We start from the raw sequence: 144,179 nt of genomic DNA on the forward strand, positions 1-144,179 counted from the left end.
CAATTGAGAAATAACTTTTCTCTCACACTGATGATCAGCTGTGCAGCGGGGTTTAGCTTTGCTAGAAAGCAAGAAATCCTGCTTTCAAGCAAAGCTAAATCGCGCACCACAGCTGATCCCCCCTCACTGTTCTACTTACCTTCCCAAGCCTCCTTTTGGCACTGTGCATGTGTGTGCGGTGCACAGAGTGCGCATTTGGTGCATACTGTGCATGCGCATGCATATGCAAGCAGTGTGCATTTGGCGCAAAGTGCGCATGCGCGGCCAGCAAACTGGTAGCAAACCTGTTCAGATTTCACCACTGGTTTATTACTGTCCTTTAGAGGTCCTTCTTTGAATGTCTTTTCAGGAAGAAGTGTGGTAGCCGGTTGTGGGTACTTTTCAAAATGGCATGCTAATTACAATATGTGGGTCATTTTATAGATCTGGGGAGGGACTCTTCCCTTGTTTTGAATTCTCAAACGATTCCCAGGAGCTTAGAATTGATGTAATGATATTTTTGGGGAAAGGGATTTTACAGTTCTTTTATGGAAGGTGTGTGTGTGATAAGATGTAAATTGGGAAAAAATTAAAAGTGTGCAAATTCCTGCCATTGCACACTGAAGATTTATCATAAAATCTCAGCAATATGATCTGGGGACACAACAATTAATCTGAGGGGTACATGCAGCTTGAGGGATTGTCCAGCCTTCCCCTAGAACAGCGGTTCTCAACCTGGGGGTCGCGACCCCTTTGGGGGTCGAACGGCCATTTCACAGGGGTCGCCAAAGCCCTCTCTCGCCCCCCTACGCCTTCACTCACCCTCACTCTCTGCTCTGTTGGATCACCGGCCGTTCGCTTACCCCGCCCACTCCCAATCTATTGCTGCCTCTGGAGTCCCAGCTGATGGCTAGAGGAAAAAAAACTCTTTAAATTCTTGCCACGGGGCTTCAAAGGACCGCCCTATAGCCAGTAGTGCAGCCCAACTGTTTGTTAAATTGCTGGCTTGCCCCGCCCCTCCGCACCACTATTTATTGCCAATAAATAGTGGTGGGCGAGGGGCGGGCGAGCCAGCAATTTAACAAATGGTTCGGTGTTTTTTTGTAATTTTATTGGCCCGCGGAGCTTCAGCATAGGCTAATTAGCCCTTGATTAGATCGGCTCCCGACTCTCAGCTGATTTGTCTCAGCTGTTTTGCTCAGGGTTCTGCTGCTTCCTTGCAAAGAGTCCTGGAGCAGATTTTTTTTCCCCTAGCTATCCTGAAAAATGAAACTGAAACTGCTTTGCTATTGCTGCAACGTTTGAAAATTAGGCAGGCAGATTTCTTTTCTTTTTCCTCACCAAAAAAGGTAGGTGCAAACAATGGGAAATTTAGGGAAAAAGAGGAGAGTTCAAGATTTTAAAACACAAAAGAAAAAAAGCTCTATTTAACTAGGGAATTGTAATAATTGAGATACTATTAATTGTATATTTCTGAAAGCAGAAATGGTTAAGTTGTGGTTTGGAGGAATATATGGGGGGGGAATTATTTGGTTTATTATTATTGGTAAATATAATTAATTGATTTGTAAGAAATTGGATTGCATAGAAATAATTGGAATATTCATGTTCATATTGATTAATATACAAAAAAGATAGTTATATAACTAATTGATTTATATTAAAATGTTGAATTTGTATTAAACAACTAATATTACATAATTAACCAATGTGAGGATGGATATAAAATTATATGACAATGGGAAGGGGTATAATATAGAATAGAAGGGAAAAATTGGATTAAGATTAGAGATGAGGATGAAGGGTAATATTGGTTTTTTACAAAAATAGATGAAGAATAAATATGGCAAAAAGGAAATATAGAAATTGTAAATTTAATTGAAATGACTAAACACTGTTTAAATTTGTGAACCGGCCAAATACTCTGTTCAAAGAAAATACATTGTATGTTTGTATGTGTGTTTCTAATTATTGTTATTTATTCATATTTGTTCTCTTTTATTCTTTAAAGTTTAACAATTCATTCTTTATCTTAATATCTTTATATTTGTTTGGGGTTGGCTTTCTTCCCTTTCATCTTTTTTATTGTACAGCAATCTTTCTCCTCAAACCTACCAGCTCTCTCTTTTCTTTCCTTCTTATTTTCTCTTCCTCCCCCTCTTCTTCTCCTCCCTACTTCCTCTTCCTTTCTCCTTCTCCTCCTCTCTTCCTCCCTCTCTTACCCTCCCTCCTACTCTAATTTCCCTTCCCTTCCTTCATCCCTCTCTATTGCTGTATCCTTTTATGCATATGGACTATTCAGAGGGCTGAAAAAGTTATTTCTGACTGGTCCTTGCACTTTTGACCAGTCCTCAAACTTACGACTGTCCTCACATTTTAAGTTTTGGCCCTATCTTGTCACCATGGTGACGAGAAGCAGTTGTGAAATGAGTGACATGGTTGTTAAGAATGCTACAATGGGCATAAATGATGACCAGTCATAAGTGCGAAGACCGGTCAAAAGTGCGAGGACCAGTCAGAAATCACTTTTTTCAGCCCTCTGGGTAGTCCTTTTGTGCACATGGACTACTCAGAGGGCTGAAAAAGTTATTTCTGACTGGTCCTCGCACTTTTGACCAGTCCTCGAACTTACGACTGTCCTTACATTTTACGTTTTTGCCCTATCTTGTCACCATGGTGAAGAGAAGCAGTTGTGAAATGAGTGACACGGTTGTTAAGAATGCTGCACGGGCATAAATGTGAGGATGATCATAAGTGCGAGAACCTGTCAGAAATGACTTTTTTCAGCCCTCTGAGTAGTCCCTATACACATAGCCATGGCCATCCGGTCACATGACCAGCTAGCCACGCCCACCCAGTCACATGACCTCCAAGCCATGCCCACAAAATAAGCCACACCCACAGAACCGGTAGTAAAAAAATTTAGAACCCACCCCTAGTTGGGGGTCACCACAACATGAGGAACTGTATTAAAGGGTCGCGGCATTAGGAAGGTTGAGAACCACTGCCCTAGAAGCTCATATAACCAAATTTATGTGGCCAGATTTACAATTTATGCTACCCTGTTCAGTTTGCATGAGGTAAGCTTGGTGCCAGGTCCAAGGCAGAAAAACTGAAAAGCCCAAAACAGGTAGTCCTTGACTTACGCACAGAACTGAACCCAAAATTTTGATTGCTAAGCAAGGCAGTTGCTAATTGAATTTTGCCCCATTTTACGACTTTTTGGTGCCACAGTTAAGGGAATCTGGTTTCCCCATTGACTTTGCTTGTTGGAAGGTGGCTGGGAAGGTTATAAATGATGATCACATGACCATGGGACAGTGCAACAATCATAAATACATGCCTGTTGCCAAGCTCCCACATTTTGATCATGTGACCATGAGGATGCTGCAATGGTTAAGCATGAAAACTGATCGTAAATCACTAGTTGTAACTTAGAATGATCACTAAATGAATGGTTGTAAGTCAAGGACTATCTGTATTAGGGTCCTCAGGAAAGCAGGCTCCAAGCTACTTCAGATTTATTGCTCACTCTGATGCTAAAATACCCTGCTCAGAGCTTCTGATCAACTACCAGTCTTGGAAAAACCATTAGCTGTAAATTTGGATCTTTATTGGTATTTTTAGGACAGCAATAGCAGTAACACTTAGACTTATATACCACTTCACAGTGCTTTTACAGCCTTCTCTAAGTGGTTTACAGAGTCAGCATATTGCCCCCAACAATCTGGGTTCTCATTTTACCAACCTGGGAAGGATGGAAGGCTGAGTCAACCTTGACCTTGGTGAGATTCGATCTGCCAAATTGCAGGCAGCTGGCAGTCAGCAGACGTATCCTGCAGTACTGCATTCTAACCACTGCGCCACTGCGGCTCAGAATGACAGAGTAAGCAAGAACAGCCCTGCTGGATCAGATTAAAACCTCTGTAGATATCTTTTTGTTCCCATGCTGTCCAATCAAAGGCTTCTGGGACATAACACAAGCAGGACATTAGGAGATTATAACCTGATGCTCAGTCCTGGCAAACGGGATTAGAAATATGATGACTCTGAGATAGAAGATCCTATCACTGTTATTTAATAATCTTACCCCACAAATGGCATTGTGGTATTTGTCTAAGAAATTCCAATTGTATTATAAATTTGTATTTATATTAATTTGTATTAATTGTATTATAAAAGAGCCTAGGTGGCGCAAAGGATACTTGGGACCTACAGCATTAGCAATAGCACTTAGACCTATATAACGCTTCATAGTGCTTTACAGTCCTCTCTAAGCGGTTTATAGTAGCCCTTGTCTTATGATCACAATTGAGCCCAAAATTTCTGTTGCTAGGTGAAACATTTGTTAAGTGAGTTTTGCCCCATTTATGACCTTTCTTGCCACAGTTGTTAAGTAAATCACTGCAGTTTTAAGTTAGTAACATGGTTGTTAAGTGAATCTGGTTTCCACATTGTCAGAAGGTCAAAAAAGGTGATCACATGACTCCGAGACACTGCATCCATCATAAATATGAGTCAATTGCCAAGCATCTGACTGTTGATCACATGACCATGGAGATGCCACAATGGTCACGTGAAAAAAAAAAGTCAGTTTTTTCAGTGCTGTTGTAATTTTGAAAAGTCACTAAATAAACTGTTGTAAGTTGAGGACTATTTGTATTGCCATGTCTGATTGGTAACACAGGCATCTGATAAAAGCCACAATGTTGTCACAGTGATGTCACATGTGATATCACCTTTTCCGTCTTTGCCTTCCCCTGTAAAACACCCATACTTGGTAAGTGAATTTAGCTTAGTAGATCCATAAGTTTCTCTCACTTGAGGGAATCTGTTGTGACCCAGGTCCAAGTAGGTAGTAATTGATGCAAACAGTTCCAAAACAAACAGACTTTATTAGAACAGCTGAGAATTAACTCATTCTCAGCGTAGTCCAAACTAAATTAAAACAAACTCTTCATAACACAAATTCTTCAGTCTAATCACCAACCTTGGTATAATGAGGCAAAGTGCCAAAGGCTTCTCTTGGCAAAAGTTCAGAAGCAGAAGACGCCGACAAGAGATAAGTGCAGCAAGACTATCAACGTTGTTTTCTGACAAAGAGCCTAAGAGCCGTGGCTGGTCTTTTAAGCCTTATGGGAGGGGCCAATCATCTCTTGGCTCTATTCCCGAGTCATCCTCTTTGCTTTAGCTGCTCTTGCCTTCTGGCAGCTCTTCTCATATGTGCACTAGGAACAGGCTCCTCCTGTTCCTCTGCCTCTCTACTCTCAGCCTCTGGAAGCTCTGGAGTCCGCACATCACTCCCCGATGGCCCATCTCTGCCTCTGACACAGAGCCCTCATCCGGGCCTTGCCCAGCCTCCAGGACTGGCCCAGTTCTTCCTCAGCCTCATCGCTGTCCAACTACGCTACCAGCTCTGCAGGCTGCTGGCAAACCACAGCAGAATCATGCATTTATTGGTAGCTTTAAATCCCTCAACCAAGAGTGAAGGTTAAAGTTCCTATGGCCCCTTTCAATCACACATATCTAGAAACTTTTTAAAAAAGTTTTTGTTTTTCCAGTGAAATATGTAGACAAACCACTGGCATTGTGAAGACAGTTTATAGTCAACAATCTAGCTTTGTTAAACAAATACAAATTGGGAATCCAGCCTTGGTTTACTTTTCTGTCAGTCTAAATGCAAGTTTATATGAACTAAATCCTTGTGCTGAATTTTTTTTTGGATTGCACGCACGGGCCCCAATGCAATAAAGAGAGGGGAGGCAAGAAAGCAGCATGTCTAAAAACATAATGTACAAAGCCAAGCCCAATAACACATGATAACTTAGGAGACACGATGCCAGTTTCAGCTTGATAGCATTATTTCCACACTTTGAACAATGGCAGATTTATATAACATTTCTCCTCCACATTAATTGCAGTTGTCCAGTGTCTGCCAGAATGCAGAAAACTATTGACTCTGACTTATTTTATTAGATCTGCCCTCAATGCACCAGAAAACAACCCGCCCAATAATAATCTTCAACTAAAATGTAGGAGGAAAGAAATGCAGAGATGATTCAAAGGCTTTCTATTAATGTCAATTTTTGTACTGAAGATACTCGCCATGGGAGAAGAATCTGCTAATAATTGTCCAGGAATGACACTATAGGTTCATCTTCCAATCATACCCTCTTGTGGTTTTTCACGAAAGACCAGCTCCAAATTGTTGCACTTTTTCCAATAACAATTGAAGATTTTGCAAGAAAATAAAGAGGAATCAGATCAAATCAGACAAATCATTCTGACAACTCATTAACACCACAGACTTTTCCTAGGTCTATTTTAAATCAGAATCATTCTACTGTAGCTACTTTAATAAATCCTAAAAATTGCTAACATAGGTGCAGATCTAGACCCACACAGCCAGTTATGGGGCGTGCAGAGGTGGCAATAGCGGCAGCGATGGGTGGAGGCAGCAGCGGTGGGCAGCAGCAATCCCCGCAGCCTGAAACAGCTGATTGGTGGTATTCCGGGAGGTGGATCCAACTGCCAATCAGCTGCTCGTGCTAAATCAGGCTGTGCTGAAGCTGACAAATTGCTGGGAGGCAGAGGCAGATTTTTTTTTCTTGTTTTCCTCCCCCAAAACTAAGTGTGTCTTATGGTCCGGAGTGTCTTATAGTGTGAAAAATAAGTAGAAAATACGGTATATAGAATCTACTCTAATTTCTACTGTGGCAGTTTAGCCATAATCAAAGGACATTAAAAACAGATAAAATGAACAGTTATTTCATTTTGGGTTTGTGACAAAGGAATAAATCTCTGCAAGGCCACTGCATGATGAGTCTTTGTCATTTGTATATGTGTAGTTGGTCAATTCAAAGCAACACTTTGTAACATCCTCATTTAATAAGAAAAATAAATGTCATAGTGTCTCCTACGTTGCCCATTAAGCATCCCCATTTGGCAGAAGAAAGGTTTTAACTAAGAAAGGTTTTGGGTAACAGTAATAGTAACAGAGTTGGAAGGGACTTGGAGGTCATCTAGTCCAACCCCCTGCTCACGCAGGAGACCTGTATTAGGGATTCGAACCACTGAACTGCCAACCTTTTTGATCGACAAGCTCTGATCAACTAAGCTGCCTTAGCCACTGAGCCACCTACTAATAGTGATATCATTACTGTTTTTAATCTTAAGGTAAGGCAAATAGCTTCATTGCAATTTCATTTTTGCTTTTGACACAGTATTTGAAATATGTACATTAGTTTGGCTGCCTTTCCTTCAGAATCAAAGCCAGCAGAAAAAAAAGTGATTGCAAGGTAAGTATGGTTAGTTTCAATGATTCAAGCTAAGCACTATTTAATTGGATCTTCTTCTTTTCTGGGTTGCTTTTAAGAATTTGGGTGACCTGGCCCTTTAAAAGGCCTTTATCCTATTGATAAAGTCTCCTTTAAGTTCAGCTAAACTCCTAAAATCTACATGGCTATGTACAAATGTCCTCTAAAATAACAAGGAAGTAGTTTGGCGCTGTTTTCTTTCGGGGTATTTTTTTAGATTTCACCATCTAGTCCAGGTGTGTCAAACTCGATTTCATTGAAGGCCACATCAGGGTTTGTTTGACCTTGGGGAGAGGCGGGGGGGGGGCATATGGCCACGGTGGGCATGGACAGCTCAAAATCATTCGTGTTAGAGGCGCCTATGCTGGCTCAATTACTCTGCCAGCAAAAACGGGCTCCCGCGTTGCGTTTCTGGCTGTGACAGCCTCCAGCAACCCTCTGTCAGCAAAAATGGAGCTCTGGAGGGCCACATGCAGGCCTCCTGAGCTTTTTTCCTGGCAGAGGCACTGTGGGCCAGTCTTTCACTGTTTCCAGGGCCACCCCATGGGCCAGATCTAAGCACCCTGTGGGCCGGATGTGACCCATGGGCCTTGAGTTTGACACCCCGATCTAGTCCATGGGTTTCAAACTCAATTGCATCACGGGGTAGATCATGATGCATTGCAATGTTTTTTGCCTTTGCTGGGGTGGTCGTGGTCTACACATGATGCATCTGGTCCATGGGCCACCAGTTTGACAGGCCTGATTTCCAGTCCATAGTCTGAGGATTCTCTGGTGGTCTCCTATCTAAGTAGTAATCAAAATAGAGTTTGCTTAGTTTTTTCAAGGTCAGCCAAGATCAGTTGGGTATTGCCAACTATTGTGACGCTTACCAAGGTGTTAATTATGGAAGCTATACTTTATGATATAAATGCGAAAAACCTTTGCATTTTGGTTTTTACTATATTTTGTAAAGTTTCCCTTGTATATGATGTATGCTTAATCAGATCAGAATACCAAAGATAAGACAGAGTTTCATTACTGCAAGGTTTACGGAAAAAGGAAAACTTCAAAAGTAAAACTATAAAGGCTTCTTCTCATAAGTAATTTTCCACAAGACTCACTCCTATGTTTACTGAAACATCTGTGGTTCCTTTTGAAGGAAAGGTTTCAAAGTTTATTTTTTTTTCCTGGCAATGAGGACTAATTCCTTGGAACCTCTCAGATGTTGCAGCAATGGAAGGTGAGATTATTCAGGAAAAGCAAGGATTACGATGCAATCACAGATTTTGTAAACTAAATCCCAATATATATTATCCCAGTAAAATATTTCAAGCTGGAATTTATTTACACACAGAGACACATATAATAATGTGATATATAGATAAGATATGCCTTAAGCAAGAACTTTATAATAGTTTTTTTTTATTAGTACTTCCTTGCATTAGTTTTAAAGACATTGTATTGAAATGATTCTTCCATGTATGTTTCAGCAACACTTTCCCTTAAATATCAGGAAATAACTGGGATACCCTGTAGCAATAGATATATCATGAGAAGAAACAATTAATTATAGGCCAGGTGTGCCAAATTCAGAAAACATAATTTCTATCAGCCAGGAAAACCCATTTGATAATGGATGTGTTCCTTTCCATGCCCTCTCCCCCCACTCCCCATCCCATAGTATGAATAAAGTCAAGATTGCTTTAACCTTGGTTTGTTATGCTCTTCTTGGTTTACTAGCACTGTAGGGGAAAATATTTGAATCTTTTCCAAATGTGTGACAGCAGTAGATTGAACAGGAGGATTCCGCCCACAGTTAGCTTGTACTTCATCTAATTTAGATTCTGTAAATTACAGACTGCAGTAAATAGGTTACAAATATTCTTATAATTCACTGCCACTCTTTTTTGGTGTTTGTAGCCAACAAGCTGATTGTGCACTAGGAGAAAAGTCATTATGCTTTCCTGCACTGTGTGAAGTGGGAAGTTATTTGTATCTTCTCAAGTTGATAAACCTGAATGCTATGGTAGTGGGAGGACAGAATGATTGATTAAATGCTTCTATAGACTTGTATGCATTTTTTATTCTAAATTTCAGTTTGAATGCTGTTGAATTCCACCTTAATCTTCACAAATAATGATCCATTTCTTTCCAGATCCAACTAACCCATTAAAAGGCTGAAAAATATGTAATGGGCTGTTGGCTTAATGTGCATTTTTCTATTTCTTCATCTGCTAAGAAAAAGCAAACTGGCATAAATTCTGCTTCCCTAGTGGTATACTAATAGTGCCTCAGTAGTGAGGTTGGCATGTAATGCTGTCTCAAAAGTTTTATTAATATGGGAAATATTAAGGCAAATGATTGGCAATCTCCCCTATCTTCCCTTCCCAACAAATGGGAAAAACAAGCACGATTCTTCATTCGTGGTGAGATGGGATTGGGCAAGGATGCTGCGAATCTGAGATGGAATATTTGAATAACTGAGTATCTGAGCAATAGGTCATGAAGAAAGAAGATATCTGAAGGAAATCCAGGAGTTGTTTACACTGATAGAAGATTATGTCCTGGACTAGGAGCCGCGATGGTGCAGTAGTTAGAACTGTGGTGGTGCTGTGGTTAGAATGCAGTACTGCAGTCTATTTCTGCTGCCTGCTGGCTGCCTGCAATTTGGTAGTTCGAATCTTACCAGGCTCAAGGTTGACTCAGCTTTCCATCCTTCCGAGGTGGGTAAAATGAGGAGCCAGATTGTTGGGGCAATAGGCTGACTCTGTAAACCGCTTAGAGAGGTACTGTGAAGCGGTATACAAGTGTAAGTGCTATTGCTATTGTTAGGAGCGGAAAAACCCAGGTTCTGGTCCTTCTTTAACTGTGGATGTCAGTCTAGTGGGCTGGATGTGTCATGCGCTGGCCACGCCAGTGGTGGGTTGCTTCCGGTTCTGTCTGGTTCTTCCGAACCAGTAGTAGAAGCGGCAGAAGGCTCTGCCCACTTGCCCATCATAATATACGATTTGTGCATGCGCAGAAGCTTCTGTGCATGCACAGAAGTGCACATGTGCATGCTTGCATCACACATGCGTGTGCATGCGGACTCCCATTGCAAACCGGTAGTAAAGGTTAGTAGAACCCACCCCTGGGCCACGCCCATGCCCGGTTTAGCGAAGGGGGGAAAAAATCACAATACATCACATGACACCGTGACGATGCGAGTTTGACATCCCTGGTCTAGTGACATGGGCCAATTTTTTCTGTCAGCTCAAATCAGTGTCATACTCTGTGAGAAGCTAGATGATAAACAAAACATCCATTGATAGTTTTACTGTTAGAATGTGGCAAGCACAATTTTAAAAAAAGGATTCTGTAATAAATTCTGTGACAAATACTAACCCCTCCCCCACAAATGTGTATATTTAATTGAAGGTATAATTTATCTTTTCCACTTAACAGCTAGTGACAGTGCTAACAGACCAACAGACCTAGTTTAGTGTTGTTGGAATAAGCAAAATGGTGCTGACCTCCTCAAAGCAATAAAAAAAAAGCAAAAAGAATGACTATGCAAAACACATTTTTGATATAAACAGTGGAAAACTTCTAACGGCCTTTGGAAAAGAAGCAGGAACATATGCAGTAAAATATGGCTCTTTTCCTAGAGCAATCAGGTGTGGAAGATTATGGAGGCAGCCTTGAAGAAGAAATTCAACAACTAATGTAAACATCAGCTCAATCTGAATAGACAGGAGAGTGAGAAAAAAAACTCAAGGTTGATCTGCATTCTTTTTAGTGTACAACTGGAGAGAGAATCTCTGTCAGGTTTTCAAATTTCTTTTACTATTTATCATTTGGCATCTATTTCCTAATCTGCTTCAAAAGGCTATCTTCAGGACTAGTGCTTTCTCCTATGCTGGTCCTATACAATAAATCTAGCACTGTTTAACCCTATTTTTAAAAATGGGTTGCTCTTTCTGACTTCAAAAAACATTGGTTGGGCATTATGCAGATAGGTCATTCTCCTGTAGACCAAACCAACTGGACGGGGGGGATGCCTCAGACCAACCCAAAACAGTGAGTAGGAGCTAGGAAAATTCCAACCCCTAACTGCATTGTCAACCACATCATGGTTGAACTCAGGGGTGGGTTCTACTTACCTTTACTACCGGTTCACAATGGGGCCGTGTGCACTTCTGCGCATGTGCAGAAGCTTCCTGATGAAGTCGGGTCAGTGGGTGGAGCCTCCTACCAGTTGTACTACTGGTTCTTGCGAACAGGTCCGAACTGGGGGTAACCCACCACTGGTTGAACTATTGTAGATTAAGTCCAAGATGTTTGGAGAAGAAAAACTGATTTAGCTGTTCTAAATTGCCTCTGAAATGGGCTGCAAAGGGGACAAATGGAAGTTTATCTTTTTAAAAGGGGGCATCCACATCAGGGGTGGGTTCTACTTACCTTTACTACCAGTTCGCAACAAGATTGCACACACGCTCTTGCTTCGCTCATGTGCGCGCCGCACTTCTGCCCATGCGCAGATAGTCTATGACAACATCCAGATGGGTGGGCGGAGCCCATTTTACTACTGGTTCGCAAGAACCGGACTGATCCAGGAGCAATCCACCACTGATCTATATATCGCTATGTTGAAGTTGAATCCATGTGGCCATTTCGCCTTGAACCAGACTTCTCTGGCATACTCATTCTTTCCGTTTCAAATGATCAGAGGAAATTGAGAAACCATTGGGTACAAAAGCACATTGATATTTCCATCTCACTGTGTAATCCTCGCTGACTGCAAACTGTAGGTAGGGATTGTATTGTATTTCTTTACTTTTCCTAAGTGCAGCTCTAGGCTTCTCTCAAAATCCTCTACTGTTGTCCTTATCAAAGAAGTAGTAGCTTATTTCTTCCTTTCTGTGCCAAATGTGATAGATGATAGAAAGCAAAATTTACAAGAAGTGTGATTTCTCTTGCTTAGTTCTTTTAAAAGACCTCTGGTCCACAGGTGGGCTGCTGCCAGGTTTGCACTGGTTCGGGTGTACCGGTTGTTAAGATTTTGCGCAGTTCGGCGAACCGGCAAATCCCACCACTGGCTGGTCCTGCCCATCCTGCCCCCACCCTATCTTGCGTCACCCGCCTTGGCTGGTGGCTAGAGTTACACCCGCGCCCAGCTACTTTCTGGCTCCATTGCTCTCTCGCCCAGACCACGTGGCCCAGCTGATCTCTGTGCCTCACCCGTTCTGCTCACAGTGGCTACCCATGAATGTAAGGCACTCGGCCAAAGGGCTGCCTCAGGGTGGACATGGTGAGGCTCGGCTGCTTTTCAGGCCTGGCTCTCGCCATCCTTCCACCCACATGCTGCCCACTTGTCCTTCGCCTTGGTTCAGGGGATGCACCAGTCCCTGGCTTTGGCTTTCCTCGGGGCCTCCGCCCGCATGCCACCTGCTCACCCTTCGCCTGGAGAGAAGTGCCAGTCCCTGGCTCTGGCCTTCCCTGGGGCCTCCGCCCACATACCACCCACTCGCCCTTCGCCTTGGTTCGGGGGATGCACCAGTCCCTGTGCGTCACCCAGCTGGTCTTCATGCAGGCCGGAGAGCCAGCCTGGTCTTTGGGTTTCCGGTTCTCCGGCGCACATTCATGCACGCATGCATGCACACATGTTCCAGTTTGGGCACTCAGTGCCGAAAAGGTTCACCATCACTGGCCTAGGTGCCTCCTCCTAGTTAGGGAGGTTATGTCCCATTGCACTTGAGCTAAGATCCAGGACACCTCCTGCTGGGCTACTGTGTTTGTACCAGTGGTGAAATGTAAAATTTGTTATTACCGGTTCTGTGGGCGTGGCTTGGTGGGGGGGGGGTAAATGTGACTGGGTGGGCATGGCCAACTTTTTTTTTGCTTTTAAAAGCATTTTTTCTACAACCTCTTTGGCTGAAGAGGTTGTTAAAAAAAATGCTTTTAAAAGCCTCTGACGATCCCAGCTGAGCCGCGCAATCATCAGAGGCTTTTTTTCCCCCTTTTAAAAGCATTTTTTCAGCCGAAGAGGTTGTAGAAAAAATGCTTTTAAAAATAATAAAAAAAGCCACTGATGATTGCGCGGCTCAGCTGGGCATGAGGGGGTGGGGGCAGGGATTTTTGCTACTGGTTCTCCGAACCACCATCCACCATCGCTACCGGATCAGGCGATCCGGTCCGAACCAGGAGCATTTCACCCCTGGTTTGTATCCATAGAGCATATTACTCATAATAGCTGTCTTTGTGGGCAAGTAAGATTTCTTTTGATTTCTTAGTAGTAATAAAGTAAGCCTGATTTAAGCCATATAAGTATCCTCAGTGTCCATAATCTGTTCTAATAAAGCAAAAAAAATTAATCAATTACAAATTAGACTTATAAATCAGGAAGTTAGATCTTCTTGATTTCTCTCCACCTACCCACATGTCAACAGCTACAGTGACTACATTATATAGACTCCCCACATACCAAAAACATCAGGATCTAGCATCACAGGATCCTTTTAGATTTATATTAAAAACAGATGCTGGTGCTGAGCGATGGCTTTTGAACTATTGTAGTGTTTTGTTACAGTGATTTGGATAATGTTGCAGGATGAAGACATTATAAATGAGTATAAGAAAACAGCATCAACCCCAAAAGATAGAATTTTACATTAAGTATAAAACAGATGGCTAAGCATGGCATGATGCTGTAAATCTTCGCATGCAGGGTATCAAAAATATTTTCAGCTGTTTTTGCTCAGGATTAAATAATTGTGTGTGTGTGTGTGTGTGTGTGTGTGTGTGTGTGTGTTTGTATGTGTGTGTGTAAAATATTCAAAATGTCAGGTAACTTGCCAAAGTCTTGGGAGGAAGGAATACAGCTATTCTTTGTTGGGCAATGTTGAACTTCAGGGTTTAGTGACTGTGGCCTAGACAACAGATTTCCTAATGTTTCATCAGGAACATGGCTAGCATTTTCAAAGGCAAGATAGTCTGTTATGCACACCATAGGCAACTGAGCAAGGAATGACTGGGCTCCTGTCTCTTGCAGGCTCTGTAGCTGTGGACAAATATATATTGGTACCACAAAACACAGTTTTGGTGCCTGAATGAAGGAACAAGAAAGGCACTGCAGACTAGGACAGCCTGAAAAAAATCATCAACACACCCGGTATTATAATTAGTTTATTAGTTTGTTTATATCCCACCATTATTATTTTTACAAATAACTCAAGGCGGCAAACACACACAATGCTCTTTCCTTTTCCTCTTTTCCCCATCACAACAAACCTGTGAGGTGGATTGGGCTGAGAGACAGTGACTTGCCCAAAGTCACCTAGCTGGCTTTCAGGACTAAAACAGGACTTGAACTCACAACCTCCCAGTTTCTAGCCTGGTGCCTTAACTACTGGACCAAGCTGGCTAGATGATCATGCAATTCAATCCAAGAACATACATGTGCTGTCAACACCACCAAACTATTTAGGTACGCTTGCACAAAAAGGCTATTGAGTTGCACAAACATCCCAATAGCTTCAATAAGGAAAAAGGAAGTCTGAAGATTAACAAAGCCTGGTTGTCTACCCAGTGCCATACGAAGATGCCACTTAAAAGCAGTATCAATTAGAAATCAGCTTCTATTCTCATCTCTGAAGACCACTGAAGATGCCAGTTGGTGATTGCTGGGGAAATTTCAGGTAATCTGTTGTCTAAATCACAGTTACTAAACTCTGAAGTTCAACACTGCTCAATGGATACTAGCAGTGGTGAAATCCAATTTTTTTTACTATGTGGGCATTGTTTGGTGGGTGTGGTAGGGGAAGGATCCTGTAAAATCTTCATTCCCACCCCACTCTGGGGCCAGCCAGAGGTGGTATTTGCTGGTTCTCTGAACTACTCAAAATTTCCACTGCCAGTTCTCCGAACTGCTCAACATTTCCACTATCAGTTCTCCAGAACCTGTCAGAACCTGCTGGATTTCACCCCTGGATACTAGTCATGGAAGCCTACAAAGTATATCGAAATCTTGTGCTAAAGTTAGGTGGAAATCCCTATCCTGAACATTCCAAAAGTGCTTTTTTAAGAAGTAACTGGACTTTCTGTTTTTTTCTTTCAAGACATTTTGCTTCTTTTCCAAGGGAAGAGAGCTGAAGAAGCTTCTTGAATGAGAAGTGAAACATCTTCAAAGAAAAACTGGAAAGTCCAGTTGCCTCTTGAAAAAGCATTTTTGGGACAACCATGACCAGGATGACTGAGAATCGCCATAGACACCTACCCTGAACAATTATGAGGAAGCCATGGGCATTTGCTAGCTAGGGAACATATCTCTGATATATCACTGCTCTTGAAACTGGTTTGAAAATGGGTGCTAAATTTTGAAGAAAAAAAAGGTTTGATTCCTTCGTTGTTTAAATACTATAATATACATATTATAGCAAAGAGATATAAATTGAAACTTTTTCCACTGAAAATATCTTGTAGATCAAAAACCTTCTCTGTAATGTATCTATTATTTCTATTTATCAAAAAAATTATTATATAATTTTACTATGGTATAATTGTATCAGCTTTCTACTCTTGTAAGTAGAATATCACTTATAGCAATTAAAACAAAATCTAAAATTAATCATTAAAGTATTACATTAATGACTGATTCAAACCTTGGTAAATTAGATGTGGATTTGACATTTTTCTAAATACTGGAACTTGGAAGGGTAGCAAATGTATCTCCCTGGGGAGAGTGCTCCATAACTTGGGAGCTATCTATTAGAACAGGGGTCTCCAACCATGGCAACTTTAAGCCTGGCGGACTTCAACTCCCAGAATTCCCCAGCCAACAAAGCTGGCTAGGGAATTCTGGGAATTGAAGTTCCTCAGGCTTAAAGTTGCCAAGGTTGGAGACCCCTGTATTAGAAGACTCTCTTGCATCTAGCTGATAGACAAGCGTACGGCAGTGGAGGCCACTTTAAAAATGCCTCTCTTCCTGATCTATGGACAGATTTCATAGCAAGGATAGTCCTTCAGACTGTCAGTCCTTAATCTGTTCTGGATTTTAAAACTCAGGGCCAGCACCTTGTATGTTCAACGAAAGCCTGGTCCAGTAATCCACTCACTGTTAAAGATGTCTGAGGGCTATTTCCTTGTAATATGGTGGCGCTTCATTTGCAGGATGCCTCACAGGAAACTGATTATCTTGACTTCTTTCAGCAGAATTCAGGGCCACTTATGGGTTAGAACATTGGTGGCACTGATGGATGATCTTTGTCAGGATCTGTTTTTTATACGGGGCATTTGACAACATGCTGTCCTTGTTATGGAACTATTTACCCTCCTAACGCGTGGTTTCAATCAATGCTGCCAGAGACAAGTGCTCAGTGGGCACTTCCTGTGGGAGTAGGGAAGGGAAATACTCTGGTGATTAGTGATATTGTACTTACAGAAGTAGAAAGCAGGTATAATGTATAATAAAATTATATAGTAAAGGAAATGCTGTGAAATGATTAAAAGAAATCATCTAGTTGCCATTCTGATTCAGATTTTAAAAGTGTTAAATCTAGGGAAATCCTTCAAGGGCAATGAAAACGTGGGGTGATAAATTTATTTTAGCTTTTTTTAGCTTCTGTTAGAGAAGTTTGTACTTCAGATATATTATTTTACATCAACCTCCTTTTAGTTTGGCAAATCAATAATATGCAATACCATTTTTTAAAGCTGTCCATTCATAAGAATTTGCGAGAACATTTTTAGTGTAAGCTAAGGTGCAGATGATATCATTCAAAAGAGTCAATAGAATTGACTGATTTCTTAAATTTATATAGGTCTGTGGACCTGATTTAACTGACAAATTGGATTTTATTTCCCAGTTAACTGTATCTTTCAATGACTGATCATCTTCAAACCTGAAGTAAATGCTACCTGATTAAAGTAGTAAAGGTTAAAACATTTAAAACACATGCTGTAGATCCGAAAAATCAAGTCAAGATGTGCGTGAGTAAGAATTATTAGAGGGTTTATGAAATCTGCCCCGAACAAATTAATTCATCTGTGTAGCCAAAGGCCTGTCAATGAATTCAAGAACTATTTCAAAAAAGAACATCTGGTGCATATTTAAAGGTTCTGTTTATATGTGAACATAGTGGATTACTCTGTCTGCAGGAGAATACACAGTTTACATAAATGTATTTGGAAGTTAATTTTAAATTTCTCTTATGTCACTAAAGATCAAGGGTAATCTAATAATTCTAACAATTATTTTTCTGTCCCAAGATTTACAAATAAATACGTGAATTATATCTGAGACCTGGAAAGAAGTAACAATGAAAAGTTAGCATCATGTTGCTTTTACAACATAGCACATTTGGAAGAAGAAAGAGTATTTAAAAAAATTCCATCAGATTTAATAACAAAAGAATAAAATTTTGAGAATTTTTACTTATTTATTATGATATTATATGGCATCTTTTCTATGAGAGGTCAAGCTCCTTACATGAAAGCCCCCCTAATTTTATTCATATGACAACTCCATGAGGTTGATTACACTACGAGGATGTGACTGACCCAGAGTAATTCAGTGAGTGGTCAAGAGGGATCTTAAACTTGGACTGCCTAATCCATTCTAAACCAATGATCACATTATATAAGAACATACTGCGTGAATCCAGCAAAAGATAGGGAAAACTTCCTTGTAGCATTTAATACAATATTTTTCAAGATTTGTGTTATCTCTCTTTCCAGGTTTGTTGGATTTCCAACAAATGTTTGGATCTCCGAATGTTCATCCTGCTTCTACTAAACAGTATGCAGTTTATAAGCTTTCTTTCTTTTTTATTGTCCACTGTCTAACATTTGACAATAAATCAGCCCATGGCCCATCTAGTCTGGCCAACCTAACATCTTCACGAAACTAAGAAACATGGAGAAAAGAAATTTGGCCATTTTCATGTTTGTTCTCTAGCATCTGGTATTAACAAATGCTATTTTGTTGTGCAAGAGTCCATATGTTTCAGCAGCATGCTAGCAATTGTTGAAGGCATCACGATAAATGCCAATCACATAATTGGAAAAGCATCAACAATATTCCAGAGATGCTTTTTCCATATCTATAGTTGATATGGCAACAAGGATTTGACTTTACAATACCATCATTCCACTGACAACAATCTATGCAAGCAAAATTTCAAAAAGTCACACAGTACAAAAGCTTAATGTGTTTCATCAGTATTGTCTATGAACAATCTTTGGTGTCATTTTTGATGACTATATTTCTGATAAGATTCTACGAAGCACTAGTTATAAGACCCTGAGAGGTGCTCAGGATATATTTTACTGAATGTAGTTTGCAACTGCAAGATCCCACCCAGGCATCGCTCAAAGTCTGTCATATGGATATCACATGGATTGGAAGGAAGAGGAAGAGAAGCATATTCTTCAGGATTTGGTGAAAAACAAGACTTGGAAAATACTTGGGAGTAATGAAAGCACACAAAAAATTGCAGCCAATCAGAATCTTTGTAAAAAGATTGTTGCCCAGTGTGCTGTACAGCATAGGACGAAGCACACTAAATTATGTTTTGTGGTTTTGAATGTTTTTCACTTGCGTTTTCCTTCAGCTGTTTTGTTTCTTGGGTGAACTCACTGTCTCCAAACATGTTACAAGAACCTCAATTGAAGAAGGACCTGGGAAGAGAGAAGCTGTATCATGTCCCGTACTGTATCAAAGAAGCTGTATCATGTCCCATTGTTATGGGGACTCATGTCCTATTTTCCTTCAAAATTAAAGCATAATACCATTATAGATAGGCAGGGATATCTTCAAAAGATGTATTCGCCATGTTATCACCCAACTCTTTTCCGTTATGGAACTGTTTTCTTTTCTTTTTTATCTGAGGTAATGTGACTCGGTGGAACTTGAGCAAGCTAAAAATAGCACATTCAAAGTAGAAATTGAATCAATGTTTGTTAAATAACTTGGGTTGTAAAGAGGCTCCTTTTATATTGCAATATCTTCATAAACTATCAATACTTGCCATTCCTGGCACTAAATATATACTCCCCATTGAAATATAATCTGGGAGAAGCTGTTTTATATTACTTTGCTTCCTATGACAGTTATTATAGCCAATCATCTCAAGCTGAAGGGGAAAAAATCAGTGGGCAGGATTATCCAAATATGCAAATTACACTAAGTATTATTTTGCTGTTAATAAACCATCATTGACTGGATTCATATATCATGTAAAGTCATAAAGGGTCTCTTTTTGAAAAATTCCAAAAGATTGAAAATGGATTTTGGACTCCATTAACCACATCTCATTGTGGGGAAGAATTGCCTCTGTTTTTGTGCCATTTAGAAAAAAAATGGCAAAGACTTTTCACCAGATATTTAATTATTAATATGTTATAGTATTAGATTTTTAAAATATGTTTTTAACATTTTGGTTTTTATTTTGTTACTAACCATGCTTGGCATTCTAAAGTAAAAGATACGTTATCAGTCAGTCAAATAAATCTTGTTGACAATCTTGTCCAGATGCTAAAATTTCAGCCTGTTGAATCCTGTGTCCAAACACTACCAGTAATAACGTGGAGATGAATTGACACAGGTTCTGTAAATTGCTGACAGGTCCTTATTTCACCATTTATATTAGGCGAAAGGGTAGGAAACTGATAAAAAAAATCATAATTCCTAACCCTCTTCCAGGTTCAAATCAGAAGGCTTTTTCTCCTCAAACTGCACTTCAGATGGTTTTCTTCCTATTACTTTTAATCAGATGGACAAGTATGATAGCTGCAGGGCTGGCATGCAGTTTTACCCTTTCTGACAGGAAAATGAGTAGTTAAAGATCATTTGGGAGCTGTTCCAGCTTGTTTTTTTTCTTTTACCACCCACTGCAAAGCTGCAATAGCAATTATCCAAAATATTCTAGGGAGGCCCTCGTTGGCACAATGTTGCTCCACAGGCCAAGATGGAGCACTCCTATTTAATTTCATATACATTACAAGTTTTCTTTACAAACTCAGAATACTGAAGCTCACTGGCTTAGCAGAATTTGAATACTGGCTAAATGCCACTCCAAAGAATAGTACTTTGCAAAAAGATTGTGTGGTCTGAATACCCAGGAAAATAATATACTTTCAAAACCCCACACATTATTTTTAAACTGCAAAGCCAACACCCAGAAATTTTAAAAGCTGTGGTTTATGACAAAGGGATTCTACATGCTGCAAGTCTTTTTGCCTAGAGGCTCTAAAAACACTGTCACAAAACAATAGCTTTGAGCTATTTCTTGGCTTTAGATAGGAGGGGATAAAAATGGAAAATTGCTGGAACATATGCAGCCCAATCCTAGATGTTCATAAATAAGTCCCACAGAATTCAATGGGATTTATTCCCACACAAGCCTTTTCGAATTGCAAATTTATACAATGCTTTCATGCACAATCCAGTAAAACGGCACCATCAGCCCAAGGGAAGGAATGTTTTATAAAACTTCTATATAATAATGTAAAACACCCTGAAGTTATTATAAAATAACTTATTATAAAATAACTTATTATAAAATAAGTAAGAATTCAGGAGTGGAATAATTGCAGCATGTTGTATCAATAATCAACATGTGTCTTTAATTAATTAATTAATTAATTAATTAATTAATTATATTCAATAACATGCATAACAGACCCCAAATCTAGAAAAGTTTGGGCAGGCTACAACAAAGTTCAATTAAGTACATTGAAACGTAAGACTGTAGGTATGGGCTATTTAAATATATTGATTGTACACAGCATGTCCTTTTGAAAAGTCTTTAGAAAATAATCAACTTACATACATTTACTCAGAAGAACGCTTGACTATATTAAATAAAGCTTGTTCTCAGAAAATTGTACTTAGAATTGATGCCTAATTTTTGTCCTGGTGAAAAAGTTGTTTTGTCGCATCAAATTAAATTAAAACAAATATGTATTAATTATCAGTGAACATATAAAAGTTATACATTGTACCTATAAGTCTGTCTTTTAAATTTATTTCTAATTTGTCAGCATAAGTGGAAGCTCAAACCAATGGGCATCTGTCTTTATGTGGTAAGATTTTATTTAGTAATGGTTTGAGTCACTGAACTTTATTTCTGATTTGATTAAAGGTATTTTTAAAAATATTATGCCTAATATAACATTCCATTCTGTTTCTGAAATTATCCTGCAAAAAAACCAGAATAAAATAAAATAACCTGATGGATAATTAAATTGATCCAGTGGAATCAGAGTCACTCACATAAGTCAGAGCAATTTGTCTAGACAAAAACAAACAAGAGCATTCCACATAAATATGTAATATAAATTGAATAGGAGGAAAAGTATCATTGTACAGTCTTTATTCTTTGCAATAATGTAAGCTAAGTGCTTCTGTAATCATCTATTTATAGCCAATATTTATTTAAAGACAAGATTTCTTAAAATCATCATTAAACAGATAACATACCGAAATGAATCAATGAAAAAAAAATCAAGACTATTCAGGCTGAAGAGTGCAAGTGCCAAACTGCGCTGCCTCTTGAAACAAATTATGAGAATATAGCTGCTCTGACTTCAGAATGACCATCATTTGACCCTAAATGTCTGGTTACCTACCGTAGTTGTTATGGAAACATATAGGTTCATATTTCCTCCGTATACTTAATCCAATCAGCCACTAACTTAGTCAAGCAGCAGAACCCAGCAGTGGTTTTGCAGCATACAATCACACTAAGTGGGGAGTTGAGAGTAGACGATCCCAACTAATTCTATCCTCCCCTGCCCCCCGAAAATGCCTAATATCCCATGAGCCCTTCTAGCAGGAGGGCACTATCAAGGCTTTATAAGTAGTATAACAGCCCTTTCCCCATTGGCTAGGCCGGACTAGTAGATAATATTTGGCTACTGAACATATTCAGACTTTGTGACATATATTTTGGTGCCCAGTCTTAGCAATGGAATCTATAGCCAAGTGCCTTGTTTTTTCAGCTCTATTTCAGTTGTTTTTCACATAAACATGTGCATATGTATATATGTGTATGTATGTATCTATATATCTGCATGTATTTATATCTATATATGGATTAGACCTCTTCTTCACAGCCATCTTGTAAATTCCTTTGGGTCTTGACTCTGAAGAAAAGCATATCAGCATAATTTGTAATTACTCTAATAAAGGCTGAGCTTTAATCTGCTCTGTTTATACCATTTGAAAGTGGTCCTCTCCTTACAGGTTTTCTTTAGAACTGTTTAAGGGCATTACTTTGAATTCATTTATTCATTTATTATAGTTATATAACCTCCCATTTTATCACCATGACCCTAAGTCATGATGGCTCACAAATAACAATAAAAACAGTAAAAAGCATAAACACAATTTCAAAAGCTCTGATCTCTCCCAAAAGCAACATACCCCAATATACAGGTAGTCCTTGTTTAATGACAATTGGGATCAGCAAGTTTATTGCTAAGCAACGTGATTAAGTGAAGCATCATGTGGCCACAATTTATAATGTTACTGCTTACTTCTCCATTTACTGTTGGAAGCTAGCTATGTTCACACAAGTGGCAATTGCATGACTGTGGGATGTGTCGTAAACACCTGCTGGTTGCGAAGTGCTGGAATCTTGACCATGTGACTGCAGGGATGCTGTGATGGTTATAAGTATGAGGAGGGATTTTTTCCCCATAACTTTGAATGGTTACTACGTCGGTCAGTCATTAAGTGAGGACTACCTGTATTCACAAATAACTTCATTGTGCTCCAGCCTTACTCTGTCCCAATGTTTGTGGAAAAAAATGGGCCCCTGAGCATTTCTGAAACATGTCACGTGCTCTTCTACTTGGGATCAGCTATTGATGAGAAAGATCGTTGTAGGTAGTCCTCAATTTACAACCACAATTGAGCTCAAAATTTTTGTTGCTAAGTGAGATATTTGTTAAGTGAGTTTTGCCCCATTTTACAACCTTTCTTGCAACAGCTATTGAGTGAACCACTGCAGTTAAGTTAGTGACACAGTTGTTAAGTGAATCTGGCTTCCCCACTGACTTTGCTTGTCAGAAAGTGGCAAAAGGTGATCACATGATCTTGGGGCACTGCAACAGTCATAAATATGAGTCAATTACCAGGCATCTGAATTTTGATCATGTGACCATGGGGATGCTGCAACAGTCTTAAGTGTGAAAAATGGTCACAAATCACTTTTTTCAGTGACCTTGTAACTTCAAATAGTCACTAATTAACTGTTGTAAGTCGAGGACTACCTGTACTTGGGTGAGTGGGACTAATAGCCTGACTGGGTTGTGAGGAGGGCAGAGAAGTTTAAGTTGAATCAGGAAAGAGCTATTCACTGCTACTCACTTGTCAACCAATCAGTGTTTAGAGATTTAAAGATGCTATCATTGCTAATATTGTTAATTAAGCGCTGAAATTGAGTCACAAAAACATTTCAAAATTAGAACAGCTAGCTAAGATGAACGTAAGCCCTTTTCTGAGGATGAGTCGAAGGCCATGCTTTGAGGACGTATCCTCTATAAGCGGGTTAGTGGACAACTTTATACTATGGTTAGTGGGGCATTAGGATGAGTTCTTAGTTTAATAAGGCACAACTGCATTTTTGGGGCAGAGTTAGATTTCATTCATTGTGGGGGTTGACTTTATTTGTGTTTTTCTCTTTACTGCATATCTGCTTTGCTGCCCTGGGAAGAGGGAAAACCTCACATGCGTCATTTAGTCTCCCTGAGAAATTGGGAAAACTTCTGCTGTTCAGAGTAATCAATGAAGGAAAAAACAGATTTGCTTTGCCTGAGAGGCTGCATTCCATTATAAATGCTTACTTTCCTCCAACTTTTATGATGGGGTGGAGTGGATGCCTTTAAGTCAGTTCTGACACCTGGCAATTGCCAGGACATATTCCTGCAGTTTTCTTGGCAAGATTTCCAAAGTGCCTCTTTCCTAGAGCTGAGAAAAAATGACCTAAAGTTGGTTCCCCATTTGGCTTCATGCTTAAGATAAAAGTAGAGCTCACCATCTCCTAGTTCCTAGCCTAATGCTTTAAGCTGTATTAGAACTGCATGCAACGTAATTTCATTTTTTTTTACTGAAAAGTTTTTAAAGTTTACATATTTATCTCCCCCTTCCCTCCACCCTCCCCAACCCTTCCCCTCCCTACTTCCCAGAGCAAAATACAGGGTATAACATTCAACAATCATAATCTAACATAGTCTAATTAATTATAACTCTTACATCCCTCTAATACTTTAACTCCCCATTTACCAAACTAAATTTGAATACATAATAACATCTCTCTATCTATTCATAAGCTATTTGAAATTTTTTAGTCCGATATTTACTTTGAATATAATCTATCCATCTTCTCCATTCTATCATATATTTCTCATTTGAATAGTCCTTCAAATACACTGAGATCTTTACCATCTCTGCTAAGTTTGCTACTTTTAATATCCATTCTTGAATAGTAGGCAAATCTTCCTTCTTCCAATACTGCGCCACCAACAATCTTGCTGCAGTTATTAAATTCAGGATCAAATTAGTCTCTATAACCGTACAATCCGTGATTATACCCAACAAAAATAACTGTGGAGTAAACCTTATCCTCTTTTTAAGAATATTTTGAATAATCCACCAAATTTTTATCCAGAATGCTTTAACCTTTTTACAAGTCCACCATACATGAAAATGTAATTTCATTTTAATGTATGCCAATTAGTGTACATTCAAGGTGACCTATTCTATTCTATTCTATTCTATTCTATTCTATTCTATTCTATTCTATTCTATTCTATTCTATTCTATTCTACCACTGCACCAAATCGGCTCTCTCTTTTCCCGCATGGAGACAAAAAAATTTTTTAGAGTCACCTCGATACTCTGAAAACTTTGCGCAGCCACGGGCGGCCAATCCCCAGGAAAAGGTTAAAAAAAAAAAACTTCTGTGTAATAGGATGCGTCTCCTGAGAAGTGACTCTTTACGATTATATATCTATGGTGATTTCCTTTCGAAAGTAGAGCAGCTCAGCCAACGGAAGCTCGGCTTGAAGGTATTCTCGCGGGATTTCATCGGCTGCGACGAGATGGTGGTACCGGTAGGAAAGCGGTGGGAAGGGTGGATTGTGGCCATAAAGCGAGCGGCGGTCACGGAGGTTGGGAACGGCTTTTCTCAAACTTTAAAGAGACGTTTTAGAGCAGAAACTTTCGCCCGAGAAAAGATATTTCAGAATGTCGATCTTTTAATGCATGAGTTTATTTACACGTATCCTAACGGCTTGTTTTGCTTCTGACCTTTTAAGGAAATGTCTTATAGGACTGTGCGCGTAAATACACTTGTGTGTGGGGTTTGCTGCCTTCTGTGGGCTTCATTCACAAAGTCGGCGTATAAAACCTCGATGAAGTAAGTTAAAACGGGTCTCCAACCTTGGTCACTTTTAAGACTTGTGGACTTCAACTCCCAGAGTTCCTCAGCCAGCTTTGCTGGCTGAGGAACTCTGGGAATTGAAGTCCACAAGTCTTAAGTGACCAAGGTTGGAGACCCCTGAGTTAAAAGGTTGGAGAGCAGTTTCTACTTCGCCTCAGTGCACCCTTTATATCTATCTATCTATCTATCTATCTATCTATCTATCTATCTATCTATCTATCTATCTATCTACCTACCTACCTACCCACCCACCCACCCACCCACCCACCCATCCATCCATCCATCCATCCATCCATCCATCCATCCATCTCCGTATCTCTCTATATATCTCTCTCTCTATATCTCTATCAATCTCTATATCTCTATATCTATCTATCCTATCTATCTATCTATCTATTTATCTATTTATCTATCTATAATATATATCTATATCTCCAGATGGATTCTTTTCAGACAGAAAGGATAGACGATTGGATAGATGAAAGGATTGACTCCCAACGTCCCAAAATTTATGCCCGGGACACCCTAAAAGGGTACACAGGAACTTTGCAAGGGTGATCATATCTGGCTTCAAAAGTCTGGCTAAGCAGTAGGCAGCAGCAGGTAGTTAGACTGTTTTTGTGTCACTTTGTCGCAATGTTGCGGTATTTGGATGATTGCAGGCGGGAGATGGCATCTCAAAATCAACTCAGATGAGATCCCAGTGCTTTTTAAAATTGCCTTCCTCTGTCTCATGCATTGTTTCTTAACCCTAGTGCAGCTATGCTGGCTGGAGAATTCTGGGAGTTGAAGTCCACAAGTCTTAAAGCTGCCAAGTTTGAAGACCTCTGCCCTAGTGGCTTTAAGATGTGTGGACTTCAACTCCCACAATTCTTCTGCCAACATGCTGGTTGAGGAATTCTGGGGGTTGAAGTCCACCCATCTTAAAGCTGTTAAAAGTTACGCACTGATCTAATAAGACAAAGTACTGTATAGACCAGTGATGGCTAACCTTTTTGCCGTCATGTGCCAAAAGCGGGGGGAATGCGGGTGTGTGTGTATGTGTCATGAGCTTGTGTGCCCACACCCATAATTCAATGCCCCCCCTCCCCGGCACATGCATGCGCGACACTCCTTCCACAGTCCCCCCACTTTTGGCATGCGATGGCGCGGAGGGCCCAGTAGGCCTGTTTTTCATCCTCCCCAGGCTCTATGTCATGTTTATAACATTCAAAGTATCAAAGATTGCTCTGTGTGCATATACAACCCTCTTTTTCTAGTAATATATTCTGGATTTTAATGGCAAAAAGTCAGATCGATTTGCATTGTATTTGTTATGCTCTTTGCCTACCTGTTTTGGATTTTTAAAATTTTTAGTATGATTCTTGATGGCATACCTATTGTTCCTTTAACCCCCCCCTCCCCCATTTTACAGGCATTTGGAGATTATTACTACATGTAATTAGGAATATGTGAATTTTAGAAGTGAATTATATTTTATTACTTACCTTGAAAAAGAGAATACAGTAATGTCTCAATCTTATGTAAGGACATAAGAGATCAACAGTAAAATTGTCACTATTGCATGTTAATTGCTATCCAATCATTACTGCATTTTAACTTCCTCATTTAACACCTGCAATTAAGCCTGGAAACTCCCTTGGTAAGCAATGTGTTAAGTGAAACGTCATATATTTTGCTTTATTTGCTAAGCGAATCACCTGGTGGTGTTAAGAGTGACATCACATGATTGGCCCTTTGCAAGTTTCCCTACCAGCTTCTCCATTGACTTTCCTTGTCAGAATGTGGCACTGCGACAGTTGTAAATGTGTGCTGGTTGTGAAGTGCCAAATCATGATCACATGATTGTGGGGACACTTGGATAGCATTATGTTCAAGGACTGATGGTAAAACTACTTTTTCAGTGGTGTCATAAGTTTGAACAGTCACTAAGCAAGGCAGTTGTTAATCGAGCACCAATTTAATTTCTAAAACAAGAGGAAAGTCAGGATTCTCCCATTGATTTTCTGTTCTTTAGCAAGATAATTCTTTGAAAACTGAACAGAATGGGACTTTAAATTCAGAGCCGAGGTGGCGCAGTAGTTAGAGTGCAGCACTGCATGCTACTTCAGCTGACTGCTAGCTGCAGTTCAAATCTCACCGGCTCAAGGTTGACTCAGCCTTCCATCCTTCCGAGGTCGGTAAAATGAGGACCCAGATTGTTGGGGGCAATATGCTGAGAAGTAAACCACTCAGTGAGGGCTGTAAAAACACTATGAAGCGGTATATAAATCTTAAGTGCTCTTGCTCTTGCTATTTAGGAATAGAATAGTTGCAACTGGAACTTAAAACCCAGAAAAAAAAATTCCAATACATCCCTGTAAAACAGTGGCTTGGACTTCTCCATTCTAATTCTTCATCCACTTTCTTTGTCAGTGATGTGGTTAAGAATTAGCTCTTCATAAAGCGCTGAAACCAATCCTGTAACAATGGTCTTTGCTGATATTTGGCCTTTCTAACCTGGAAAAAGATTAAGAAGAACATGGTGGAAATGTATACTATTATGGATGGTATGGAATAACAGGAGTTTTATTAAAGATGGCAATGGGGATGCGGGCAATTTTAAAGAGAGGTTCAATACATTCAAGGATTATAAGGTGGTAATTGGCCTAGTGTTATTAATGCTTATCTCCAATATCAGAGGCAGCAGCCTTTTCATAGCAATTGCTAGGTGTTGTGAGCTTAAGCATCTTAAGCATCTGTTTGTATTGTATAGAGAAAAATAGTATACCCGTATTTTTCGGAGTATAAGATGCACCCTTTTGCCCCCCTAAAAGGGGGTGAAAATTTAGATGCATCTTAAACACTGAATGTAGCCCTACCCACCCACTGGCCCCCACCTTTGGCCTCTGCCTCCCAGCAGTTTACCTCCTTGCAGCAAGCAGCAAGAAAAAACAGCTTCTTTCAGCTTCAGCACAGCCTAATTAGCACAAGTTGATTGTCCCTTGGATCGGCCTCCTGACTCTCAGCTTTTTGCTCTCAGCTGTTTTGTGCTGGCCTCTGCTACTTGCTGCAAGGAGGTAAATTGCTGGGAGGCAGAGGCAGATTTAGTTTTCTTGTTTTCCTCACCAAAAAAGGTAGGTGTGTCTTATACTCCGGAGCGTCTTATACTCCGAAGAATACAGTAAGTCTTTGGTTGGTAATCTGGTACAGTTCTTAATGTATTTACTCAAAAACATATTCATGGGCACTTCCACATATAAGAGTTTTATTCTATGACATGCAATGTTGTCTTTATTTTTATTCTGTGGCATTTATACTTTGAGAGTTAGCCTAGACTATCCTTTAAAATAAATGGAAGATTATGCAGTAAACACACAATGAGAAATATGCCATATAATTTTGGTTATTTTAGTGGTTTATTTATTCAAATGTATATCTTGATGGATGGATGAATGCATGGATAATGACCAAAGCTTAGTATTTTGTGTACACATTTACATTCCAGTGTTATTTTCAGCAAGGATTTCTTTCCAAGTTTTGTTGCATTGCTTTCCTTTTTGCTCAGTCTGAAATGTTATTTTCTTTGCATGTGCTTTTAACAGACCAATGGCATGTTGGCGATAGATGTCTTGTACCTTTTCCTGAACTTTGGAAGTTTTGCGATGCTACTATAATGTCTTTTGAAACCAATAGCAAGGGGAAGTGTTTTGCCTCAGTTTCCACTGGGAAAAATCAGGAAGAGAAAATACTTACAACCAAACTCTCCCAGATCAAAACAAATAAAACTACAAAGAAGAATTTAATATTCGATGATGAAGATTTGGAAAAGCCTTATTTCCCAGACCGAAGTCTGCCATCACCGACGGTTGCCTTTGAGCTGTCCAACAATGGGGAAGAGATCCCTTGTACCATTAATAGATACCTACGTGATTATCAAAGAGAAGGGGCCCAGTTTTTCCATGGACATTATGTTCGTAAAAATGGGTGTATTCTTGGAGACGACATGGGGCTTGGGAAAACAATCCAGGTATTTCTGCCTCCTTCTTTTCCTCTAAAAGTCCTGACAATATTTCTCAAATTGAATAAAGCATCCAAATTATCTATTTAGAAAACTAAATTGCGTAGATCTTCCCAGTGCAATCCTAAGGGAGGTGAAGATATATGAAATGAAGCAGTTGAATATGAGTAGAGTTTTGTTTTACTTTGTGAGTTTTTTGCTATCTTGTATAGTATATTGCTTCCTGCATTATTTTTGATGGGCATTGAATTAAACACAGCAGTGACAAGTTGGCATAGAGTTTAGGAGAAGCCTTTAAAAGAATTTTAAAGTTTTTTTCTTTTCAAAACATACCATACTGTTTAAATCAAGTAATTGTAATCTTATTTTAAAATTTTCTCAGGGACTTAATAGGAACATTAACAGAGGAAAAAAAAGTACTTATATTAGTTTGGTTCTGGATGCTTGCATAGTTTCTAAATTGCAGTTTTGATGACTGGTTTATAAAAAGCGAAGCATCAACATTTTAATAAATCAAAACCTTATTTTTTTCACACTGATCAGTATTAGAGATTTTGAATCTTTGACTATTTTGGCTTTAAAAAAACCTTATGGAATTGGTTAAAGTTTGATAATGAAAAAGTTGGAAGTATCTTTTAATTGGCTTTTCCATTCTATTTAAGATACCAAATAAACCTGGAAATTAAACAGTTGATGAAACTGGAATTTTCTAATCACAAACTAGGAAATGTATATACTATAAAATATAAATTCCATATATTTCTTAAAAATCAAGATTGGTTGCTGCATGCCTTTTTATTCTACCTGTTGGAAATATAATTGCATTATTTCTGGATATCAGTCTTTATAATATATTGCACAAAATCGGTATCTGAAGAAAATAGCTGTAATTTATTGTCACATAGGGAAAAATAACTATATTATCTCTCAGAAAGATAACTCATTATGTCCAAGAGAAAACAGTGTTCTGTGTGAAATTTAGAGATTAAATTGCATATTGATTTCAATTTACAATTTCATTGTATAATTTACCACTTTCCGTTTGCTTTGAACTTTCTATAAATAGTTTCTTGCATAATTTTGTAGGAAGTTGTATTTATAATGAGAAAACAGAATTCCTTTGACAAATAACTTTTGTTCAAAAGAATTTGAACTTAGTTGTAAATTGAAAGAAAATATACATAATTGGTAAGGATAGTTTCTTTTTAAACATAAGCATTTTTAAATGTGTTCACCTGATTGAAAGTTAAAAGTCTGGTTTAAGGCAATTTTATGAACTCAGTTATGAATAATAGTGCTTTTAAATGGTACAAGAGACTGAAACCAGTATACATATGTGTAGTTAAATTAACATAGTAAACAGTAGCAAATAAACCCTTTTCAATGGGCTTCTATACTAATATTGATTATCTTTACATTTTTTGAAGACCAATCTTAACAACATTGTTTTGCTATTTGTTCCGGATCTTGGATTTGATTGATGCAAAATATCTTTTTGCCATTATGCCCATTATCAAAATCCCACTAGTTTGCATTCTTCATATTTGTGGATTTAAACATATTACATATTTTTTCATTGCCTGTTTCTGTTCTATTCTTTGAACATTTCCTCTGTGCTTTCCCCAGGTTATTTCATTTCTGGCTGCAGTGCTAAAGAAAAAGGGAACACGTGCAGATATTGAAAATAATATGCCTGATTTTTTGCTACGAACGATGAGAAAAGAAATGTCATCTGTTCCAAAGAAAGTATGCTTTCCATTTAAATACATTTATATTTGTCTTGAAAATGTAGTATAATTAATCTTTAACTGGAAAATGAATGACAGTGTTTGCTGAGTAAAATAAAAGATGATTTGCAGAGAGGAATCTCTAATCACTGGACTTCTACAATCTAGAGGTAGATGCAGAAATTTGACTTGTCTTTTATAATCTTGAAATAGAAAATCTCTTGGTAGGAATGATTAAATTTGCTGTTTAGAAAATAATTATATTTCTAGTAAGATTTGAAGAGCATCTAATGGAATTCACCAGTTGTGTTGATGTTCTTTGCACTGTGCTTTCACTTCAGGTAGGCAGTTACTAGCTTTTTTTTTTTTTTTTTAAATTTGATTTATATGCCGCCCTTCTCCGGAGACTCAGGGCGGCTTACAATGCATTAAGCAATAGCCTTCATACTTTTGTATATTTATACAAAGTCAGCTTATTGCCCCCACAGACTGGGTCCTCAATTTACCTACCTTAGAAAGGATGGAAGGCTGAGTCAACCTTGAGCCTGGTGAGATTTGAACTTACAGTAATTGCAGACAGCTGGTGTTAATCACAACGCTATCAGTCTGCTGAGCCACCAGGCCCGTCTAGCTTTGTCACTTTCAAGTTCTTTTTTATTACTAAAAAAACTTATCAATGGGAATCTTCTCAAATAACACTTAATGCCTACTTGGAGTTAGATTAGGACCAACTGAATTCAAGAGAGGTTGGACTAAGTCTGCTTGTGGCTATGTAGGGAATCTATGCAATCATTATTCCTGTGCTGTCCTATTCAAAATCATATTTCAGTACTAATTTGGAGAAGGATCTGGACTGGAGGCTGTTCCCAAGTCTTCCAGGGATCATGTGTGACTCTGGGTTCTACATAGTGCATCTCACTAACTGTTAAATCTTAAGGTTTCTGTTGGGGATTGATCTCTTCACTCATGCCACTTCATTGTGAAAGCTGGTTGAATGGTTTTTATTTCTGCTTTTGTTTTCTCTCTCCCCTCCCCCCTTTTCTCGCCCTATGTGATTCTTTATTGTTTTTAATTTATGGGAGGGGGGATTTAGGGTACGATATATTTTTTAAACATTTCAAGATGCTTTTGTTTGAGAGGCAGAAGAAAAACAATAGCAATGAAATGTCTTGTGTTCCATACAAATATTATTACAAAGTGTTCGGTGCCAAACAGAGGCATTGTGTTTGAGATATTATAGCAGATATTCTTAGGCACTGATCTAACAAGGATTTATAATAACTTCAATATAGATACTGGTAACAAAGGCTGACTTGAAACTTACATGTTTGTGTATTGTGGGAAAAATCCCAATTGGTATTTATGTCTGATTTGCTGTCCAGTATTGGTAGATCTTCCCTGCATGAAGCTACAAGTTCCTCTCCTTAATTTAGCACAAGATAAGAACATATATTTGATTCTATTTCTTTTAGATTAAATTAATTAAGTTTTATTAGTAGTTTGATATCTATGTAACATTTATTTTTATATTGTTCTATTCAAAATAATATTTCAGTAGCAATGTGACCCTATGACTTACTTGATTGTTACTTTATTTCTGTTAGTAATAGGAGCCAAAATAATAATTCTGGTCAAAAACAGTCTGGATGCTATAATTATGAAAATTACTTTCTGTTGATAGGATCCTTATTTGCCAGTGATGCAATGTAGGGCCAATAGTAACTCAGTAAATCATCCGTTTTAAGTGTTGGCTGCTAAAATATACGGAAAGGAATTGTGCATTTGTTGGATTTAGCTCATGCTGGTAGGTGGCATGTAACTTGATTGTTCTGTGTTATTTAAAGCTGCCATAAAACATACCCTGGACTCCATTTTCAAAAATATTCTTATAACTACATCTTAATAAAATGTGCTGTTTTTTCTGAATTTATCTCTCATTTTCCTTGTTGTAACAATTGAAAACTATTTCATTTGAAAATTGTAACAGTGTGAGAATTTTGCGCTCTGGATACTTTTTGCTTTATTTATCAGCAGTATTGTATGTTTCTTTTGCTTTAGATTTTCTTGATTGTGGCCCCTCTTTCTGTGCTCTATAATTGGAAAGAAGAATTAGATGTTTGGGGGTACTTCAAGGTTATAGTTCTGCACGGCAACAGAAAAGAGCACGAGTTAAATCGAATCAAGCTGGGAAAATGTGAAATTGTGCTAACAACCTATGAAGCACTTCGCCTTTACTTGAATGATCTTAATAGGTAACTACGTTCTGTAATGACTGCTACTGAATATGAAGCTTTTTTAAATAAATTGGGGCTATCAGTCCTTGAAATATCTAGAGATAAAGAAAAAGGTATGTAAGGAATATAATCCTGGGTACACAATGTGTCTGTTGAAATCTATGTGACTTAAACACATGCAGAGAAATGAAAACGAGTCCCAGAGACTTTCAGTTTCCTCATTCTCTCCTCTATACTCCTTAGCCCCATTTTTCTTAAATGGATTCAGACACTGGATTCTGTCCTGTTGCAACATGGGCTTTGTTCAACTTCACCCTGAAAGTTAGACAGAATACATGGGTGAACTTTTGTAAAAAACAACATGGTCCCCAAAAACCTACATAGATCATGGATCAGTAATACTGCGAGGCAGTGGATCCAATCTCACGGGGGCTTGGGCATTCACCAAATGCTGCCGATGAAGAATACTCCTTAGTATAAGACAGAGTCGAGAGTTTGCTTTCCAGTCCTCTTTCAGTGACCTGTGTTTGTCTGTATTTCCATTTTAGCAGCTGGGCATCCTTCCAAATAAAGCCCTATTTTCCTTCTTAAAAACTGTTTATAGAATACCTATGGGCCTTTAAGCTTTAATTATAAACAAAGATATGCCTATCGGCTTAAACTTTTAAATGTGCTGTACTCTTTAAAATGGAGAAGTGAAATATATATATGAGAGCTGCAGTGGTGTAGTGATTAAGGTGCTATATTAGCAACAGAGAGATCCAGTTTGTAATCTTTCTTTAAACAGATGACTGGAATTCAGCCATAGATTAGAAAAGTAAAAACATATCTATCACCTTGCACTGGTCCAGTCTATTAGGTTATGGCCCCTAACCTTCAGTAAACAGGCTGCCATCCTGCAATGTATTGATTCAAGATATTAATATATATGGCAGAATAGGTTCAGCCTATTCTGTTCAGTATGAAAAGTTCAGTATGAAAAAATGAGCACTAGCTCATTATGATAACTGAATTGAGGGAGAGACTTTAGAAAAACTTTTACCAATTCCTTATGTTTCATAGTTTACAGTGGTCAGCTGTTATTGCAGATGAAGTACATAGAATCAAGAATCCAAAATCTCAGATTACTCAGACAATGAAGGCTCTAACATGTAAAGTTCGGTTGGGACTTACTGGGACAATTTTACAGAACAACATGAAAGAGCTTTGGTGTGTTATGGACTGGTAAGTGAAATAAAATTTAATATTACAAGCACAGATGGAGTGTTTATAATCCTTTCTCCCCCTTGTTTATCTCTATGTGCAACAAAGTTCTCATGTATTAACACGTGGCTGGCACTCACATGTCTTACAGATGTCTTTTACAGAGAATTTTGGCAAACCAAAATTTAGTTGTCTGTGCCAAGAATTGATAGAACACATATTTCCCATTGTGTGAGTGTGTGTCAAGGAACCGTAGAATACAAGCCATGATAAATGTGCATTTATTATTGTATAAATGTGTGAGATGATTCCTTCAATGCCTGATGTCATTGGTTGTAGGTGTTTATATGCTGCTTAACAATACAAGGAAAGAGCAGTTTAGAAACCAAATATATGCCGCCTTCTTTCTGTTAGGGTGTACAGCACTTCAGATGTGATATAGAAAAGGTTCTTCAGTATATATAGGCACACATAGTGCACCTGTTGCAATTTTGTGAAAAGGCTTGTTTATTTATTTAGAAAATTTATATTGCCGCCTACTCACACATGGCGACTCAAGGCAGCTTACAGGACATAAAAACACAATATAAAAGAAATAAAAATACTAAAAAATAAAAATAATAAAATAATCTCTACACTCCGGTGAAAACACACATTCATACCAGCCATTTAATGGGATCCATCCCGCTCTAGGCTCCCCAGGCCCGCTGGCAGAACCATGTCTTCAGGGCCTTCCGAAGGAGTGTTAAAGTGGTGGCCCAGTCTAATTTCAGGAGGGATGATGTTCCAGAGGGAGGGAACCACGATGGAGAAGGCCCTTCTTATGGTTCCCACCAAATGTATCTCCTTAGGGGATGGGATCCACACTATCCCTTGCCTCCCTGTTCTAGTGGGTTGGGTAGAGTGGGTAGGCAAGGAATGTTGCAGGTCCTGTCCTCTAAGGAGATACATCTGGTGGAGCCCAGAAAAAAGTTGCATTGTTTTCCTGGGCTTGTACAGTAACCTGCTATCCCAGGTTTGAGTACCACCATAACTTTGTTAGCATGGCTTATATGTTTCTTAAGGCACACATCTGTTTGAATGCACTTCTTTTATAGTGTCTGCTTGAATGCACCGCTTTTATAGTGCTTTCAGCATTGGAAGCTAGTGAAGTTATAGTTCTAATAATAATGGATAGAAGTTTCATATGCTGGCTTATCTTCCCATTTTTTTTAATACTGGGACTTTTTTCCTGCAATAACCATGTAAGAATACATTAAAACTATTCTAATTTCATTTACAAATCTAGCAAAAATAATACAGGTCAACGCACATAATCATTTTTAAACTTTATGGTTGCATAGTACAACTGTCATTGATAGTAATATTGTCAGCCTTAACAAACATTACATTACCATAAATTGGAAAACAGGTTTGATTCTCAAGATATCATGAATTAGATATAATAAAGTTAAATAAGGAGAGTTCTAAAAATGAATGTATTTGGCAATATTATATAAAATTATAGTGCAATTTAATATGAATTTGTGTAGTGGTAGATCTGATTTAATTCATTTGGATTTATTCCCAGGTAACCTTACATGTACAGGTACTTCTCGACTTTTGATCGTAATGGAGTCTGCCCATTAAGGTTGCATGTCATGATGGCCATTTAGTGAAACGTCTTGCTTAAGCAGCTTCTATCCCTACTCTCCCCAGTGCAATCGTTAAACAAATGTGTGGGTTGTTAAAGTGGAACCCAGGTGCCTCAGGTAGAGGCTTTCCACAAAATACAAATGATAGAACGAGAATAAACCCCAAAATTGGTCCAACAAATAGTTAGAACTTGGTAAATCTTACAGCTGGTATATAAAAGTCAATAACAACTGTAAATCTTTGACTCTAGAAGCCTGCTAAAATTAATATCCTGTATAAGTGCTTGATACACAAGAAAACAACAGTTTTCAACAGTTTTCTCTTTCTCTTAGGGCTGTACCTGGGCTGTTGGGTAGCAAAACACGTTTCAAGACAGAGTTTTCTGAGCCTGTAGAACTTGGCCAGCGGCACACTGCAACTAAAAGAGAGCTAGCCACAGGTCGAAAGGCAATGACAAGGCTAGCTCAAAAACTATCGGGCTATTTCTTAAGGCGTACAAAGGCTCTCATCAGTGACCAGTTGCCCAAGAAAGAAGACAGAGTGAGCTCCATTTATTATCTTGGCTTATTCCTGTTACTGTGGATTTTGTACAATTATATAGTCAGCATGTTAGAGTATCCTACATATGGAACTGCCCATGTTTAGTTCTATATGCTGGCGGCATGTGGGGCTGGAGATCTGTGCCGGACTGTAACAGCACACTTGGGGGTGGGGAACTAGAAAAGGACTTGATTGTTTCCTTAATTGCTAATTTAAATAATATAAATAATTGTAACATTTATAATTGGCTTCAAGAAAAAATGGGTTATCCTTCCCCTTGAAGGCTATGAGCAACCTAGCCATCCTCCAAGCCATTTCTTTCTAACATTTGGAGGAAGAGAGTTTTCCCTTTCTGAGAACTCTGGAGGTTACTGTGTGGGACTTTATTATGTTTTCCTAAGCTCTTCATATGCGCCAAGTGAATGTAAGATAAAACTCATTATTTTTTTGTGTGATGTTACCAGTAATATTCTTTGACTTGGAAGACAGAGATTTTTGAATACCTGAATGATAGATGCTATCTCTGTGAAGGTAAAACTTTGAGTAGGGAAACTAGAAAAAGGAAACATAATTGTTTGTGGTATATGTGACATATTGCTAAATGATATTCTGGAGGTACAAGGTCTTTACTTTCCTGCTACTTTTTTTTTTTAAAAAAATCTGGATAGTACTTGCTAATCACTAAGGGTTTTTATGGAAAAGATATTTTCCAATTTCTTATATAGTCTGCAGTGCTGGGATTTTCCGATGTTTTCCCATCAAAGTACAAATCATATCCAACTCTGCTTAGCTTTTACAAAATCATCCATGGTCAGCTAGCTGTTGCTGTTTGATACAAATGTTTTATCAAACATTTTTCCGTAAGTGCCTTTTCAGCCTTGCAAGGATTTGGTCTATGTCACAGTGATATCATTAAATGGTATGTTATAAAAGTAGAATTCCAAATACTTTATTTTGCAGAATCTGGATGAATTATTAGCACCTACCTTTGGCCTGTAGTAGTTATCATGGGCTTTCAGCAATGTGCACACAATTTCTTTGTTATATTAGATTTCTATAGTGTTACTGAAAATAATGAAGGGAAGTGTTGCAGCCATTCTGAAAACTGCCCAAGTGATTGTTGCAATTATTGTTCCTGGAAATTCAGAGGGCATTGTTCTCCTCTTGATGACTTCTTTGAAATAAGTAGGGATTTGGACTTACTTTGGTTCTTTTATATCTTACATGAATCTTCCATTCCCACTGCTCATTAAAATAACCTTGTCTGTCTTTTTCATGAAAGTTCATGTCTTGAAATAGCTATTGAGTGGGAAGCTCAAAATCTGTTCCTATGGAATGCATTCTTGATTGTCTGAGCTTTTTAGAAAATACTAGCCTCTCAGTTTTCCTGGATTTCATCTTTATATACTTCTTTGGGAAAAAAAAATATTTGCTCTCTTAATGGATTTTTGGAATGCTTGCATATTTTTGTCACTGAATCTTACACTTCATGTGGGTCTAGTAATGGGTCAGTATGAAAAAAATTATTTGTTTTTTTTTAGATTCAGTAAACTGCATCAACTTTAGGTACTGAAAGCATGATTTGAAAAATAAGAGTTTGAAATAAACCCTTTGCTTTGCTTTTCATTTCCACTAAATATTTCTGGAACATAACAATATTCTTATGAATAATTTTCATGCAGTGACAGTCATTCTCTGTGCATAGGTTGATGGAAGATGCATAGATGCACATATGTATAATATGTTCAGTATTTGTTCAAAATCCATGAATTAATTGAAGTTCCATACTTTTTGTGCCTCTTTTTTATAGTATAAAAGTTTATTAAGAATTGATAAATCCAAAACTGTGTGGCTTTGTTCCCTTTATGAAAGATGTACGACTTTTCAGTTATCCTGCCTGGAATGTTTTGATAAATGTAGAAATACATTTTAGAGAACACCCAATCAGATGTTTAATAAAGATACACATTTGTCTGCTGCTCTTTCTTCCTTGTTTATACCTGCCTTTCAGCTAAAGCTTGTAATAATGCAGTCTAAACTGTGTTTTCTAAAGAGAAGATTAACAGCAATGTCACTCTGTTGCCTTTAATCTAGAAGCTTTTATTTTATCCCATTCTCTTGATAATGTGAGTATATGTTCAAGATAGCATTCGATTATTATAGCACAGCATGGTGGTGCTGCTTTGTGGGTGGCCTAAATGCAGGAGGGGTCTTAGAATATCTGTATCCTGCTGGTTGAGACCAAAAGATGTCATGGAGATGCCACCCATGGTCTTAAAGAGGAAGGATTAAGTATGTCATACCACTGTCCAAGAATCTCTCCCTCCTATATCAGCCATTCAGAATGTCAGTCTTAAAAATTGGCTGTTTTCTTTTATTCCTGCTGCCTGCATTAGTCTCTACAATAGTGCCAGGAAATGGCAAATGGATCTTTTAAGCAATTTAAGCTCTATTGTCTTAGGGATTGAGAGGGATCACAACAGTTTATCTTTCACATTCTTAGCAGATTGTATCATTTGAATATAAAGTGCTAGTTGATAATAATCTTTGAAAAAGCCCACCTCTTCAGTTTTCAAGCTTGGTACATATTTTAGTTTGTGATGTATTATTTGTGTTGTTTTATTCCCCCTGTTTTGCATTTTATCTCTCCAGATGGTATATTGTTCTTTGACAGAGTTCCAGAGAACCGTTTATAAGACTGTATTGGAGACAGAAGATGTGCAGTTAGTTCTGCGGGCACGTGAAGCATGTAGCTGTAATAGTGGCCATAAAAGGAAGAATTGTTGCTACAAAGTAAGCATTATTTTAAGACTTAAGTGTGTTTGAAGTACAGTGATCATCTACAATAGTCCTTTGACCTACTCCATATCTAGCTTCTGTTTTTTTCCCTCATAAATCTTAACGGGGCCATAGAGTGGATGGATAATGATATTCTGAACTGTAGATAGAATAATTACAAACAAGCTAAATGGGGGGAGGGTGTGTGTGTTGGCAAATCCCAGGTCTCTGTAATGCTTCTAACTTTAATAAAAAAAAAAAAATTAAAATAGCACTGATTTGAGTTACCAAAAAAGAAGTTCAATCACTATTACAATGGTATTACAATAATGCTGAAACTTGTCTATGAGAGCCAGTCTGGTGTACTGGTTAAGGTGTCAGGCTAGAAACTGGGATACTCCGAGTTCTGGTTCTGCTTAGGCCCAAAGCCAGCTGCGTGATCTTGGGCCAGTCACCTTCTTGAAGCCCTAAGAAGAAGACAATGGCAAATTACTTCTGAAAAACCTTGCCAAGAAAACTGCAGGAACATGTCCAGGCAGTCTCTCAGAATTGGACACAATTGAATGGAAAAAAGAAAAATATCTATTGGGTGGGGACTAATTCATCTTTTGATAAATATATGTTTTTTGAATGGGATGCTAAATGTGTGTCTAATCATATCTCTACTTTAAAATGGTCTCGTTGATTGCTATTGATTGACTGCAGGTTAAGCAGATGCGTTTGAAAATGTTGTCTCAAAAGAAAAAATAATCAAGGAAAGACTTTGTGGCACACCTTTACAAGCTATATTACTAAGACATAATAGAAGCTGTTTTATTATTGCTCATCTCGTGTGATCCATAAAATGAGTAAACTTAACTTTTGTCATGTTTACCTCACTGGAACTACCACAACATAAATGGTCAGTGAATCATCACCTAAAAACCAGCCAGGCATAGCCAGGAAAGTAGTTATTTGAGACAGTTGTTGATATCATTGCTGGTCTACTGGAAAGCTATTGGATGAGATTTTTTTTAGTTGTTTCAGTTTAAATATGTTTCAGATACTTGAAGAAGAATACTTTGAATTTTAAGCATGTGTGGAATAAATTCCCAGGTGTTTTTAAGTTTATATCCTAACTTTATACAAAATAAGCAAAGTTAACAATTGTGAAAGGTGAGGCAAAATACATTTTTGCATAGGCTTCAAACATAGCCTACCGAGAAGAGGTGGAGGCAATATTTTTCCAGGGTCTGGAAGTCCAGGGGACTTGGCCCAGCCATCTTGGAGGGAAAAATGAGTTAAAAAGTTATTCTAGATAATTTTTGTCAATTTTTTGGATTTAAGCATCTGTATTGGCTGTTATGAAAGGCAGTTTGGTATAGTTAAAGGCATTGGGCTCTAGGCCTGCCTAAGACACAAAGCTAGCTGAGTGTCCTTGGCCCAGTCTCTCACTACAAATCCTAAGAAGGAGGTCATGGGAAACCACTACTGAAAACGTTGCCAAGAAAACTGCAAGGACTTAATCTGCCAAATGTTAACACTGACTTGAATGTATCTCCCCTTCCCGCCCACACACATATTATCTGTTATACTTTAAGTTATTTGTTCTAGTCATTAAAGTCATATTCACATTTCAGCAGTTAAAGGAAGGTAATATAAACTATTCTGTAGTGTAGACCATCGTTTTTCGTGCATTAATAAAACTGCATGCTCCTTCACTTTGCTTGCTCAGGAAGAGGAAACCATCATAATTTAATAGATTACTGGTATCAGGAACATGACTTCATAATAATTGGAGACATTGGGACACCAGGGATTGTGACAGCTGTTGCTGCCGATAGGATTTACACACCTAAGAAGATATGGAAGTCTGCAAAGTACATGGAAAAACTGACAGAAGATGCCAGAGAGAGGGAGTGGTGTCTATAGATTATGCCTCTTTGCATAACAGTGTCACATCTGAATAAACATCAAACAGCCAAAAGATGTTTAACAAATGGACTAATGAAATTGAAATGCATCACTCAGTCAAAAAGTTCCCAGTCCATGGCTTTCAAGCTATGTTTACAGAAATCATTTCTGATTTATTAAAACATTTCTGATTCTTCTGTGTAGCTTTACCTGTACTCTGAACTAAGGTCTGATCTTATTTATTGTATTAGTCAACATAAAACATCTTGAACAATATACAATCTACATACTGAAGTACTTTAATCTATTATAGATCTTTGTTATGCCTTTTCCATCCTATTCTAATGTTTGTGTAGAGAAGTGGCTTTAGCAGGTTTAATTCATTACTCTCCACTCCAGCCTGGTTAGGATGGCAATTATTTCACTTAAATATATATGTAAATGTTTGTTTGGGGAGAGAAGTATATGTAATGGGCTGTGAAAATAACCTTGGCAAATAGGAGGAAGAGCTGCAGCTCAGACAATGCTCCAATAAGAGAAATCTGAGTCTGAAGGAGGAACAAGGGTGAGGAAAAGAGAAGGGGCCCACTCTAGTTTTCTGGAAAGTAAAGGCAGGGGAAGAGAGAAATGCTTTCAGACATGCTAGATTCTGTTACTGTAACCTTCAAATAAGGGTGATATTAAAATTCATTGTTTGGGGTGTGTTTGGGCTACCTCGAAAGGCTAACAGTATAGATCCGCGGACAAGGTAGCTCTTATACATATGAGGACCTTGAATGAATATAGAGAGTTAGAATTCAGTGCTTTTCAGATGACAGTTTCAAAGCACATTGTATTTTTTATATTTGAAAGACTATTGAGATGTTTGCTGTTCATAAAATTAAAAGGAAATTGACATTTTTTTGCCTTTTCCAGATCAGCATTTTCTCATTATAAATGATAACAAAACGTTTTAATTTGACACTGATATGAAACTTTAGGGGCGGAATATTGTGTATTTTTCCATTCAGTCAAGTACAAAATACATTTCTAATATTGCAGAATTCAGGTTTTCTCCCCAATCCTGAGAAAAGAAACCCAAACACTGGATTTTGTGGAATAAATATTTCTTGCCTTATTTAAGTACTATAGTTCTCTGAGCTTTTAAACTGTTTATATTTCTACAGACAAATGCTCACGGCAAAACAATGAATGCGTTATATTTCAGTTATTTGACAGTCCTTCGTAAAATAGCAAATCATGCTGCCCTGTTACAGATGGAGAACACTAGCAAACAGCAGGTTAGTTTTCTCAAGTCTTTGATTTGAAGCAGCAACTTACCGGTAAATTCCATTCTTCATTTTATGTCTCACTCATTCTGTTAAAATTATGTTGAAACTATAGTTTTTCAAGGAATATACTTCCAAGTCTGTAATTGATTTACTGTTTGTGTCTAGTAATAAAAATATGATTATAGTGTCTACCATACTTATTCAGTTAGTCCTTCAGGTAGTCCTTGTTTAGTGATGTTTGTACTTATGACAGTGGTGAAAAAGTAAATTTACAATCAATCCACACATTTATGATCTACATGGCTCTGTAAAACAGAGGAAAGCTGAATTAAGATCATATGCATTTCACTTAAACACTGCTTTGCTTAACGACTGAATTACCTATATTGCTGTTCCCAGATCTGTTGTTTTCTGCCTTTACTTTTTTACAGCAACAGGGACAGAACGCAAAATTGTAAGGAACATAGCAAGAACTGCCCCATTAGTAAAGAGGCAATGTGGTGGCCTCATTCCACTCCCTGTAACCTAGCAATCTCCTTGATACCTGCTGTGTGTTTTACATTCATTTATTTCAAAACAATCTTTCTGAGAGCAGCTTTCTCTAGCCAGTATCAGTAGTTAAGGTAAAAGCCTGCTCTTTTTCTTTTTTTCTTTCTTGCTTTCTAATAGAAAGAGAAAAAGGGATGGCTGCAGAAAGGGGTTAGGGAGGGCTTCTGCTTTCTAATTTCCCTTCTTTCTGTCTCAAAATATAAGTATGGTGTAGTAGCAGTCAGATGTCCTCGCTTAGAAAAATCAACAGAGGATTCAGTTGCTATTTCCCATTTTCTCCTCTTTCTTTCTAAGAGGTGAGGGAAATGAAATTACAACCAGAACCTGATTGTTGCAGCTTTCAATCTGGAATAGAATATAATTCTTTATTAGCCAAATCTGATTGGACGCACAAGGAATTTGTCTTTGGTGTATATGCTCTCAGTGTACATAAGGAGAATAAAATACATTCATCAAGAATAAAAAGATACAACACTTAGTGATAGTCAAGGTTACTAATAAGCTATCAAATCGTACTAGGAAACAAATAAAAACAATATAAATTGAGAGATATAAGCTACATGGTTACAGTAATAAGTGGGAAGAGATAGATACTAATAAGGAAGAGAAAAAGAATAGTAATACAGTCTTAGTAAATTATTTGATAGTGTTGTGGGAATTAGTTGTTAAGCAGAGTGATGGCATTCAGGAAAAAACTGTTCTTGTGTCTAGTTGTTCTGGTGTGCAGTGCCCTATAGCGTCGTTTTGAGGGTAGAAGTTGAAACAATTTATGTCCAGGATGTGAGGCGTCTATAGATATTTTCACAGCCCTCTTTTTGACTCGTGCAGTATACAGATCCTCAATGGAAGGCAGATGACAGATTCAGTGATTTCTAAGGGGGAATAGTCATGGCAATTCGAAAGCATGCAAATGCAAATAGGTTAATAGGTACCACTTCGGTGGGAAGGTAACAGCGTCCTGAGTGCCTTGGTATATAGCCATACTGGCCACATGACCAGGAAAAGTGTTTTTGAACAATGATGGCTCCCATGGCCAAGAAATGGAGGTGAGCACCACACCCTAGAGTTGGACACGTCCGGACAGGGAAACCTTTACCTTTACCTGATTGTGGGCACTCTCTATAGAAGATAGACTGCTACTTGCAGAAGTTTGATAAGGGATTTTCATTTGTGTAACAGTAGCAATAGCAAAAAGGCATTCCTTCTATTTTAAATAAGCCAAAAGGAAAAAAATGGGAGGAGCTGGAATGACAAAAGGATAAATAAGAATAAATTCCATTTATTCAGCCACTTCCATGACCGAAAGTGACCTCAGATCGGATCCATTTCTTTAGTCTACTCCTCCACATTTTTTTGCTCCTCCAGAACATCTTCATGAAATTCCTGCTATTTGTAGTCTTATCTATCAATTCCTCACCCTTCCTCCCTCCCTTCCTCCGTCACACTAAATGTTTATGATATGAACATATTGAATTTCTTCATATATTGTTTTCTGAACTCTATAAGAGAGAGAATACACACATCAAATGTACAATATGTAGAGTATTTCAAATGTTTTCAATTTCTCCTTGCACTAAGTGTATTCTTCCACTTCTTTTAATTCAGCTATTAATTACTTTAGCATTTTCTTTTCCTCGATTTGTATTTTATTGTAGGAAGCCTACATCACAAGGATCTGCAGCCATGTTTTTTCCAAGTTTCCTGATTTTGTGGACCTTAGCAAAAATGCTGCTTTTGAAACTCTTTCTGATCCAAAATATAGTGGGAAAATGAAAGTAAGTAAATGAGGGGAAAGATGGAGTAGAACTGTTTTCCAGTACATATTTTTTTTTGCTTGCATTCACCATGAGCTTGCATTCAAACCATGAGTAGTAGTGAAATGACTATTAACTATTAACACCCATAACAAAAATGCAAATTATTTATTGGTTTGCTTTTACCTTGCAAGTAATGGTTGTTCAGAAAAGATGTTCCTATTTCCACCTAAGTTTGATAGTCAGTATTCTGTATTTTTGTAAGGAATGCACTATTATAAGCACATTTTAAATATGGAGTTAGCAAGAGTTAGCAAGACACTAATAAAATTAAAGCTTTAATCAGACACAATTGCCCTTAGAAGATTTACTTTATTTTAATGAGTCTACAAAGATTTATTTATTTATTTATTTATTTATTTATTTATTTATTTATTTATTTATTTATTTAATATAATAAATAAATATATTACATATAATTTGTATGCCGCCCTATCTCCGTAGGACTCAGGGCGGCTCACAACAAATAAAACAAACCCAATAACGTAAAATACATAAATATGCATACATAAAATACATAAATGTATAAATATATAATTTAAATATATATTAAAACCCATTAAAATAATCAAAAAACCCCTCAGTCCAGGCTGGGCGACGTGAACAGCCATGTTTTTAATTCGCGGCGGAAGGTGCGAAGGCCAACCGAAGCCCCAGGGGGAGTTGATTCCAAAGAGTGGGCGCGCCCACAGAGAAAGCTCTATCCCTGGGGGCTGCCAGCCAACATTGTCTAGCTGACGGCACCCAGAGAAGGCCCTCCCTGTGAGAATGCACCGGGCGATGGGAAGCCGTTGCTGGCTGCAGATGGTCTGACAAGTATCCTGGGCCTAAGCCATGTAGGGCTTTATAGGTCATCATCAGCACCTTGAATCTCACCCGGAGGGCCACCAATGCAAGTTGCGCAGGAGAGGTGTAACATGAGAGTATCGGGACCCTCCCATCACAACCCGCGGAACCTTCTTACAGCTTCTTTAGCTGAAAGAAGATATGACAGCTTTTAAAATTAGATTTGAATCCAAAGCTCAAAAATTTATTGCTGACTTCTGTAGAGTTAACTTACCTGAAGTTAATCCTTTTTATTAGTTTATAATATAAAATATAAAAATACAAAAGCAAATAACAGGAAAAATAGGGGAGGGGTAAGGGAAGAGAAAAGTGTAGGAAAGAAGGGAAAAAGAAAGAAAAGGCATTGACTTCCGACTCCCTTTGGTGCAGTAGAATAAGATAGTAACATCAAACCTCAACTTTTTACTTTTACATAATAGTATAATCTAGCCATTTCTATAGCAACAACCTATCTAATCAGTAAAACCCAAAATCAAAGTTTCATTTTTTTCCACCTTAAGCACAAAATCCAGAAGTGGTTTCCAAGTAGAAACAAAAGTAATTGTGCTTTTTCTTTTACCAAAGTCAATTTAACCACCTCTGCTAACTCCCATCGGTTTTTGCAACTATTCATCCATTGTGGGGATTAAAGTGTCCTTCCATGTTTGTGCATAAAGTAATCTTTCTGCCGTCAGTGTAGAGTTAACTTAAATGAACAAATCAATAACTGAAAAATTGAACTGAAATAGGTATCTTAAGTAGCCAGGATAGTGCCAAGTTTGTTTTTATTAATTACTGTAATACAATTTCTAAATTATTTCAGTAATCATGCTCCTTTGTGTTGGAAAATATTTTTTGTGTGAAATAATAGACTGACTATCTCTGGTATCTATTAAAAATACTTCGCAAAGGCAGGCTTTCAAGAAGTTTCTTCAGTACCCTGGGATGCAGTTCATCTCAACATATTCAGAATGTTCTGTGATCACCAGTGCTGTCCTTTCATTGTGCTGTTCATAACCTGTTTGCTGGAAGAAAACATTTGGTCATTAGAGACGACAGGAGTCTGGGGTGAGGGAGTGTTGGATTTAGCAGATCTGCAGATATTCCATTAATGTACTTTTGTTCCAACTCTATTTGAGGTCCTCAGATAGAAAAGAATGATTTTGCAGAGATGGAGGAGAGGGGGAGATTTCATCTTCAGATATTTGAGCATTTTTCTCACTCTCAGAGTGGCAACCAATATAATCCAGGCTCTTTAGGATTGCAGTCTTAGTAAATTAGTTAAATGTGATTATTGCCTGTAGACAAAGATCAAACAATGAGCAAATCACAATGTGGTTTGTGCCTTTTACATTGTTACAGGATGGTGCTATTTTTGTTCCATGCATTTTCTTTTATTTAGTATTAAACAAAGCCTTTATTAGCATGGAGAGGATTATTTCTATAATGAAACATAGACATAGACAGTGCTGTCATATCAATTAGTATTAGCTTGTAGTCCATTTGGAATCCTATGGTGTAGTGTCATGAGCAAAAGGATCTTCTACTCATTGAACAGGATAGGATTCTTCTCCCTGCTCTCAAAGTGTAGGTCAGAGGATCCATAAAGACCAAAGGAATGTGAGGAGCAAGGTGAAGAAGGGATATCCCATTATTGAGCAGACATTCACTTCTGAACCTTAGATGCCCAGAAATCATAGCATACCTTAACTTAGTTGATTCTCTTTTTCCTCCTTGGTTAAAAAAGGATGAATAGATTGGGATTTTTTGTTTAGATTTTTATTTTATTCAAAAGATTAAAATACAAAATACAAAGTGAAAAAATGTACAAAGACAAAACAAAAGTAGACAAGAATATTAAGAAAACATGAATTAAAAGGACAAAGAACAGAAACACATATTATCCCCTCTAGTTGAACACTGTTTGCAACAACAATATTGCAACAGTATAGTAGCTTCTGTCGAGTCCGACACATTGCTCGACAATGCAGGGACGGGAAGGACGAACGGTGGAGGATATGAAACGACATGACATGCTGGGAAAAGCAGCTGTTCACGGTGGTGGTGGCACTGGGTATAGGCGGACGGTTCCAGGACCGCGGTGCGTCGGGGATAGAAACCGGGGGAGTGGTTGCTACTATGCCGGTGATAGAGGACCTTCCACGGACGCCAGTGGGATAGATACATGACGGAGGCGTGGCAGCTGACCTCCGCGGTGCTGTTGATATCAATAGAGGCTGGTATGCTGACGCAGAGGAGGGGCGGTGCCCAAAGAAGCGCTCCCCAGCTGGCAGACGTCCACCTGGCCAACGAGGGTGGGGCAAAGTGGCATAATAAAAAGCGCTACAAGGCGAGCACTTGTAGCGCCAACTTTAAAACGTTTGGAGCTCGGTGTTTTCTCGGAGCTAACAGCGGCATTAAACCAGCATCACAAACCCAGTTGGATGTGTCCTGTTGTGTTTTCTTGCTGTTTCCATGTTGTTCGGGAGAAAGAGCTGAGAGAAAGTTGGCGCTATGAGCGTTTGCCTCGTAGCGCCTTTTATTACGCCACTTCGTTTAGCCAGCCCTAAGTTAAGGCTGGATCCTGGCCTCAGCAGACTCAGGAGGACAGAACACCCAGCCACCGGAACCCACCCGCCGCCCCCAGAGGATGGGGTAGGGTTTGTTGAATGGGGCATACGCAGTGCTCCTGCGCAGGTACTGCGGGATAGTGAGCGGATCGGCCCGGGGCAACCATCTGAGACCCGGGGCCCCGGGCGGCTCGTGCACCGTCACAGGGGTATCCTGGACAGGCCTATATGTGGGCCCCAGGGGGATGGCCTCCTCAGGCGATGTGGGGTCCACCACCGCTACAAGCAACCTTTGATAGGAGTCCAGACCGAGTGGCTATTTTTTTGAGCCAGGTCATCAGTTATATGGATTTGTATGGTCGTTTCTATCCATTCCAGTGGGCAATGGTGGTAGCGATTATGACTGTATTGAGGGGGGAGGCAGCGGACTGGGTAGCTGACCTCTATAGCGACCATGCCCGGGAATTAACAGACATAGGCCTGTTTCCCCGCTTCGAGGATGACTCCCGAACGCAGCAGGCTGAGGAGGAACTGGTGTCTCTGAAGCAGAGGGGTCGACCTGCGAGAGACTATGGGAAGGACTTCTGGGCAATCGTGGAAAGATTGCGGGCATGGTCTGAGCAGATGCTTGTGCACCAGTTCTACCTAGGTTTGGACCGTGAGTTAAGGCAAGCATGTGTCTACCGGGGTCTCCTGCCACGTCTGACGGAATGGTTTAGGGCAGCTATCGATTTGGATATCGGCCTGAAAGAATTTCGGTTCAAGGGGATAGCCGGAACAACGCAACCGAGACGGGCCATAGACAGACCAACCACAACTAGGAACTCAGGGAGGCCAAGCATGACAACCGGGACCTCAGAGTCTACTCGTAGGGCCCCATTCCGGTGTTTCAGGTGCAATCAGGTGGAACATAGAGCTTTGGATTGTCCGTTTCCTCCACCACAACCTTCCACAGGTCGCATCCCAGCAACCAATGGGAAGGAGCGAGCGCAAACAACTCCAGAACGGTCCAGAGCGGCATCACAGGCCTTGCCTTCTGAGAGCGGTACACCTACCAAGGAGGCCGGGGTGTCAGTGGGACCCTAGGAGCTACCGGTGGTATTGGGCGACTGATGAAGAAGACATCCACGATTCAATGGTGAGTGCGTCCATACGCCCTTTCGTCATCCAGGTTATCCTTCGAAACCCATGTACCGCTAAGGAGATATGACAGGGAGCACTAATTGATTCAGGATGCACCCGGTGTTTAATGCGGGACTCCTTAGTGACCCAATTGGGTCTCCGCTTAGTCCAGTTAAAGGACCCCATCCGATTCGAGCAAATGGACAGGTAACGGAGCCAATAAGACTGGAAATAGGAGAACATTGGGAATATCTTTGGTTTGTGGTGGTGGATGTGATGATAGAGCCCATCATTCTGGGATTAGCCTGGTTGGATAAATGGCAACCCACAATATGGTGGGAGGGGGGATACAGGAAACTGCGTCTTGAGCTCCGTCCTGAACCGGTTGCAAAAGATGTTGGTAAAAGGGTAGATGATGTTCGCCCAATACAATCTTTGCGGAATACTAAACCTTTAGTACCAGGGGTCCCAGATATATATGCAGACGTAGCAGAGGTCTTCAGTGAAGTAGAATGTGATTTGTTACCGCCACATTGTACAACAGATTGTGCTATAGAACTAATACCCGGGGCTACATTACCCAAGCCCCGTATGTATTCAATGACCCCAAAAGAACTGGAGGAACTACGCAGATATATAGGTCAAAATCTGGCCAGAGGGATTATCAAACCTAGCAGGGCAATATGGCTGCCCCGGTCCTTTTCAGGGAGAAAATGGATGGGGGGCCTGTGTCTCTGTGTTGATTTTAGGGATTTGAACCCTGTGAGCATAGAACCTTTTTACCCCTTACCGCTGATAAAAGATTTATTGGCTACCTTGTCCATAGGCCGGATTTTCACAAAACTAGATCTGCGGGAGGTGTACTACTGCATTCACATTAAACCAGGTGACGAATGGAAGACCACTTTTAATTGCCCTCTCGGCAGTTACAAGTTCCAGGTCATGCCGTTCGGTTTGCAGGGAGCCCCGGCGGTGTTCATGCAACTGATTAATGAAGTACTGCATGAGCACTTGTATCAGGGGGTGTTGGTATATCTTGATGATATCCTCATTTATACTGATACCATGGAGGAACATGTACGGTTAGTCCACCAGGTGTTAGGGAGACTCCTAGAGGCCAAACTATTCGTCAAGGTCTCGAAATGTGAATTCCACCACACTGAGTTGGATTACCTTTGGTATAGAATCTCTAAAAAGGTGTTGGGGATGGACTTCAATAAAATCACTACAGTTTTGGAATGGCAGGCTCTGGCGACAAGGAAACAATTACAGAGTTTCCTCGGTTTTGCCAATTTTTATAGACAATTTATCCCGGCATTCGTTCAGATAGCATTACCCCTTACCGACCTCCTCCGCACAAAAGGAATATCATAAAAGTAAAGCCGAGCCAACATATAGTATGGACTTCGGACTGTCAGAAGGCTTTCGACACTTTGAAAGCTCTATTCGCTCAGGAGCCCATACTTCAACACCCTAACCAGCAAAAACCATTTACAGTGCAAGCAGATGCAAGCGATGTGGCCATTGGGGCGGTACTCTTGCAAAGCAACGAACACGGCCAATTACAGCCATACATCTAAAAAATTTACCCCCACCGAGAGAGGGTGGGCTATATGGGAAAAAGAGGCATTCGCAGTCCATTGGGCCCTCCTCACGTGGTGACACATATTGGAGGGGGCGAGGGAGCGATTCAAAGTCTGGACGGATCACAGGAATCTGATAGCACTACAAACCCCCAGGAAGCTCTTGCCCAAACAAGTGCATTGGGCCCAATATTTTCAACGATTTAATTTTGTACTGAAATATGTACCAGTGGGAAAGAACTTTCTGGCTGACGCCCTATCCCGTATGCCACAATTTCATAGTAAGCGGGATGAGGTGGTACAAGCCATGATACCCAATGAACATCCAATAGGGAGGACGTTAGCCACGTCCGATATACCTACCGGGTGGGAGGAAGGACTCCGCAGTGCCCTGAAAACAGACGTATAGGTATAGGACAATAGGCATCTATTTACTCATAGAGAGAGATTGGTATGGAAGGGTGATAAACTATACATCCCGATAGAACTACGTAAGGCAGTTCTACAACGGTGCCATGACATTAAAGCAGCCGGACACTTCGGGTTTCTCAAAACCCTGCATCTAATATGATGACAGTTCTGGTGGCCGCATATGCGGATTGACATAGAGGAATATATAAACAGTTTTCCTATATGCGCCAAATCCAAATTGAGACCAGGAAAACCACTTGGGCTGTTGCAATCCGTGGCTAGCTCCAGTAAACCGTGGGACAAAATAGCCATGGATTTTATCGTTGAACTCCCAGAAAGCAATAGCAATACAGTAATATGGACTGTCATCGATCTCTTTTCTAAGCAAGCCCATTTTATACCGTGTAGCAGGCTACCATCAGCCCGAAAACTGTCCAACCTTTTCATCCAACACGTTTACTGCTTACACAGGGTGCCTTGCAGGATTATCTCAGACAGGGGGGTGCAATTCATGGCAAGATTCTGGAGGAATTTCATACAGGCTATAGGGTCGACGCAGGGACTTAGTTCAGCATTCTACCCTAGCACTAACGGTGCGACTGAGAGAGCCAATGCTATGGTGGAATGCCATCTAAGAAGTTATATCTCCTATCAACAAACAGATTGGTCGACCTTATTGCCATTCGCTGAAGTGGCATATAATAATGCAATACACCGTAGTACTGGGTTTGCCCCATTCCAAATAGTGTCAGGACGGGATTTCGTTGCTATCCCCGAACTGGAATCACCTGATACAGGAGTGATCCCCAGCGAATGGGCCGAAAAAATAAGGACATTATGGCCACACATCAGAACAGCGCTAGACAAAGCGGCAGCGGAATATAAGTGCCAAGCGGATAGGAAACGAACAAAACTAGAACCATTCAAGAACCCACTAAAGCCAAGAGCTGCTATTAACACGTCTACTTTATATTTTACAGAGGAGCCCTTGGTAAAGGGGAGCCGCTTGTTGAACCCGACATATTGTTCGACAATGCAGGGACGGGAAGGCGTAACAGTGGAGGATACGAAACGACATGACGTGCTGGGAAACGCAGCTGTTCACGGTGGTGGTGGTGGCACTGGGTATAGGTGGACAGTTCTGTGACCGCGGTGCGTCGGGGATAGAAACCGGGGGGTGGTTGCTGCTATGCCGGTGATGGAGGACCTTCCGCGGACGCCGGTGGGATGGATACGTGATGGAGGCGTGGCAACTCACCTCCGCGGCACTGACGATGTCAATAGAGGCTGGTATGCTGACACAGAGGAGGGGCGGTGCCCAAAGAAGTGCTCCCCAGCTGGAGGACGTCCACCTGGCCAATGAGGGTGGGGTGAAGTGGCATAATAAAAGGCGCTACAAGGCGAACGCTCATAGCACCAACTTTAAAACGTTTGGAGCTCGGTGTTTTCTCGGGGCTAACAGTGGCATTAAACCAGCATCACTAACCCAGTTGGATGTGTCCTGTTGTGTTTTCTTGCTGTTTCCGTATTGTTCGGGAAAAAGAGCTGAGAGCTTCCCCCTTGCAAAACAGATCCAAACTTTATAAATTTCTACACCTATTTGCAACCCAATTGATCTGTCATATCTATCTATATCTGTCTATATCATCTGTATATCTATATATATCATCCATCCATCTATCCATCCATAAAAATAAATGGTTAACAGATTAAACAACTGCAAAGTTAATATTCAAGGCCCTCTGTTAACAATCTGTTATTGCAATTTTCTTATTAAGTTTTTTAATCTACCACAAATCACACCAATTATCTCTGATCTGTCCAGGATCAGATACTGTCGTTTGACTCTTAAAAATAAAACCCCTCCTTAGGATTTTAATTGAGAGTTTTCCCAACAATTGCATCTTATTTCTGAAGTTCAGGAGAGGTTGAATAGATTGTCAATCCATTTTAGTGGCTATTGTTAGTTCCAGCTTTGAAAATTTGTAAGATAAAATTTATGGGAAGGTTCCTGGTGGTGATTCAATCCCTCCTGAGCTAACTAAAAATAACTCAGTGCAGAGGGTTTCCATTTTGATCTTCTCAATAAGTATGATTGTCCCCTTAAAAAAGAGGCTAGCAGCTATTTTTCCTACTTTTAAAAAGAAAGAGAATGCCTAGCAAACTCTAGACCCATTAATTTGCTTAACACAGTCAGCAAACTCTGCACCAGCCATCTGTACTGTAATCTAAGGGACATGAACAAGAAAAACCTAGTGGCAGAAAAGGCTGGTTCCAAAAGCTTTGATGTATCTTTGACTACTGCCTAGTGCTCCAGCATTTAATTGAAAAACACTCTTTTCAGAGTCTTTTCTCTGTAGGCAGCCTTTATAGCTCTCAAGTCTACATTTCACCCTCTTTCTTGAGCCAATTTGTGGGAGAAACTGGAAGCTTCTATGATTGATTAGTGCTTACTATCTCTTATTCACATCTCCACAATGGTATGTCCCTAAAAGTCAAATGCAAACTCCAAAGTCATTAATCAAACATTATTACAACCTAAAGGTTGAGCAGAGCTTCTGTTAAATTTCTCATAAATACTGTGCTGGGTCTCCTATTCCCCTCCCTCTGCATCGTCCTCCCCCCAGTCAAAGAACATGGATGGATGAAGTGATGATTCTTTCTAGGTCCCCTGTAGGACTCAAAAGAACATGGGGGGGGGGCGTTGGCTTTGCTCAATATTGAAGAGAGGATCATCTGGAAATAAGCTTTCATAAAACCAAGTTTATGGCCTTTGCCAGGAGATCAAAGGCACACTTCTGACATGTACTTGTGACATATAAAGGGAACAAAGTTGAGTAAATCTTATGCTTTTAAGTGTGATCTTTCATGCTTCTGGCTCCAGGAAGCCCACAGCAACTATCATCTCCCAAACACCGAGAAATATACTATTACTACTTAACATTTATTATACTCAAAATACAGGTTCTTCAGACCTGCACTCCTTACACTATCTGAAAAAAAGTCATGATGAAACTCCTTTATCTAACCATTTTGTAAATTAATCCCCCTCCCACACTTGGACTCTACTCTTCCACTTCATTTGCTCTGTCAGCAGTATATGATGGGGGGGACACACTACCAAACTGATTCAAGCTAAACTCAAAACTTGCCCACCACAGAAAACCTAAGGTATAGCAGGGATGTCAAACTGGTGGCCCATCGGCCGAATGCCTCACATGCAGGTCACGCCCACCCCAGCTTCGCGAAGGGAAAAAACATCACGAAACATCCCGTGGCGATGTAATGCCGCAAGTTTGACACCTATGGAATAGAGCAATATTAGTTGCATATCTTAAACCAGAGTTCCCCAACCTGGATTGGCGGCCCGGAGGGGGGAGGGTCAGGTGACTTTAGGTGAGCGAACGCATGTGCCATGCAAACAGGGCTGCGGGCAAGTGACACAAACAGGGCCGTGAGCGTGCCTACAGAACGCTTGCGGTGATGCTGGTGCCCGTGTGATGCAGTGATGCTACTGTGAGTGGGGGTGAGTGCGCACACGCACAGACATGTGCACAGGCCAGCCACTCATGCGGCCCAGTGGCCAATAGGTTGTGGGTAGTGGGCCGTGACTCACAGGTTGGAACCCCTGCCTTAAACAGCTAGAGAGCCCTCATAACACAAGGATCTTTACTTTGGTTTGCTACAGTGCCATCACTGTTGTGATAGATGGGAGACACAGGAAGACCTTCTTTCAATAAGTTTGCCCTTGGAATGCTGGGCAATTGGAACTATCAAGCATATCTTCCTGCGCTGCTCATTTTAGATAGATGCCCAGAGTACCCTTCTTCTCAAACTATTCACTAGGTTATAAACTTACAGAGCAATTCTAGATCTCCCTACAAATCTCTGACTCAACCCATAATATTGCCAAATTCTTGGCAGAATTGTGCAAAAATTATCAGGAATTGATCATCAAGTCTAGACAGACTTGGCATATGCTATTATACTGCTGGTATATTATTTCCAGAGATTTTGGTTGGGTAGCTTCTGTTGCCACAACTTAATTTTTAATTCATTTCTTTTTTTGTAGGTTGCATACAGCACACTATCAACTTACTATGTTTTATCCATGCATTATATGCAGTTTTCAATTTTATAGCAGTTTTATGGCTTTATTTAACCATCTTTTACCTCTATAGTTCCTGTTCTCATATGTTCTAGATATAAGGCTGTTTTTCTGTGATACTTATTGATTCTGTTTTATCTGTATTTTTATTTAAAGACCAAAGTAAAGAGATCATATTATGTAAAATAGATATGGTAAAACATTTGGGGTGAGATTTAGTCAATGTTATTTTCCATTGTTCACTTCCAGGTCCTTCAGAAACTTTTAAATCATTTCAGGAAAAACAAAGATAAAGTGCTTCTTTTTTCTTTTTCAACAAAGGTAAGCTATGTCATCTTAATGTAAGGCTCGGGATGTTATTAGCATCTTTCATCCATTACTGCTTTCTAGCTTGAAATGACTATGCAGGGAACAATAGAGAACAAAGCATCTTCAAATGTTATAATTCTTTACAGGAGAAAACCTTTTAAATTGCATCATACATTTCTACTCTAATAACAACAAATCTATTCTTTGGGAAATGCTCCCCAAATGAGCATATGTGATTTCCTCCCTCCTTCTCCCAAAACACTAAAATTTAGGAGCATTCATGGAAAATAATTCAGATTCGAAACCAAGAAAAGGAAATACAAAGTAGATATTAAAAATGTGGAATGCATTAACATCAAATATAAAGGAGCACCAATTTAGACTTGTGAAGGATAGAGTCAGCAAAGTTTACTACGGCTGCATACATCCCCTGAATAACATGCAGAATATCTTCAACTGCCATAGGGTATTAAAGTAGATTATACTTCTGTTTGTGTTTTTGAGATCCCCAGTATATTATATTTTTGGCCCCTGTGCATTGTGGATGCTGGATTTATGAGACTTTGGCTTGAATTCAGCAAGGCTCTCCTTACACTCCTTGGTTCATGCAATAAAAACAATTAGTGTATATCATAATATGAGGATCATCATGTAGATATGATACATTTCCTAAACTGAGCATTTTTCTACAAGAAGAATAAGAATAATTTTATTTCTATACTGCCCTTCTCCCGAAGGACTCAGGGTGGTGTACAGCCTATTAAAAGCATAAGACAAACATCAATTAAAATAATTTAAAATTGTTAAATAATTCAGCTCAATTTAAAACCCCAGAAATTTAAAACACCCAATTTAAAATTATTATGTTGATAGCCCAGCCTGGCGGAACAACAGGGTCTTGAGTACACAGCGAAATACCCGGAGGTTGGAGATCTTATGCACTTCCAGGGGCAGTTCATTCCACAGAGCTGGGGCTCCCACAGAGAAGGCCCTCCCCCTGGGTGTCGCCAGCCGACATAACTTGGCCGATGGCACCCTGAGGAGACCCTCTCTGTGGGAGCGAACTGGCCGGTGGGAGGCTATTGGTGGCAGAAGTCGGTCTTGAAGGTACCCGGGTCCTATGCCATGGAGCGCTTTAAAGGTGGTGACCAACACCTTGAATCGCACCCGGAAGACCACTGGGAGCCAGTGCAGCTCGTGCAGGAGGGGTGTCACGTGGGCACCCGCGTGGCCGCATTCTGGACCAGTTGGAGCCTCCGAGTGCTCTTCAAAGGGAGCCCCATGTAGAGAGCATTACAATAGTCCAGCCGGGAGGTGACAAGGGCGTGAGTGACCGTGCGCAAGGCGTCCCGGTCCAGAAAGGGCTGCAACTGGCGAATCAGGCGAACCTGATAAAAGGCCCCCCTGGCCATGGCCGTCATATGCTCTTCAAAAGACAGCTGTGCGTCCAGGAGGACACCCAGATTGCGAGAAAAGCAAATAATACGTGAATCACTTGTTAAATATAAAAGTTAATAGTTGTTTCCTTGGAAATAATCCCTATTGAACCTCAGGAAATTTGTTTTCTAAACCATATATATAAGATTGTGCTTCTAACTTTGGTTTTGATGCGTGGAATTCCTGCTTTGCCATTTTTGGGACTGATGACATGGCAATCAAGATTGTAATAGTAATAGCCATGTCATCAGTCCCAAATGCTGCAAAGTAGAAATTCCACACATAATTGTCTGGTTTGTACAAATTCTGATGTAAATATATGTGATGTTTCTGTATTAAATTACAACATTATTGTATTGTGCTAGAATGTGGGAAAAATTAAATTTAATACTAATATAATAAATACAAACAATGGAAATGAGAAATGTTTCTTTTAAGCCAGTATGTATGATTTTGGAATGATGATTTTAAAAAAAAACCTGGGCTAATAGGAACTGGTAGTTGTTTTTTAACTGTTTAATTACTGTTTTTTCCATTAGTTACTTGATGTTCTGGAACAATATTGCATGGCATCTGGGCTAGATTACAGAAGACTCGATGGCAATACAAAGGCAGAGGACAGAGTCAAAATAGTAAAAGAATTCAACAGCACAGAAGAAGTTAACATTTGCCTGGTTTCTACAATGTAAGAGAACACCATGTCTGCTTCTGTCTAGATAGAAATGTATTGCAAGTTTATTACACTCTTGATTGATCTTGCATTTGTCACCTCCTTGGGAAGAAGCAATAACATTACTGTCGGCTACTATAAAACTGGGAAGTAGACTTCATCACTCAAAACTCTGAGGGTAGAAGTTAGAAATGAATCAAGTGCTTATGTATTACCATGCTTTTTTTTACTCTTCTCCCTTCCTGGGTTTAATCTGATATCTGAAACCAGTGATGAATATTGTTAACTAAATAAGAGTTTTATATTGGCTTTAGGCTCAAAATAACTATGCACAATTTTTGAAAGGTATTATCTTACACTGTGTTTAAATGAAGCCAATAGACAGGTAGATAAAAACACAAATTAGAATCAAAATAATTTACACACAATTTTTGAAATATATATTGTCTTAGACTGTTTGAATGAAGCCAATAGAAAAGTTGATAAATACACAAATTCAAAGAATTAACACAAACTACAGGTATTACTATATTAATGTAGGGCAATTAACTGTTTTAGTGCATACTACAGTATTTCTCTTGCAAAATGCTGAAAGTATATTTCTGTGATACCGCACGCAGAACATATGGAAAACCAAACTACATCAAATAAGAGCTAAATATAAAGAACCTGGATCTACTAGAATAGCGGTCCCCAACCTTTCTGGTTTGATGGTCCGGCCCAGGGGAGGGAGAGGATGGGAGGATTCCATGTGTGTGGCAGGTGCATGCACTTGAGCCAGCAAAGTACCATTTGTGCGAGTGGCGGGTGCCCCCCCCCACTGCTTGCATGAGTGGAGTTTCAAACAGGCTGCTGCCTGGTAGTGGGATGTGGACCCCTGTACTAGAAGCTGCTGAACTACATATACTAACAGTTCTAGTCTGATGTTCAATGATGAGGGATACTGAGAGTTGTAGTGCAGCAAATGGTTCTGTAGTATGATAGATAAGCAGTTTCCAAAAGCAATTTTCTCTTCTACTTCTGGTCTTGTCTCTATCCCCTGTTTTCTGTGATCAGTAGTTTTAATGCTGATTTATTTCAGACAAGGTTTGTGTGTGAAACCAACTACTTCTCTGACTCCAGTTTACACTCTGCTTCAATCTTCTAGTAAGGACAGACATTTTAGCTTCAAGACAAAGCAAACACACATAAATAATCAAATTCCTTTTTAGTTCACTGATGATTTTGATTTCCTAAATCAAATACTTAGTAGCTTCAGACTTCAGAACATAGCTATTATAATGTAGTATATCAGGAAATGTAACCACTGTTTTTGCAAAAGCTCATACTAAGTCTATCAGTGATTCAAGTCTGTAAGAGATTTCTGCTGCTATCTATTTATAATTTTGACATTACTTTTTTGAGAGCATGAAATTATGAGAGGAAACCTTTAGTAAGAAGAGTAATCCTTTTTTGCCCATTAAAGCATAACAAGATTTTTCAACTAAAAGATATGGGCCAAAGGCTAAAAACACCGTTAAGTGTTTTTATAAAGTTTTTATAAACTATTTTAAATATGTTCTTCTAGATTTACTCAGAAATTCTATTGCTTCAAAACATTTGTAAAGAAAAAAACAGTATGCTGCTCTGATTTTAAAAAAGGAAAACCTATCACATGGTAATGTTACATTGACACATGCAATTTGATTTCCAGTTTCTGCACTAAAGATTGTAAGATATCTAAATGTGTCAATAAGATTTGTCAACAACAATAAACTTACTTGTAGAGATACTTACAAAAAAATGAAGATTCTATGAAACAGGTAATGAAAATCCAGTTCTCCTTTAAGTGCATCACTGCCACCCGTTCTGATACCTTCCCTATGTCCTTGCTAAGTAGTTTAATGTAAAATTATCATGCACCATAATTGCTTATGTGGTCTGTTTTTGCCTAATTTAAAAATGATGGAAAGGAAGCATTGTATGAAAAATAGAAGATTAAGATAATTTTATTTCTTGAATTGATACTGGTAACCAAAATGAGCATGGATAACATCTCCTGGTATCAAATGGAAGAATGGTAGATTTGATTAACTATGTGGTATAATACTTTTTCTTTAAATAGAGTAATATATTTAATATAAATGTTAAGTCTTCTCCACATAAATGGGCAAAGAATGTTGTTGGGCAAGTTATACATCTTAAAGTTATTATGCTACTGTAAAAAGGTTCTGCCATCAGGATGTGAATTATGTAAGTAATTAGGTATCACTAGTACACTCAAATGGTTCTAGGGAAATCTTGATTGACTATGGAACTGCAGTGAGTTTGTCTATAAACAAGATCTACATTGTATTTTTGTTTAATTTTGTTTTGTAGCCATACTTTAATTGCTGATAATTTTGAAATTGTCATTAATTTGTAAAGAGGAAAATAATTAGAGCAGGAGTACTATATGGTATACATTGTTTTGTACTCTTGTATTTCTTCCTTACCCTTTACATGTCTTTTCCTTATTATTAAGGGCTGGTGGATTGGGTCTTAATTTTGTTGGTGCTAATATTGTTATACTGTTCGATCCAACATGGAATCCAGCTAATGATCTGCAAGCCATTGACAGGTACATTCTAGTTGTTAAATTGTTAAAAAATTTTCTTTCTATGGTTGGGAGGTTCATCTTTATTTTGATCTTGAAAATAATGATTTTGCAGAGCATACAGAATTGGCCAGCGTAGAAATGTGAAAGTATTTCGGCTAATTTCTTTGGGGACTGTGGAAGAGATGATGTACTTACGACAGATTTACAAACAGGTAAAAGTTTTCATTATATTTGCAGTCATATTGGTTTCTTAATAAATTGCTATGACTTGCCCTGTTTGTTGGGGAGGGGAAATCAATCAAATACAACTCAGTAATCTTTGGCTTGGTTTTATAGCTTTTGGATTAATTTAATTCTGATTCATAAAATTAAGCATTCCTGCGCTGGATATTATTAAGGAAAAGGAACTCTGCCATTCACCCAAATGCATTTAATGGGGGGGAGGGGGGAATCAAAATTTATTTTATTACTATACCCACAATCACAACATATTTGTTGGGACAGCCAAAGTGGCACAAGAGTTTTTGGAAACTTAAGTCTCAACATTCTTCAGCAGATAAGAGTCACAAAACTCAGGGAATGTTCAGACTCTGAGGTCTGTAAAAATCCAAAAGATTTTTTTTCCTGCTGTGCTTTATAGTGCTAGGTCAATGCACATCTAGAGTGTTTCATTTATCTGTAGAATAAAAGGGAGAGGAAGAAGTTATTTTGCTTCTTCTGAAATATTCTTGTAAAGTGCAGGTAGGGATTACTTGATCTCACTGCTGACATCTCTCATCTAGGATATTTACTGTTAACTATTAAAGATTTAAGGGTGTCTATTCCTTCTTTCCCTTATTCTGTCTTCAAGTTCCTTTTCTGCTCCTTAGCTGACATCCTAAAATTCCATGCCTCAACCATAAATGTGATATATTCACGCAGTCTGAATTTTGATCCTTCTAAATCAGATTTCTGATATCCTCCAGCTATGCTGGATTTCAACTCTCATCATCTCCAAATAGTATAATCCATCACAGCTGGAGGGCAACAGGCTGCTAGGGGTAGTTTCCAGTGCAGACCACAGAAAAGAAAACTGGAGAATACTATCCATAGAAATGAGTACTATTGTGCTCACTAGGATTCAGGACTGGGAAAGAAGATCACTGTCACAGAAGTTCATATATCTAGAATCTACGCAATATCTGAATTTGTGAAATATAAAGCTCTTAAATGATCCTCAGTGCTCCCACTTTACATGGTGGAGGGAGAATAATTTGAGAAATTTAAAGTTGTGTCACGTTAATACATTTTACTGGATAAGATTATGCTATGTTACTTAGATTTTGGCCAACGACCAATCTAAATATTTCCATATTTATGCAGTATATTTTAGATACAATTGTTGAAGTTGGACTTCAGTAAAATGTATAGTAGAGATATAAGACGTCTTTGCCGTCTTATATCAGAGGCAGGCAATGTATGATTCATCGGTTTCACATGCTCCCTTTACAAAGCTATTCTTCCCAACAGAGCACCTTAATTCAGAAGCAGAGTGATTAGGAAGAAGTGGGCTATTGCTCTAGCCCAGGGCTGTCAAATTTGTGTCGTCACATCATCACGTGACATATCGTGACTTTTTTCCCCCTTCACTAAACCAGGCGTGGGCATGGCCAGCACATGATGCATTTGGCCTGTGGCCTGCGAGTTTGCTCTAGAGTCTAGCCAAAGTGAAACTTGGATGATAGTACATTGGGACCAATTTCATGGCCTTTCTGTGACCTAGCTCAAATAATACTTACTTGAGAGTAAGCAGGTGAGCTTTATCTAGTATGTTAATATCATTTGCTATTCTAGCTAATGAATTATTGCAGGGATGAAGATGGTGATGATGATAATGATGCCCTGAACAGTATGTCTTTGTAACAGGTTTTTAATAGTTTTATTAATTTCATATGTTATACAAAATAATAGGAAAGATCATATCTGTCCTGTGTGATATGTTAATGTGGTAGAACAATACCACATCCACTGGGGAAAATAAAAATACATTATTTCTTTGTTGGACATTCTGCTTGCTTTCCATAAACCTGTACTGTGCATGTTTGGAAATTCTGCTACATTACTGGCATGTGCATTTGAAACATGTGTGTTGCTCTGTTTTAGCAACTGCATTGTGTAGCGATTGGAAGTAAAAATGCCAAGCGATATTTCAAGGCAGTTCAAGGATCCAGAGAGCATCAAGGAGAACTTTTTGGGATTCGTAATCTTTTCAGACTTCAAGACCATGGATCCTGTCTTACAAAAGAGATTCTAGAGGTGCTGTACATTTATTTGGGCTTTCTGAATATTTTGATTTACCCACACCATTAGTTTTTTATTTTGCTGAATAATAACTAATTAGAAAATTCAAAAGAATATTCACTATGATAAAATCACAAATTTTCATTGCATGAAAATAGTCCAGTTTATTACAATAGCATTTTTTCTATTCACTTAATTTTAACTGTGTACAGTTGCAGGCCTTTCTGGACCGGGACGCCTTGCGCACGGTCACTCATGCCCTTGTCACCTCCCGGTTGGACTATTGTAATGCTCTCTACATGGGGCTCCCCTTGAAGAGCACTCGGAGGCTCCAACTGGTCCAGAATGCGGCCGCGTGGGTGGTTATGGGCGCAACCCGTTGTTCCTATGTGACACCCCTCCTGCGCGAGCTGCACTGGCTCCCAGTGGTCTTCCGGGTGCGATTCAAGGTGTTGGTTACCACCTTTAAAGCGCTCCATGGCATAGGACCCGGGTACCTCCGAGACCGTCTTCTGCCACCAATAGCCTCCCACCGACCAGTCCGTTCCCACAGAGAGGGTCTCCTCAGGGTGCCATCAGCCAAGTTATGTCGGCTGGCGACGCCCAGGGGGAGGGCCTTCTCTGTGGGAGCCCCAGCCCTGTGGAACGAACTGCCCCCGGAAATTCGTAAGATCTCCGACCTCCGGGTGTTTCGCTGCGCATTGAAGACCCTGTTGTTCCGCCAGGCCGGACTATCAACACAATAGTTTTAAATTGGGGTATTTAAATTTATTGGGGTTTTAAATTTGAGCCACTTTATTTAATTATTTTAAATTTTATATTGTTGTTTTGTCTGTGTTTTTAAATAGGCTGTACACCGCCCTGAGTCCTTCGGGAGAAGGGCGGTATAGAAATAAAATTATTATTATTATTATTTATTGGTTAATCTTTAGTGAGATTCACAGCCTTTGAGGCTGGTTAATAGCTCAGCAGCTCGAGTCCTAACCAAGGACCTAGGAACTGTTAAGGTATCGTCGGAGGATGTAAGCTGTTCCGAGGATACATCATCATTATTATTATTATTATTATTATTATTATTATTATTATTATTATTATTATTACCCTACTAGCAAATGTGAATACATAATTCACATTTTATCTTTATCTTCATCTTTATGATTTGTTTATTTTTTTGCTCAGGATGTCAGCCACTCAATCAGCCTTTCTTCTGGGACATTGTATTACATATCCCCTTGTTTTATTTCTGCCAGATTTCTATTTTGGGTGGGTTATATTCCTTAGAGCTGTGGGTATTTATTCTTACATCAAACATTGAAATTAAAAAACTTAGGAAGTTCCTCTACATTGAGCCGGTACTTTGACAGTCTTTTCAGACCTTAGTAAATGTGCCAATGGATATTCCCTATTCTCATTTCTTGAGCACAAATTGAAGTCAGATTTCTTACATAGGAAATAGAATGTTTACACTATTAGTATACAATTTAGTGACATAGTCAGAATCAGGGATTGACGTATTTAAAATTGTTTTGCTGTTTTATAGAGAGAAGGTCAAGTAGAAGCTGGTGTCATGACAGCTGCTACGTGGTTGAAAGAGGGATCCCGGCCTCATGAGGTAGAAATAATAAATAATAATATCATGAAACATGTTGTTTAATGTTTTTGTAAATGTGATTTATAACATTTGCTTCTACAAATAAAATCTGAAGAAAATAAGAAGAATTATAAAGAAGTATTAGGAATGTGAGGCCATTGATATTCTGATTTCAATGCTTTTTGCTTGCATTATAATATACAAAATTTATTTTCCAGTTCCTTTGACAGGTTTTGAATCTGGTTCATGAAAAGGTAATGCTGAATAGATATGATCAGTGTTACATGGCACTGTAGAGCACAACTTAAGTGGCACTAGCTAATACAGAGACATCTTATAACAAAACATTTATTAATGTACAGCCAGTTAAGATGGTTCTTAAAAGTTAAATAACAAGGGGTGAAGCTTTTGATGTAATTATGGAGCTAGTGTAATAAACTGTACATTTGGTTTTTTGTGTTTTACTGTCTTAATATCATTATTATGCTTCAGTTCAAGAGCAGGAGAATATTTTCCCCCACTACTAAAATTCAGAATCCAGAATGTTCTGGTCTAGTAATAGAAGTGAGAATTCATAATGATATACTGGCAGCATGTTGCACAAGTAGTTCCATGAAATATAGAGGGTCTGATATATGATTCCTATTAGAAATAATAACAGCTTTCAAGAGCTGTACCATGAGAACATTTGCAAAGTTTATCTGAAGTAATTCCCTTGACTTTAGAGTTTATGTTGTTTATATTTGGAGTCAAGGGAATTGTTTATATTTTGTTATATTCAAATGCTTCATTCTAAGAGGAAGCCTAGTACAGCTGATAAACAAGGTATGATAAGTATATGTAGCAACTGTACCATCATAATATACCATAATATAGAGAATGTGGAGACTAGTTAAATAAGTGCATTAAAATATTTATACCATATATTCCACTATTTCTGCAATATATCTCCTTAAAATTAATTAAAATGAACTTCTAATACCATATGTATTAGTTACAACACTTGTTGAATGGAATAGGATTTGTTTTCTTATTGAGCTACACGTGCCAATCTACATACTGTATTTTTCGGAGTATAAGACACACCTTTTTTCCCCCTAAAAGGGGTGAAATTTAGGTGCGACTTATACACTGAATGTAGCCCTGCCCACCCACTGGCCCCCACCCTTTGGCCTCTGCTTCGCAGCAGTTACCTCCTTGCAAGCAAACAGCAAGAAAAAACAGCTCCTTTCAGCTTCAGCACAGCCTAATTAGCACAAGTTGATTTGATCGGCCTCCCAACTCTCAGCTGATTTGCTCTCAGCTGTTTTGCGCAGGGCTCTGCTGCTTGCTGCAAAGAGGTAAATTGCTGGAGCAGATTTTTTTTTTCCTTGTGCTAATCGACCTATGCTGAAAATGAAAACGAAAGTAAAGCAGGCTGTTTGCTGTAACGAGGCAAAATTGCGCAGAGACAGAGGGAGATTTCTTTTTCTTCTTTTCCTCACCAAAAAAGGTAGGTGCGTCTTATATTCCAGTGCATCTTATACTCCAAAAAATACGGTATCTTTGATTTGGATAATAGTTTTGCACAAAAACAAAAAAGAAAAATTCTTGAAAGATTAGATAGTGGAAGCTATGATGAAGATTTTCGCCTTAGTCAGTAAATAATAGGTAGGTTTTTGGGGATTCAAATCCCAAGAATTTGAATAGTTTCGAAGGATTTTCTTTTCCACAACAGTCCATATCTGCTTAATATAAGTGCAGGCTGAATACAGGTATAGCCAATGAACATAAGACATCCTGTCAAAGAAAATAAGAGAACTCTGTTTTTGATACTGTCGCTTTTCTCTCCATCTCCCTATGAAACTGCCAACATATTTCACTGTATCTCCCAACTCTTGAAGTCATTTTTTCAGGGAGTTACATGTGAAAAGAGAAATTAGAAAAATAACCCCTCTTCATCACTGATCTACAAAACCAGCCCAAGAGCTGATAGCCAGGGTAGATCTCACCTTATCTTAAAAATCATGGTATGGCTTTTAAACACTGACAATTACTTTTATGACAGCAATGTAGTTTTTAAGGGCTGATTATTATGAATGATATTTAATGAAACATTTTAAACTAGTGGCTTCTTTTATACAGGAAATAGAATGTGATTATGAAGCTCAAGATACAAAACCATTAGAAAATGAAGGACTTGAGTGTTCCAGTGACTTCAGTGATGAGGAGCATGAGAAAAAGTCTAAGGACCAAGGAATAAGAAAGAGAAATTACAAAGCAAAACATGACAAAGTTGCAGAGGGACAACTGAGTTTACTGCAGTGTGGATTTCCTAAGCTTCTAGAAAAGAAAACTAGAACAGCCGAAGATGGCGGTTGCATTGGGATGTCTGTTGATGAAAATGCTGATCACAGATTTATAAGAGAGCAATCCAAAGGAAAGGCCCAGAATGATGGTTCTGTGAAAATTGAAGGCAGGAATGTTTCAGGATGTAAGAAAACCTTGGTCTCAAAAATGAGTACGGAGAGACAAGAGAAACATGGTGAAATAGCAAATAGGGCTTATTCTGTTTTACCAACCTCTGAGGAAGAAAAGGATCAATGTAAAAGCATGTATAATTCAAATAAAGATGGAAGAGTTATGGACATTGAAGACAGCTCAAGTGAAAATGATATTATCTTTCCTTCCCAATTTCCTAATGGTCAGGAATCTATTAAAAGATTTCAAGAGACAGACAAAAACTGTGACGTTTTAGCTGCAGAAAAAATGCATTTACTTACACCATTGCAAAAACATTTGACTTCCGAGGAGAGTTATGGAAATGTTTTGCCTTTCAGTAAAATAAAACCATTTGAAAATATTGGAAAGATAACAGCTAGGAATGAAGTAAGTTATGTTAGCGATGAATCTGAAGATATTGAGATGTCCATTTCAGGAAAGCAGAAATTAACCAATACTATGAAACAAAAACGATTCCAGAACAAGGAAAGAAATAAGTCTTCTAAAACTGTTGTTCATAGAAGCAGTCCAAGTAGGAAAGAAAGCAATGCTGATTCTCAGATTATAGAGGAATATTCATCAGAAGAAGAACATTTTCCAGTTATTAAGAAGGTTAACACTAGTAAAAAAAAACTAACACTAAAGGGCAATAGGAGTGGAATTCAAATGATGTCCAGATTCTCACCATATCTCAATTATCCTTCTATGACATTGAGAATACAAAGTAATTCTAGCAGATTGCAGTCTTCTGTAAGCAAAGAGTCACCCTCAGGCCAAGGACAAAAAATAGGATCACTGGATGGACTTTTTGGTAATTATATTTATTTCACAAAGGATTTGTTTCTTTATAAATTACCATTTTGACTCAGGTAGACTCAGCCTTCCATCCTTCCGAGGTCGGTAAAATGAGGACCAGGATTGTTGAGGGCAATATGCTGACTCTAAAATACTTAGAGATGGCTGTAAAGCACTGTGAAGCAGTATATAAGTCTAAGTGCTATTGCTATTTTCTTCTTTTCTGTTGTTCATCTTTTACATTAGATCTTCAGTTCTTCCTTAGACTTTCTCCTTGAGATGATAAATTCTTTCTAAGCAGGGATTACATCTCTGTTATATTGCTTAAAAAGTAAGATGCCCAATGTCATCAACATAGTGTCTTGTGTTGCTTCGGAGGAGTCGGCTTTGCATGATTCCATTCTTTGGAGAGCAGAGAGATCAGAAGGCAATGTTGAGCCATTGGTCACTGATAACAAATTATTCTTCAAGATTTGATCTTGTTGGTAATGTTATATAACTTTCACAATAAGCTACTGGTGGAGATCATCTAGGAATTTGCAACACATTAAACATGACATATTTATTGTAAATATTTACATGCCATGTATTATATATCATTCATGAGGTCCTGCATAATACCTTCTCTACAAAGTCAGCAAAACATATTAGGTGTTATTCTTATGAACTAATATTACGTGGGCTTGCATAACTTCTGCTAAACCAGTAGCAAAAGCCGGTGGAACGTTTGGCATCAAATCCTTGGAATGGCCTCTCACTAGCATCTGATTGGCTGTCACCAATACCTTTGAGAAACTGGTCCAAATAAAGCTCTTCAAAGGGGTGTTTTGGGTCTTCATTCTGCCTTAGTTTTCTTGTAGTCTGGTTTTGTTAATATATTCTATTCTTTATTCTGTAACGTTGGCATGTTTCTTGTAAATAGCCCTACAGATTCAGTGGTTATTAAATGTAGTTAATAATAACCTCTAAAATATTTAATCTGAATATAGATTGTTGTTGGTGTTTGTGGATTGCATAGAATACAGTTGTTAGTTCTTTTCTGTAATCATTGATGCTGATCAAGCAGAAATAATTTTAATTGGTTAATGTAAATGCAATCTGGCTAAGTTAAAATTGGGTATTATAAGAATTTTTAAATATTTTCAGTAATTTGTATTTTTTTTAAGTTGTATTTTTATTACATTATGCATCAGCCCCATTAATAATGATTAGAATGCAATATTTAACAATGATTATAATTAATGTTGGAACAGATGGCATTATCTAGTTCCCTTTCAGAAAAGCTAAGCAAGTTGGATAAAGTTGGAGACACCACCCAGAAAGACGAGTGGAAAATTAAAAAAGAAAACACCTGAAAGAAGACACTTACTATTGTCCCAGAACACCAGCATGGCCGTATCCATGAAATTATTATAAATTAAGCTTACTACAAGGGAAACAAAATGTTTTTCTTTACTAATGAAAGATAAAGTTTACATTTTTTTTCAAATTGCTAAATATTTAAAGTTAGAGATTAAAATGTACCATCAGCTAACTAGGATATTTAGAATTTCTGAATCCATAGTAATGACAATTAACCTTGAGATTTTGTGAGGAACTTAATTTTAACAGAACATCCATCTACAAGTTAGTCAATCATACTGCAATCTTAATAATTTCTGTATTCTGTTTCAATTATCAGATAATGTTGCTGAAGTTCCATATGTTCATTCAAACCAACATGTGGTTGGCCCAAGCAAAGCTGAAAATAAAATGAGTCATTGGGCAGTCCGCGATGTTTTTGAACTACAACAATTTTCCCAGCTCCCAGCAAACATAGCAGTATGCAGAGCCAAGGTAAAGAGCAGGGACAGAGAAGTGTATTTCTTTTGCTATTGTTGTTTTTTAACCTCAGTATTTTCCTTTTTAAACATGGCTTTTCATTGTTGACCACCGTGAGTGATCAAAGGCACGGTTACTGGAAAATGGTGCCTAAAGCAGACTCTTAACCAAGTGAATGTTGCTATTTCTGTACCGAGGGAGTGAGAAAATTGTTATGGAAATTTCACTGAGAAATACTTAACGGTATATGTCAGGTATGCCAAGGATATGGCATATATCCTTTTGCTGCAGTTTTTTTAAAACAACAACAACAACAACAATCAGAAAGGAACCACCGCATGTTCATTTCATATGTTAAATCAGAAGCATGTTCACTTCATATGTTAACTCTGAAGCTTAAATCGATTTGTTTATTTATGTAACTTCCCCTTCTCTCCATCTTTTCATCATAAGTACAACTTTAGGACTTGTGAGTTAAAAGGTTACGGTTATGGCAGAAGTCTTTTTTGGTTGATGAATGTCGTATGTGATTTTTAAATTTGTATCAGCTGTCCTATTGTATAAACTTGACAAGCCTGTTTCTATTATATTTTGTTCCTTAGTCTGCAGCTTACAGTCCTTTCCTTCAAAACCCCTTTTTCATTTCTCCGCTTTCAAGTCTCACTCGGACATTATATAGAGTCTGTCTACTGGCTATATTGGTAATTGCTGCATTACCAACACTGTAATGTCAATTAATTTCTTGAAGCTTCTCCTCCCTGAGAAGTTGCAAACTTTATTGGAGAAAGGAGGGAAAATCAATAGGGAGATCAAGTGAAATCCTGTGTCTTGAGATAGAGTGAAATAATCTAGAAAAGATTATCAGTCCTTCAGGAACAGGAAGATTGGTTTTCCCTTTCCCTTTGCAAAAACAACAACAACAACAACAAAAAACCCAGCATAGATATATGCCACTATATGGGCTGTTAATGCTGTGAATTTCATTACATTCTGTCTTGAACTAACAAAATTACAGGCATTTTAAAAACCCAGATTTGGAAAATGTAGTTTGAAAAGCTCTGCACTGATTAGCATTAAATGAAGCTCAAGATAGTGAAAGATTCAGAATCTCCTTGATGTGGCCTTTGCTGACTTTAAATTAGAATTTTATTTGATTTCAAAACCTTTCCTATAGGCAAAACTCAGAATACTAAGTTGTTGAATGATTCCAGGATTGGAGTCCCTATAAAGTGTTCTCACTGTTGCCTCCTGATCAGTGTACAGTGATCTGATGAGTCTGATCAGGCGAGTTGGGATATCAAGATCATGCAAAGCTGTCCATATCTTATTTTGTTCTACACAGTCAAAAGCTTTTCTGTAATCAATAAAGCGCATATAAGATCCTTTTGATATTCACATGCCTTTTCCAAAATCCATCTAACATTGGCAATGTGATCGTGAGTGCTGAGCCCCATTCTAAAGCCAGCTTGTACATCAGGTAACTCTTGATCAATGACTTCTGTAGCTTCTACTTAATGATTTTTAACAGAATCTTTCTTGCATGAGAAATCAATGCAAACATGCAATAGTTGGAGCAATCTCTGGCATCACCTTTCTTTATTAATGGGATAAAACCAGATCTTTTCAAGTCCTGAGGCTATTGACATGTAGTCCATATCTCTTGATACAGGGGAGTGATAATATTAAGTGGCACTGGTCTTAATAATTCTGCAAGTATTCCATTAATACCTGGGGCTTTCCAATTTGGCAATTTCCCCAGGGCCCGTTCTGCATCTTTTTTCAAGATGATTGATTATTTATTAATGAGGCTGTCGTCATTGTCATCATGACAGTAAATCAAACTGCTGTACATTCTTTTCAACTGTTCTTGATTTTCTGCTGGTCACTTGGTACATTTTCATTGTGGTCTTCCATTGCAATTGAACCTTTCCAGCATTGTTGGCATACAGTGAAGCCTATCTGATTTCAGCGTTGTCTATTTGGTGCTGCCCATGTGTATAACTGTCACTTGTATAAACCACATGTTCCATATGTTGAGATGATTTTCCTGGCAAAATTGCACTAGGCGATTGCTGGCTTTATAATGTTCACCTAGCTCGAAACTATTCTTGCAACTTCTCCTTGTCCTAGCTTTGCATTGAAATTGCCCATAATATGTAAAAGATCCTTTTTTGATATTTGCTTGAGAGTGCCTTGAAGCTCACTGTAAAAAAAATCATCATTATTTGAGTCTACAGTTTGGGAGTAGATTTGTAGTAAGAATATATATATAAGGAGGGAAAATCAATAGGGAGATCAAGTGAAATCCTGTGTCTTGAGATAGAGTGAAATAATCTAGAAAAGATTATCAGTCCTTCAGGAACAGGAAGATTGGTTTTCCCTTTCCCTTTGCAAAAAAAACAACAACAACAACAAAAAACCCAGCATAGATATATGCCACTATATGGGCTGTTAATGCTGTGAATTTCATTACATTCTGTCTTGAACTAACAAAATTACAGGCATTTTAAAAACCCAGATTTGGAAAATGTAGTTTGAAAAGCTCTGCACTGATTAGCATTAAATGAAGCTCAAGATAGTGAAAGATTCAGAATCTCCTTGATGTGGCCTTTGCTGACTTTAAATTAGAATTTTATTTGATTTCAAAACCTTTCCTATAGGCAAAACTCAGAATACTAAGTTGTTGAATGATTCCAGGATTGGAGTCCCTATAAAGTGTTCTCACTGTTGCCTCCTGATCAGTGTACAGTGATCTGATGAGTCTGATCAGGCGAGTTGGGATATCAAGATCATGCAAAGCTGTCCATATCTTATTTTGTTCTACACAGTCAAAAGCTTTTCTGTAATCAATAAAGCGCATATAAGATCCTTTTGATATTCACATGCCTTTTCCAAAATCCATCTAACATTGGCAATGTGATCGTGAGTGCTGAGCCCCATTCTAAAGCCAGCTTGTACATCAGGTAACTCTTGATCAATGACTTCTGTAGCTTCTACTTAATGATTTTTAACAGAATCTTTCTTGCATGAGAAATCAATGCAAACGTGCAATAGTTGGAGCAATCTCTGGCATCACCTTTCTTTATTAATGGGATAAAACCAGATCTTTTCAAGTCCTGAGGCTATTGACATGTAGTCCATATCTCTTGATACAGGGGAGTGATAATATTAAGTGGCACTGGTCTTAATAATTCTGCAAGTATTCCATTAATACCTGGGGCTTTCCAATTTGGCAATTTCCCCAGGGCCCGTTCTGCATCTTTTTTCAAGATGATTGATTATTTATTAATGAGGCTGTCGTCATTGTCATCATGACAGTAAATCAAACTGCTGTACATTCTTTTCAACTGTTCTTGATTTTCTGCTGGTCACTTGGTACATTTTCATTGTGGTCTTCCATTGCAATTGAACCTTTCCAGCATTGTTGGCATACAGTGAAGCCTATCTGATTTCAGCGTTGTCTATTTGGTGCTGCCCATGTGTATAACTGTCACTTGTATAAACCACATGTTCCATATGTTGAGATGATTTTCCTGGCAAAATTGCACTAGGCGATTGCTGGCTTTATAATGTTCACCTAGCTCGAAACTATTCTTGCAACTTCTCCTTGTCCTAGCTTTGCATTGAAATTGCCCATAATATGTAAAAGATCCTTTTTTGATATTTGCTTGAGAGTGCCTTGAAGCTCACTGTAAAAAAAATCATCATTATTTGAGTCTACAGTTTGGGAGTAGATTTGTAGTAAGAATATATATATAAAATATAGTAATATTTAGTAATCAAAACCCTATGATACATGGAGATTTGCAAAAACTATCAAAGCAGATAAAGCAAGAAGCCTTTTTTTTTTTTTTTTGGTTCATAGTCCGGCTCACATGCTTCTTTGGCTCCACAATCCTTATTGTGGCCTTGAGATTTTCCCTTTGTGTTGATTCCTATTTTTCCATCTTCCCTTGTGTTCTAGTTCACTCACTTCACCGGTATGGGAAATATTTGAATCTGTGATGTAGTATTTTGTAATTGTTGTTTCATGCCGGTGGTTCTTGTTTGTCAGGCTATAATCATGCTGGACTAAGATGAGAAGCAGCTTGCAGAATCATAGCGATTGGTAGGAATCATGTTTTGTTAAAGGAATATCTGTCTCCCACACTCCTTTCCATTTATGGAAGGAGATTCATGTCTCATGTTTTCTGTTTTTCTATATTTATTGAGTGGGAGTTCTTAACTGGAAATGAAACCTCAATCTTGGAGGAAAAAATTGCTTGGTGATTTTATTTAGCATCTTTGCCTCCTACTTTAGCAAACCTAATAATCTCTTTGCAATCTTTAATTCTATATCTTTATGTGTAAGGCTAATTTTCATGTCCTCTGTTTACTTGTTGACGCATTGTTTACTTCCTCTGTGAAAATGAGTGATTTTGAAATGGATATGGCAATGAGGGAGGCTTCCAGAGGGGAAATGATTGTAGTGATATGTGATTTTAATCAACATTACAGAAACCACCATTACAAAGAGATTTAATTTTAAAGAAATTTTAAGTAACTATATCCTAGACATGGAACCAACCAGAAGGGAAGCAGTAGTAGACTGAATACCAAGCAATGCCTAGAATGTAGTGTGTTAGTTAAATGATAAGAAAGATAAGCAGAGCGCTATGAGATTTCAATTATATTTAACAGTGCCACAGGAGATTAGCATAGTCATATTTGAGTTAAAATAATACTTTTTAAAAACGATGGGGACTTGTATGAGGGAATTTGAAAGGGGAAGGTTGTTTCTTTCTGGATAATGTTGCCAGGTGTCCACTATTTGAGCGGACAGTCCGCTTTTTTCACATTATGTTCACTATTTTTTTTCACAAAATAGTGGATATTTTTTTTATTCAAAAGCTTTATGATGAAATTAAAATGTAATTTAATATTTTACATATTATTATAATATATTTGATGTTTTGAATTTTAAGTAAAGTTTTGAAGTGATTATTTTAATACGTGTTAAAATAAATTTTTAAAAATGAATTTTTAAAATGAATTTTTTAAAAAGAAACTTTGAAAAATGGAATATCAGGAAAGAATTATCAAGGCTAAGAATAGTTAACCAGTAATATTGAGAACTAATTGAGAAAATAAGGCTACCTAAGGAAATGATTAAATGTGATTCACAGATTTGCACTAAAGGAATGCAAAATAACAAAGGATACAAACCTATAGAGGTTCATATTGCTAACTATAATATTAAAATATCTATCTAGAGTAGTGAACACTAGGGAAATTAAAATGAATATTAGTAGAAAATGAGCTCATAGAGAAAACTGAATTAATTACTGGTATCTATTTTCACTGAAAAGGGCAGCTTTTCAGTGTCAAAAGTGATATTTTCAGGAAATGGGTCCGAGGGCTAAAGAAACAGGTTCCAGTAATACAATTAGGAATGGAAGACATTTTCAAAAGTATTGGGAATATGAGAATATTCCATATTCTTATCATGTCAGTCCTTCTGGTAGATTGACAAAGCATCTGGGTGAACTTGGTAAAAGTGGTAAGAAATTAGGAAAGGCTGTTGAGGGCCTAGTAGAGGGCTGCACTACAGAGAAGGGGCAAGTGACAAAATGATGGCAATTTGATATTAACATCGTTAGAAATGGACACCTACATTGGTCATTGTCATATTGATATTTCCTGACTGGAGAAGAACTTGCCAGTCAAGAGAGAAACAGGATTCATGCTTCTGGATGCTTAGTTTTACATTCAGAGTGAGAAGCAGTGCTTCCTTTCTGCAAGTTTAAAAGCACCTTTCTCTAAAAAAGGATCTATTATTCTCATTTTCCATTTAGGAGATCCCTGCAGATAAGAGTTGATACTCTGACATACAATATCTTGCTTCACATGCAAAGGGAGCTAATATTAAAAATCCTAACCAGGGATAAGATACAGAGTCTTAAAAATCTGTAACGTAATTCAAAATTACAAGGAGATATACTGTAGTTTTACCTTGCTTGGTAGCTACCAGATTGGGACTGCAGCAATCTGGATAAGCAGTAGATGGCAACAAAGAGAAAAGGAGCTGAAATCTGGTAACCCTATAAATTTAGGCTCCCAAACATGAGATTATACAAAACAGAGATAGTCTTGGTTAAAAAAAGAAAAGAAGAAAATTACTTAGTCCGATATAATATCTATATGAGCAGAGAAATCATATAATTGCATTGTGCATTATAGTTAATTTGTTGTTTTAATGCAAGGTCACAAAATGTATACTCTGCCCCTTGGTTATATAGACCCCTTTTTTCTGTCAATTGCTTGTTTTCAACAAGTTTACTTAAAGTTTCACTGAAAAGAAATATACAAAGATACCCATTGAATTGAGGATTAATCACTATAGCAACTGAAATGTGGTGACTGAAAAGGGGATGTATTTTCCCCTCAGCTTCCTGCCAGCTGTCATATTCAACTTTTGCGGCATGAACCCAGTCCAAAATATAGACAGTGATCAGTGCTAAGAAACTATATCTGTATTTTTATAAATTGGTACAAGTATCACACTATAAAAGAAGACTTAATCCCTTGAATTGGATGACAGACACTTGGCACTCTTGACAAAGTTTGATAGAGAAATAACAGGCTGCTTTGTAGTAAAACCTGGATTAATGGTAAACCCCTCTTTATGTTATTGCAATGTGGTGTAAATGAGAGAAAAAGTCCCCTTTTTCTGCCCAGTGCAGGTCTTAAGTATTCTGCAGAATACTGTACATTAAAAAATTAGGGTTATTAAGAACTTATTGTGGCTCTTGAGTTTTGTATTACAAAGGTACTTTTGATTGGTCATATAAACAAAAGGTTTTGTTAGCTGCATTAGGTTTGTACTGATCATCTCTCCTGGAGTTTGGTTCAGCGAGAATGCTGAATTTGGGAGAAGAACCCACCAATTTCTATTGAAATTTTTGATTCACGACAATGAAAAAGTGTGGTTTCAAAGAGGCACAGAGAAAAAAGAAGTACTACACAAGGCTCTCAAAAGTTTTTGTCATATAAACATGAGTTTTTCTGGAGTATTTATTTATTTATTTATTTATTTTATTCGGTTTATATGCCGCCCTATCTCACAATGGACTCAGGGCGGCTCACAACAATAAAACACAAGCCACAATAAAAATAAAGACTAAAATCTAAAAAATTTAAAATTAACCCATTAAAACCCTGAAAACCCCGTCATCAGACCAGGTCAAGGGATTTGAAAAGCCAAGTTTTTAATTCCCGGCGGAAGGTGCGAAGGTCAGGCGCTAGTCGGAGCTCCAAGGGGAGTTGATTCCAGAGGGTGGGCGCCCCAACCAAGAAGGCTCTACTCCTGGGGGCCGCCAGCCGCCACTGTCTAGCCGACGGCACCCTGAGTAGGCCCTCTCTATGGGCGTGAACCGGGCAATGGGATGTTGTTGCTGGCTGTAGGTGGTCCGCCAAATATCCTGGTCCTAAGCCATGTAGGGCTTTATAGGTCAACACCAGCACCTTGAATCTCACCCGGAGGGCAACCGGTAGCCAATGCAAACCGCTCAGGAGGGGTGTAACATGGGAGTATCGGGATTCTCCCATCACAACCCATGCAGCTGCATTTTGCACCAGCTGAAGCCTCCGAGTGGTCCTCAAGGGCAGCCCCATGTAGAGAGCGTTGCTAGTCAATCCGTGAGGTGACCAGCGCATGAGTAACTGTGTGTAGGGCATCTCGGTCCAAGTAGGGACGCAACTGGCGCACCAGACGTATCTGGGCGAATGCCCCCCTGGTCACGGTCTTTATCTGGTCTTCTAAGCTCAACCGTGAATCCAGAAAGACGCCCAAGTTGCGCACCCTGTCTACAGGGGGCAAAACTTCACCCCCTATAGTCAGCGATGTATGCGAGTATATAATAAAATAATAATTATTTATATCTATTAGATATAAGCAATAGGTATAATTTTTTGAATTATTGTTAAATTAATTTCTATCTTTTATTATTCAAATTTTTTAATCTAAATCTCTTAGTTTAGGTCTTGCTGGATAAAATTGCATATACTCACCACCAGAATGGGAAGGCAAAGTATGTTGCAGGATCCATCTTTTAAGGATGTACATCTGGGGGAACAAAGGAATAGGGCCTTCTCTGTGGTGGCTGCCCCCCCCCTTTTGAAATATCATTTCCCAGTAGATAAGATTGATCCTCACCATGATAGTTTTCTGGAAGGCCCTGAAGACATGGTTCTGTCAGCAGGCCTGGGGACCTCTAGGTGATACGGAGCTAATCAAGTGGCTGGAGTAGGAGGGAGACTAGCAGAGCCCAGGGGTAGGAGTTAAATGAGGCATCAGCTTAGAATCCTTACATAGCCACAAGAAAATGAAGTTTAACTTTATTAGCATAGGCTAATAAATCAATAATTTAGAACCTTTGTGTGTGTACCTGATTTTTCATGCCTGACAGCTGGTGTGTTTGTATGATTGTCACCGTTGGGGAGGGTGTATATGGATTCTTACATTGTGAATTTTTAATGTAAATTGCTGTACATGACTTGGGCAGCCATATAAAGTTGTTTAATAAATAAGTAATAATATGTTTTTGTTTTTTTTTTAAATTTGATTTATATGCCGCCCTTCTCCGGAGACTCAGGGCGGCTTACAATGCGTTAAGCAATAGCCTTCATACTTTTGTATATTTATACAAAGTCAGCTTATTGCCCCCACAAACTGGGTCCTCAATTTACCTACCTTAGAAAGGATGGAAGGCTGAGTCAACCTTGAGCCTGGCGAGATTCGAACCTGCAGTAATTGCAGGCATCTGGTCTTAATAACAGGGTGCCTTAGACCACTGTACTACCAAGGCTCTGGTAGTACAGTGCATGTTGCATGTAAGGAGCCATTCCTTTTTGATTTTGGTTAGACTTCTTTTGTAAATATATACAGTCAATTTCTCCATTACCATATATTCTCTATTTTTGGTCTCCCAGTTTTGTATCATTGGCCAGATTTATTTTTTTCCAATATTATGTCAAGTGAACATGTGTCACCATCAGCATATATTTCAATAAATTGTGACACTTTTAATTTATACTGTGGAATCATTACTAATAAAAACATCTGCGATTTTAATTCAGATTTTATTTTCAAAACTCCCAGGTTTTTGATGTATTTCTTTTTCTTTTTTCTTTTTCTTTTTCTTCAACACTTTATTAGAGTGATGCTAGAAGAGTTTTGAATCAGTTCAGTGTTTCTGTTTATTACAAATTTCAGTTTGCAACATTTTTCCAAGAGGGCCAGGAAGGTGACTAAAGACATCTACTTATAGGAAAACTGTGTGGAAAAGCCAAGAGAGTGAAGCGAGAAAGGAATTGGATTTTTATTTATTTCTTACATTGTTTCAGTCTAGCCTCTAGGGATTCACATGAAAGGAGATCTTGATGGGTAAGGTGTTTGCATTTCTAGAGAAAAGGTAGGATATATGTTAAATAAATATACATATAATTAACTGATATTTGTAAAGAAAAGAAGTGGAGTGTTAATTTTGTGAACAATCCAGTACAAAAAAAATAATCAGTTGTGAATGTATTTCCTAGACAGTGAACAGGCTCAAGGAATCTCAGATGCTCAAACTTCCCCAGTTCGCAGAATAACAGTGGGGGAGAGATATTCTTTGTCACAGACACAAAAAGATATCTAACAACTCCCTCAGTTATGTATAGAATTTTTTTTACAGATAAAAGTATAGTTGAACCAAAGAGAAAGCGGGAGCAAAAGGGTGGACATAACAAGGAGGCTTACCATCTCCTCAGCAGCCTCTGCTTAAGTTGGATTTCCCAGAAAGCTGGTGAAAGTCCAGACAACTGGAGCAGAGTAATTTTTCTTCAGAAAAAAATTAACTCTGTAGAAATAGTAAAAATCTATCCATAATTTTGCATCAGATCCCGATTGATTTTTCTGTGTGGTGCTAATTAAGCTTTATTGACTCTTGTTCTTATTTATAAATTAAGATATTAAATGTGTAACTCGGGTTTGCTTTCCAGCCTTTAGACTGAACTAAAAAAACAAAACCCTCTATTTATTTATAAACGTCTTCATATGCTATCACTTCAAGACAAAACATCAATATCACAGCAGAAGCATCTTGTGGCCTGCCGGCTGACTGTATATACTTTGTATATTTTCTTTTAAAAAGTAGATTTCATGTATCTTTTTTAAAAGTAAAGTTTGATTTTGTTTATGGCTTGTGAGATTGATTTATTTCCCCAGGGCTGGTTGAAACCTCAAGTTACAAACGCCAAGCTATACAGCCAGGAGTTTGCATTATAGTAATTCTTCAATTTCTAACCTTCATTTTTACCTTTTAAAAATCGGAAAAACAAAGCAAATTATAAGATTCTGATCTCACCCTGGGAATTGAGGCAGAATGTCCAGTGATGTGCCTCTGGATGGTAGGTGGTGGCAGCAGAACTAGTCAAGCCATAATCCCCAGGCAAGAGACAAAGCCGGGGGCTTTTTGGAGAGTTGGTTTGAGATTTCCAGCCTTGTATATATGAGTTCAGCTGTTTTGCTACAGTAAGATAAACATCTAGAAATTAATTTAAACAATTTTGGAATGGCATTGACATTTAAGATGTCAAGATCTCAAATAATTATATTTTAGCAAAGATTCAGACAGTTTGCACAATTTTTTTCTCCTATTTTGAACTATCAGTGTGGCTCTGAAATTTGCTTATTTTCAAGCCCTGATTAAAAACAACATCAGCAAACATTTACATTCTTATATGATACGGTTTGAAAGTCTCCTGAATGTGTTGAGCTTTATTTCTTGATAGTCATTTGTGAGAACTCTGTAGATGTTTAGCTTGATTAGCTGCCTTTCTTTGAATGTTTGACAAATTCAAATGAATTCAGTATTTCTGCATAACAGAAAGCTAGTTGGTTAGTTTGTTTAGCTAGCAGGGTTTTTTTTTCCTTCCCCCTAAATACTACTTCAAGGATAATTTATGAATGCTTAAGCTTATTCTGCCATTAGTATGAAATATATTCTGTTTACAATTTTATTATTTAGCCTTTGGGCAGAAACCTAACAGTTAATTTTGAGAAGAGTATTTCAAATACAAGCTTTGCAAGCACATTTAGCAATGTTTACCACCCCCCCCCTTCAGATCCCATCTGTAATAATTTATTTGTACTAAGAAGTACTGCATTAGTTTTAACAACATTTCTATTCCCTTAAAGACGAGAAAGTTTGTGGGCTTCTAGTCTACTTACAAAACCTGGTTATTTTCCAAATAAATAAATAAATAAATAAATTAAAATGCTACTTTTTTGCTTAACAGATGTGCGGGTTGGTACTATTTAATGAATAAGGCAAATAAATGAACATTCTTAGGTTTCAAAATTAAGAAAAATATGATTATTTAGTATATTTGTTTTCCATTAATTCAGTGATATATTAATATACTTTTAAATTCCTAAGCGGCTTATCTAAGATTATAGGGATGAGAAGTTGCTGTCCTAGTAATATGTATTGCTTATTAACATCAGCGTGATCTGTTGAAAATCAAGGTTATAGAACCAAGGTAGGTATTCAGCATTTAAAGTACCCATATTAGTTTTGTTTCTCAGTTATATCATCTTGCTGTGTTTATCATCTTTCTTCTCCACCTCAGGATAGGCAGTACTATATGGACCAATGGACCAATAATTTGTTGTAAGACAGTTTCACATGAACGGTTGTAATGATATAAGCCACTTTCAACATCTGGGCAATAATAACTGAGATCAGGGTACTCACAGAAACTTTCTTAGGTACCTACCATGGTTGTTTTTCCATTGGCTTTTCATAGATTTTTTAAAAAATGTATATATTTTTTAATGGATTACTTGGCAGAGTTCCAACCTCCTGCATTATCTTTGTTTTCATTAATCCCAAATGGACCCAACTTGCTTTGTTTAAAAATAAAAGTTATACTGTCCACTGCTTTGATTTCCCATCTACCCAGAATAAGTATCAAGGTATATAGTAAAAGTGTGAAGATAAAAGAACATCCTGAAACAGGGAGTAGGACTAAAAATGGTAGTAAATAGCATTTTGTCAGTGCCCTCCTCTGCCTGCCTGCACTATGGAATAGCCCACCCCCTGTATAAATCTGAAGGACCCCTATCACCCTGGCCTTCCAGAAGGCCATTGAGACTTGTCTCCTTCCCTGGATCAGAGTTGAACCCATACATATATGTTTGGCGTAAAATTACTATTTAGAATTCTTTATTGACCAACTGTGATTAGACACACAAGGAATTTGTCTCCGGTGCATAAGCTCTCAGTGTACATGCAACAATAGTGATAGATCATTATCATAGTCATTATAAAAATACATTCATCATAAAATATTAGATACAAAATTTAGTGATAGTCATGGATACTGAATAAGCAATAGAAATGTTACGTTGCCTTGTTCATATTAAATGATGTGGGACTTTTTTTTACTTTTGTTATTTTTGTACATCCATACATGTTTTTTGTGTCTAGGCTGAATTCTATGCCTATTCATATTCAGATGCAGTTTTGACGATTCTTATCTTAATCTAAGCTTTCATTATTCTTCTGGCAGATAATGGAGAGGCTATAAGAGGCTTCTCGTCTGGACTATTGTAACGCTCTCTACATGGGGCTCCCCTTGGGGTACACCCGGAGGCTCCAACTGGTGCAGAATGCGGCCGCGCGGGGGATTATGGGAGCGACTGGGCGCTCCCATGTGACTCCTCTCCTGCGCGAGCTGCATTGGCTTCCGGTGGACTTCCGGGTGCGCTTCAAGGTGTTGGTGATCACCTTTAAAGCGCTCCATGGCTTAGGGCCAGGGTACTTACAGGACCGCCTTCTGCCACCAATAGCCTCCCACCGGCCAGTTCGCTCCCACAGAGAGGGCCTCCTCAGGGTGCCGTCGGCTAGACAATGCCGGCTGGCGACCCCCAGGGGGAGAGCCTTCTCTGTGGTGGCACCTACCCTTTGGAACAATCTACCCCCAGAGATACGAGTGATCTCCGACCTCCGGACCTTTCGTCGGGCCCTAAAAACTCATCTCTTTCAGTTAGCCAGTCTCTCTTGATTTTATGATTTTATGGTTGGTTTTAAATTTTGATATGGATTTTAAATTGATAAATTTTAAACTATGGGCCAAATTTAATTATTTTAAATCTATTTTTAATCGTATTTATGTATAAATGTTTTTATTTTGGCTGTTCACCGCCCTGAGTCCGAAAGGAGAAGGGCAGTATAGAAATTCAAATAATAAATAAATAATAAATAATAAATAAATAAAATAAGGGTAAAAAGCCGAAGAAGTTGGATTGTAACATCAATAATGTGAAAGTAATTACAATGGTTCGAAATAGTGGCACAAGATAAAGATTCACAGCAAGCAAATTGAGCCAGAACAGGACTTTTTTCCTCCGGTTCTAAAATTGACCAAACAGGAGGGAAAGGAATTAAATGAGGAATATTAATTGGATGCATTGCAAAAATTAGCATGGAAAACATCTGGAAAAGCAAGAACATTAAGGCATCAGGCTAGAAACCAGGAAATTGTGAATTCTAGCCTTAGACATGAAAGCCACCTGCATGACTTTGGGCCAATCACATCTCAGGTCAATTCACAGAATTGTCGTTGTGAGGAAAATAGAAGGAAGAAGGAGTCTTAGGCATGTTCACTGTCTTGTTATATGTAAAGATAATAAAATTGGGATAAAAGTAAATAAATCCAACTAACTAAGCAGTTTTTTTCTCCTGTAATTGCTTATGACATTTATAATTTGACAATAAAAAAGATAGGAAAAAAGTAGACTCCCATCAAATTATGAGTTGAGAGACAGTTATTGTAATATCATGAGAAGCAAAAGTAACAAAAGAGGAAAGTTAGAGGAAAGCCAGAAATCCTGCAAAATAGATTACTAAAGTAAGACTACCTTCTTTAGGTCAAAACCCCAGTTTCTAGGAAATAGGATAAAGATGCCCTTGAGTCAAGCCCAACCTTTGGTGACTACTTCCATATAGTTTTATTTGCATACAGATTTATATTATTATTAAAAATGATTTACTACTGCCTTCTTTTAGGATGCTTTTTCAACTTTACAAATCTGGTTAAATCAACCCCCAATTTCCCAGATGGCCTCCCATCAAATACCAACCAGACCCAATCCTATTTAATATTTACAATCAGCGATGTCTATTCCAGACCAGTACCGAAGTCTAAATGGGTTAGTGTTAACTGAAAGTAGTTGTGGTGAGCAGCTAGAAACTGGGAGAGTATGGGCTTTAGTCCCACTCTAAGCACAAAGCCAACTAGATGACCTTAGGTTACTCATCTATCTCAACCTAAAAAGCAGGCAATGGCAAGCCACTTCTGAAATCTTGCCAAGAAAACTGTGGGAATTTATCCAGATAGTGGCCAAGAGTCAAGTGATGTTGGAAGGTGGGATAGAGGTAAGGGTGAAATTAATCTACCTTAAAGATTGTTTAGAAACTGCAGTTGGTCCAAAATATAGTAGGAAGAATATTTCTTAAGAATGTGTATTACTTTATATTTTGCCAATTTTGTTTCTTTGGTTTCTTGCTTGTTTCAGAGATGTTATAAAGCTGGTATTAAAATAGACTATGTTGGTCCATTTGAAATTTTAGTTATGGTATATGAAAAAAAGAACTTTCTTTATATGGACCTGCCCAGTTCCTAAAATTCTATGCTACTATCATTGAAAAGGGAAAAGGAACAGAAGTGAAAAAAGTGTGAAATGTTCATAGATCAATTCGACATTTTTTTCTTATAAAGATTTTGAAATTGACAGTCATTCCTGTTTCATTTTCACATGTCTTCATTTATGCTGATTTTAGTTTAATTTTACTTTTTTGTTTAATTCTTGATATTAGTATTGATGTTACATTTTAAGTTTTATTCTATTTTGGCTATTATTTACTGTTTGTATGCTTTATAGCTTGCAAAAAGGGGATATAATTGAAATATAAACATTAGTGTACATAAACTGATGTTCTCAAAAGCTACCAGTTTCTTTCTCTTTTTCCTTTATATGAATGCAGAAAACAGCTCTGTTGAATTTCACTGCAAAGGAACCATTAAGAGCTCATTACCAAGAGTGATCATTTTTCACAAAGTGCCTCAAGTTTTGGTGACATGTTAACATTGATTAAAAATCAATTTCCCAATAAAAACATCAAGCAGTTGGTGATATTACGAATCCCAACATAATAAGGTCAAAATCATTTTGAGACAAAATCTGTAAGGAAAAAGCAAGCATGTTAATGAGAAATAATGCTGAATAAAATAACTATCAAAATATTTTACTTTAAATTTGATTTAGAGAAGCAGAGAGAGTCCTGAAGATGTTTCATCAAAGAGAAAAAATGTGAAGCAGGATCATTTAACAAGTGAAACCAGCAGGCCTCCTCTCCTTTATATTACACATCCTGTACACCAGAAACAGAAGAGGGTTCACCGGATAGGCTCAGTTACCTTCCTGGTTGGAAAGACACCTAGAAAAATCCGCAGGTAAGATTACAAAGTTGGATTGTAAAGTTTTAAGTGACCTCAGGTTTTCTGGGTCCTGTCTAATTGTACTGAACAGGATTTTAAAATAAAATTAAAATTGAATAAGTAAAATAAAATAAGAACAATAAGAAATAAAATAAAATTTATTTGGAATTATTACTTATTATATTTTGCAAACTATTTAAAAATATTTGATTTTACAATTAATAGCTTTTTGAAAATTAATGCAAGCATTGCCAGTAGTTTATATCAATTAATTTTTGGTGATTGTGTGTAACAAGCAGATGCAGCTGAAATTATTTTGTAATAGTTTAGTGTAACAAAATGTTGTGTTTACTGAAATTTCTTCATTCCCTCACAAATTGTTAATGATATATATTTACAGCTATGGCATTGTTTAATCTCTCTTCCCCATTGGTAATACAGGTAGTCCTCCACTTACAGCAGTTCATTTAGTGACTGTTCAAAGTTACCATATCACAGAAAAAAGTGACTTATGACCATTTTTCACACTTATGACTATTGTAGCAACCCCATTGTCACATAATCAAAACTCAGGCAGTTGGCAACCGACTCATATTTATGATGGTTGCAGTATCCCAGGATCATGTGATCCCCTTTTTCAATCTTTTGACAAGCCAAGTCAATGGGAAAATCAGATTCGCTTAACATGTTACTAATTTAACCACTGCCATGATTCACTTAACAACTGTGACAAGAAAGGTCGTAAAAGGAGGCAAAATTCACTTAATAAACATTTCACTTAGCAAGTGTGGTCGTAAGTCGAAGTCTAACTGTAGCTGCAGAATCTTCTACCAGTAATAAACAGAAAAAAATCCAGAGATTGAACTGAGGGAAAAGTCTGTGTTCTAACTGAGCAATCACACTATGTTGCTGTTGTTACCGTGTTCCCCCCAAAATAAGACCCTGACTTATATTTTTTTTGAACCCCGAAATAAGTGCTTGGCCTTATTTTTGGGAAAGTCTTATTATTTTGGGGCATGTGGAGCAAGATGGGGCTCCTCTTGCCATCTTACCTGATTTACAGCTCTGCATTTAAATATTTTTGGGGAGGGCTTATTTTTTGGGGAGGCTTATTTTAGCGCATGCGCTCAAAAGCCTCATTGGGCTTATTATCAGGGGATGTCTTATTTTCAGGGAAACACGGTAGTTGCGAAGTCGTGTCTGACCCATCACGACCCCATGGACAATGTTCCTCCAGGCCTTCCTGTCCTTTACCATCCTCTGGAGTCCATTTAAGCTCATGCCTCCATCCAGCCACCTCTTTCTGTCGTCCCCTTCTTCTTTTGCCCTCAATCTTTCCCAGCATTAGGCTCTTCTCTAGTGAGTCACAGTATAGATACTTAATTATAAGTATTTGATCTAATTATTGGAAAGTGACTTTTGAGAGAAGACTAGGAAATGAAACACTCTATTTCATTTATGCTGACCTCATCAAGATTTGTAAGAAATGTCTTATGAAGTCTGCATTGGCCAAGAGTGTCACGTTTCATTTCAGAATCACTGCATCATAGTCATATTAGCTTGATCGCTCACATCCCCTTTTCATGAGATGAATTATTCCTGAAAATCTCCAAAATAGTTAGGGTAGAAAAAGAAGCAAAATGATGGTTTAGGAATAATTTCTTTGATGTGCTGTCTGGAGATTTTCATATGGGGCAGATTAAGTCCTCCTATATGGGGCCTTTGTCATTTCAGAAATACAAGTAAGGAGTGGCCTTTAGAGGCTTTGTACCTCTCTTTAGCTTACCATATCCAGGAATCTAGACTCATGCTAGACTCCAAAATTGAGGGAGATGGTCTTAACAGTCACTGAAATAAGTAACCTAGTTAAAGAAACATATAAGCATTTGAGATCATTAGGTCTTAATGACACTTCTATAATGAAATATATTGCATTCATAGTTTGGACCAATTATATTTTAAAAGCCATTTGATTTCTGCAGATTAGGGTACAAATCATACTTTATTTACTATAAAGTAAATAAAGTAAGTATGGGACACAAATATTGCTAAATTTACTGTAATTAATTTAGTGAAAGTAGAATTATTAAAGTTACAATCAGTATAAATAGTAATATAATAAAGATAGAAAGCAGGTAGAAGGAAGAAAGACATCTTACCAGATCAGAAGCTTGGACATGCTCTGTGAAACAAATTTCTTGTGGTTTGTGTTTGAAAAACTTGGCTTATGCTTCTTTGGGAAAAATTCCAGAGGTTGTGTTTACAGAAAATTAGGGAGTTTTTTCATGTGTTTTAGTAAGAAGAAGAAAGATTGTATATTAAGAGATGAGTAAATAAGTTTAAACAAATAGGCCTTGGTATTTTTGTTCAGATTATAAAATCTAATGACAGAATAGATATTTTTATATTTTCTTTAAAAAATCTCTCCATTTCTTCACAGTCCTTGTTTGAAAGCTTTTTAAAGTTTTGAAATAGGAAAGAAAACTTTTTCCCCTGATCTCTTTGACAATCGCAGATATCCATATGTCATTATATTTCAGGGGTTGAAAATTTCCATTCCCCATAAGAAAGTTATTTTTGAAAATTCCACACCAGTTCAGATGTAACACCAACCCTCTATGATCTGACAACATCACAAAATTCTCCTTGTCAGATGATTCATAATATAATTCTAGCATTTTGCTTAAAACTGATGCAGATGACAGTGTTTACCTAGTTGCCAAACTCATTTCGGGTTGTTTTAGATAGTTTGCACAAACATTGCTTTAGATTCCAAACCCCAATCTGCAAAGTCTAAGTAGGGTCCCAACCCATTTCATGTTTTGTTTTTATTTAAACAAAATTCCAATCCAACATTTCCTGTGTCTGGATTTCAAAGCATGATTTTAAAAGAATCATAATTTAGTAGCCATTCACAAACCTTAGCTCAACATTTAGTGCTGAATTCTGAATAAGATATTGGGGGGAGGGGGCAGAGGGACCAGTTAAGTAAAGTCTTTCTCTTCCCTATTTAATATTAACATTTTTCACTTGTGTAATCTCACAAGCAGAATGATAAAAATAGTGAATGATAAATCAAGGAATTCAGACCATGCTGTTACCTCAACCTTTTTCTTTTCCAATATAACCCACTGATCTAGATCTAGTCATAACATCAGCCTTTTTATTTTGTGACAATATTTCCATTACTTAGTCCTAACCTGGTTTTGAAAGAAGTATCATTGATTAACTTTGATATTGATTATCTGGTTTCCTGTTCTTTGAGAGAATTAACTATTCTTTTCACCAATTGCTGTAGGAAGCAGTTTGAGGAGATGGCAGATCTTTTTTATAAAGCTCCTGTGGAAGAATTTGCAAAGTACATCACTCAAACTACATCAGAAGAAAGGCAGAAAATGTTGAAAGAATTTTACAGTGCAAAACATCCAGAGTTAAAAGATCTTTTAAAAGTTGATGTCCCAGCTTCTGTTTCAGAAGGAAGCAAGAAAGGCGGCAAGTATAAAACCAAGTTCAGGAAAACCCCCTCCATTTCTAACCCTGGGCAATTGAAGCCTGATCTTCCTATAGATCCGGGTGTTCCAGGTAGATCTGATGGTGAAGAAAAACAATTTCAGTATAAGCTTTCTATACAGGCTCCTGGGGGTCAAAATGGGGAAGACAAACAATTGCCAGCTGATATTCTCGAAGACAGCATTAATGGGAGAAACAGTCAGGCATCCAAAGACTTTATGGCATCTGAGTCACTAACCAGTAAATCAAGAATAATTGAGAGACTGTCTGCAAGTAGTTCTAAAGGACAGCTGAATTTGAAAGGGACACTGTCGCCCAAAAAATGTCTCATGTCTGACCTGGAAAGCAGACAGGCTGAAATCTGCCCGAAAAATGCTGTTGCAGACTTGCTAGGAGACACCTCTATTTTAAATGACCTCTTCACAAGTAATGAAAATAGTCCAGCCGAGATACCCAGGAGGCCTCTTAATGGGCCTGCCGAAAAAGCAGCAACTCGACCAAAAGATTTCTGGGACATGCTGAATGAAGAGAATGAGGAGTGTCTCCAAAGACTCACAGATGTGACAGCCATAGAGAAACTGTGTGAAAGACCGTCTTTCACTTTTTTGTTCAAAGAGAAAGAAGAGAGTGAGGAATTACTTTGGAAGGAAAATGACAATTTCTTATGGAAAATAGATAAGAAACCTGACACAGATGATAAATCTTTTTCTGGTATTTAATCTGGAATTTAAATATTGAGGGGGGGAAAGATAAAAATGTTCACATTTTATTCCCAGAACTGGCTTAATGCATTTAATTAATTTAAGTTGATTAAACAACTTAATGCATTTCAAGCTTTTTAAAAAGCTTTTTCAAGGATACCTTCCTTTCAGAAATTTTACAAAGAAAATGTATGTATTTATTTTTCAGCCATTTTCTATCTGTTTTAAGGAAGTTGCAAGAAAGAAAAGGACAAGCCTTTAAAAAGAATTAAAGAAAATTCAGAGTCATTGAGTGAGGGTATTTTCTTCCCTATTTTTTCAATGGGAACTGGAACAAGTAGATTTGACAAAAGGCAAATGAGTCACTTGATCAGTTTGAAGGAAATCAATTTTCTTTCAAATTCAATTTCAATTTCTAATTGGCAATGCAATTTCAAGTTTATTCAATGTGGAGATTTTACTAATTTGCTTTGCAGTCAAATCTTCACATTGAAATTTCCCCTTGCCTGCAAAGTATTATCCTTCCTTATATGAAAAAGCAGCATCTTGAGGAGGTTAAACAGAATCTCATTTTCTTTGCATGCAAACTCTGAGATCGACCACATTCCTCCCTTTCTACTTTGTTAAGTTACATGTGTTTTTATCATGTATTTAGTATGGTCAGGGTACAACAGCTATTGTAGTGTCGTGTAGTGAAAAACTATACTCTTTTAAATTGTTCATACTCTGGTGATGTTTGGATCATAGGAGTTTCTATTACATTCCTGAAGCAATTGAAAACAAAATTGGGACTACATTGAAAACAATGTGGGCTTGGATTTAAAAATAAAAACAAAGTAATCTGTAAACTCTTCGACATTGTGGGTTATGTACCAATTAAATCTTGTTTAGAATAGATTCATCAAAATAATGGGACTTCTAGATTTAAATTCCAATTTTTCAGAAGGTCTTCCTACTGAATGCTCAGGTCTCCCCTGAGCATTAATAAATTTGGATACAACTCAAAATGTTTTGAAAGTACTCAGTGAATAACAGGAGATAGTTGTACACTACAATTCGGAGAATATTTGGACACAGAGAAATTCTACTGCGACGATGTAAATAGCAGTACAAGATTGCAGTGGATGAATTAGTATTTCTACCTATTTGAAACTAAAATGATCAGTGTATGAAGTATATGGCAATGTCCCCTTATCTGTTTTTATTTAAAAAATGAATTGTATTTTAATAAAAAATAATTTTAATAAAAAAAATTAAAAGACTTCTTTAAAAAAAGCATTATGATATCTGTATCATAATTATTTATGTGTGGGGTATCTTCTTGGGCCCTTAAGAACTCTGGATGTTAGAATTTAGCACATCTTAAAAAGACAAATATTTCATAATATTCTACTATTCATCCATTTTTTTATAATTTGAAATCTGTTAGGCTTCAATGCCTCACTGAAAATCTCTCACCAACCTTTGCTGAGTGGATTGTATCTTTTCACTTCAATACAGAATTTTTGCAGATCAGCAAAAATCACATTATGATATTGGCTAGTTTACCTGTAAACAGTTCTGTGCCTATGTATTGTAAATTATTTTAAACATTGCCTAATTTCACCAAAGCTGTGGTTGTGAGACTATTAAAAGATGATTAGGAAACTTTAACTTGGATAATATAATTGTAAACTGTCCATTTGAAAATAAAAATATTTCTTCCTTAAAAGCATAAAAGTGCAAATTATATGCCCCCATGAAGTTTCTTAAATGTTTGATTCTTCTTAAATGAGTATTTTTTCAATCTACATGATAAAACTGTTTTAAAAATATCCCTTGCAAGTTAAGCATGAACTAGAAAAACATTGACAGACCTTATAATGTGTTGCCTTCATTAGCAAAATTGGGATACATTCAGAAATGTATCTGTCTTGAAAATAGCCCATGTTGAACTGTAAAGCATGTTTGTTTGTTTGTTTGTTTGTTTGTTTGTTTGTTTGTTTGTTTGTTTAATTTGTATACCGCCCTTCTCCAACAGGACTCAGGGCGGTGAACAGCCACGGTAAAAACACAACATATAAAATTTAGAAACAATTTAAAAACATTAAATACTTTTGGTCGTCAATTTAAAATAACCCAATTAAAACCAATTATAAATTTAAAACTGTAAGGATGGGGTCAAGCCAGCCCGGCTAGATGGAATAGATGTGTTTTCAGGGCCCGACGAAAAGTCCGGAGGTCTGGATGTTCAGACATCAGCACAGGAAATGTTTTGTGATATTTTGCATTATGTCCTAAACCATTTTATAATAATTTTTAAGGTCATAAAACATTTTATAAAATTTGCCAAATTTCAATATCACAGGAGTTATGGGTCTTTGGACACATTCTGTAAGTTAGCCCATTTGAGGTACCTTGGTTCAAAAATTGTTGCCCTATGGTGCATCGTATATAGATATCTATATTTTCCTTTGGGAAAATAAATTGCATTAAATTACATATACATCAAGAGAAGGTACATTAAAATAAAGTGAATAATCAAATAACTACATTGGGAACTGGCAGCACAGAGGCAACTCTGCATGAGATCTTGTAGGTTGCTGAAATCTCTGGAGAAGAAGTTGAAATAAGACTTTGCATTGGATTGCGTGATGGCAATAATGGAAATAAGCAAGTACAATAATACATTGTTAATAGGAAGAATGAAACAGCAATTCTCATTCACCAAAGTTAAGCTAAGAAATAGCTGCTTCCTTACCTTAGTGAAAATCAACTTCTCTTCAATTGCTCATAAAATGCTATACCTTGCAAAACAAAGGCAATATGTAAGCAACTTAAGGCCCTTTTTTTCCCAAGCACAGCCACAATGAAATAACAGTCATAGCCCTTATGTTCTTTCCCTTCAAACTTGGTGTTTGCATGTACATCTACATGCATTTACAATTTCCTCCGTTCAGTAGCAATTCTATTTGCAGCGAGGGTCAGAGATCATTGATGCTGTCCAGGCATGATAAATGTGGTAACAAATTTGGTACACACGGAAAGCAAACTCTCAGGTGTTAGATGAACTATTCAACATATTCTGGCATCAAATTTCTAAGGGTGCTCAGAAAGCCACCATCTGGTGACACCCTGGAGTTGATTCACATTTTAAAGAAATACTACTTTAATGAAGGCATGAAGTGTACTTTTCCAGATTAGTGAAAGCTCCATTGGACTTTGTGAACCTGTTAATACAGTCAATACTGGAGCAAAACAAGAATGTTTAATCCAAAATTGTGCTGGGACTAGTGCAAGTATATGAATTTAACCCAATCAACTGTAGAGTTCTGTAATGCTTAGACCTTGGTCAATCCTCTGAAGCAATGAAATGAAGATGAACAGCAGATTAAGAGCACAAGAAACTCTGTTGAGAATCACAGTCTGCTTCCAAATACTTATTAGATGAAATGCCTAAGTCACTTTCAGTGCTGCCTACCTGCTCAATGGGGTGAAGTGGGATCATTACAATGAAGCCTTGCCAATTCTTTTTGGGTTCAAGAACTTGTCAGATACCAGACAACACTTTCCCCAATTAGATCGATTGTGTGCTATCATATCCTAAAGTTAAAAACATACTAATTGGTTAATGCCTGAACGAGTTAAATGTGTTGTATGTATCAGGTTTAGGTGTTTGAAAAGTGGAATTAAAATACAGCAAATAAATAAATGGGGTTCCAGGAAAAGAAAAATAGTGGATCTGTCTATCTTTGCTCTGACCCACCATCATTTGTTTCAGCCCTGCATATCCAAAGAATGTAAGACTATACCTAAAAGTCCACAACTGTTCTAATTACCGTATTTTTTGCACTATTAGACACTCCAGACTATAAGACTTAGCTTTCGGGGTGGAAACAAGGAAAAAAATCTGCATTTGCCTCCCAGCATCCATCGGTATTCATCTGGCTAACGTCCTTGCAGCAAACAGCCAACAGCCTGGTCAGCTTCAGCACGTTACCGCAGCCTGATTTACCACGAGCAGCTGATTGGTGGTTGGATCGGCCTCCCAGAATACCACTGATCAGCAGCAAATGGCAACCCATGCCACCTGGAACGGGCTGAAAATGGAACACGCAGAGGCTGAAAATGCGGTGCGCAGAGGCCAAAAATGGGGCATGCAGAAGCCAAAAATGGGGTGTGCTGGTGGGGGCCAGCAGGTGGGCGGGGCTTCAGTAACATTCACTCTATAAGATGCACAGACATTTCCATCCACTTTTTTTGAGGGGGGGAATGCCTCTTATAGGCCGAAAAATACGGTAACTGGGAGCAAATGAGATGGATCATAGACGGATTATACAGCAAGTTGGCTGTGGCGAGTTCCATTCCATACTGAAGGTTACCTTTCTCACCCACTTTTAGGTTAGTGTTTGAGAATCTTTTTGTACCTGTTTCCAATCCCAACAATGCATATTTCCACTAGATGATCTTGCCAATGTCATTGAATGCCTTTTTTAAAAAAATATTTTGCAAGGCAATATTTGTACATATGGTTACATTATTAGAAATTCTCAACTTTCCAATACTTGTTTTTCCATCAGATAGCAGACCATCAAAAGAGAAGGTTGCCTCTTTCTGTTGATTACATCTTGTCCTGATCATAAAGAGCTGTATTGCAGAGCAAGATAAGTGCTTACATAGAGCAATAACAGCGTTTTTGTTTCCTTACCAAAAAGTGATGCAACCCAAAAAAGTGGCAAAGGTCTATCAAATATAAGGGCAGATAAACCCTCGTGTTATAATACCATGTGTTCTGTTCACATGGTATAGATCCCATCCTTTAAAAATGCTTTTGGATAGAGCTAAGTCATGTTAGAAGATCCCATTTCTGTGGGCTTCCCATAACTGCCTCCTTTACCATCTACCTGTAGAACTCAGTGTTCCCTTAGTACTACTAAAAACCAATGCAAAGAATTGTTTCTTTTTAGTTCAGTCATTCCTGGACATCAAATATCCACCTCTTCCCTAAAATAATTGTATCAAGGGATTATTTTATATGATAAATAAACTCAGCCAAATTAAGTGTGCTTGAAAACCACCACCTCTACTCACACACAACTCACTTCAGTTCCATAAACCTAAGGTTTTCACCATGATAGATCACACAACTCCTTGGAAGACTGCAGGGGTTGTGGGACATCATCAACAGACACTATAATCATATTTGACCTGATATTTCAATATCTTCTTCAATGTTGTAGGAAGTAGCAACGGACATTAAGGGTATATAATATACACTTGTAAAACAAATAAGCTCCATCAGAAGGTTCACCAGGATGTTGTGAATGGCAATATCTCAGTAGCAATAGCTCAAAGATAACTGATTTCAATTAAGTTGAAGAAAATGATAACTACTGTAACATATCAAAACTTATACTATGTATGAAATGTATATTTAATACATAACAGAGGTGTGAAGGTATAAATAGTATAATTGATCCCATATACTTTGGTTTTTATATGAAGGGATTAAGTATAATTCACCTCATGTATATATTTTCTATAATTCCTTTTTGACAGGAAATGTAGTAAAATTATGAGAGACCTGAAGGGTTGTGTGGGGATAGATAGATAGATAGATAGATAGATAGATAGATAGATAGATAAATAGATAGATAGATAGATAGATAGATAGATAGATAGATAGATGATAGACGGATGGATAGATAGATAGAGATGATAGATAGAGATACAGATAGATAGATAGATGATAGATGATGGATGGATGGATGGGTGGGTGGATGGGTGGATGGATAGATGGATGGATGAATAGATGGATAGATAGGGATGATAGAGATACAGATAGATGATGGATGGATGGATGGATGGATGGATGGATGGATGGATAGATAGATGATGGATGGATGGATGGATGGATGGATGGATGGATGGACAGCTGGATAGATGGATAGATAGAGATGATAGAGATACTGATAGATGATAGATGATGATGGATGGGTGGATGGGTGGGTGGATGGATGGGTGGGTGGATGGATGGATGAATAGATGGATAGATAGAGATGATAGATAGAGATATAGATAGATGATAGATGATGGATGGATAGATAGATAGATAATAGACAAACAGGCAAACAGATAGATGATAGACATTTTAGTCCCTCAATTGGAGAAAAGAGCTATAAAGAGATAGCATGAGATTGCACCAAAGTGAATCATGCTTCTCTCCAAGTCTTCTGTATTGGCTCTTTGTATTGTCAAAATCATAACAATTTTTCAAGGAAGAAAAAATAGCACTCTCTCAAAATGACAAATGAGTAGCACCACTTTGAAAGAATAAAACTAGAGAGCACATCACATTGCACAAAAATAGAGTGCCTTTTTAAAGCTACCAAACAAAGGCACAGAGTACCAGGTGAAACCATTTTCAAAATTTTATTTCTTCTAGCTTGCCTTCACAAATAACCACAAGAAAAGTGCCCAGGACTCCCCTTCAACCCCTCCCTCCTAGCATTGGAGGCATACTTGAAAAGACAACAATATACAGATCAGCTGCCTTTTCTTTTGGGAAAAGAAAAAAGAGCATGTGGTGGGGAAAGGATTTTAGTGACTTTCCTCTTCACCGTGGCAAGCACATACTGTAGTAATCCATTTTTTTCATCAGCTCATTGCTAACAATCAGCCGCCTAAGCTCTGAAAACCTCCTTTTGCCATTCATTGTAGTCCGATGCTTAAAGGATTTAATGTCAGTCATCATCTTGTTTTGGAGGAGAAGGAGGGAGGGACGGTGGCAGGAGGGGAGGTGGAGAGAATGACGAAGAGAGTGAGCTGGAGTTCAGCAATTGCTGTGGTCTCTCTCTCTCTCTCTCTCTCTCTCTCTCTCTCTCTCTCTCTCTCTCTCTCTCTCCTCCCTCCCTCCCTCCCTCCCTCCCTCCCTCCCTCTCTCTCTCTCTCTCTCTCTCTCTCTCTCTCTCTCTCTCTCTTTCTCTCTCTGTGTGTGTGTGTGTGTGTGTGTGTGTGTGGTCTGAGGCCAGTTTCTCATGTTTTACAGGGCGGATTTCATTCTCAGTTCAAGCAAAACTTGGGTCTCTCAATGCCTTCTAAAATATAGACAATGGTTCTGTGTTGGACTGCTACTATTCACAAAAGCGAATAAGCTATTTGACTCAGGATGGATTCTCCCTCCTCCCGGAATGCTTAGATATAACAATTTGAAACAAAACAAAACAAAACAAAATGATCAGGAAAGAATAAACATTCAGAGAGGCCAGTTGAGCTTTCGATGTTAGATGACATGGAGTTGATATGAATCATGATCAGTAAGGAAAACAGAGGAAGAAAGTAGAGGAAGAAGAGTGGTCAATGCCTGGAATGCACTACCTGACTCTGTGGTTTCATCCCCAAACCCCCATAACTTTAACCTTAGACTGTCTACTGTTGACCTCACCTCATTCCTAAGAGGTCTCTAAGGAGCGTGCATAAGTGCATCAACGTGCCTACCGTCCCTATCCTAATGTCCCCATTTATTCATATCCTTATCCTGTATTCATAATCATGTTTATATTTATATCTGTTATCTTATACGTATTTGACAAATAAATAAAATAAATAAATATAAATAAGTGTCAAGTGGGAAAGAGCTGTCTGTATCAAGGACTCCACTAGGATGCTAAAACATATCAGCATTTAATTTTCATTAATCATTGATGCATTAATGCATTTGATTAATGCATTAGTCCAGTCCATCTGGACTATTGTAATGCTCTCTACATGGGGCTCCCCTTGGAGAGCACTCGGAGTCTCCAACTGGTCCAGAATGCGGCCCCGCGGGTGATTATGGGAGTGACACGGCACACCCATGTAACACCTCTCCTGCGTGAGCTGCACTGGCTCCCGGTGGTCTTCTGGGTGTGATTCAAGGTGTTGGTTACCATCTTTAAAGCACTCCACGGCTTAGGACCTGGGTACTTACGAGACCGCCTTCTGCTACCGATAGCTTCCCACTGGCCAATACGTTCCCACAGAGAGGGATTCTTCAGGGTGCCGTCGGTCAAACAATGTTGACTGGCGACCCCCAGGGGGAGAGCCTTCTCTGTGGGGGCACCTGCCCTCTGGAATGAATTGCCCCCGGAGATACGGATGATCCCTGACATACGCACCTTTCGCCGTGCCCTCAAGACCTTATTGTTCCAACAGGCTGGGCTGGCCTAAACATGAATTTTAATGTTTATTTTAATAAGACTGGGGCCAAATTATTTAATATATTTTTAAACTGCTTTTAAATTTTTTGTATATGTGTGTTTTAGTGTTGGCTGTGCACCGCCCTGAGTCCTTTGGGAGAAGGACAGTATAAAAGTTTAAATAAAATAAATAAATAAATGCAAACCAATTCTAATGTCCACCAAATAACGTGTTTAAGTAGACCTTGTACCAAATAAATAGTTTCATATAGTGCCATGTTAGCAACCTTTCTTTTTTAAAAAAAGCAAACAAATTTAAAAATTATTTTTAAATATTTGTATAGTATTTAAAATTAAGACATGATTAATGCTATGTCTTCACATGGGTGCTGCGGTGGCACAGTGATTAGAATGCAGTACTGCAGGCTACTTCTGCTGACTGCTGGCTGCTTGTAATTTGGCAGTTCGAATCTCACCAGGCTCAATGTTGACTCAGTCTTCCATCCTTCCGAGGTCGGTAAAATGAGGACCTAGATTGTTAGGGACAATATGCTGACTCTGTAAACTGCTTAGAGAGGGCTGTAAAGCACTGTGAAGTGGTATATAAGTCTAAATGGTATTGCTATTGATTAAAGAAATCATTTTGATTCTGGAATCAACAAGCTTTATGGCGCAACCAGGCAGTGGAGACCTGAATGGGATCCTCCTGAGCTCCTTGTCATGTACCATGTCATGTACATGATAAGGAATGGTTAGGGGATGTAATTGTGATCTCTTTACCGTAATAAAGAATGTCATGGCTGAAAATATTATTATATTGATTGCTCCCTTTCCTTACAAATGGAAAATGGGATGCTCAGTGTTCAACTAAAGGATGTCTTGTAATTTCATGCTCATTTTGGGATTTGAACTCTGTTCTCCAGCATGTTATCGTACGTCAATAATCGTAGTTTAAGATCTAAACTTTCTTTGTAAACTCATTCTCATTCTCATTCTGCATTCAGTCATGGAATGCAGAAGCCACATTCCTTGGTCTTTCTAGGGGAACATTCAAATGATCCATCTGGGTCACTATGAGGCACTTTTATCCTGATAGTTTGTACTTTTTTGGACCACAAAGTAAGTCCTACAGCCAAGCAGAGGGGTTTTATTCATCGCCTGGCTTCTTTAATGTCCAACTACCAAGTGCCAGACAGCCATGGTTCCATCCAGATGAGGTTTTTCAAAGTTGGATTGGATCCAACACCAATTTCTCCTGTACATAAATTATGCCAGTTGGAAAGGGGGAAAGAACAGTCCCCTTTGCTATAAAGTAATTCCATTTCTGAAACCAGCAATCAGCAAAACCTTTCCTTGGAAAAGGATCCTACTATAGTACCTGCAGAGCTGAGCTTAGAGCAGTAATTGACCACAGCTTCTCTCCAGGGGCAGTGGGTACTGAGGCATGTGAGAAAATACACTGGCACATGTTTGTGGATGCTAGAGATATTAAAATAGCCAGTGCCTGTTTCTGATTAATATCCCAGTCCTTCAGATGAATGGAATGTAAACCGCATAACAATTATTGGAAACCCATAGAGGAAACTCCCTTTTTTTGTCTGTCTATCCATCCATCTTTCTGCCCACCCACAGGACTGTGGCCTTGTTGAAAAATGCCTTCTGATGATAGAGTAGAAACAACCTTCTAGACCCCCAAATCACGCCAACTTCTCAAGACTACAATCAAGCTAAAAAGATAAAAGTGAAAGTGGAACATTTCATGTTATTTAAAGGAAACCAGAGAGACTTGTTAATTGAAATAAGGGTCATTGCCCCACTCTCATGGATAAAAATAAAAGGAATAGAATCTTGAGGTCCTTAGTCATGGTTTTCTTTAGTTCCCAAATTGTAGTTTTAATGAATTGGATTGATGGGATTAGTTGAAAAATAAATCTTTGCAAAGTTTGCATCAAGTTATTCAAAATCCCAGAATTTTCCCAGAATGCTGCTATCATACTGTTCACATCAAGTAGACAAAAAGAATAATGGAAACATCTTTATTAAGGTGACCAAGCTACATCTTCATGAATAAAAAGGTAGCAGCAGTACATTTTCTTAAGGATCTGCTGGTTGTGTGAATGACCTCACAGATCTGTACAATCCTATTGAGTAGGAGCTGTTTCACATAGTTAGAAGTCTGTTCTTAATATGTGAATTATGAGTGGAAACAGGCAAAAAGGACTCTTTAATACCTCACTGTTCCTAATTGGGGTATTCTTTCTTCTGGCATGAATTTAATCAGATCAGAGACAATATTCCACGCTCCAATTCATTGGGCTTAAAGAGAATATTATATTTACTTTATACTTACTATTAAATACTATTTCATTCACCTTTGGGTTATCTTGTTATCAGTCATGACAATCTGGTTTGACATTCACTTGTGCAGCTGAAAAAGATGCTGCTTTCTTCAGTAATCTATTTATAGAAACTGACCAGATGACCAGCTGGTTCTTACTTCCTTAGTATAGCTGAGACACCATCTTCAACCACCATATAAGGCAGCAAGTCAATTCAGGGCTTTAGGGTTGAGATCAATCACAGTCTTGGTAAAATTTATTCCTCTTCCATAACATCTTTTAAACAATTGGCCTGTGATAAAAATAGGGTGAGGATGCAACTTTGTAATCAAAGCCCAGTTCTCCTTTTACAAGCACTTGTGCTTTGTTGCCCATTTTATCAATGGAAGGTTCATTTTATTTATTTTATTTCTGTTTGTGAAATCATGATCCTCTTGTAACTTGTTAAGGGTAACCTGATCATGGTTAACAAAAGACTGAGCTAGGTACTTCCCATTGTAGTTTCGTGCTAGTTATTCCTTCTGTTACCAGGAGTATTTGTTTGAACAGTGATTAAGAGGAGAGCAGAAAGATTTGCAATCCATCTTTGGCATGCAACCTAAACCACAAATTATAAATGTGTTTTTCTGGATGATATTTTGTTTAGATATTATCCAGTGGTCAGAAGCAGGGGGGGAGAGAAAAGCAGAGAAATGCAAGCAATGATGTCTGATTTTAAATTGTCATTAAATTGGGTTTAAGAAGGTGCAATTCTATTACAGGGGACTCCAACCTTTGCAACTTTAACCCTGGAGGACTTCAATTCCTAGGGAATTCATAAAGTTGCCAAGGTTGGAGACCCTTGGTCTACTATATCTTGGCTGAAAATATATTTGGTAAAATTATGTTGGATTTGCATTTGATGTGTACAATATTGCACACTATGAATAACGATTTATCCAAATATTCCAGTGGGAAAAATATTTCTGTAGATGGTTTTATATTGGGCAGAAAATAAAGATGTTGGCAGAACCTGCTGCCTTCTTAATTTGCCTGGCAAGTTTTCTCAGCCACATCCTTTTCTAAATGATCTGTGAGCTTCTGGCAAGGTACTGTACTTTATAACCACTCTGCTTTTTCTCCAGGTTATTCTCATTGGCTTTCAGAAAAATGCATGCCCTCAGTATGGAAGGGCAAATGGAGAAATTTTGGATTCCAAGCATCGAAGAGCACCTAGAATGTTTATCTATTTCTTGTGTTGCATTGATACTAAATGTCCTTGTTTGATTTCACTGCTACATCCTCTGGGAGGATGGAAAAAGCGATGTAGTTTCTAAACTGGCATGGACACCTCTTTCAAATGATGTCCTTGCTTCTCCTGAGTAGCAGAGGTGGTATGCAGCCAGTTCAGACAGGTTCGGATGAACCGGTAGCACTGACAATCAATTGGTACTGCCCACCCGCCCCTGCTCTATCCTGTCCTTTATTTCCTGCTTTGTAGCTCATCTCAATTATGTGGCACAGCTGATTTCCACCCCCCTTGCTGTTCTACTTACCGTTGCTGACTTGGAAGAGAAGCAGCTGAGTTTCTAAATGCTCCATTTTCAGCGCTGCGCACAAGCACCTTAAGTACAAAGCGTGGACTCACCGAACCGGTTGTTAAACCAGCAGCATTCCACGACTGCTGAGTAGCCTGTAAGACAAAGAAGTAGCTGATACCCTTGTTCCCTTCTGGTAACCACACTGTATATTGGACATTAATATAATCGAATGGGTCCAGAGGTATTTCACGAGAAGATTCCTCCACTCCTCTGCTCACAATAGAATACCTTATGCCACCAGGCTTGAAATTTTGGGCTTGGACAACTTTGAACTACACCGTCTACAGTCTGACGTAAGTATAGTACACAAAATTGTCTGCTACGTCGTCCTACCTATCAACGACTACTTCAGCTTCAACCGCAATAATACATGGGCAAACAATAGATACAAACTCATGGTAAACCGCTCCAAACTCGATTGCAGAAAATACAACTTCAGCAACAGAGTGGTCAATGCCTGGAATGTACTACCTGACTCTGTGGTTTTATCCCCAAACCCCCACAACTTTAACCTTAGACTGTCTACTATTGACCGCACTTCATTCCTAAGAGGTTTTTAAGGGGGCGTGTATAAGAACACCAGCGTGCCTACCATCCCTGTCCTTCTGTCACCATTTATCTGTACTCGTCTCATGTGCTCATGTCCATGTTTATACTTATACCTGTTATCTCGTACATGTTTGACAAACTAAATAAAATAAAAATAAATAAAAAGATTCTATCCACTTAAACTTTGGCTGTGTCCAAACTGCAACTGGGATGAAAATAATTCTTTACGAACTCAGTACTTGCATCCTTTGTTTGGCTGAGCCCATGAGAAGAGCAGAATTGAGAGACAGACAGACTATGTGTTGGAGACAGAGGAGCAGAAGATTTCTATCTGTTACGCAAGCATTTGAGGCACATGGAGACAGCCATGCCCATATTTCTGATTCTCACATTTGCAGATTAGGAGACTTTGCTTCTCCAAATCCTCAGCTTTCTGTTCATTCTGGACAGATCCCAACAGATCCATCTGCAAGAATCGATGAAGGAGGCCCAAACAGAGCATTTCATTTCTAACATCTGTGGTCCTAACAAGGCATGGGATGGTTTCAAATTGCAGCAGTAAGTGCTGTACAAGCCATGCTAAAATAAAAACTTTTTTAAAAATAATAATAAAAACAGGCAAGCCAATATTGGATAGCTGGCAGAAGCTTGTAATGTAATAAACGGAGTGCAGCAACTGGGGGGGAGGGCAGGGGGGAGGCGGTTTGCACAGCAGCTACCTCATCTTTCAATGCAGCTGTTTTCTAATACTTTGCTGGCCTCTAGAGGCATATGCAGCATACAGACTGAGGCAGAACTCTTGCTAATAGGATAAGAAAAAACAGCCTGTTTTGTCCTTATGTAAGAAATACAGGTAGTCCTCAACTTACGACCACAATACAATATATTATTTGTATATACTGCTATACAAATAAAGCAGTTTAAATCTTATAATTCATTCTTTTGCACAATCCAAAACATACTATTTTCATTCTGTTTTGTAAAAGGGCTTGATTGCTCTTTTCCATGAGAAGGACAAATCCAGCTTTCTTAAGGTGTTGGGATCACAGCTCCCAAAATTTCCAAGCAGCATTTATTTGGGGGAAGCTGAAGGTGCCAAGGTAGGGGGCAAGGCTGAAATCACCAGGTTGAACAAAGCCCTTAGTTCTTCATCTCTGAAATGCTTTCTGCTTAATGGCCTGAATCACAGAATTCAACTATATAGGGATCAATAAAATGAACTATTTGTAGGCAATACAATTGGCTGAGTTAACACAATGTGCTAAAAGCCAACCAAGTTAAATAATTCAGTGCAAGGTTTGAAGAATATGAAAAAATCATGAAGTTACTTTTAATCAGAGTTGTAACATAACTGATGGATAATTATAGTAATTCAAAGTTTGGAAGTCTTCCCAAGAGCCAGGTGTCACCATCTTCATCATCATCATCTTCTTCTTCTTCTTCTTCTTCTTCTTCTTCTTCTTCTTCTTCTTCTTCTTCTTCTTCTTCTTCTTCTTCATCATCATCATCATCATCTAGAACACGGATGTCAAACTCAGGGCATCACATTGACACCCCTGATCTAGAAGGAGAAGAAGGTCTGTGAGGCTTTAAGCCATAGGTAAATAAACATTTTCCAGCTAACATGTTAACCTATTGGGAGGAGGGGGAAAAGGGAAGTGGGTTTAGTATATTCATTTCTCAAGCTTGAACCTACCTACCTGGCACATACACACCAACCATCTCATGCCTCACAAGATGTTTCAGGCTAACTTATGACTATCGGTACCTCCACTGGCCACAAAATGCAGAGGAGACAATTAGGCAATCATATTTCCTCAGTCAACCAATGGATGAAGACAATAATAATCTGTTAATCATGCCCTACCCTCTGAGTTACTGCCCATCTCCTTCCCACCACTCCACACAAAAGGGAAATAAAATACTCCCCACAAAAAGGAAATAAAATTGCTAGCAACTCTGAACCACATATATACATTTGTCTGATTTGTACAGAGAAAATGATTAAGCTGCTGCTGCCATTTGTCTATTTTATTTTAAAGCCCCTAAGAATTATAAAAGTAAAATGAAAACATTGTCAGCAATTATGCAAACAGACAATTTCCCCTGTAACTGCGACCATGATTGCATGGTCTTAAAATGACTGGTTAGAAGGAGAAAAGAGAGAAGTCTAAATAATGCATACAGATAAAGTTCAAGAAAGTTTGTGTGTGAAGCTTAAGCATTGAAGTTTCCGGGAGACAGGAAATTGAAAAGATTTGCTTAAGTATTTGAAGGCCTTTACTTGCTCAGTTTGGACTTGTTGATTGTCCTAATATGAGGAACAGCAATGGCACTTATACTTAAGCTTCACAAATACTTTATAGCCTTCTCTAAGCAGTTTACAGAATCAGCATATTGTCCCCAACAATCTGGGTCCTCATTTTACCAACCTTGAAAAGGTGGAAATAAAACAATTTTAGTTTTTGCAAAGTTCATTTTCAACATTTCAGCTGGGCAATTAAATGCAAGACAGACAGGTAGATATAGATAGGAATTGGGTTGTGAGCTAAAAATGGCAGATGGTCTACAGCTCTAGTAAGGGCCTGTATGATGCGGCTAATATGGAAATTGAATAATAAGGGGAAAGATCTGTCCCATGGAGGTTGGAATAGGGAATACTATAGTCAATTCTTTGTAATAACCAGATACACAAGCTGTAAAGACAGAAACCATATGCCTGAAGCAATTTTCAAAGCTAAAGTAAGATGTCTTTGCTGTATGGCATGTAGGTGTATGAAGGTTTCTTTCAAGTAGGACTTCAAACCAATTTTTTGAGATCTCTGCTTCATGTTCCTTGCTTTACTATCAATGTTCTTTTCTGACCAAAGCATGTGGCATTGGAAACAATACTATAAGTTATATTAAATGTTTACTTTCTGAATGACATGTCTCTAATGCCGACTATGATTTATTTTATCAGATTTTAAATTAATTTAACCCATTTCAGGAATTTCTCTTCCGGAACCATCATGAAACATCAAAATTGACTGAGGGCTGGGGTTTGAGAATTTCTGCATCTCTTCACCACCACCAAGTGATTGTCCAGTTTTTTCAGCCCAATTCATGGAGTCCTGAACCAGTCAACAATATTAGTAAATTCAACTACAATAGTACTTGGTACTCAACTGCTTTGAAACTCATTGAATTTGGTACTCAGCGCAGTTTCATGTGAAAATTTTGTCCCGGTACTCATCATTTTGTTTGATACTCAATGCACAAGCTAGAACTTATTGATATCAGCTGCCTTGTGACTCACTACATTGTTCCTTATGGGAAAAAATTGTTTGGTACTGATCATTTTTGGTACTCATCGCACCCCTTAGAATCAATGGAGATACATTGTATCTCCATTCCATTTGAAGTGTGTATCTAGTTTATGAACACATCTGAAGGCACAAAATGTGACAGGCAATATGCTACCTATTATATTGCTTAATAACTGTTGCAGCATTTACAGGACCTCCCATCAAATGACAAATACTAGGATGTATCTTCTTCCATGAACCTTAGAAGATTTTTCTCATATAAAATACTTCTCTTTGCCTGAAACGAGATGGTAATATCAGTACATTAAGTGGAAAGCTCAAAAACTCATCTGTCAGGGTTGCCAGAAATAATCTATGACTTGGGGTTGCATGCATATAGCAACTTTAAGCTATTTATCTCCCAAACTATACCTGGATGGAAATGAATCCAGATGAAGGACCCACTGCTTGGATTTCAGTCCAAGCATTGAAATACTTCCAGCAAAGTACGTGCATAGCAACTTGCTAATCTTGTATGACCAGCTATCACTCATCTATAATGCAACCAGACTTTCTGCGGGAAGGTTCTTTAAGGAGCCATCAGCCCAAATAAAATGGTGTGGAGGGCAGTGACCAATAAGCAGAAGGGAAGAGGCATGCCTGCTGCTGGACCCAATAGCCAAGTGGGCAAAAGTACATACAAGGAAATGAAGCAGATTTCAGTGCTTTGCTTAACTCAGCAACAGTTTGGGAAATGCTGCTTTTGGAAAGGAGTAAAAACAGAGCAGCAGAAGTCATTTGCACAGCAAGCTAGGGGAAGGTGAGATGTTTTCCAGTCTTCCAGAAACAGGTGTCCTCATGTTGGGGCAAAAATGACATGGAAGTGAAAACTCAATGCCATCTGCTATGGATAACTTAGCACCTCTCCAATTGGGCCTGTGATAAAAACAGGGTGAGGATGCAGTTTTAGCAGCGTTCTACTATTGTTATCCAGATCTTCTCTTCCATTCAAAAAACGACAAGAGACAGTGACAGTGCATGCCTGATTTGTTTTTGTTTCCAGTTTTCTTAATGGACATGAAAATGCATGAAAAATGAGACAGATTTAGGAAGAGGTGCTAAACTGAACAATGGGGAAGACGTGATGTGGGGAGAGATGAAAAGAAAATTAAAAAAACATGGAGAAATATGACCATTTATACTTCGTAACTGCAAAATCTCTTCAGCCTGGGTTTGCTTTAAAACTATGCCAGAGACTTTTGAATTATTCTCTCCCGACCTCATGTACAGTTTTTACAATTTCAATCACTCAAGATAAAAATTTTGAAGTGGTGGTTTTAGAGGAGCTTTAATTTAAAAAAAAAAAATCATATCCCAAATAGAAAGTTCAACCCTGTGTATGTTAACATGTGTTTGCTTTGTTCACAAAAGGGCTAATTCAGCTCCTCTTGGTCTTTCATAACTTTCTCCAATATATGTCAAGTATTTTCGATGTAAGTATTTCCCAACCCTTTCTCTAAGTGCTTAACAGCAAAGCCTTTGGAGATGATCTGTCATCACTACCCTCCTGCATTCTATCTTCTATTTTTCAGAAATAGAACGAAAGGCTTCAATTAGCTTCAATTTCTCCTCCCCTGCCCCCCTGAATTATACCTGATTTTAAATGGACAGATATTTCACAATACAACCAATCTGAGTTACTAAAAGCCTTTGGTGATTGTCACAAGATGGTTTCTTTTACTAACAACTTAGTCTCTCCTCCCGTACCATATCTTTGAACCATATCTTTGATATGCTCATCTAGTTTACAGGAGTCAAGATTATACTGCATTAATACATATCTCACTTTCCTTACCCTTCAAACCCTTGAAAAATTCAAGAGTTTCAAGAGACACTATTTCCCTAAAAGTAAATCTAATAGTTCAGTCATATGGAAATTAAACTTGGATCAAGGTTTAATTTTCAGGATACAATTTCAGTTTCGGTGAACAGTAAACAAGTGGGCACAGATCACGAATGGATTTCAATCAAGTAAAGCTATAAACTTACCGGTAGTAAATGAAAAATAATGACTAGCTTCCTTTTATTGCACAGTGTTAATTTTTCGTTAAAAATAAATATGCCAACTAAAATAAATATATCACAAAGAAAGAAGACATGAAGCATCAAGAAAAAGAAATTTCAAGATCCCTACATCTGTTTAAAAAAGGGATTTTAGCTTTATTAGAAATCAGATAGAATCACCATAAACCCAACTGGAATTGATACCACACCAGTGTATCCTCAGTGTGCTGTGAAGCTTCCAGAGGTCCTTGCATGCTAAGCTGGTCAACTTGGAGCTTGATTGTTGCCACAAAGAAAACGCTCTGAAGACAGATTTTGCAGCATTTTTTTCTGGAGCTACAGATTTTAGTTTCACAGTGATAGGTATAATCCATCTCATTCTATTTTTCGGCTCCTGGGAGTTCTACTGGATTTTCCCTCCTGAAGACAAGTGTTTTTGATGTGTCAGACAGGGAAAGAGGAAAATGGCAATGTCAGAAAAGGAAAGAAAAAATGGGTTGCAGAAGTAAGTTTCTTGACATATTATTCCTAAGAACGTGTGTGCCTTAAAAACAACGTTTGTTCGTCTTATTGTAGGAGGAGCTGGGAGAGAAAACTTTGAATGACAACAAACACAGCTTCTCTAAAAAGCCAAGAGTAATTAATAGCTTCGAAACTGCTCAGGATTTGCCACTAGATAGTTAATAGCAACATCCAACATAAGCACAGCCTCCAAATGCAGCTGGAAAGAAAATCAGCGCAGGCTAGGAGGCCAGCTTTTCACACACATTGTGAACTCTCCTTGACAGAACATGGAGCAAGTTTGTGTCTTTCATTTCATAGCGCTGAAGGAGGAAATTGCCATTATCCATCATAAGCCTTTGGGGATGGGGCAATGGATATATCAGAACAAATTAGCAATAACATGTGTTATCTTCTCTACCACTTTATGTCATCCTGCTTTGCCAACTGCTAACATTCCTCTGAGTCAATGCTGTTTCAGGTCTATTTTAGTTTCCTCTTGTGACACCTGTCTGTCTTGTTCTGTCTTTATGCATTTCTAAAATCTGTTTTCATTCTTTGCACACACAGGTACCAAAATGTGCACCGGGCAGCTCTATGCATTTGAGTAAACCTTTGTGAAATGAGCTATAAAGGTTCTAAAGTTAAGGCTTTCTAAAATATAATACTCACCCAGGAATTGCGCTGTGATGTAGTTTGCAGAGCTGTATGTCGGCACTGAAATAGAAAACCAATTCACACTTCCAGCTTGCCTCAGTTTGAGGATGGGCTACACATCATTTGGGGCTGGCAAGAATGGAGGACATGTCTGAAAGCCAGTCAGCCTTCTGGGAAGTGGTCTCCAACTGAGTTTTCTTGTTGTCCGTTAGAACAGTGTTTCCCAAACTTGGGAAATTTAAGAAGTGTGGACTTCAACTCCCAGAATTCCCCATCCAGCATGGCTGGCTGTGGGATTTTGGGAGTTGAAGTCCATACATCTTGAAGTTCCCAAGTTTGGGAAACACTGCGTTAGAAGAAGTGGCTCAGTCATATGATCATGATGTTAGCAGTGGAGTTTCCAGGCCCAATTAGCATCATTGAACATAGACTACCAATATAAAATTGAAGGGTTTTTTTTAAAACTGGGTGAATTTGAGAAGAATTCTGCCAAGCTTCCCTTTCTAGTGAAGTGACAGGAGGAACTGTAAAATTCCCATCACCCACTCTCCCATCCCAGCAAACTTCAGAAAACATCCTCACAAAAGGAAAGGAATTGACACTTGCTTTTCTGCCATGGGAGTGGAGCAGAATGGAGCAGAAGAAACAAGGGAATTCACTAGTTGAGGCTCATATATTCCTTGGTCTGGATAGAATACCCGTGGCCATAACGGAGAACTGGATTCATTTCAGGGGTGAAATCTTACCGGTTTGGACCAGTTTGGGTGAACCACTAGGGATTATGGGCATCAGTTTGCCGAACCGGTCGTAATTACCCCTCCATGGCCCCACCCACATCCGGCTGATCACTGCTCACCTCTTCCGGCAGCTCGATATTCTACAGAATTCAATGTTAAATGCAACAGAGAGAATGCTAACTTTTCTCCCTCCATTCAGAACGGAGCTGCTGCAGGCTGTCGCTTTAAGGTAGTCCCCAGGAGGGAGGAGGCCAGGAGGGAACCATAGCGGGAGCAGCAGCATCTCCCTCAACAAGCCACACCCACAGAACCGGTAGAGGAAATTTTTTAATTTCACTACTGATTCATTTCCATTCGGTTCCATTCGGTTCACCCATGAGAGATAAATTGTTGAAGGTTGCAATATGGAAAACCCAAAGATGGTCCTATTCAGGATTCAGAAGAAGTAGTGAGGATAATCCAATTTATTCTTTGAGCAGCTTTCTGATGCCACAAATCTTGTACCTGAACACAGCTAGAGAAACATATTGATAGTCACCAAAGTTGACATTAATAACATTCATAATTTAAACATTAGAGAAAACTCAGAAGATTGCATTTTTTGTAAAATCTCAGTGAACCTGTGTGCATTGCCACAAAATCTCTCACAAGCTGATTAAAATCTTAGAAATCTCAATAAAATATTGTAAAATCCTAATCTCATGTGAACTCTTATGAAAGATGAGTCATTCTATTCAAATTCATGAAATTACCAAAACCAATGAGATTTTGCTGTCTTGTGATCATAGACAACTTTCAAGTATAATCATTGGTAAGAGCTACAATGTTAACAGGAACCAATGGATCAGTATACCTACATACACTGCATTGCTGGGAAGTCACATTTGGTGAAAAAGCATGGGAAAAAGAGCTTGGAGAAAATAGATTTTATAGAAAGAAATAATGCTAAAAGAATGGGTTGGGAAGTATGTTATGGGAAATATATTGCATGAATTAAACATCTTAGTAGTGACATGCAATGCTCATATAGATTGGGTCTAAGAATGACAACAAAAATTGCAAAGGGATAAACTTAAAGTCATGAGATCAGTGATATCAATAAAGAGACAAACTATGGTATATATCATTTGGGACAGTATGATGCACAAACTTGCTTTTCTGTGTTGAAGCAGATTAATTTGGACTGGATTGCAATGTATATTAACCAAAGCAATACATGTCTTTATTTTTCTACTTCTTTTTCCAGATTATTTTACATGTCATTTTCAACAGTACCATTCCCTTTCTCACTATTAATACAGTTATTCCAGTGTGCCTCTGCAGAACCGATTCTTTTCTTTTTTGTTCCTGTCATTCTTTTATTTATACTGTAATTCTTTGTAAAGTACTACATTAATTTATGACTCTCATAATTTATACCCACTTTTAAAGGATATATTTCAATATGGCTCTCAGTGTTATGTTTTTGTAGTAGTTAATATCATTCTCATGTCTGTTCTCAGGCATTTTCTTTTTAACAGCTTTTTTAAAACTCTTGATTTAAAAAAGAAAAGCAAAGAAGAATTTTAAAGGTTTTTTTTTCCTCTCTGCAGTTTGGAAAGCAAAAGATCAAAAAATAGTTGTTGTATTACAGTCTGTAGCATTTGCTTGTAGCCAAACAGAATCTCGTACCTAAAGTGGCAAAAAATTTTTTTTAAAAATCCTTCTTGCAAACAACTTTGTGAGCGACAACATTGTGTGATACAGAATGGGCAGAGCATGAATGTTTTTTCTTTGGAAAGTATTTCAGCACAGCTGCTGCTCTTAACTGTCCCATATGGTTGTATTTTTAAATATGGCTTGAACTTGAAGCAGTTTCCATTTAGAAAAATTCTTCAGCAAAACCATCTTTCCAATAATAATAATCTTCATATGTGTGCCTTTGCTTCTGATGTTTTCTCCCCTAATTAATTAATCTCTTAAAACATCATGCCCTTGGCCTCATGCTTTTCTGCACTGGCATTTTTTTTCCCCTGCCTTGATTCTTAATGGCCTTAAGAGTGTGGAAAGGTTAGGCTACCTTGTTTTTATTTCAGAGAACTTAGACTTGTGTTATTATGACAATGTGTATAAAATGTCATGCGCCAGATGTGGTGTCTCTCGGCATTACATACTCAGCCTGATTTCTGTATGTTTAATGCACTCATTGAAAGAGATTCTTGGTCTGCTCCGTGGCTGTTTGGTTCTCATTGCAGGGTTTAATAAATGGCTGAATGATTAGTGTGTGTTATCATTTACACAGCTGCCAAGGAATGAAACATATGCTATGCGTGGAGGGGTGTTCAGCTACCTCTGATCCTCTCCCTTTCTTTCACCCTCCTTCCTGCCAGAAAGCTGAGGTCCATGACACGCTGTGGTTTTCCTGAAACAGGACTGAGCTGGCCTGAAACAGGACTGAGAAGGTCCTCCAGGCTTTCTGAGCAACCAGTACACAATTATTTATTTTTTTGGCTGAAAAAACTACTCCCTATATTCAATCTGCACTCTAGCCAATCAGGATCAAGTCTGGTTTTGGGAGTGTATGTTCTTAAGGAGGTTGAGATTATTTTTAAGGAAGGTTTGCTCTACATCTTCCTAACCTACAGATGTTGCATTTAGTAAGAACCGCCATTAAATGTAGTAGTGTGAGATTGTGTGAAAGGTGCTAAACAGATAGACCCTTTACCAAAAATGCTTCCTTTCATTTTCCCTTTTCACTCAACTGTGTTTGACTTTAGTCCCCTTGAGATTTTTCCCATCCATGAAATCGTACTACATTTACAAGTGTTGGTTTTACCATGAACTTCTGATATTTCCTTCGTGGACATGGACGGTACTGTTCTGGTTATATAGTTGCTCACACATAATTAACAAGTGGCATACAAGTGGCATCAAGATCACGTGAAGTGTTAATATCACTTTATAATGCCTTGGTAAGGCCACACTTGGAATACTGCATCCAGTTTTAATCATCACGAGACTCTAGAAAGAGTGCAGAGAAGAGTAACAAAGATGATTAGGGGATTGGAGGCTAAAACATATGAAGAACGGTTGCAGGAACTGGGTATGTCTAGTTTAATGAAAAGAAGGACTAGGGGAGATATGATAGCAGTATTCCAATATCTCAGGGGCTGCCATAAAGAAGACAGAGTCAAGGTACGCTCCAAAGCACCTGAGGGCAGGACAAGAAGCAATGGGTGGAAACTAATCAAGGAGAGAAGCAACTTAGAACTAAGGAGAAATTTCCCAACAGTTAGAACAATTAATCAGTGGAACAACTTGCCTCCAGAAATTGTGAATGCTCCAACACTGGAAGTTTTTAAGAAGATGTTGGATAACCATTTGTCTGAAGTGGTGTAGGGTTTCCTGCCTAAGCAGGGGGTGGACTAGAAGATCTCCAAGATCCCTTCCAACTGTTATTCTATTCTATTCTATTCTATTCTATTCTATTCTATTCTATTCTATTCTATTCTATTCTATTCTATTCTATTCTATTCTATTCTGAACTGTATCCTTCAGCATTTCTGGTATGACACAATATGCTCTACAAAAACAACAAACAGGATCTATCATTTGACTATAAACTTCTCAATAACCCTGTTGACTTGAGAAGAACCACAGATTAGTTTTGAAACAACTGGGAAGAGACAAATCTTGTAACTGTACTAAACCATTTGCCAAATAGAAGGTTGAATCTTGGTGTATGAACATGCGCTGCCTCTTCACAAAAAGGTTAAACTGGTCTGCTTTCTCTCCTCCATCTTTCCCCAGTAGATGTTAAACAATTAGCTGCAAATAATTGGGTGAGAAAAGGACTTGGTTTGAAGTTGATGGCTCATTGTACAAAATGCTGAAAATCAGAATGATCTTGATATAGGTTTTTAAAACTACACTAATCCATTTTTATTTTAAGGTAACAAATCTTGGTTATTCTTAAAATGTGCTATCAGGTTTTTTAAAAATAACTTTTGGCTACCCTAAACTAACATGGTCCTCTTCATACAAAGTGCACCCAATGATGGTAAAAAGTTGTTTTTTTAAAAAAAGTAAGATGTGTTGGTAGTTTGTCTTCTGCTAAATGAGTGATTTCTAACTGTGCCTGCCTGCCATGGCAGTCATTTTGTGGATAGGCAAGCCATTGCTCAGAACAGACATTTGTCCATGTGAGAGAGAACTATCTTAAGGTTTAAATATAATAATGTTGAAACCCCTTGTTGTGATGGGCTATTGTACTCATGGCAAATAATGCAGAATTCCCCCACTTAATCAGAATGAAGGCAGCAAAGTGTCTACAGAGGTTCTCAGTAGTCCAAGTCATGGTTGTCCCAAAGGTGACAAGAGCTGAAGAAGCTTCTTGGATGAGAAGTGAAATGTCTCCAAAGAAAAACCAGAAAGTCCAGTTGCCTCTTGAAGGCACTTTTGGGAGAAGACAGCAAAGATACAGGATTAAGGAAACATGATTAAATGAGATAAAGATCTGACATAGCAACATGCACTCTTGGGAAAAATTTACAAAAGGAGAGACAGAATAAAAGGCCAGTTAAGATGCAATCAGAAACATTGTGAGAGTCAGACAGAACATTGCGTGCAAGTGAGGGTAAATAATTTCTGACATGTTCTCATTGATATCAGTGGTGGGACAGTTAAAACAGAAGGATTTCTCTCTTTTCCGGAACAAAGCAAAAACTGTCTTCAGAGCCATACTATTTGTCCTAACGTGCTGTGTGCACACTTTGTTCATTTTTCTGGGTTCACACAGGGACACAGAAACCATTTCCATAATTTCATGCCAGCCATCCTCCTCCTGGTGCCCTTTAAATATATTGGCTGACCACACACAGTAACCCCAGCGAACACAACTGTGAGTTGGAGTTGCAATCCAACACATCTGGAAGGCATCTATATGAAGCTGTAAATTAAAAAATGGCCTATTTGTGAGAATTTAATAGATCAATTAATTTATCTCATCAAATACATCAGATTACTTCTTTCTGCTACAAAGTTCTGGAAGCACGTTGCAGATACAAAGCCAAGACTGTCTAAGGGTGTATATCAGCCATCCTTAAATTCTTTTATTAAACTGGAGGCCAATATGCTTTTGGCTCAAACCTATTTCAGGCAAGACATTTGAACCAGATGCTTCATGTCTTTCAGTTAGGTATTTTAAAGGCTAAGAAGGATGACTAGAAAGGATGCAATCCAATTTTTTTAGAAGTATACTATTTCTGCCATGATGCATGCCAGTTGTAGACCTCAAAATGTGCCAAATGGTAACCAGGATTTCATAAACTGAGATGAGGTGATGAGCTAACATTTTCAGCTTTGCGTTCAAATTATCGATTTCCCTAAAGGTAAAGGTAAAGGTTTGCCTCACACAAACGTGCTAGTCGTTTTTGACTCTAGGGGGCGGTTCAAAGCCGAAGAGCCAGCGCTCTCTGAAGACGTGTCCGTGGTCATGTGGCTGGCATGACTAAACGCCAAAGGTGCATGGAACGCTGTTACCTTCCCACCAAAGGTGGTCCCTACTTTTCTACTTGCATTTTTTACGTGCTTTCAAACTGCTAGGTTGGTAGAAGCTGGGACAAGTAATAGGAGCTCACCCCGTTACGCGGCACTAGGGATTCGAACCGCTGAACTGCCAACCTTTCGGTTGACAAGCTCAGCATCTTAGCCACTGAGCAACCACTTTCCCTACTGGGGTTTAAATCCTTCAGTACGTTGGAACAATTTTCAGTATATCTGGGAAACCTACACAGGAAACCGGTGTGATTTTGCAAAGTGAAAGAGATTATTTGCCAACATATAAAATCTGTTGATGTTCAAACCAATTCAAGTAGGGCATCTAGTCAGTATATGCCCTTTAATAAGGAGAGCTTCCTGAATCTGTTTCACTGATCTTTTACTGTATTATCACCTATAGAAAACAGGGATGTTCAGTACTCTAGATTCTGTCTAGGAAAGGCACTTCTGAACACACAAAAACATAAATGTAACAACTCTCGGTGACTCATTAAAGCAGCCACATCTACTTTCAGGATTTCAGGCTCAAAGTTACGACTAGTAGGAAAGTATTTACAGAAGCAGATCTTAATATTCTTTGTTGATCCTTTTAGATTGAAGATTGCAATGGATTTCGTATTCCGATAAGAGCTGCCACTTGGAATAAATAGGATAATCTCTTTTGTTCATGTATTGTTCCACAATGTTTATTATAGAGAATTTCATGTAGAAGTTATTATTCCCTCTTTTAGATAGGACTGAAGATTGTCACGCTTGCTTTCTTTTAATAAATTAGGATTTGGAAATAACAGGGAAAAAGCCAGACGCTGTGGTTGAAATTATTCAGTTCAACAAGCTGATTGTACAGATATATACTGTAGTATATATTATATATATCAATAGTAGCTATTTCTACTGCAGAACAAGATGGGTTGAATTCTAAACTGCTTACTGTTTTCTTTCTCTTTCTGTATTCTGATCAATGATAGCAAATAGTTATCAATCTATTCTTTAATATATTTGTTCTTCTTTATTCCATTGTGGTGGCCTGCCTTGTCACCAATTCAATGGAATAAGCATTCCACCATTCCCTAATTTAATCCTTTAGAAGACTGAGTTAATAATTTTATTCAACTGTGGCATCTTTCAAAGAATCCCAGCTCTGCAGGCATTAGGTAGTCCTCTATCCTCTAAAACACGGGTGTCAAACTTTCCATGTCACATTGCCATCACATGACATATCACGATGTTTTTTCCCTTGCTGGAGCTGGGGTGGGTATGGCCTGCACGTGATGCATCTGGCCCATGGGCTTCCAGATTTAATAGATTTACAGAGTTGGAAGGGACCTTGCAGGTCATCTAGTCCAACCCTCTGCCCAAGCAGGAGACCCTACATCTGCCTCTACCTAGGATTGAACCCACAACCTCCTGATTGTGAGGCAAGAGCTCCACCTTTAGGCCACAGCAGCTGGGCCACCAGTTTGACACCCCTATTCTAAAACAAACCCTTCTTCCCTCTTTTCTTAAGTAGCTGAAGGGTCTGTGAGATACATAGTCTTCTCACAGAAGTTAAGTACAGGGCTTATAAAAACCAGTTAGCACTTAGTTTCTATGATTTACATCCACTGGACATGCTCTCCTATCATTTTAAATCACGTGGAAGCATCATTTTTTTTATGGTCAGCCTTTTCCATAAAAATATGGGATTGCCTTCCATAGGCCTTTTGTATATTCAGATATGTGTGTGTGTGTAGGTATATATCTATATACACACACATATATAGAATAGGATAGGATAGGATAGGATAGGATAGGATAGGATAGGATAGGATAGGATAGGATAGGATAGGATAGGATAGAACAGAACAGAACAGAACAGAACAGAACAGAACAGAACAGAACAGAATAACAGAGTTGATGGTATTAACACTTCACGTGATCTTGATTCTATCCCTCTGTTTATGCAGCCTAGAAACTGATATATATATATAAATAATATATATCACATGTGGTCTAAACTCAAACTTGGCCTTGAAAAGAACACCTGGTTGTCTGTGCAATTGTTCCCTCACCCACCCACAGATGTAATGGAGATATTTGTCAGTGCAGTTCACTCCCTGGAATGTTACTGTGGACCTCCCAAGGTGTCACTTCTGTGGTTTGTATGGAAGCCAGGAACCTGAACTGCATGGACAAGCATCTACAAGCAGCTATGTAAGATGGTACAACTTACGAGAGGCAGCAGCAGCCACACTGGAAAATATGTAAGGAGTTATGCCAATATTTTTGACCAAGATGTGAACAACCACAAAGCAGAGGCTAAACTTAGAATAATATGAATAAAGGGGTCTTAATTCCAGTATAAACTATGGCTTGGTCCAAAGTATATTTAGAGAAGAAAGTTCTAGGTCCAGTATGGAAGGTTTGTCCTCACAATGTTGCTGAACAATAATACTTAGTAGTGCTGGCCTCAATGATCCATTAACAATCATGATTCTGCATATCTGGAGTGTCACAGATTCCCTTCTCTTTTTCAAACTGATCCAAAATGACAGTAAAGAAAGATCTGAAACCTGTCTAAGAATGGAAGATTACCAAATTAAATGCAAACAATGGCACTTTTGATACAATGCTTGTTAATGTTTACAAAAGATGTGGGGAGGTTATGACCTGGGGTGTCCAACTTTGGCAATTTTAAGACTTGCAGACTTCAGCTCTCAGAATTCCCCAGACAGCCATGGAATTATGAAAGTTGAAGTCCACAAGTTTTAAAGTTGCCAAGGTTGGGCACACCTGCTATAACTCATCACATCATCTTGAACTGCAACTAGTTGTAGTACTGTGGTAGCCTAATCCTGTAATCCTGTTGTAGTCCAACCTCTGGAGATTTTTAAGGTTATCAAACTTGATTTATATCATTGGACTAATAACACGTTTGAAGCAGGATATTCTTATGAGGGGTTCAGGGTTGATAGCAAGGCATAACTCTTTCATCCATATCATAGTTGAGATCCCAATCTAGGTGTTGCTTTGATTGGGGTGGAGATAATAATATGATGTGAAAAAAAAGAAAGAATGAAAGAATGAAAGAAAGAAAGAAAGGAAGGAAGGAAGAAAGAAAAAAAAGAAAGGAAGATGGAAGGAAGGAAGGAAGGAAGGAAGGAAGGAAGGAAGGAAGGAAGGAAGGAAGGAAGGAAGGAAGGAAGGAAGGAAGGAAGATTTAACATTACTGCAATGTTACATTACTTTTCTCTAGAACTGTGTCAACATTTTTGACTAATCTAAATTATTCCACAGGCAATCTTGCAACATTTGAGTTTTAAGATTTCCTTCACTTATCATCATGAATATCCTGAGACAGTATTTCATAAGCTATATTGATGAACAATGGATGATTATGACTGTGCTTCATGGTAAAAAAAAAATTAGAGGTGATGAATGAAAGATGATCCACCTTTTGACTTACTAAACGAAGTCAAGGGAGCTGGTCTTCGCTGGAATTGTCATTAAAAAGAAGGCAGAGAGCTCACGTTGCTTTCTGCAGGAAATCCTATAGCATTTTGGATTCCTTAGACAATTTGATGGGGAGCAGGAATCCCCTGGAGCATGGATTCCTTGCAGCTTTCATCAGCCTTCATGAGTGCAAAATATTCCACCCACTTGGAAGCTGGGTATACTTGCCTAAAAAGAATAAATCAGGTGGATGGTATCGTAGATAAAAGTTGGGATGCTCATTCAGAAGTCAGCATTATTTATCTTATTATAATTGCAGGCATCTTTCTTAGATCACCTAGTCAAAATAAATTTTAGAAAGACCTTTCAGAAAGACATCTACAACACATACACATATCCCTATCTAATGAAAGATTGTGTACTCCAGTATTAACATTTATTGTTGGTTTTGTAAAATAATCTACCATTCATTAGTATAAAATAAAACATCATATTTATATAGTACAGGAAACCAAAATAAACTAAAACATATCTTATTTAATAGTACTACTCCACTAATTAAGAATTGCCTGCCTGATTTAAATCAGCTCTGGTGACCAATCAATCAAAAATTTTTTATTCAACTAACAAATAAAACTTTACGGTTCTACTTTATGTCTTTTTCACAAATATCTGATGTAATATTATTTAAATTTCCATTTTGATAATTTCACTATATCCAACAATGACCTGACAAAAACCTAGAAGCAGTTTTGAAATGTAAGACCAAAGTCATTTCATACTTATAGCAATTTTTACACGTTCTCTAAGGTCACTGGACTCTGACTGTGAACTACAGCACATTCTGTTCCCAAAGCCTCATGTAGGCATCTAACAATTGTTATGTCTTAAATCCTTCTTTCTTTTCCCAATGACTTCATGAGCTAGCAATCTGACTTCATGAATAACTGCAATAAATGTGCAATGTGGAAATATTGTTACAAGTCTACAAGAGCATTCCCGGACTTTGTAAAGGATTGTGTTGAAAGATAAGTACAAGTTATAATTATTCTGAGGCCTTAAACAAAATCTTGTTTTGAACTCGTTCATCCAGTTTTTCTTTCTTTTTAATTTTGGTTGGACAATTATAGGAAAGCACTTAAAGATGTGTGGACTTAAAGTCCCAGAATTCCTCAGATAGCAAGGCTGCCTGGTGAATTCTGGGAGTTGAAGACCACACGCCTTCAAGTTACCAAGGTTGAGAAGTACTGATATACAAGGTACTTCATTTTCACTGTACTGATATGCACTCTCCTATATACAGTGGTGGGTTTCAAATAATTTAACAACCGGTTTGTCTGGCCTAATGACCGGCTGGGTAGGCATGTCTGGGTGGTCATGTGACTGGATGGACGTGGCCACGGTGGGTGTGATGCTAAGGCAGGACTTCCCTGAGATACTCCCTCACTCTCATTATACAGGTAATCCTCCAGTTACAAATGAAATACAAATGTGTAAAATATTGTAAATGAATAAAATTAGAAATAAAGGAACAATAATGATAATAAAGGATGAGAAAAATGGGGAATCTATAAAGTAGAAAGTAAGAGGAACGAAACTGATACGTAAACGCATATTGTGTGTTTGTGTTCTGTATGTTGTGTTGTGTTGTTGTTGTAAAATAAAAAAAATTAATAAAAAACCCCAAAAACAAATGTAATAGAGCCTGCCAATTATATTTGTAACCTGGGGATTCATTTGATTGAATCACATTAAATGAATATGATCACTCCCTGCTTTTCCAAATGCATTTGTTAATCAAATGTGCAGGTCTTTAAATGTACATGAGGTATCTCAGGCTGGGGAATAGCATGTGAGGTCTAGTGCTGGAGCAGACCATCCAAGTCCTCCCCCAATCCACTGAGATACCTCATGCTCCCCTGGGGTACTCACAATTGCTTCCCCCACCCCATTCTGCCCACTGGGTCTCCACAGACTGGGCCTGCTTTGCTAGCATCTCAGATTCCACTTACTCCTCCCCACCCCATTTCCCATGGATTACTTATTTTTTGAAGATCTCCAGAGGTCCAGAAGAGGCTGGCCCACTGGCAGAGCAGCCAAATTGTTTTATTCAGATGATGGTGAAGCTGTAGGAATGTGAAATCTAAGGAAAACATTTTCACCAGCTTCTGAGTAAAAGATTTCAGATGAGGCCATGTGGCCAGCAGGCCTAGGCCTGGACTGGGCCACAGCAGCCTCCTGCTTCAGGGACTGAGGCAGCAGCAGCAGCAGCAAATCAACGAGGAGGTTACTTCCTTTGTCTCATCGGGCTGAACTGCAAGGCCTTTCTTGATTGGCTGCCACGCCCCAATCCCTGAAGCTGCTCATTCGAACTAGCCAGCAGCAAGCAGACTGGGCCCAAACTAAGCCTGACCAGACTGGGTCCAAACTAAGCCTGCAGGCCCTCATGGCAGAGAAGCTGAAGTTTTTTTATTCAGATGGGGAAAGCTGTTTTCCTTACATATCACTTTCTTACAGCTTCACCAGCTTTTGAATAAAAGACTTCAGCTTCTCTGCCATGTGGATCAGCCTCTTCTGCAGCTCTTCGAAAGTACAGTAAAGCCATGGGAAATGGGGTGGGGAGGGCTGGATCAGGCCCAGGGACCCTCCATTTACAGGAGGCCCTATAAGAGGCCATTCGTGCTGGCAAAGAGGTGAAGGAAGGCTCACCAGGCAGGCAGGCAGGTAGCTGGACCACGTGGGAGGCAGTGGAGAATGGCGAAAGAGGGCTCGGCAGGGAGCTGGGCCGCGTGAGAGGCTGGGGCGAAGGCAGGCAAGTGGGCTCGGTGGTGGGGGCCATGTGGTCAAGGCAAGTGAGCTAGCGAGTGAGGGAGCCAGAGAACAGCAGCTGCTATGCCATGGCCAAGACAGGTGAGGCAAGATAAGGCGTGATTGGGAGGGGCAGGGCTGGGTGGGAGGGCTGGGGCTGGGGCTGGGCCAGCCACTGGTGTGATTAGCCAGTTCTACAAACTGCACAAAAATCTAACAACTGGTTCTCCCGAACCGGTCCGAACCGACTGAATCCCACCTCTGCAATATAATATCCTAATGTTTTGAGGGCAAATTCTCATTATCACTGAATCTACTATATATTATTTTTATTTCATTTATTTCATGTTTAATTCACTATCTGTCTGAGTTGAGTACACAAATATGCAGTGACCTGGTGAAGATGTGCTCTTCTCAAATTCCCAACCATGACTGTATAACAGGTGTGTACATTTCCTTGCTAATTAGGCACAAATTTTCATCCCCCCTCCTCTTTTCACAGTTTGTATAGTATTGCATTACATTTACACTTACTTGTGATTTTAAAACTCTCGGATTTGCCTAATGTCTTAAACCAACGTGTTTTTTAGCATGGGTTATTGAATAAGTAACTATCTGGCTTCACACAACTCCCTAAGGAACTGAAGTATGATTTACAAAAAATAGTGGCTACGTTCACTTAAAACATTAAGTTATATCTAACAAAATACATTATGGCTTATGTAGCACTATCATCATTATCATCTTGACTTCATCAATTTGCCAAATCTAGTTTCTCTGTAACTAACATTCACCAGGGTTAAACAACACCATAACTAATCCAATAAGGACAATACATATGATGAATGGGGGACTTTATAAATTTTTTATGAGCAGGTTTGTTGCTATCATATGACAATCTAAATACTTTTCACACAGCTTCTGTGCAAAAAGATGTTTTTCTGTGTATGAATGTTTTTAAAAAACCTACAAGTTTCTCTTTCAATATCAGGTTATCAATGGCCTGGTCACTTTGTTTGAGACCCACGACTTCCCCGAACCCCCCCCCCCCCAAGGAATATAATCTGACTTTTGCAAGCATTAAGCTTCTCTCCTTGTTTATTTTGTTGAGAACGCTGCCTTTACTAAATTTCATATATGCATCCTCGTAATTGCATTTAGAAATTCAATTCCATTTGTCTGGATGCAACAAACAAGCTAAAGTCAGAGTGAAATACAAGGAGATTTCCTTCCCTAAATATTTACTTCAATTAGACAGTCTGTTAAATTTGCCTTCCATCCGCTTTGGTGCCAGTCTGTTGCCAATTTGTTTCTCATTATTCAACACAGTGGAAAATTATTACAGTGAGATAAATGTGGAATCCACAAGGCACTGATGAATCTGTCATCAATTACAGTTGTTTTCCACAAAATCTAAGCTTTTATGATTTAAAGGGATAAAGAATGAATTGTGCTGGTTTGTACCCTCTAGGAAAATGAAAAGAGGGAAGTAATCTCTGATTATTTACAATTAAGAATAAAATACAGAGTAATTTTTATAATGGGCAGTAGAGTTTCATGCCACAAGATTTGATATGGCAGAATGCTAGAGAAATAATTGAAACAATCAAATTAAAAATAATTACTATTACCATCTTGACCTTTAGACCTTCCTGCAGATGCCCCTGGATAGGCATGTGGCTTTGCTTGCACAGTGATTAGCAACCACATAAAGCACATTGCTCATGTGTAATGTATGATTTGGGTAGTAGCCTGCATCTACCTGAATCCAGCCCTTAAGGTTTAATGTCATGCATATATCTTTGTATTCTTCTCAACTCAACAGAAATTGGAAAGAAATTATGTAAATGACTAAGATATGGCTGTCCATCTTCTGAATAGATAGGGATCAAATTTGACATGGTGTGAAAAACTAGCATATATCGCAGAGGGAAAAAAAATTCCAGCATAACTTTATGAGAGGCCAATGAGGCGATGTCTTGGAATGTTGCTGACTGCTCCATTCTTAAGTTCCCCTCAGTCCTTGGATTTATTATGAAGGAGTTGAAGGACCTCCAAAAACCATGTGTTGCAGCTTTCCCTACGGTGTTTCCCCTGCAGTGAATAGCAATAGCAATAGTATTTAGAGCAGGGGTGTCACACTTGTGTCATCACAGTGGTGTCACATGATGTATAGTGACTTTTTCCCCCTTTGCTAAACCAGACATGGGCGTAGCCAGTGCGTGATGCATCCAGGCCGCAGACCGCGAGTTTGACAGCCCTGATTTAGAGTTATATACTGACCCATAATGCTTTACAGCACTCTCTGGGAGGTTTATGATATCAGCATTATTTGCATATTGCCCCCAACAATCTGGGTCCTCATTTTACCAAGTTCACAAGGATGGAAGGCTGAGTCAATCGTGAACCCTGTCAGGATCAAACTCCAGGCTGTGGGGCAGAATTTGCCTGCAATGCTGCACTTAATCACTGGGCCACAGGGCTCCTAAATGGCAATTCTCATGACATGTGATCAAAGTTAAGATACCAGGGGAGGAATGTAACTCTTTTCTTGTATCTAATGCTCCTGTTACTTCACAGAAGGAAATTACTGGTAAGAACAAAATTCATTTGCCAAATAGCAGATTTAAAAATAGTGGTGGATTATCATCAGGATTACAAGTGAAGAGAAGTGATTATCCTACTTATCCCAGCAATGCCTAATTACAGATTTTAAAAATGAAAGAAGTGTAATATTAAGTCATATATTTAACTTTGCTTGTAATTCAGTGTTAAACTGTGGGACACATAGTATTTTCAAGATGATGACCCATAGGTGTTTTCACTGAACTCAAAGTGGATGTCATGAGAACTAAAACTTTGAAACATTTCTTGCTTTCTTCGCAGCTTTCATCAGAGCTGGAACAAGAGGCCAGGATGGCTGAACAAGATCCAACTCTTTTCAAGGAGCTCATCAGTCAAGACTCAACACTGCCAATTTTATTCTCATTTGAGCTGCATTTCACGAAACAGCCTTCCTCAACAGGCTTCTTTTTGGATTTGTGTGGTGACCACTTTTATCAACTCCACCAGCACAACTCTGTGTTGTGAATTATGAGATTTTTAGTCCAACGGATGTGAATAGTACCAAGTAGATGAAAGAGGCTATACTTATTTTTTTTACCAATTATTTTTTAAATGGAATTTCCAGTGCTAAATATAAGTAGCTTGTTTATGCTCTTAACAATGATTGCATTTTAATGTTTTAATATCAATTGTAAACAAGGAGGGCATTTGATGCTAAATAGCTTTCTAGAATTTATCTTTAGCACTGGATAGTTTAATTTCATTGATTTGAGACTAAAGGCCATGCATTCATTTTCCTTTAATGGAAGTAAAAATGGCAAAACTCTGAGAATTTTAGCCCCCCCCCTTTTTTTTTCTTTGGAAAATTCAGGCAATTCTCACAGGTTGCCCTTCTCAGTTTCAACATGTATGGTGGTCAGGGAGAAGGAGGAGAAAGAGTTTCTGCCTGCCTCTGTACATACTGCATAACCTGGGTAGGTTATATCTTTATGTGTCTCTCTATATGAACCCCCGGACACTGCATTTGCATGTTGATAGTTGTAATTCCCAAAGATCTGATCTTGTACTTGTAGCCTTGGCCCAAAAGTTAGCACATTCTTTCTATGCACAGATCATTATATATGTGATGAAATGTATATAGCGTGCTTCTGGAAGAAATGCTTTCTATTCAAGAAACATATGAGAAATGGAAAGATACTGAGTTATGGTCTGAGGGCTGGGAGTCAGATCTCCTGCTGGCTCGAGAAGATCTACTTTCCCCCCTCATACTTTGGTTCCCTGTTAACGTATTGATGTGGCATTTCTGTTATTTACCTCTTTGACTCCTGATTGCTCAAGAGGTTAATGTTGGAAAAAGTTTCCATTTCAATTTACAAATTACATTTGCATTAGATATTTTCTTTTGACATGTCAAATCACAGCACGACTTTCTAATCAGAAGATTCAATGGGCTATTTTTAAAAATGCAATCCGCGATAGGTTGAGATTTAACACACTAAGTATCCATGGATGCAGATTCAGCTTTGAAATATTACATATCCAGTTTTGCCAATCAAATATTATAAACACATGAAAGCACTTTTAAGGAAGGATGAGCCAATAAAACTACTAAAAGGCTATTGTGATACATTAGCTGAGCCCTTTGCAGATAACATCACTTATATTCACTCAGAGTTAGAACTTGGCTAGACAGAGTCTGAAATAATGCTAAGCCAAAAGAGTTGCTCTCTTCTTGACATCAGCTTTGGTATCTGCAGACTAAATCCCTGCCCCACCTGGCTTTTGAGTGCAGCTTGAATAGGGTTTGGACTTTGGAAGATGAATAGATATTCATTATTAGGAGGAGAAGAGGTGGCAATGTTGATGCACTCCTTCCTCAAGAGGCTGACCAGGAATCTAGCTAGAGTAGACAACTATGGATCTGTCTATAAGCTTCTCTGGGCAGATTGTTGAAAAAGTGGTACAGCAGCAGTCACAAAGGACTCTGAGAGAAGCAGAATACAATGGTTCCTCAGTACTCGACAGTTTCAAAACTCATCAAATTTGTACTTGAGGCATTTTGACGGGGAAATATTGTCCTGATAGTCTTCGTTTGTTTGGTTCCCCAGACTCTATGATAGGAAAAGGAGGATGGCTGTGGAGAACAGGCAGGAAGTTGGCCATGCTGGGAAAGTCGCTGCAAAAAGAAGAGAAGGATGATTACAGAGGGCAAACAGGAAGTCAGCCATGCTGGGAAGGTCACTGACATAGGAAAAGGGACAGACAGGAAGTCCTTCTCAATGGAAGCAAAGGATCACATGGCAAGTCATGTGGTTTGTTTGGCACTCATTGTTTTTAGTACTTGTTGCGCCTCCTGGAACCAAATTATGACAAGTACCGAGGTACCATTGTACTGAGACCTTTTTCAGCCAAGATTCAGGCCTGGGCATGAAACAGCAGCAGCTTTGGTTGCCCTCATTGATGATGATTTGTCTGGATTGAGGTAATTGGAAAAGAGGGCAAGCTGGTTAAATACTATCATTGATGACAGAAATGTGAACTTACAAGAATTCAAAGGACCAATTACTGACAAGACAATCCTGGCAGAAGTGGCTGAACCATGGGGCAACAGCAACTTTAGCTCTAATTTTTTTTTAACATTCCTGCTGTAGAAACCAGCAGGAACCAAATCTTGATCAACTTGTTCTTGAACTCTTTGACAGCTGAAATTTTGGAATGGTGTTTCACATAAAAATTTATTTTTCATTGCTTTTGTGTTCCTATTAAAGTTACTCTATTTTGTGTGTGTGAAGAAAATAAACCAAAGCTCTGTCCCAGCTATGTCATGCTGTTTTACAAGGTCATAACTTGATTGCCTTGCTGGAATAACACATGAACTCTTTGTTTTTAAAGCCCCTCCATTTGGGGTTTAGATCACTGCCATATAAAACAGCAGGATGGTACAGTTCCTCCTAAAAAGTGTTAAGTCACCCACTTATTGTCCAACACCTTGATTTCATGTGATGTAATATTTATATTCTTTAAGACACCATATAAATGGGTTTGCAATTGTAACACTTAATAATTTACCCCCTGTGAAGCAACTAGGAATTCTTAGAAAAATCCTGCTTGTTTAATTTATTGCCCCCACCCTTCCCACTTATATGATCTGTTACCTTGTTGCTGTTTTAAACCAAATGCTTACACTGAAAGTTTTAAAGTTTAACAATAGTTGTCCAATGGAATCACCTTAGGAAAATGCTGGTGCTAAATATTAGCCTGGGAGTTAGCATCACAAGGTTTTCCTGATGTTTTTTTTTTTTTTTTTTTTGTAAACTATTGACATTCCATTGGCGAACAGGAAAATGAATGACTGCTTGTTTCCATTCCCACTCAAGATGGATTATGGACCTTGGCAATTTCAGTGTTGCATTAGTTGGTGGCTGAACAAAGCAGGCAGGTGCAGTAGAATCCTCCTCAGTTGAGGGGTGGGAGAGCAGAGGACTTTTATACTCTGTCCCTTGGCCACTCTATATTTTGTTTAAGTGATTGGCATCCCCTCTCCCGCTTTTCAGTTGTGAGATGAACAAATGCTGATTGTATAGCCAAGTAAGAATGTTTCCTTCCTCTGTTTCATTGGCTTTTGCTTGGAATTCAACATGAAGAAATGAAATGTTTTTTCAGCCATTTCACATTCATTCCATGCACCTTGAGGACCTACTTCAAGGGCTTCCTGTTTCAATTGGCTTTCATGGAGTAAATAATACCATGAGTGGAATTTGTGGGAGGTAATTTCTGTTCTTCTTATTTCCTTTAAGTTTGGCTGTCTTCCTGACTGCCGTTGTAAGAATGGTAAGATCCAGCCCTGTCCAAATATAAATCCACACCCCAGTAGCCAGGAGATACTGTTAGCCCCATATGGCATATTTACTCAAAGAATACTTGGGTTATCAACAATCTCCTCTGTTGTAATGGATTGCCTTTTCTTGGACACCTGTTTAATTCTCTATCACAGCACCTATTCTCCGGAAAAAACATTGCCTCAGAAATGCATACACCTACCATCTGTTGTCTGTCTGCCTGCCTGCCTGCCTGTGTACCTATTTACCTACCTACCTATCAACCTACCTATCATCCTCTCTCTCCACACACAAACTTAAAAGTCTCTTATGATTTTGCTACATTTCCTGTGAAAAAGGAGTGATAGAAAATATATAATGTGTATTATACTTCATTCCTTCGTATAAAAACCAATGACATGGGATCATGTACCCTATTTACACCTTCACATGTCTGTTACGTATTAATTATACATTTAATAATAACAAATGTGATATTATACACATATACAACAGCTTATATGCTGTTACGTATGGGTTGACAAAATCAGAAATGAGAAGGTGATAAGCCACCTGGGAAAGCCAAGGGAAATCATCAAAACCATTAAAAAGCGAAAGTTAGAATATTTTGGACATGTGATGCGACACGTTGAAAAATACGCCATACTTCACTTAATCCTCCAGGGAAAGATTGAAGGCAAATGAGGTCCAGGCAGAAGAAGAACACCATGGCTTCAAAATCTAAGGGACTGGTTTGGACAAAACATAGCAGCACTTTTTTGTGTGGCTGTTGATAAAAATAGGATTGTCAACATGATTGCCAATGTCCAATGATGGATATGTCACAAGTAGAAGAAGATATTATACATTTTGACATGTTACACTGGTTATCAGGTTAGAACTTTCTTCAACAAGTGAAATCACCTATGACTATAAAACATTGTGTAGTTATATATAATGTTTATATATGAACATTATTTATACTGCTGAAGAATTGGAATTTTGGCTTCCACCATATTCTTCTCCAATGGTTTTTTTAAAAAGATTTTTTTAAAAACAAAAATTAGTGGGAAATTTGTATGTTGTAATGAAAGCACCAGCCTTCAGCATCATTTTGAATTTCAACACTACGGGTATCATGTAAGACCCATAGATATTACTAGAAATAAAAAGGGAGGATGACTTTGCAAGTAGACCCCTTTGTCCAAGAAAGAAAGCTGGAAATCATTAAAAATACTAGGCATGATGGACTTCCTTACCCATTTGTCTCCTGGAAAATGGGTCAATTATGATGGGTCTCACTCTACATTGGAGCCATTTTCTAAATCATCAGGGATGCTCCATAGAAGTCATTTTGCAAGGTTACCTACGTCATGGTCTCAAATGTGCCTACAAAATATTGGAGAACTCTGTAGCATAAAAGCAATATGGGATCACCAATTCTTTTTGTTACGTAATTTATTTTTCAGAACATAAACTCGAGGCTGAATTAACCACTAAAGTCAAATTCAGGAATGAAACCTGTTCAGTACCAACTACCATGTAACAGACTTAAAGGGATGCAGTTTTCCTTCATGCTCCTCAGGTATGATGGATTTCAATATATAGAATTTTCAAATTTTAAAAATTTTAAAAAACAGAATTTTTGTTCTGGCAATGTGGTGCTTGCAGATACCAGTGTTCCTCCAGAAAACTCTTCTACTGCTCACCTGAATTTATTATTAATAAGTCATAAATTATTAATAGTTATTAATGGTTAATACATTGATTAGTTTATTAATGTTATTAATAGTTATTAATAAATTGATTCTCTATCACCTGAACAATTATTTTAAATGATCATCAACCAATAAATAGTTGCAAAAGAAAGCTTTCTCCTTAATATATTTATTTACAGTAGAGTAATACCTTCGGCCTTCACATTGTTCCAATGCCTAGGGAGCATCCTAGAGACCAGTTCACTTTTTAGTAAAAGGGTGTTTTGTTACTGGACAATCTTTCATTTAAGCCATGGGTGTCAAACCCGTGATGTTTTGTGATGTTTTTTCCCGGAGCTGGGGAGGGCATGGCCTGTGTCTGATGCATCCAGCCCGTGGGCTGCCAGTTTGAGACCCCTGATTTAAGCTATTTTATGAGGGTACCCTCAAAATTCCAAATCTTCACAGTATATCTGAATGCTAGCTGTTCTGTCCCCAGAGCATTTGCTGCTCTGGCAGGACAGGGTTAATTTCTTTCTGTTTCGCTAGCTTATAGGTAAAGTTTAGCAACCCTGGCCTTACTGGCCAAAATAAGTGCAGCATGTTCCCTTCACATGTTCCTCGTCACTTCCGTGTTTCCCTGAAAATAAGACTCTGTCATATTTTTTTTTTGAACCCTGAAATAAGTGCTTGGCCTTATTGCCATGCACTCAAAAGCCCGATTGGGCTTATTATCAGGGGATGTCTTATTTTGGGGAAAACAGGGTTCTTGTTACAAAGCATGGCTGGGAAAGAGAAGGGAAGTGAGGCCATCCCAGCCTCTTCATCTTCCATGTAGAGAAGCTGCTCACAGTTCCTCAATTGCAATCTCGAGTCATCTGGAGGTATCCGCAGGTGAGCAATGTATTGATTCTTACCCTTAGGCGGTTTAGGCCCTGTAAGGCAGGGGTGTCAAACTCAAGGCCTTTAGATACTGTAGGGCAGGGGTGTCAAACTTAGATCTGGCCTGCAGGGTTGCCCTGGAAACAGCAAAGGTCTGGCCCATAGTGTCTCTGCCAACGAAAACAAAGCTCAGGAGGGCTGCCCAAGCTCCATTTTCGTTGACAGAGGGTTACAGGAGGCCATCACAGCTGAAAACGGAAATCGGAAGCCCATTTTCACTGGCAGAGCGCTCTGGCCACCACAAGCACCACCGGCATGAGTGATGTCAAGCTGGCCACACCCCTGGCCATGCCCCCCCCCCCCAAGATCAAACACATGCAGCCTTCAATGAAATTGAGTTTGACACCCCTGCTGTAGGACATAGGGTAGTTATACTTTTTAGCCTTGACAGTGGATAGGCCATGTTATAGCTAGGAACACATGCTTCTTTTATGAAGCATAGCTGCTACTTATTATGTACATATATTCATACTTATGTGTATCTATTTATATGCCATTGCTTATTTTTTTAAAATATAGTTTTAGCTGAACTTGCAGCATGAAATACTGTCTCCTTTGTTGAATGGCAGGAAAGCTTAACTGCTTGGAGAGCTTTCCGTAGAGCCACAGGGTTATGGATTACCAAGTCCAGGATGCTAGTGATTCAACATCCAGGATATCTTTAAAATGAATTATGTACTCAGGGAGGCATTCAAATGGATATAGATGCCCAGGAGCATGAGGCTGAGGATCCCAGTTATACTATTTCTCAGTTATGCCTGACAAATGTGTTTTTAAATATGAATAAACTTGTTACACAGTTCATGTTTTATTTAATGTTTTGCATTATTCATAATTAATTTCAGAATACAGCCTACAGCTCAGGTATGTGTGTTTGTATGTGTGTGCGTGCGTGAGAGGGAGAGATGCTGGAATTAATAATTCTGAGTGAGAGATTGGGGTAGATTTCTCATATTGCTAGGTTGCGTTGCTTCCATAATGTAATCTGGCTCTGTGCCCTGGAGGGCTCTTTTCCAACAGACAGAGTCTTATAGACATGGTGATAGCTTCCCACAGCTACTTCTGCCTGACTTGGGAAAAGGCAGCTGAAATGCTTTTGCCAGGAAAATATACACAGCTACATTTCCCACATGTGTGTTGTTATGACATCACGTCAATCTGCAACAGTTTACAAAACTGATTGCCAATCCCAAGAGCTCTTAAGCTTCTGCAAAGGACTTGTGCTAGTCTAGTGGAATTTGGGGTGTGTCCTCCTTCAATTTCCTAACCAGTTAGCTCTCTGGCATGTGCGGACTGGATCCAAAAGTATATTTTTGCCAGAAGAATGAATACCAGTGGTGGATTTAATTTTTTATTGCTTTAATCGATTGCATATCTCCAGAATTGCTCCAGGGGTCACCGTGGAGGGAATTTGGGAAGCATGGAAGAGGCTAGATAGAGAAATTACTTTTGGGCAAACCAGAATTCCTTTTCCCAACAATGCATTTTGTCCAACCACACCACTTTAAAAAGGGGGAGAGAGTGGCTAGCACCCATGTAATGAATGATGAGAAGCGAAACGTCTTCAAATAAAAAAAAAACAACCCAGAAAGTCCAGTTGCCTCTTGAAAAAGCACCTTTGGGACACCCATGTAATGGCATTAATATTTTTAAATATTATGAATTGGTGCAAGTTGTGCACAAAAAGATAGTTGAAGGCAAGCTAGCACAGCATTTTGGGTTATTTTTGGGGGGGGGGATTTTGTATTACTTCAGAAGCTGTAGCAGGTTAGCAGTTGAAATACTAAGTCTTAAGGGACATGGTGGCTCAGTGGCTAAGACGCTGAGCTTGTCGATCAAAAGGTCGGCAGTTCAGCGGTTCGAATCCCTAGTTCCACATAACGGGGTGAACTCCCATTACTTGTCCCAGCTTCTGCCAACCTAGCAGTTCGAAAGCACATAAAAAACGCAAGTAGAAAAATAGGGACCACCTTTGGTGGAAAGGTAACAGCATTCCGTGCGCCTTTGGCATTTAGTCATGCCACCACATGACCACAGAGACGTCTTTGGACAGCGCTGGTTCTTTGGCTTTGAAATAGAGATTAGCACCGCCCCCTAGAGTCAGGAACAACTAGCACATATTGCGAGGAGAACCTTTACCATTACTAAGTCTTGTTTTTGGAACTCACCAGTTGGTCAACTGAAGGAAGAACTCAATGGAAGTTTCTTTGCATTGTAAAGCTTCTTGCTGCTCAATTTTTCTAGGCCAGCCTAATTATGGAGGGTGGGAAGTGGGGGAAAAAAGTGTAACATAGAATTGATTCCAAAGTGAGAGAACCCAGTATTTCTGGATGTAGAGGGTAGAAGGAATGGCCCTGAGGGACAGGAGCAGCTATAAAGACAATGATCATATAAAAGGGCTTTGAGTCTTGGGCAGGAATGTAACCTGAGTAAACATCTGAGACAAGCCCCTTCCTAGTTCTCACAAAAATAAAGGGAGGGAGCAGGAAGACTCCATTACTTTAGCTTTATAAAAATAACTACACAATAAATAATAACGAATAACTTTACAATAAAAGTAGTACTGCATACGTGAGATTGGATTCCTAATCTGATCTATCTTGAAGGGCTGACAGAATCACTGTTAGAAATCATGTCCTATTAATTTCTCTGTTTTTATACATCTTCCATGGTTCTTAGGATTGGGAGTTAAAAAGGCATGAAGACTAATTTCCCTTTGAAAAATTAGAGGCTCTGTAGGCAGGGGTTCTTACACACAGAAAAATGGACTGTCCACAGTACTCCATACACTTTTTTTAAAAAAAGATTGGTTTTAATAATTTCTAACACTCTGCAGCTAAACCAGAAATAATTTGGTTCAATTCTCAAATGCCATTCTCAACCATTTTCTATGATCACAGAGATCAGAGCTGCTTACAAATCAGTGCAGAGACACTACCTGCACCCACCTCTGTTTGTCCCTCTGTTTGTCTGCTGTGATCCCAGACAATGTTATTCGCAGTTAAAGCAAATATGTGTGGTTGAAGATTTTATGTAATTTGGCCTTAGCATATGGGTTTGCTTACATCTTGGATTTTCTTCTTTGGGGAAAAAAAAAAAAAAGGAAGGTCTGCGGGACACAGAGGATGAAACTTCCTCTCCAAATCATGCTCATAATACTTTCTTGGTTCTTTTTTTTATTTTTTTGAGAGAGAGAGAATTGCAGGTAGCTCGAAACAAATGCACATTACTTAAAATTAAAAAAGCTATTATTGAATTGCATTTGAGTGTCATTAGTCCAGTGGTGAAATCTGAACCAGTTCATTACCGGTTCGCTGGCCGAGCATGCATGCTGCACGCCAAGTGCATGCTGCGCATGCACAGTTTGCACCAAATGTTCACTGTGCACGTATGTGCAGTACGCGCCAAAAGGAAGGTAAATAGAACAGCGCGGGGGGGAAAATCAGCTGTGGTGCGCGACCTTGGGAACCTTTTTAAAAACTTTTTTAAAGCATTTTTTACTACCGATTCAGGCGAATACGTAAAAAATGCTTTAAAAAAGTAAAAAAAGGTTCTGACGATCACAGCTGTGTGTGATCGTTGGAATCTTTTTTTTTTTCACTTTTACTTTACTTTTACTTACTTACTTTTTTACTTACTACCTATTCGCCCGAACTGGTAGTACAAAAATGCTTAAAAAGTTTTAAAAAAAGTTCTGATGATCGCGTGTCGCTCAGCTGATCGTCAGAACCTTTTTATATTTTTTTACTACCGCTTCAATGAACCAGTAGCATTTTTTTACTACCGGTTCAAGTGAACCGGCCTAAACCGGTAGTATTTCACCCCTGCATTAGTCCCTCTCTGCCTGCTTGTCTTCCTTTCCAGGCCTTGTGGCATCATCCTACTGTGGGCTATTCCTTGATGCTCATATAAGCCAGAGCAGTTTATAAACTTCCGATCAGCTAGGAAAAACTGGATCCAGCACAAGTTGTGGCTGCTGGAATCCAGGGGAACGAGGAAGTTATATTTATGCTATATTTGCCTTCCCCCACGTTGGCACCCGTTCTGAACATTTCATTTCACAAACAAAAATCTGGCCATTGGATTTGCTTCACTTCCCTCCCCTTCCCCTTTGATATTTAATGCACCATGATGATAGTAATTACTAAAGCCAAAGGAACATTTGTAAGCTATCAAGAGGGGAAGAGCCACTCAATTAAATGGGAAACAGTGTTGGGTCTTGGGATATTTATAGAAGACTAACCTGACTGTCATTTGACTTTCCAGGGAGGTCCATTCGATCACTGATCCTGTGTGCTTTGGCCATGTGGTGCTGTATACTATAATGCATGCAGTACTGAGCACCACAGCTTTCCTGCCCCGGTTTCCTTTTAACTTTACAGCTCACCACAATAAGTGCAGCCCACCCAGAAAGCTTTTGAATGGTGGTTTTTCTCTGTATGTGCACATGTGTAAATGTGAAATTTTGAGAAAGTTCTTATCCATATCTTAGAATCTGCTGCTATAGCATACAAGAAAATTATTTCTGCTTCAATCCATTCCTTGTGTCCTTTGATTCTACAGCCAACATCTACATTCTATGATGCTAATATATTGCTATTTGAAATCAGGGGGAAAATCTGGCACTCCTTTTTTATTTTTGGAGACAGTTTTTGTGATTTCTGCTCAGAACCAGTCAGTGGTGGGTTTCAAAATTTTTTACTACTGGTTCTGTGGGCGTGGCTTGGTGGGCGTGGCTTGGTGGTCATGGCAGGGGAAGGATACTGTAAAATCTCCATTCCCTCCCCACTCCAGGGGAAGGATACTATAAAATCTCCATTCCCTCCCAATCAGCTGGGACTCAGGAGGCAGAGAATAGATGGGGGTGGGGCCAGTCAGAATTTTTACTACCGGTTCTCCGAACTACTCAAAATTTCCACTACTGGTACTCCAGAACTGGTCAGAACCTGCTGAAACCCACCTCTGGAACCAGTGCCTGGCTTTTCCCTTCATACTGCATGTTAAGCCATGATTTTCTCCACTAACTTAAAAAAATCAACCCAAATGGCTGAGTGGATTTGCTACCAAAAAAAGGGATTATGTGCTTACAACCCACGAACAAAATCAGGAAAGATTGCAATTTACATAACACAATTTTCTTAGACTGTAAGATTCACTGATGTATTATCGTCATGGCCTGGTTTATGTATGTTTAAAACGCATTCTAACCCTCAGAGTTGCAATGAGAGTCATCAAGTCCAAAGCCTTAAATGTTTTTCAAGAATTTTTGAAGAGTTCCATTGTTAGCATAAAACTCTAACATAGGTGAGATTTTTCTTGCTACAAAAAGAGGTAGATATGCCCCATTCTTCAAATATTATAAATGGCAAGTTGATGAGACCTGGATGTTTTTGAAAAGATTACCGAATTTTATTTATTTGAAACCAAACAGGTATTTGTTATCCTTCCTTCTGCAAAAACACATTTAGTCCACTATAATTAAATTTCTTATTCAATATTCTCATTCCTTGATTTGAATTTATTAATCCCCATGCATAAAAATGACAAGTGTTCAGAAAAGAAGACCAAAATCAGGGACCTTTTCCAAACACCTAAAGTAAACTACGAATGTGGATTTAAGATAATATTAATTTCTTATTGTCAGGGAGGAGTGAACTAACATGAAATTCCGTATAGATATGCAATATAATTTGCCAACAGTTATGCATAAATGAAACAGAAAAATTATCTGACTAATAAATCCAAGTAATAGGCAATAGAATTGGGTATCTTGGAAAGAAATATACCATATTTTTCCATGGAACATAATCACAGACAGTTAGAATATTGGTGATGCCTCTTATATGATGTAAATTCTTGTATTTTCCAAGACAAGGAGAGGAAAATCCTTCATTGTTTTCCAGAATTACATATGTAATTTGTACTCAAGCATCCAATAGAAAGGTAACTGAAGCTAGAGTGAAATACTGTCCCTCACTTGATCATTCTTAGATCTCATTATAACAACCTCTGAAGTTTCATCCAGTTTTCAGGGATGCTTTCACTTCCCACACTCATGAATTCTTGAAAACATAATTTTGATCATGGAATGTAAGGGATCTTGGAAATCATCTAGCCTAGTGCAACCTCCTGCCTAGTATAGGAATCCACTACTAATATGTTAACCACAGAATAATATGAAAAAGTTTGGTGACAGTTCCATTTTCTCTGTTCCTATCTTTTTTGTTATCATGGGCCTTTATTAGAAAATGTAAAATCTTTTGGGAAATTGAGTATTTCAATTATTATTGACAATATCTCTTTTCTACTTTATGTGCCTGAAGTGGTTGATCTTATGATGTGGGACAGCAACTGTTTATCATGAACCCTATCTTTTATCTGTGTTGGCAAGAGGAAAAATAAAGATAACAAAGTTAAACATAAAAGAGCTTATATTGTTAACTAAATTCCCCCTTTTCCAGTATAATTATTTTTCTACTAACTTCATATTACTTTTGAAGTTTCATAAGTGTTAAAAATTAGGGAAGAATGAGTAAAATGTTCTAAGCCACTGAATTATTTTTATAAGAAATAGAAGGAAGTTGATGAAACTCATATTAACAATTTATGGAATCTTTGGAACAACATGCTTAAATGTTTCATTCTTGTAAATGAATGGGAAGTTGCTTTAAAATATGTCAAATAGTTTCTTTTGACCTTAAAATGAGGTTAATACACAGATAATTCTATTTCAGGGCACCTCAGAGAATATTTAACGAGGGTCAATTGGAATTTCCATGTTGCTGGAGATGTACATAGAAACTGAAGCATTAACTCACAACAGCTGCTGGATTTGTCTTATTTTGGCTTGAAATCCCCAGGATTGGTAATATAATTTTAAAGCAATTGTGGATTATTAAGGTTTTATTAAGGCATCAAACATTGTGGACCTTTCATGCATGTGGACAAGGCCCAAATAATAATAATTGAAGACTGAACTGTTGGTATGTGTTCACTATTAGATTTAGGCCTTTTATCAGCAAAGGAACAAGGAGTTATTGGACCAATTATTTGGACTTATATATTAGATATTTTCTAGGATTTTCTTTTTCTTCCTTTCTTCCTCTCTCTCTTTCTCTCTCTTTCTGGGTATCCTGTTAATTTGTTTCTTATAATACATTGGTTTTTTTAAAAAAAACAACAACCATCTTGATAATATATGCATCATAGATGAAAAATGATTGCTTTGAGGAAAGAGAATATTTCCAGTATTTTGGGATACAATTTCTGTTTATTAAAATCAATGAATTGACAGACTATCTAAGATAATTTTATCTACATCTATTGTTAAATGTCAGTATCAAATTTCCTCCACATCAGAAAATTGCGTGGTAAAATAGGAGTAGATTTCAGTCCATCAATTATTCTTACTCAGAGATTTCTGTCATCTGGTGTCTTTTGGCCTGGTAAGCATACTGCAATTTTAGGAGCAACCAGTGGATGCTCCTGAAAAATAATCACTAAAATGGTGGTTGGATGTTGTCTCTTCAGAGAAATGGCTGCCAAGATCTGCAGAAAATGGAAAACCCACTAATTAGTTACTGAGGTAGTTCTCAATTTCTAAAAGAAATGAGGGTGCACATACCACAAGAGCCTTAGCTGAGGCATTACCACCACCACTACCCAAAGAAAAATGAAAAAGTAAGTTATGGGAAATGCAACTGAATAAATCTAAAGAGTACCAGATTGGGGATATACCTCTCTTATACTTACATATATAGATGCATGCACCGAGTTTATTATATAATACATTTGCCAATAAATTAGTTCTATTGAATTGGAAATGGGTAGTAATGTTACCAAAGGTACAAATAAATGAAATGCTTGTATACTTTAACTTTAAATTGCCTCAGTACTGGTGCATGTTAGCTAGCCATTGTTCAAAGGTCCCACCAAGTAAATTGACATTCAGATCTCTGTGGTTAATATAGATAAATAAAAGACATTGCAATCACCTGTCATAATATCCTATATGATTACAGGTCAACATGAGAGGCCCTTCTGTGAGGGTGGCAAACTTGCTGTGAGAATTCAAAGGCTGTTGATCCTCACTAGTTAAAGACTTATAATTGCAGCCATTTGACCTCCAATAAGGTAATTACTCTACAAAAGCTCTCTCCAGGAAACCAGGCATTAGTCTTGGCTAATTAGGCCAACACTGATGTGCTGCCCTTATCCAAAGGCAGCTGGTTGGAAAAAGCATCTATAATGCTGCTTGAGTTGTTCACATAAAACAGTGGCAGCTAGGAGTGGAATTATTTTCTCTTTGAAAAGGAAGGAAGGAAGGAAGGAAGGAAGGAAGGAAGGAAGGAAGGAAGGAAGGAAGGAAGGAAGGAAGGAGACAGCCAGACAAACATCAAAGCCATTTATTATGGAGTTACATGACTCCATGACAGCCTAAAATCTTCACCTTGTTCATCGATTGATAACCAGTAATATTCCAATACATTGAAGAATTGTTAATTGTATTACATTACTTTATAGGTGGTCACTTATACATATTGGTACAAATAATATTCATAGCTGTTTATTTAGGAAATGCAATTATTTTTTCTTTATAATCATGGATGTATAACCATAAAGGATGTATGTTCAGAAGATCTTATTTGCTGACCACTAATAAAAAGAATCCCATCATTGGGAATATTGTCTGAGCGCAGGAGATATTCCCTTTGGGGAATTAACACTAAAGGAAGCATACTCCCTTAGCGATTGTTTGTATCCATTGTCTTTTTTATTTTTATTTTTTCTTCAGCATCTTCAGCTCTTTCATAAATATTTAAAAACCACTGATCAACGTAGCCAAAGAACAGTGCTTTTCATCCTTACATTTTCCAGATGTGGAGATTAACATATTTGACAAAGAGTGAGATTGAGAAAGGTTGATAAAATAGAAACATCTATCTGCTAAGGTGCATAGATAGGTCTCTATAGAGCACATGGGCAAGGCAGTTGACAAAAAGTGCATGATGGTCTCTTGATGCCAAATCTGTGATAAGCATACTTATCTTATACCCAAGATTATAAGGGCAGAGTTTGCCTTCTGATATCATTATGTATACGTTCATATTTTTGACAGAATCTAGGTTTGTTGTGGACACCTATGGTTGAGTAAACGAAGCTCAAATACTGCTTGGTGTGGCTATTTTCTTAATTTCAATGATTAGGGAGCACTTTTAGCCATGCTCTCCTGCATCTGCCACATAATTACTACAATTAAACTGTTGCTACACCTTTGGGAGTCTTGGAGAGATACAGATAGATATAGGAATTTAACACTGACAGGCAATTCAAAGTACATGCCAGGAATATTAGCACTGTCCCCCAGATAGTTTTCAGAAATATGTATATATTTGTATATTCCTACCTGCAAAAGGATTTTGATGACCACAGAATGTTGCATTACAATATTAGTACTAAATTACACTAGAGACACCCAAGCATTGCCACTTGTACAATGGTATTTTTTTAAAAAGGGGTTTTGCCAGAATGTTGGCTACTCATGAACAATTGGTAAAAGACCATTCTTTTGTAACATATTCAAAGCAAATTTTTATCCATAAGCATATGAGATTGCCCACCCGTTGCCATTTTTTTTTTTCATTTCCTAAATACTGGTAGTAGGCAAATAGAAATAATGGCTTCAACTAGAGGCAAATAGAGGGGTTTATATTGTAACATTTCATATGAACCCTAGAAGCTGAATCTATAGTAAATGTTATCTTGGCTGAATTATAGCACAGGTTCATAAGTATCTTTGGTTTCTTAGTTGTTCTGCTCTTTCCTGCCATCCCAGTGTAAACTCTTTTTGTATGCCAGATTTCCAAAATTAAGTATGTCATAAAGAAAGAAGGAGGTCTTGTTTCTGAGAAAATAAAACAAATATTCATTAGGTGTGCCAGGGAGATATTGGCATACCAGACTTAATATATTAAAAGACCATTAGAAATTATTGTGAATTAGAAGTCATGTTCATTGTATATTTAAGTCAATGCCAGTCTTTTAGAAGATATCAGATCCAGGCCATAAATTATTAGTTTACACAGTTTAATTAAGCCATTTTATATAAAATACAGTTTATTTATGAATTCATTTTTGTAATGGGCAAATGATGTAATCTTGAATGTACATCAGTGGCTTTATTTTGCCAAAAGTATATATTAAGACGATTTATTTAATGAGGGAGAAACATGAGCGGGATAAACATGAATCAAGAATGAGAAATATTAATATCTCCCCAGATAAATATTTATTTCAATCCTGCTTTTTTTAAAAAAAGGTAAACCCTTCTTTTTGTCTTTAAAAAAATGGAGTTCTATCAGTCAAACTGAAATTAATATCATTTATGAAACTGACAGAGGAAAAGTCTAAAGAATCACACTCTGCTTTCAAAATGAGTTACAGATGGAGGAAAAATGAAGAAGAATCTACTCATCATTTCTGTAGGCTCAACTTTATGCACAATACAATGAATAAACCAAAAACTAGATATATGAGGTTTGACATTATGGTGGTACAGCAGTTCAGTGGATTTATCATTTTTCAGGCTCAAAATATTTTGATGTCTGATCAAATAGGTACCATAGAATTTTGTTAGACATCTGGGATTCTTAGTTTAAGTAACATCAAAGGAAATAGAAACATGCTGTTCTTTTTTTTAAAAAAAGCTTATTTAAATATGGTTACTAAAATATGGACAAAAATCAGGAGGAATTTGGTATGAACTTTTTAGACTAACAAATATTAAAATGTATACATTTCCTTCAGCTTGGCTTAGTTCACCAGATGCATAGAAGAGCTAAATTGATTTAAATTGGGCTTAAATTGAGATGAGGTGGCAGGAAAGGAAGAGGTAAGACAAGATGGTTATATAGATGCAGATTACATATGGAACACATTACAAGTACCTTATAATTAACAATTGCAATACAGTCAGGTCCAGAAATATTGGGACATCGACACAATTCTAACATCTTTGGCTCTATACACCACCACAATGGAGTTGGAATGAAACAAACACAATGTGCTTTAACTGCAGACTGTCAGCTTTAATTTGAGGGTATGTACATCCAACTCAGGTGAACGGTGTAGGACTTACAGCAGTTTGCATATGTGCCTCCCACTTGTTAAGGGACCAAAAGTAATGGGACAGAATAATAATCATAAATCAAACTTTCCTTTCTTAATACTTGGTTGCAAATCCTTTGCAGTCAATCACAGCCTGAAGTCTGGAATGCATAGACATCACCAGACGCTGGGTTTCATCCCTGGTGATGCTCTGCCAGGCCTCTACTGCAACTATCTTCAGTTCCTGCTTGTTCTTGGGGCATTTTCCCTTCAGTTTTGTCTTCAGCAAGTGAAATGCATGCTCAATGGGATTCAGGTCAGGTGATTGACTTGGCCATTGCATAACATTCCACTTCTGTCCGTTCAAAAACTCTTTGGTTGCTTTTGCAGTATGCTTTGGGTCATTGTCCATCTGCACCGTGAAATGCTGTTCAATGAGTTCTGCAGCATTTGGCTGAATGTGAGCAGATAATATTGCCCGAAACATTTCAAAATTCATCCTGCTGCTTTTGTCAGCAGTCACATCATCAATAAATACAAGAGAACCAGTTCCATTGGCAGCCATACATGTCCACGCCATGACACTACCACCACCATACTTCACTGATGAGGTGGTATGCTTAGGATCATGAGCAGTTCCTTTCCTTCTCCATACTCTTCTCTTCCCATCACTCTGGTACAAGTTGATCTTGGTCTCATCTGTCCATAGGATCTTGTTCCAGAACTGTGAAGGCTTTGTTAGATGTTGTTTGGCAAACTCTAATCTGGCCTTCCTGTTTTTGAGGCTCACCAATGGTTTACATCTTGTGGTGAACCCTCTGTATTCACTCTGGTGAAGTCTTCTCTTGATTGTTGACTTTGACACACATACACCTACCTCCTGGAGAGTGTTCTTGATCTGGCCAACTGTTGTGAAGGGTGTTTTCTTCACCAGGGAAAGAATTCTTTGGTCATCCACCACACTTGTTTTCCATGGTCTCCTGGGTCTTTTGATGTTGCTGAGCTCACCGGTGCATTCCTTCTTTTTGAGAATGTTTCAAACAGTTGTTTTGGCCATGCCTAATGTTCTTGCTATCTCTCTGATGGGTTTGTTTTGTTTCTTCAGCCTAATGATGGCTTGCTTCACTGATAGTGACAGCTCTTTGGATCTCATCTTGAGAGTTGACAGCAACAGATTCCAAATGCAAATAGCACACTTGAAATGAACTCTGGGCCTTTTATCTGCACATTGTAATTGGGGTAATGAGGGAATATCACATACACGGCCATGGAATAGCTGAGAAGCCAATTGTCCCATTACTTTTGGTCCCTTAACAAGTGGGAGGCACATATACAAACTGCTGTAAGTCCTACACCGTTCACCTGAGTTGGATGTACATACCCTCAAATTAAAGCTGACAGTCTGCAGTTAACGCACATTGTGTTTGTTTCATTCCAACTCCATTGTGGTGGTGTATAGAGCCAAAGATGCTAGAATTATGTCGATGTCCCAATATTTCTGGACCTGACTGTATATTAAAAACCATTCTGTATATTGGGCCCTTCTGAGATAAACAGAAACCTTTTCAGATCTATCAATTTAACAAACTCTCCCTCAGTTGTGCTGATAAAGTCCTTGTTGCCAAAATGTTCTGATATTAATTTATCATTGTTTTGAGTTCTGATTTCAAACTTGTGTCCATTTATAATTTTGTGCAAATTTTGGCCTGTTTGTTCTGTGTAAAATGTAGAGGGCCATTGTTGGCAGATGATGTATGTGTGAAGTTACTGGAGAACATGATAATGTTGTTGATGTGGATTTAGAGGCAAGGTAAACATCTAAGTTTGTTTCAAAATCTGGTTCCTATGTTAGCATCATCGTTCAGTTGTTTATTGTTGATTGTGAAAATCTACAGACTATAGGTGACAACCAATAGTGTTCTATTGTTCTGTTTTTGTAGCCTCTCTTTTAATAGATCATTTTTGATAATTGATCTGGCTCTGTTGATTTGTCCGTTGATTGTCCAGTGGCAGCTAGATCTCCTGAATCTCTGGTTTAACACCATCAATTAACCATTTCTGACCCCCAAGAGGGTCAGAGCAATGTGGGCATAGTATAAAGCTGGCTATAGATCATAGATTTGGTGGTGCGTTCTGAATGGAAGCTGAAAACATGTAGATATGCATAATGAAGAGAAAAGAAGAAAGAAATGGATTGCAATAAGCTCTGTCACTTGCATTTTTATCCAGGTATAAATACTAAAATTTTGTTGACTTTGCATCCATTATCTTTCTTGAGATATAAAACAGTTATCATAGTTTAATATCATTTCTCCTGACCAAATTTCATTAGAACAAACCATATGGTCTTATCAGGACTCTTTAACCTCTTACATTCAGGAGCTCAAATAATCATCTTAGTAAAAAATAAATCTTTTTATTTTTGTTATGCTAGTATGTTATTTCATTTATTTTACTTTTATTTATGTGTTGTATTTTTCAAATTTTGTTGGTCATTGGCTGAAGTGTTTCAAAAGAGTCAATCAAAAAAACTCTCTGTAAAGGTATATTTTCATGGATTCAGCCTGAAGAAAAAGGACACAACATTGAAAAGAAGAACTGTATTTGGGTCTCGGGGAAGCTCAGAGTCCAAGAAAACTTCCATTTGTCTGAGGGACAGGTTTATAAATATGTACATTTAGTGCCAATGAAAGCAAAGATTGATAGTTTAAAGAAATTTGCAATATTAAAGGAACCA

The 144,179-nt window shown here is 38.2% G+C and overlaps 1 protein-coding gene across 1 annotated transcript; it reads left to right on the top strand.

The window, feature by feature from the left end:
- Nucleotides 1-25,368: 25,368 nt before the first annotated feature.
- On the top strand, nucleotides 25,369-89,734 carry ERCC6L2 (ERCC excision repair 6 like 2). The gene is made up of 19 exons (XM_070935639.1): nucleotides 25,369-25,430; nucleotides 29,287-29,711; nucleotides 31,329-31,448; nucleotides 33,488-33,681; nucleotides 34,726-34,887; nucleotides 36,834-37,041; nucleotides 39,694-39,834; nucleotides 42,879-42,992; nucleotides 45,188-45,307; nucleotides 56,215-56,286; nucleotides 58,251-58,396; nucleotides 60,885-60,980; nucleotides 61,072-61,171; nucleotides 63,102-63,254; nucleotides 64,780-64,851; nucleotides 66,955-68,122; nucleotides 69,788-69,942; nucleotides 85,283-85,470; nucleotides 88,754-89,734. The coding sequence occupies exons 2-19, from the start codon at nucleotides 29,358-29,360 to the stop codon at nucleotides 89,682-89,684; spliced, it is 4,494 nt and encodes a 1,497-aa protein (XP_070791740.1). The 5' UTR covers nucleotides 25,369-25,430; nucleotides 29,287-29,357; the 3' UTR covers nucleotides 89,685-89,734.
- The last annotated feature ends 54,445 nt before the right edge of the window (nucleotides 89,735-144,179 follow it).

The sequence above is a fragment of the Pituophis catenifer genome, unplaced genomic scaffold (genome assembly GCF_029215685.1).
Source record: "Pituophis catenifer annectens isolate HBS135680 unplaced genomic scaffold, rPitCat1.0.hap2 SCAF_2, whole genome shotgun sequence".
Lineage (NCBI taxonomy): Eukaryota > Metazoa > Chordata > Lepidosauria > Squamata > Colubridae > Pituophis > Pituophis catenifer.

Excerpts from the sequence above, each read along its gene's own strand:
- ERCC6L2 (XM_070935639.1), top strand. The coding sequence starts at position 29,358 with ATGTCTTTTGAAACCAATAGCAAGGGGAAGTGTTTTGCCTCAGTTTCC. Across the intron at positions 56,287-58,250 it reads TTTTTTCTTTTTCAACAAAG|TTACTTGATGTTCTGGAACA; the intron begins GTAAGCTATGTC and ends TTTTTCCATTAG. Across the intron at positions 85,471-88,753 it reads ACACCTAGAAAAATCCGCAG|GAAGCAGTTTGAGGAGATGG; the intron begins GTAAGATTACAA and ends CAATTGCTGTAG.